This window comes from Pantherophis guttatus, chromosome 3, assembly GCF_059756535.1.
Source record: "Pantherophis guttatus breed Tessera chromosome 3, ASM5975653v1, whole genome shotgun sequence".
NCBI lineage: Eukaryota > Metazoa > Chordata > Lepidosauria > Squamata > Colubridae > Pantherophis > Pantherophis guttatus.
The window spans coordinates 24,951,220-25,069,958 of NC_142065.1; the positions used below are offsets into that span (position 1 = coordinate 24,951,220).

The 118,739-nt window shown below is 40.0% G+C and overlaps 2 protein-coding genes across 4 annotated transcripts; one reads left to right on the forward strand and one right to left on the reverse strand.

Annotated features, from left to right (window-relative positions):
• Positions 1–566: 566 nt before the first annotated feature.
• On the reverse strand, positions 567–113,654 carry NCOA3 (nuclear receptor coactivator 3). Of its 3 annotated transcripts, XM_034413830.3 has the most exons (23): positions 113,378–113,654; positions 79,060–79,103; positions 33,343–33,444; positions 31,818–31,990; positions 30,604–30,704; positions 25,475–25,649; positions 23,346–23,534; positions 23,123–23,224; positions 21,229–21,366; positions 20,180–20,327; positions 18,038–18,423; positions 16,898–17,757; positions 15,620–15,758; positions 15,071–15,265; positions 13,860–14,096; positions 13,349–13,475; positions 11,075–11,246; positions 9,842–10,141; positions 8,826–8,930; positions 7,801–8,026; positions 6,410–6,584; positions 4,932–5,073; positions 567–4,259 (listed from the first exon to the last, which is right to left on the reverse strand). In XM_034413830.3, the coding sequence occupies exons 3-23, from the start codon at positions 33,432–33,434 to the stop codon at positions 4,248–4,250; spliced, it is 4,194 nt and encodes a 1,397-aa protein (XP_034269721.1). In that variant the 5' UTR covers positions 33,435–33,444; positions 79,060–79,103; positions 113,378–113,654; the 3' UTR covers positions 567–4,247. The 3 variants fall into 3 exon arrangements, with proteins under 3 accessions (XP_034269721.1, XP_087745247.1, XP_034269722.1); XM_087889121.1 differs by lacking the exon at positions 31,818–31,990; XM_034413831.3 differs by lacking the exon at positions 79,060–79,103 and having other exon boundaries at positions 113,378–113,523.
• Positions 99,845–102,405, forward strand: LOC148114519 (uncharacterized). Its single transcript, XM_087889138.1, has one exon. The coding sequence runs from the start codon at positions 100,684–100,686 to the stop codon at positions 102,403–102,405; it is 1,722 nt and encodes a 573-aa protein (XP_087745264.1). The 5' UTR covers positions 99,845–100,683.
• Positions 113,655–118,739: the final 5,085 nt, after the last annotated feature.

Consider the following 118,739-nt stretch of genomic DNA (forward strand, 5'->3'; position numbering starts at 1 on the left):
TATGCTAGATAAAACCTGTGTAGGAACTTGTTCGATTTACATCCCTTATTTACACAGAAGTATGTGGGAGATGCCAAAAATATCACGATTTACACTGAAGTTTGTCACGTGGCCTGCAATCTAAGTTTAAATCATTTTGACTATGGTCAAACTGCACAGAGAAAAGGAACTTCAGTTTGAAGATGAGTAAAAGCTATATATAGCCAATGTTAGCTTAAAGTGGCAATTACAGAATTTGATCTGGGCTGGCTGTTTTGTTTTTACAGATATGGAATAATTATAAGTGTGGTGTATGTATGGAAGCATTCTATGGAACCATTATGTTGAAACTCTCATCTAATATCAAATGTGTAACAGGCAATTATGCCACTAAATACTATCTAATTATATTCAGGCTTTTTCTGAATGAAAAATGTTTCCTTTATGCATTATACCCAACTCTATATATCACCTGATTTTGGAAATTCAGCGTAGTCAGTTTGCCAGGACAGAATATAATTCAGGAGTAAAAATGTAAGTGAAAGTATATTGTGTTTACAATTTGAGATTTAATCATGCCACCAAAGTTCAGTTTCAAATAGAAACCTTTATTTGCATTATTATCCACATTCAAACAAAACAAATTAAAACAATATAAACAAGACCACATCCCAAATTAAACCCTTTCTTTAAAATGCCAGCGCCCTTTGTGTGATGTAAAGATCAATTGTACGAGTCATTTTAAGTATAAACTAATTCCAGAATTAATTTTAAATACTGCATGCCTTTCTCCTGAGCTAACAAATATTGCTCTCATTTGAAGGGTTTCAACATTGCTGCCACATGGCAGTCTGCTACTAAATTGTCTATGCTAGTTTGTGTAACTTTCAAATGGTTTCATCTGAAAAAGGTTTTACTAAAGTAAAAGCATAAAGAAAAAAGTTTAGGTAGAAAGTAGCTAAACTGGTTAACCAAACACAAAGAATAAACAGAAAAAAATGGATGCACCCTAGCAAACAAATTGGATGGGATGAGAATGGGCTTATTACAAAGACAATTTTAAAAGACATTAGTACCTTCTAATCTTTTTGCGATAATAAACCATCCAAATGCTGTAGAATCAGCACTACAGCTACTAAATATACTGCCGCAGGGTGTTTTTTAAAGGGGAATATTTATAGCTCAGGGTTGAAATGAGGGGTCCTTGGTGCTCTCTGAGCTTGGTCATTTTCTTGCAGACATTTCATTACCCTACCTAGGTAACATCATCAATGCTAGTGATGACTACATTTCAGATGCTTAGCAACCAGCTCACATTTATGACTGACTGCAATATCCTGTGGTCATGTGACCACAGCATGCAACTTTTTTGCCAGTTTCCTGCAGGTTGCTGGTTTCTGACCTGTTTTTATGATTGTGTGAGTCACTTTACAACCGCATGATTCAGATGTATAACTTTGCGGTTTCCTTAACTATTGTTATAAAACCAGGTCCAATCAACTTGGGTGTGTTTTGTGACCATCATGACTTGTGACCAAAAATTCCAGCCCCAATTGCAGCTGAAAGTTGATACTTTGAATTAACAGTACTTAAAGACTGTTCTTCTTAGTAGCCATTCAAAATGAACTTTTTGAAATGTATGGTTGTTTTTCTACTTAATAAAATTAAACTTGAAATTGCTGGAATCAAAGAAATAGCAACAGGGGAAAGAATCAGTGGACAACAAATACTACCAGAGTTTAGAAATACTCAGGAATATTCCTATTCAGAAAGAACTAATTTGAAAACGTAATAATAATGAAACCAGAATTGAAATAGGGGGGAAACAGAAACTCTGTCAGATGAGAGACCAAATTTTACAAAGCAACTAAACTCACAGCTGTTACCAAAATCCTCAAACCTTATAAAAGTTGAAATTTTACCAACCATTCCTACTTCATAGGAAGAGTTTTCATATTACTCAGAATGCTTCCCAGGATATCAGAACACCCCCTTTCAAACTTGAAACTAGTTTGGAATTCCTAAAGTTTTGCACACATCTGCTTTTTAGCTTTTTACCATGAAGTCGCACTTTGCACTTAAAATGGCTTCTAAAAAGCTTTTTTTTTTTTTTACTGTAATAAGATCCACAACACAACAAGCCTCAAAAGGCACCCTGAATGCCCAGAAATTATGATATGAATGTGTGCAACATATTTCCTCAAGTATTTACTATTAAGGTTTTTAATATGTGATGAGATGTGGAGTTTCATCTAAATTACGCTTTAAATAATTACTCAAAGCTATTACAATTTAAACATTAAATATAATTCATTAACTTACAGATTAACTGATACTTCAGAAAAAGTAAAAGGGCCAGGAGGCTTCTGGTCATTTGCAGGGAAAATATGCACATCAGAACACACATAACTCTGGATCAAAACTCAAATATTTAAAAGACAACTTTAAGAAAATGAAATACAATCACTGAGTGAATTATATAAAAAGGCAATAAATTCAGTGTGTGCTCAAAATACAGCAGCCTTGGAGTAGAGGGAGCAAAGTAAGTGTATCGCTCAGAATAAAATTGCAAAGCTTCTGCAAAAATTAAAATAAATTTCCAATACAAATCAAATACTGTAATGAAAATCACCAGTTTACATATTCAAGAACTAATTTGAAAATGTAATAAGAATAATGAAACTACACACTACACTGCTTCAGACATTTTAATCTACCTTTTGAAATAGTTCATTCTGAATCACTACAGTTATTTTCCTGGAAAAAGGCAATACACAGACTTTCATTTATTTGCTATAAATGGAAAGAAAAACTATGGCATTTCTAGCCTTAAATTGTAGATAATGATATGAAGGGTAATGCATAAAAATAAATTTATTTGTTGCCCATATTGCAATAAGGTGTAATATAATTAATTGCCATTCATAAAAGATTCTGGGTAAGTTACACAAGAGATTTGGCCTCCAGATGACAGAAGACATTTAATACACACAAAAACATGTTCTGAGAAACACTGAATTTCTTTAAAAGTTAGCCAAGTGGCCTGGAGCAGAGGCTCTTTTGTTGAAAAAGCAGATTATATTAAAAATTCAACAAACTGTTAACAGCTAAAATGAGCCTTTTTGTCATCAAATTGCTCTCTATTAAAAAAAGTAACAAAGTGCACACTTAAGGTATAGAGAAAAATTTAAGACCACTAAAATATGCCCAAAATATCTTTAAAAGCCAATACATATTTTTCTAAATAAATTGTCAGAAACCAAGAGACAACAAGGGCTACAATTACCCAGCTCCAAAACCATTTAAATAATAATAATAAAAAATCCTATTTGGACGACTCTAACTAAATTGAGTTTACAGAAATTATCTTTTGTTAAATAGCTTCACAAACTCTGCAAAAATGAGTTAGTGACCTACAAAAGTCATATATTTATCGTACAACATCTTAAGATATTTACAAAACATATTCACAAACAGTTTTGTTTCCAACTCCAATGTCTTTTTTGAGTTTTATGTGAAGTTCAGGAACTGTGATTATTGCTTCTTATTACCATGATTAGAAACACAGTATGTAACAGCAATTTAGAATGATCTTAACAAGGGAGAGGTCCATCTAATCATTCTTAACCATATTGCATTTCCATATACCATTTTGTAAAGTGCACACACCTGCACATCAGGGTGGAGATCTCTGTCATAATTATACCTATCTCCCTGAAACCTTTTGGCATCAAAAACATGATTTGGATTCTATGACGGGCATGAGCTGAAATATGCACATCTAAATTCCAACATATGGAAGCAACTTTAACAGCAGCATGACGGTTGAACGCTTTGTTTCATGATTACATCAAGGCCAAGAACTACATTCTGTCAGAGGCTCTTATTATGTAATTCAAGATTATTACTAAGATTTCTTCAGGCACTTTGGTCTGCCTGTGGTTATGGGCTTTGAATAGCTACCGTAAACAGAATTAGTCTACAAACTATCTTCCCATTACACCTACTCAAAAGTTGTTGCCATGTTCCAATTGTAGAATGCCAAAGTAATAGTTGACCCTTTTATAACATTATACAGTGACATTTTGATTCTATCGATCACATCCAAACTTCATAACTTATAAAGTCACTTAGGAGATCTTCATGGAAAGGGAGTGGTCCCCCCCCCCCATAAGGCTACATGTTTGACATGACACTCGTGCGTTTTCTGTAATATAGTTCACCAACTTCTATGGCATCAGCCTGTTAGGGGATCCTGGCAGGATATGTCAGCAGTATTTCTGCAGAAAAGAACAATAGAAAAATATAAGAGAAACAAACAGTAGAATATAGTGAAAGTAATATTGCAATTCTAGAGATTAAGTATATAAACATAAATTAATTGGCAATTAGTGCTTTGAACACTATGGAATGAATTTTGGTAGAAAGATGTCAGTTACATTTGCACTCCTATATTCCCAAGAACAGGATCCCAGAGTTATGATCCTGGAATGATAATGGGTAGTTATTTTCCCATTACAAATTCTTCATCTTGCAGAAAGCTAATGACAATCTATTGGAATAATATAGAATTGAAAATTTGTGAGAAAAAAGGAAATATACAAGAAAAAAACCAAGCACACTCATTTATGAATCAGACTTGAAAATATTGAGAATATCTACTTTAAAAGTAGTCCCAAAGGTACTTTTTTCAAAAGGCAATGGGACTTTCGTGGCTTTTTTCCTTTGAAAATGTTTTGCTTCTTATCCCAGAAGCTTCTTCCGTTCTGAACGGAAGAAGCTTCTTGGATGACAAGCGAAATGTTTCCAAAGGAGAAAAACCAAGTAAGTCCAGTTGCTTTTTGGAAAAAGCACCTCTGGGATAACCATGAGAATCTCCACAGATTTCTACCTTAAAGTATTTAAAGGAACTGATCCTGGCTGGTGATCTCTAGAAATGGAATGCCACTTACCTGATCAGGGCCCATGGGCATTCCTGACATAGGCATAGAAGTGATATTCATTTGGGCCATGTGGCTTCCACCACTGTTCATATGCATCATATTGTAACTTGCAGGATTCCCTGGGTGGCTGAACTGCTGCTGTGGAAAAGAACTATGGGACAAAAGAATAGCAAAAAAAAGAAGAAGAAGAAGAAGATAAATTATTGAATATACAGTAACTACAATTTCACAAGATAATAGGAGATGAATACCATCAATATTGAAGTGGCTTTCAAAATGGCAAACGTCATTCAAGGTGAGCAAGTATAACATGATGCATAGCAATGGTCTCTGGTTAATTTTCATTTCTTTTTTTCTTATACTTCTTAAGATATCTAAGGCAGGGGTGAAATGCTCCCAGTTTAGACCAGATCGCCCGATCCGGTAGCGATGGCGGCAAATGGTTCGGAGAACCGGGACCAAAAATCCCTGCCCCCCCCATCCCAGCTGAGCCGTGCGATCATCAGAGGTTTTTTTTTTTTTTTAACTTTTAAAAGCATTTTTTCTACAACCTCTTTGGCCGAAAAAAATGCTTTTAAAAGTTTTTTTAAAAAGCCTCTGATGATTGCGCAGCTCAGCTGGGATCATCAGAGGCTTTTAAAAGCATTTTTTTCTGCAACCTCTTAAGGTTGTAGTAAAAATACTTTTAAAAGTAAAAAAAAAAAAGTTGGCCACGTCCACCCAGTCACATTACCCCCCCACCAAGCTACGCCCACAGAACCAATAGTAACAAATTTTACATTTCACCACTGATCTAAGGTCTGCAATATTAAAGTTCTACATCTTTAAAATCGAGTACTTTAACTTTTATCTGAACACAACACTTTACCTATTAAATATAAATGGGAATAACCTAATTTATATCTAACAGAATAACATGTTCGGGTTAAGACCTAACATGTTATTGGGTTAAGATAAAAAAAAAATGGTTGGTCATACATTGGCATTAAAAATATCAAAAATCGAAAGTATCAACGCTAACTGCCTTCTGCAAACAGTTTGTATAGTAATTAATCACTGGTGGAACCAGTAGAATAAAATAAATGACTATTTGAAGAGCAAAGGTCACAGAAGTTCTTAATTTGACCTGTAATCTGAATTTCTCCCTTACAAACAATGCTCTCCTTTGCCATAGCGCCTGTTACATTAAATTGACCACATGGTCTATATAGCCTCTCTACCATGCAGGAGAGTAGTATATCCAAGGAAATGAATGGGTTGAGCAATTGGATCACGTTTTTCAGACCGTTTGCAATTTTTTAAAAGCTGTTTGTAGTTTTAAGGATCTGCTGACAGTTTGATACATCAAGCTGCAGTTAAGCTAAAATCTGAAGCAAAAGTAGAAAAAGAGGCAAGAGAAAGGCTTCGTCCTATTATTTTCCCTGTTATCGAAAACCTGCATTGGTGCTGTCATTGTCATTCTGAAAATGCCAAGATTTTTCTCTCACCTGCTCCTGGCAATGTTTCCTGAAGGCCATCCCTTCATCTCTGGCGTTGGATACATTGGTGAAGCCTGGGGATGTGGCAATATTGAATTTTGCGAGGGTCCAACTCTTTGAGCCATCATGGCATTAGGAGGACTTGATACCCTGCTAAAGGCAGGATCAGGTTGCTGGCTCATTCCTTGAAAAGGACATAAGGTAACATTTTGGTCATTATTTCTAATTCAATAAACTTTTGTTTAAGACAGGAATTCTTTATGATGTCCTTATCAACACTGATCTCTGGTAATAATTAGTTCAGCATATAGTTCACGAGATGGGACCCTAGAAAGGATTTCCTATATTTGTCCTTATATTTATATTCATATTATAAATATTTATATTATATATATAAATATATATATATTATAAACTTATATTTATATAAGTTTCACTCATTTTTAACAAATCTTTGATCATATAAAACTAGCTATTGAACTGCAGACATTGTTCTCCTACAGGTATGTATGTATGTATGTATGTATGTATGTATGTATGTATGTATGTATGGTTGCTCATTGTGCTATTGCTAAATCAGGGCTGTATCTAATCCACAATGCATTATGTAAAAGATTTGCAACAACATGCATTTTGAAAGTTTTGCCCTTTGCAAACTTACAGAAAATGGTTTTCAAAATTTCTCTTCATCTGATTTAGTCAAATCCTCACTAAATAAAATACCTAGTAGTATAGTAGAAGAAAGCATTATTTTGAAGAGCCATAGTACTCAAGAGAACGGCATCTTTAGTTCTATGTCAGTGTTAAAAGGTCATGACTCCCTCTTCTCTAATGGATTTTGATATAAACCAAACTGATGTACTTTCTTCAATTTCGCATATTGCATATAGATATCAACATAGAACATATATTCACCTAGTATATCTTTGTGGTTGCTAGAAGTCAGAAATGACTTGATGGTAATAATCAATCAATCAATCAATCAATGTGATCCGACTAATTTGAACTCATTCTGAAAAATTTAAATTGTTCCAACGAAGGAGAAATAATTTGAATGTAGGAAACCAAAGCAATAAATTTAAGATACGTCTTTGCTCTTGAACTATTTCACTGGCAGAAGAGAAACATTTTGAGCAATTAAGAAAGAAATGAGCAGTAACTGAAATCAAAGCGCTGCAATCAACATAATTGCAAAGTGAATTAAATGTAATGATAAATGCCATCTAATCTTAAACCTGTCTCTGACAATTCTATTTTAGATCATTTGAAAATTACCAATCTCCTTCCTGCTTATATTTATTTATATTAAGCCTTCGTCCTTAGGATCACAGGTACTTCATTTATGCTAACATTTAGGTCCAGAAGAAAGAGGAAGAAAGCTGAAACAGTGAAATGAATACCATAATTTGAAGAGTACGGAAATTGTTGGGGTGGGACAGGAGCCATCAGAGAACCTGTAACAGCACCATCGATGTTTCCTGAGGCTGTCACATTCGGGGGAGGACTGAAGGCTGGAGGTTGTTGCTGTTGCTGCTGCATCATCATGGCCATTCTTTGTTGTCTGAGATGATGACTTATTAACTCCCTGTTGCGTTGTGCCACCATCTGAGCATTAAGGAAGCCTTGCTGTTAACACCAAAACAAGAGGACAGGGAATAAGCCATTCACCATAAAAATACTTAAATGTGTTGTCATAATACTTATTTAATAAATTAAGACTCCGATGGAAGATGTACATTAATTCTACAGTGAAAACACATATCATGATCTAGTATACAATATTTCCAACTCATTGTCTGTCTGCTCTATATATGCAGTCAAAATCACACAATCCATGCAGAAGAGAGCAGTATTAGGTTAGCCCAACCTCTGAACAGGGCTGGAGCCTTGACTGACAAATCCAACCATCTTGGAGCAGTGTCCCACTTCTGTGTTGTTATAAACTATTGTGTTTCCCCGAAAATAAGACCCTGTCTTATATTTTTTTGAACTCTGAAATAAGCGCTTGGCCTTATCTTCGGGGAGGACTTATTATTTTGGGGCTCCTCTTGCTGTCTTACCTGATTTCCAGCTCTCCGTTTAAATATTTTCAGGAAAGGCTTATTTTTGGGGGAGGCTTATTTTAGCGCATGCACTCAAAAGCCTGATTGGGCTTATTATCAGGGGATGTCTTATTTTCGGGGAAACAAGGTAAAAACTAAAAACTAAATATGCCTATGTAAGTACTAGGATTCAGGGTCAACCTGAAGAACATTTAACTTTTTATTTAAAACTTCAACACCTGATAGAGTAAAAATACCAATGTCCAAATACAAAATATGAGAATGGAGAGGAACAAAAATCTAAGTAAAGCAGGAAGGGGGACACCCTTGCACAGTCTTATTTCTAACACATGTTGGCCAAGATAATGGCCTTAATGACTCACTTGTGATCCCATCTGGGGAGGTAGAACAGGTCTCATCACCGATGCACCACCAGGATTGGTATTTTCCATTTTCATATCAAGTGTTTGACGAGCCTGATTCAAAAACTTAAGAAAAAGGAAGCAATATATTGTAAAAGAACTATATAAAAATGTATCACACATGTAGTCTTCAAATTACAATCGATTTTGTTCAGCAACCAAAATTATGTTGGTGCTAAATGAAACAACTTATCACCGGTGCTCAAAATTGCCACTGCAGTGCCTGCATGGACTAATGATTGTGATCTTGCCTCTTGGCAACCTCATTTGCACTTACAACTGGTTGCCAAACCCTCTGTTAGTGAATGGGGGTTTGCTCTCTGCTTATATATAGTAGCTTGCCCTGCCAGTATTAAGTGGGGGTGTGGTTTTCTCGTTAGATTAGGGTATTGCTTACTACTAGATTGTTTGTCTAGTGTTAATTCCTGCTATCTGAAAGTTGGCTGCTGGAAGGCCTGTTTTTTTGTTTTTCTTAGTTTTTTCTTGTTGATTTTGACAATCCTTTCCAGTAACCAACATCCTGATCTCCAGCAGTCAGATACGCAAGGAATACACCAGACAAACAATCAAGCAGATTAGTACAGCAATGAAGATTAGCAGACTAATGCTACTGTTAAAGGTAGTATTTAGCTTCCAGCTGCCTGCAATTACTGCGAGTTCAATTCTCACCAGGCTCAAGGTTGACTCAGCCTTCCATCCTTTCTAAAGTAGGTAAAATGAGGACCCGGTTTATGGGGGCAATAAGCTGACTTTGTATAAAATATACAAAAGTATGAAGGCTATTGCTTAACGCATTGTAAGCCGCCCAGAGTCTCCGGAGAAGGGCAGCATATAAATCAAAATAAAAAATAAATAAATAAAAAATAAAATAAAATAAAAAGATTGAATCATTACAATGGGTATTAAACCTTCCAATAGGAGGGAGGAAAAACAGATGTTACATTTTGGCACAATCCTGCTTTTTCAGGACATATTACCTGCTGTCCTTGAAGCCTCTGCTGGAGTTGCATACGGAGCTGCTTTGGTGCATTGGTTCGTGGTCTCATAACATTTGCTCTGGGATGCATGGCTTGCATTGGAAAATTGTTCTGCTGATTCATCTGATTCATCATCGAATTAAAGGCTGCCTGTTGGCCCTGAATGCTGCTACTAAAACCACCAGGCATTCCTGCTCCTGGCCCATGGTAAGGTTGTCCATATATTGGAGGCTTCTGGTCAATCATGACTGCAGAATCTTGGCCATGAAATGCTTCATGTTTGGATTCCAAAGCTTGTCCCTTCAAAAGAATAGGGAACTTAGTTCATTCTCTGCAATAATATATTACATATTTTAATAGACACATGGTGAACAATTTTACTGTGTGTGTGTGTGTGTATGAGGGTGGGGGAGGGAGAGAAGGGAGATGGAGAGGGAGGGAGGGAGGGAAAGATAGATATAGATATAGATATAGATATAGATATAGATATAGATATAGATATAGATATAGATATAGATATATACCTGGAGATAATGGCTATTGGAGGAAGGGCATAACTTGCCATCTCTTCTGGCACTTCTATGAAAATCATTAGATAATCTTCTAACATAATTTAGAAATCTCATTCCTTAGCTCCACCGACTCCTTCCATTCAAAATTATATTAACAGTATTTGTAATCACCTGGCAATCTGCCATCATTCATTTAGATCAGTAATTAGTAAAATGGTATAGCATCACATTTGCTAATATAGAAAAAGTATGTGCATACCTAATTACAATTATGTATAATAAATAATGGAGCATTGGAGCAAGTACTAGGAGCAAAATAATTTTAGATGAAAGAATTTGTCTTAAATTATTAAATGGAATATTTTTCTCATTATGATTTTCCAGGTTCTAATTGTGGTACTACAGTATCTTGTGCAGTATTTTGTATCAATTGTTATCAATAGCTTAATTAATCGTCTCCTTTTAATGTATACTTAGAACTGAAAAAAAATTCCCACTGAGCAACAATAAACTGAACTTGAACTGTGCTCTGTTTGGGGAGAAGGTGAGGTGTAACAGGTGTATACAATCTCAAATCAATTCTCATAGAACAATCTGTAAGTATCTACAGTATAATAGTGCAGAAAAAGAACTGTACTAGAACTGATTCAGTAGCATCCTTATGGTTTACAGTATATTCATCTAGCCGAAAAATAAGAGTTTAAGAGGATCATTTACTTACTTGGTTTACAAGATCAGGAATTCCTAAGGCTCTATCAATTTCTTCAAGGCTGGTAACATCAGTATTGCTCAACAATGCATGCAGTTGATCTAGTAGAGCTCTTTCATCACTTTGCCCATCTACATTTGGAGTATTATATAACAGGTCATCCAAGGAATTTCTAACCAACTGCCTAGGAAAGACAAATGTTGAAAATGAGCAGGATCTTATATACTGAAAGCAAGAACTTCTCTGCTAAAATTAATTCGGAAAAGTCCTTGGGAAAAATCTAAGATGAAGAGAGTAAAGACACTGGTACCAACATACAAGAATTTGTCATCCTGAATCTGAAAAAAAGGTCTCTCTAAACCAACCCATTGATTCAAATATAAGTATTATACTGTAAATGTATGCAAAATTGGCATATCCGGTTGTCTCACTGAATCACGTTTAAGATTCTTTTTCGTGCTTATGATTTAATGTTAATTTTTCTGAGGCCAACCATACTGAACATATTCCCTTAAAAAAAACTAATAACGCCCTTCTGTGTTTCTCAGGATAACAAATGTACTTAAGCTGAACTTTATAGAACCATAATGTAGCTTTGTTCATTCCATTTTATTTTATTGTAGGTGTGTTATACTTCAAAAGAAAATAATATACTCTTCTCTGTCCTATACTTTCAAACATTTTCCTTCCTATCTGATGCTTTTTTTTTTTTAATTTGATTTGTATGCCACCCTTCTCCGGAGACTCAGGGCGGCTTACAATGTGCTCAGCAATAGCCTTCATCCTTTTGTATATTTATACAAAGTCAGCTTATTGCCCCCACAACTGGGTCCTCAATTTACCTACCTTAGAAAAGATGGAAGGCTGAGTCAACCTTGAGCCTTGGCGAGATTCGAACCTGCAGTAATTGCAGGCAGCTGGTCTTAATAACCAGCTTAATAACAGGGTGCCTTAAACCACTGTACTACCAAGGCTCTTATTATTCTCTTTTAATTCTTGTTAGCTAGCCAGCTGCCCTAAGTTCTGCTATGCTGTTTCATTGGGGGGAGACGACTTCTGGAAGGTATGGGAGATGAAAGCAAAAGAAAGCAAGGATAAACCATTTCTGTATTTTATTTATTTATTAAAAACATTTATTTGGTTTCCTATCTTATATAAGGGAGGCTTACATCATTAAAATTCTGCAATATAAAAATCTTCTAACCCTCTCCATTCCCACCCCTGAAGTGGCAGCCAGCACAATCATGCCAGCCTCTTGATCAGCTCCACGGCAATCTGGGGACCTTAGGCCCACCAAAAGAACCATGTCTTCAGAGCCTTTTGGAAAACGGGGGGAGGGGGGGTGTTAATTTATCTCAGAGAGAATGATATTTTAGAAGGAGGGAGCCGTCACAGAGAAGGCCCTTCTTCTGGTTCCTACTAGATCTGCTACCCTGATAGGACACAAAACATACCTGGCCTTCTGGCTTTGGTGGGCTGGGTAGATGTAACTGGGGAGAGGCAGTCCTTCAAATAACCTGGCCCCAACCCATTTTACCAAAAAAACTAGATGAATATATAAAACGATTGACCACATAGGACCAGATGATGGATCCCTCAGCTCAGATGGCACCATAGAGGAAAAGCTGAGAATCTTTTAAAGTACTAACTGTGCGCATGATGTGGCTAGGTAAAAGCTTTCTAGATATCTAGTTCAGTAGTGGGTTTCAATTTAGTTTGCTACAGGTTTGTTCATGGTCACGCGCAACGCTTCCAGGCGGGTGGGCGGAGCCTCCCGCTGCTAGCAGTGCGCACTCAAAGACAAAGTGGCAAAGACAGAATTACAGTTGGGACATGAAAGGTTAAAAACACATGAATATGGGAAAGCTCAGCCAGGTGAAGGATGAAATTAACTACCCAATTAGGCATCAGTCAATTAAACACTGGCATCTTAGGTATTAGCAAATTGAAATGAACTGGGATGGGATACTTTCCATCAGAAAATCATACTGTTTTCTACCCAGAACAAAAAACACAATGAACGAATGGTATTACTTTCATACTCAGTAAAGATATAGTAAAGAGAATTCAATCCAGTCAATGACCAAATAATATTAATTAGACTTCACAGACAGCCTTTCATAGGATGGTTCAAAACTCCAAACAGTGATGCAGAAGAGGTGGTTATAGTCAAAGTCAATCTGAAATTAATAGAACATACAAGCAAGTTTTTTGGTTTGAACAAAATATTTTTCTTATTTGACTGTAGCCAAACAATAAAATTATCAGCTAACTAGTAATTATTACCTGTCTTGCAAACCTTGAGCTGCTTGTTCCATGGAGACTATGCTGTCAGGCCATACATTTGGCTGATTAGATGGTCCTGGATGTGCATAAGGATTTCCTCCCATTCCTACATTAATCTCATTTGACCCTATTAAAAAAGGAAACAAAATACACATTTTTTTTCATTTGCAGAAGCAACAAATATTGAACAGCAATTTTTCAATGTTAAAAATAGCACTATAGTGATTAATAAATAATTGAAGCTTTATTCCTTTGAACATGGAACAGTACAAGATTTATTATTATGGCAGCATGTTTCATGCACAAATTGATTTAGATCTGAATCATAACAAGCCTCAAAGTCTTATCCAAACAGAAATGAGTAATAAGGTCCACAGTAAAGTATAAAAATATGTATTTTAATATTAATAGCTGAGAAAAATATGAAAGGGAAAGAAAAAGAAGGGGCGTAAGGCTATGCCCAAGATCTGAAATACTAAGGTTTCAGTAAATAACAATTGTAATCACTCACTCATATGGATCATTTCCTGTTGGAGCATTGATCTGGTGCCAGGAATACTATTTGACCTCATGGGCAAACCAGGCATGGATCCTCCCATGGAAGACCGGGCAAGAGAAGAGCTGCAGTCTGACCCAGCCCTTGCCATTGAACCAGAAGCTGTAGGCTCCATCCTATTCAGTTTGGGATTTTGTAGACTCCAATCACTTGCCGAATGCTGATTCATGGAAACATTTCTGTTACAGATCCCTGGAAGAATTAACATATTTAAAGCATTTTACTTTCATTACTGAAAAATACAGAATGCATTTCATTTAATTATAGCAGGCATTTCTGCTGCTCCTCACATTCAGATTATAATTCTAGGTCAAAACTGAAAGTATTCCACATATTAAGGTATTTCTCCCCCCACCCAACCCGGTATATGCTGGAACTACAATTTACTGAAAACTCACATTTGAGAACAACTACACAGAGGCTTTTCTGCCTCTGGATTCCAACTGTACTACCAGTAACAACATATTAAAAGCAGGAAACTCTTGTGTAGAAACATTTTGTGAGATATGCAGAGATTTCTGCAAACTTAAAAACTTTTTAAAGTGGGGATGGCATTTCAAATATCCTAAGCTGTGATTCATACCGTGTTTCCCCAAAAATAAGACCCTGTCTTATACTTTTTGAACCCTAAAATAAGCGCTTGGCCTTATTTTGGGGGAAGTTTTATTATTTTGGGGCACGTGGAGCAAGAGGGGGCTCCTCTTGCCATCTTACCTGATTTCCAGCTCTGTCTCCCTAACCCTAACCAGACCAGCTGCACATGCTTTTAAATATTTTTGGGGAGATCTTATTTTCAGGGAAGGTCTTATTTTTGGGGGATGGTTTATTTTCGGGGAAGGTCTTATTTTTGGGAAAACACAGTAGTTGCAATTGTTTAAAATGCAACAGGAGAGCTTCAAACGTATGGAATCCATCTTTCAGAACTGATTTTCTATTTCACTTTTTTATCCACTCTACATCTATGCATCAAATGTTCTAGGTGCTAAAGTACAGAACAGTCATGTCAGTCATTTGTGATTTCAAACTTCAAATTTGCAAACCAGACCAATCTACTGTTTACAATAATTGTTTGTTGGACGATTGCAAATCATCTTTTGATCATACAGATATAGTTTATTATAATTTTGGGGTCCTAATTAAGGTAAAGAAGGGAATTACAAACAAACCCATATTGGCTCCAAAATTTTCTTGATTTTCAATCAATCTTGGTCTCTCAGCCATCATATTTTGCTTCTGTAACAATGAATATGAACTAGCACTTCTCACTGATGAGACAGAATCCACTGATATAGGACTATCCAAAGATATGGCTCTGTTGAAAGGAGGGCGGGTGATTTGCCTAGACTGGGGACTTCTGACACCTATTGAAAAATTAAAATAGAATTGTAAATGCATCATCTATAAAAATATTATCTGTATGTGTATTCAATTATTATTATTAAAGAAATTATTAAAGAAATATAGTGAAATGCTCTAGAAAAATATTCTAATGTGAAATTAAATTAATACAATATTTCTCCTTCTCTGTAAACTTTGTATTAACTATATCTTCTTCAGCTACATGTTCAATTCTATAAAGGTCAAGAAAATACAATCTAATATATGGGGAAAAAGGTAAAAACCTAACAATAAAAATGAACGACTATATTGATTTTACTGATTCATAAACATAAACTATTTTGTGAAATAAAATCAGAGCACAAATAATTCCTTACCCATTGGTGTATTTCCTTGGCATAGAGGTAGCTTATTTCCCATACTAACTCCATTTGTAGGTATAGGATTATGGCAAAAATCTGCACTATTTAGATCACCCAAAATTGCATCTAAATTATCCACCAAATTGCCACTTATCTGCAAAACATTTTAAATAATGAATTTAGTTTTTAAAATTTCTAGAATGGATTTTATAAGCTAATATGGACTCAAAACATATGCCTCTGAGATTTAGCATTAACTTTTAAATCAACAAAAACAAATGGACAAAATAAACACAGAGTACATTTCTGTCTAGGAAGAATAAAAACCACTATTCAGTAAGCCCATATAAAGGGCATAACCCATTTAAAGGACAATTTAGAAAAAAAGAAAGTGATTGTTAGTAGTTCATCCTTTCATTGATTTAACCTAATGGAATAATTTTAAAATATTTATTAAAATATTCAATCTTTTAAAATATTACTATTTATAAGTTTTTTAAATATTATGGGTGGAATCTACTTAAATGGTACCTTATGCACCAGGCTTGAAATCTTGGAATTAGACAACTTAGAACTATGCCGCCTTCGATCTGACCTAAGCGTAGTACACAAAATTATCAGCTACAACATCCTACCTGTCAATGACTAGTTCAGCTTCAACCGCAATAATACATGAGCACACAATAGATACAAACTTAAGGTAAACTGCTCCGAACTTGATTGCAGAAAATACGACTTCAGCAACAGAGTGGTCAATGCCTGGAATGCACTACCTGACTCTGTGATTTCTTCCCCAAACCCCCATAACTTTAACCTTAGACTGTCTACTGTTGACCTCACCCCATTCCTAAGAGGTCTGTAAGGGGCATGCATAAGTGCACCAACGTGCCTACCGTCCCTGTCCTACTGTCCCCATTTATTCATAACTTTATCCTGTATTCATAATCATGTTTATACTTATTTCTGTTATCTTATACGTATTTGACAAATAAATAAATAATAAAATAATAAAATAAAAAAGGTATTCCAGCTTTTCTCCTACAGAAAGGAATACCTCTTCAGAATTGGTCTCACCCAGAACTAGCCATGTAAAAATCTAAAACAAAAGGCAATTGCTATTATATAACTGAGTTATGAACAATGTAAGACAATCCCTCTGGGGTTTTACTTGTTTGTGGACTGTTGGAATTTTTAAACAGACCCTGCGTGTCAAATAAGCTTGTGGAATGAAACTAAGAGTAAATATTCTTTTAATGGAAATTCTGCTTAACACTTGAATACTTATACTCTTACCTCTTCTGTGGGTTCTGTCTTTATTTTCATCTCCTTTTCATTACTTGATGTAGGTATGGCCGAACTACAACACTGTCCCATCTTGGTATCCAGAGTCTCAATTTTAGGTTTAATGTCTTTTAAAAGTGGCTCTTTTCCATCATCCTTATCAAGCAGGTATCTAAGCAGGGCATGATTCTCTTTCTTTTTAGGACTCATTTGTTCCTGTTTCACAACTTCTCCACAGGAAACTGTGTTAGCATCATGAAATGGATCTTTCCCAGTAGCTTCCGCTGTGATTTTTGCTACTTCTGCTGGAGAATTACCATTTCGTAGCAACTTATGTAAAATCTTATGCTTCTCTTGCATGTTTGATGAAGAAACTCCTCCCGATGTAGAAGACGAAACACCAGATGAAGGGCTTGTAGCATTGTTAGAAGATTCTTTGCAGCTGGAGTCCAAGGGTGAATTTGAAAGTGTTGGATGCCCTCTCTCCTCTGAGGAACATGTTAGCAATTGAAGAAGCTTTTTATGTCCTTTGCTTTCAGCTGGTCCCCTCTGATCAGCACCTTCAAGGCTCTCCTCTTTGCTATCTTTATTACTGTTTGAGTCCCTGCTGTTTGACTGGCACATAGAGCTCTCCACTTGATTCTGTTCACAAAACATGCCAGGGGGGCTTTTTGAATCCTGGCTCCCCATTTTGCTTTGTGGAGGAGGAGCATTCATATTTGGAGAATTGTCCAGTTTAGGACCCGGTGAAGAAAGTGTGGATAGGAGAGTTGTTCCAACTCCCTCACTAATGGCCTGAAGAGCACTAAGTGAGCTGCTTGAAAAATTGTTGCTGCTGGAATTGCTGACCGGTCCCATTGGAGAGTGTACACCTATAAAAATAGTTAATAGTTTAATTTAAAAAAATAGTTCATAAATATCTGAAATGTCTCGGGGGGGGGGAGGAAAACAGCAGAACTATTTTCCGTGCGATCTTTCTCACAACAGAATAATGATATAATTAATTTGACTAAACTGACCAAGGTTTATGCTTCAATACATTCAGGGAATATTTTTAAAGACCAGGTTATAAATCCAAATAAAAAAGTAATCTTCTGTAAATAAATGGATATTTATATTGAAATGTAATATTACTTAGAAAGCCACCTTTACCTGGTACAGGGGAAAACTGGTGTGAATTCACTTTTGGACTCCCACGATTCCTAGGTGACATCATTATATTCGGTTGAGTGGCATTCAAGCTTGGGCTGCCATGTGGTGGGCTACTGATATTTAATCCATAATTATTTTGATAAGGAAAAGACTGCATTCCTTGGCCAGAGTTCATTGATCCCATATTTCCTGGACCTCCATACCTAGCACCACTCATCTGCCCCATTATGTTAGGATCTCCCATGGCATAGTTTCTGTTTTGAAGAGGTACGTTTTGCCCAGGCATCATATTCATAACACCGCTACATGAATTGGTGCTCATAGTTGTAGAAGCTCTTATGTTCTGTCCCATTGTATTGGGATTTGGTCGATATCCATTTTGTTCTCTGAAAAGTTGAACAAAGGAATACAATAAACTCAGGCTCCAAATCCACTTTTTAATTGTGTTACATTAAACACACAGAAGAAAAATATACTTACACACAATATAATTCAATATCTCAAGATTAATAAAAAAAAAAGATTTGAAAAATCATGGCGTAATTCCCGAAAATTGACCAGCTTCTTTCCTGTCCTTTTTTTAAAATGAAATTTGATTAAATGATCATAATCATTACAATGCTTTGTGGGGAGGGATTCTGATGTGATTAGAATGATCCTGCCGGCAGGGGGAAGGTTGTTATGGTTAGTAGTTACTACTTGGTGCAAAAGATAATGGATTGTTTTTCACCATTATTTATTCTTTAATCTGTTTAATTAAAACATTGTTAAGAAAATATAATAGAAAAGGACAAACATACTGGTATTAATTCAGTAAAAAACTAATTGCAACTAATAAATAATTAATATGATTAATTTTTTTAATGGAAAAATATCTATCACCCATACTCTCTAGCACCTGCCTGCCTCACTGGCTTTCACTGCCTGTGCCCTCCTATTAGTCTTACTTGCCAGTCTGCTTGCCTGGGTTCCTACCTCTTAAGATTCACCTAATGAGCCATGTAGTCCTCAGATTACAACAGCAGCCGGGACAGCCAGGATTGCCTTCACTAAGCAATATAGGCATATGATCTCATTCTGTATGACTGCATCACTTAGTGATGGAAATTCCGGTCCCAATTGCCACTGTTATCGGAGAACTACCTGTAACCTATTTAGATACTTTGGTGGTATCTGTCAGGCTCCAAAAACTAAGAAAGACATGATTAGAAAGTCTTCTAAGCAGTTTCCTCCTATTGTTCCTCACCTATAGAGAGAAATATTGCCAAACTAAAGCAAGCTCTTGAACCATAAAACATATACTATTATTAGGAACTATTATTAAGGAAGAGTCTTCGTCACCCTTTTTTCCCCACACAAACCCTAAACTACAAACTGTGTCACTTCAATTAGTTCCAGTAAAACCAAACCCTGATTATACTCTATGCCACAAATGACATATTACCAAAGCCAGTAATTTCAGGGAGTTCTGTTTCCAAAAAATGGTTAAGGAAGAAAAGTAAGCACCTTTTCTTCTTCATTCCTATCCTCTTGAGATTAGCTCCAGCTGAGCCTCAGATATTGCAGAAGTCCCAACATTTATTTATGCTCATTTAAATAGCACATAGAATTACCATTTTATTATCTTTAAGCAAAACCATAACAAAAAAATAATTTCTTGGGAAGGTAATAAGTAACATTACTTATTTCGCCATGGAGCAAAACTATTTCCCATAAATTCAGCTGCTAATTTTTAAACCAAAATCAGTTGGTTACCTATCCATATTGCTGAACAAACTACTAGGTTCCAGCCAAAGGTATAACTCAAGGGTAGAAATGTTCAGTAAAAACCACCTGCATGAGAGTAATCATGAGTTGTATTCTGAAATAAGATAACTATCTCATTTTTTGCCATTCAGGCAATATGTTAAAAAGAAATGGTGAATTCTCTAGCACGATTTATTTGGTAATCTTGTTTTCCTGTCCTGGCTTACACAAGGGAAAACCAGTCTTACTCCATGAAAACCATTATCTGAATCTGAAATAGTTGCCAGGCTATACAAACATGTCACATACCAATGTTAATATCTCAATTTTTGCTCAAATAAGCATTTAAATGAAGGTTTAAGCTTTGGAAATCCTAAAATGTAATTGCAATTTTACCTTTGAAGAAAGTGGGTAGAGATAAACCCATGGCGGTCATTGGTAACTGGATTTCGGAATAATTTACTTTTTGTTTGTGCTGTCACTATTGTTCCATCAGCTAAAGAGAACCGGTAGAGTGGTGTTTCAGCAATGCCTTGCATGTAAGCTGTTAAGAAAAACAGATTTCTGTTAGAAGAGCACCTTTCTGTTCATATTTCATGTTACACAAATAATGGCTTGCAAAATAAGACAGACATTTTAAAAGTTCAAGTTTGGTGTCTACTAACTTTTGCCTAAAATGCATACACATGAAAGACAACAATAACAACAAAACCTATACAGCTTCTGCGTGTGAATTTGTACATTGTGGGGGAAATGGCAATGTATAATGTCAAAAGGTAACAGAGCTAATCCTATTTTGCCCAGGTTTCATTGTAATAATCATTACCTGCAGAAATAGAGACTCTGAATTGGAGAGGTCAGGATTTTATTAAAGCAAGCAGAAACTATTTCCATATGCCACCTCCCATTTTATGAAAACAAAGCATCATCTCACAGCAGTGAGGAAATTCAATGGCAGCAAGATAGTAAGCAAAATCTAAAAGGGTGTCTTAAATTTGTCATTCCCTTAAGAGCCGTGGTGGCGCAGTGGTTAGAGTGCAGGCTACTTCTGCTCCCTGCCGGCTACCTGCAATTTGGTAGTTCAAATCTCACCAGGCTCAAGGTTGACTCAGCCTTTCATCCTTCCGAGGTGAGTAAAATGAGGACCCAGATTGTTGGGGGCAATATGCTGACTCTGTAAACCACTTAGAGAGGGCTATAAAGCATTGTGAAGAGGTATATATGTCTAAGTGCTATTGCTATTAAGATTGGAAGAAAGGCTTATTTCTCTCTCATACTTGACATAATTGGACATTTGATATGTTGTTTTTATATGAAAATACATGCTCCAATTAGAACTTCCAAGACAACAATTCACTGTATTTGTTTTAAATTGGCCCCAAAAATAAATACCCCCCTTTATTTTTAAAATTAACCCCTCAATGGCTTTAAATTCCAGATTTTACCTTCCTGATAATGCCGCTTGTTTGACCAGGGCTGACCTTCATTTTGGCATAAAAATCTCTGAATGCAACGGCGGATTGTATCTTCAAATCCTGGCCTCATAGACCTTAAAGAATTTGTATCTATGTTAACAAGTTTACCTGCCGAATAGAAAAAAAAAACTATTGGAAATTATATTTATACTTAATTAACTGAATGTTGTGTTAGTAGAACCTATAGAAATATAGAATTTATTGAACCATTACAATGTTATTAAAAAACAAAAGCACAGAATTTTAATTGAATAAAATACTGAAAATAAGTAGAGAATATCAATTGAATAAAAATTATTCATACTTTTTATTAATCTAAAAGAATGGAGGTGAGTTGCAGTTCTGCAGAAAATATATTCCATAATTTAGGAGCAATATAGAACAAAATCATCTGCCTATGGGCCTTAGGTGAACTAGTTCATATAACCAGACAGACAGTTCCTTCAATGAGTCCTAAATCGTTTAAGGTTTGAAACAAACAATTTCAAACAATAGGCAAACACTGCAAACTAGAAGCACTACAAGAAAAATATTCTGAAATAATAATTTCCTTGTAAGCTCCAGCCTTGTGCAGAATGCAGGAGTGAGGACAGTTAATGGTGCCAGTTAATTGGCACATATGACATCATTGCTCTGTGATGTGCATTGGTAGCAGTTTGTTTCTGGGTGCAATTCAAGATGCCGGTAGTGATCTGTCCCCGTCCACACACACACACAAACACAGCCAGCCGAGGGTTAAGGAAGCACTTGGAACACACCCAGGTCTTTATCTCCAACTTGGCAGCGATATACACACCGTCTGCCAAGTGCTTTTATTTCCACAGAAAACAGAAAGATAATATACTTAGCATACAAGAGTCCAAGAATTATTATTCCTCTCAGCAGTTTCGGATGAGGCTTTAGTGACTATCCAAGGTTTACTTTTGTTCGTCACAAGGATCACTGGCCACCACCCTCTATTATATAGTCTCTGGGGTGTGGTCCAGTGACTCAGTTCTAATCCCTAGCATGCCTCCTGAGCTGCTGCAATCGTTTATCACGCCTTCGGAGGCGTGCGTCCAGGAATGATGTCTCTCCCTCGCTCTCATCCGAGTCACCTGTCTCCCTGCTAATCTCCTCTCCCTCAGCCGGCACCTGAGACAGTGCCAGAGGGGAGGGGCCTGGAGAGGGAGGCCTGGCTGACTCCTCTTCCTCATGCTCGGAGCTTTCTTCCTCCGATGGGACAGGCTCAGAGGGCGGGCCACAACAGGTAGTTACCTTTAAAGCTTTATATAATTTGGGCCAGGTTACTTATATTTACCATCACACTGTGGTTGCCTCAAACTAATCCAGCAGGAGGCACATTTTCGGTACTGTTGGCCAAGAGGCTTGTGCTTAGCAGGGCCCTGAAAAAGTGCTTTTTCTGCCATCACACCTGCCCTCTGAAACGTCAGCTTTTATAAGATTAGGTTGGCCCTCACCCTCATTGTTGCTTTAGATTTTTTGGCACAATTTCAGAAGTGGTTTACCATTGCCTCTTTCCTAGGCTTAAGGGAGAGTGACTGGCCCAACACTACCCAACTACCATAGCTTTGTGCCTAAGATAGGACTAAAATGCACTGTTTCCTGTTTTCTAACTGATAGCCCAACCACTACACCAAAGTAGCTCTCCTTTTATTTTTATTTTTTCTTATTTTAGCAATTGCACTTTTTATTTAAAGTTGTGTGCCACCCAGACTCATGTATGTCAGATGGGCAGCCATCTAAATTCAATGAATTCATAAATAAATAATATGCTTGAGGGCAATTAGTAACACAAACCATGTCATTCCTATAGTTTGCATTAAACAATGTATTTGATGGGTTTTTCAAGTAGAATTCTCACCTGACAGATCATGCCTAGTAACAAAGCTCTCTGTGTTTGGGGAAAATACTCTCTCTACTGTAGAGATACGACGCGCGACACATATCATGCAGGACTGCAAATCTGAAATACAAAATATTTTATGACATATTTAAAATGTAAAACTTTAGCCATTCAATATGTGAGATATATTGCAGTATAAATGAATGGAATACATTTAAATAAGTGGATGATTTGCCATTACCTTCCCCTTCTTCTAGCATAGCTCTTGGTTGTGATAAAGCAAAACACTGCATGGTTTCAAATCTTTGATGCAATTCCTGACTGCTTCCTATATCTTCTAGAAGTTCATTTAATGGTTTCACCATCATACGACAATTAAACGTGTGACTTTTCTGTCTCGGTGCTTCGTTGGTCCAAGAAACCCCATTCACTAAGAAAAAAAGTAATAGAACTTCTCATTAAGTTGTTGGAAAAAGAATTATGACTTTAAATCTGTATTTATCCAGCTACACTGGCTATTTAGAACTGAGGAGGGTTAGGGTTAGGGCATGCTATTGTATGTAACATTTATGTACTACTAAGAATTACCCACAAAAGAAAAAAAAATAATTTAATGCATGGAATATCATGTAATAGGCAGGCAAAAACCAAAATCTGCTATAAATATATTAAAGGGTGGAAGAAGGTAGAGGAGTCTTCTAATATCAGCCATCAGTGTTTGCAACATGAACTTTATTCATATTTATTTATATCACACCTTCATTATTTTTACAACTCAAGGCTGTGAACATATCCAACACACTTTCCTCATCCTATTTCCCCACAACAATAATCCTGTGTGGTGAGCTGGGTTGAGATAAAATGATTGGTCTACAGTCACCCTGCTGGCTTTCATGGCTAAGGTGGGACTAGAACTCACAGTCTCCTATTTTCTAGCCTGGTGCCTTAACCACTAGACCAAGGGTGTCAAACTCACAGCCAGCAGGCCAGATGCATCACACACTGGCCATTTTAGTGAAGGGGGGGAAAGTAGTGATACAGCACATGACGGCAACGTGACAACGAGCGTTTGACACCCCTGCACTAGACCAAACTAGTTTTCTTGCACTTGAACAATGAAAGCTGGAAAGACAATCAAGCAGTAGTCTCACTCCAACTATTCCCATTTCTATTCTGGATTCCCTAAATGTTATCAGTACTGTCAATCATACACAACAATGCTAATTTGCAAGATATACACTGCCACGATTTTGCTGGGATCATTATGGTGCAGGAGATTTAAGTCCCGGTGTCTTTGCCATCAAGTGAATCATATCTGAGAATTAGAGCGATATACTGTATGAAAACCTAACTCTATAATATTGGACATAACTGAATTTGCATCTTTTCACACTTAATATTTTATTATGATCAACATCGAGATTTAACGAAAATTTACTTAGAACATTAAGATGGGGTAATAGAGTTCAATTACAAAAAATAAACTTTGATTGATATGTTCAGCAAAATTTAGTAAAAATGAAAGTCAGTATTTTAACAGAATCTACATAATAGTATATTTTAAATAAACTGAACAGCAATACTTCAATTTCTATTAACAGAGAATAGCATGTGTTTACTTACTACATATATTCTTTGTTTTTCTATAACAGCTCAAGGCATTTTACATGAAGGAATCCCCTAATCTCACAACAACCCTGTGAGGCGGGCTAAGAAAATGTGTGTGTGTGTGTGTGTGTGTGTGTGTGTGTGTGTGTGTGTGTGTGTGTGTGTGTATATACATAAAATATCAAATATATTTTACTGATATCAGTAAAATATATTTGGTATAAAATATGGTTTGTTGTGGATGCAACTGCTTGAGGGCTCCTGGGTTGGAGCTGAAAGGCAAAAGAGAGCAGAATGCTCTCTCCCACATGTTGGAGTAGACCAGGTGTCTCGGTAAAACACTTGATACATTATATATATATATATATATATATATATATATATATATATATATATATATATATATATATATATATATATATATATATATATATATATATATATATATATATATTTGTTTTCTAAGGTTTTCGCGGGTGTTTGTATGTATATTTTGTGTGTGTGTGTGTGTGTGTGTGTATATATATGGGATAACAATTTAAATTACATAAACCATCTTTTTTAAGAAGTTACAAAGATCCACATATAATTTGGTTAAATACTGAATTTTGCTGAACATTAAGGTACAATGTGAATGAAAATTTAAAGAAGTACTTTAAAGTTAATACTGTAGTTTAAAGTTAAACATAAAAGTTAATTTTTGTTAGAAAAGGTCAGTTTTGCACATTTGACATACCAAGTGATTATGAAAAGCTTTCTTACCTGCAGATTTGGGTAAATTTTTTAGAAAATCTTTCCGATCTTCTTCATGTAAGATACTGTAAACACTTGTATTAACCAGGTCCTCTTGTTTATATTGCAAATACTGAGTGACATTTTCAGATACAAATACAATGTTTCCGTCCCTATTTACTACAAATAAGAAGCCATCTAATGCCTAGAAATAAAGTTATGGAAAGCTAGTATTGAGGCATTTAAACACACACATATATATTAACAGTTATTATGTACTGAAATAAACATCAATGTTGCTGATGAAGTTACCTAGTTTGGTAATGAAATATCGGCAAGAAAACAACCAAGCTCAGAGAGCACAAAGAACCCCGCAGTTCAACCAAGAGCTACAAATATTCTCTGCTATCAGTATTTTATAATCCTATACTTAGCAACACAACGTCTATTGTATTCACTTATAATCCTATATTTGCGTTGTGTGTATACACAGCATATGCCTCCTAGTTGATAGGATGTGGGCAAAATTATATTGGCTTACAACATAGTTGTAATCTTGATTCTATCTTGGATAGATTAGCTGGAGCATCCTTGGAGTAAAACTGAACTTTCATTATCCTTGCACGATGCTGGCCAAATGTGCCAAAATAGACCAATATTGTCCTTGTTTTGATTAGGAACACTGCAGTCTGGCATGAAAATGATTACATCTAAAAACTTAGTCAATATCTTCTTTCTCTTATTTGGAAACAGTAGAGTAGAGTAGAGTAGAGTAGAGTAGAGTAGAGTAGAGTAGAGTAGAGTAGAATAGAATAGAATAGAATAGAATAGAATAGAATAGAATAGAATAGAATAGAATAGAATAGAATAGAATAGAATAGAATAGAATAGAATAGAATAGAATTTTTTATTGGCCAAGTGTGATTGGACACACAAGGAATTTGTCTTGATGCATACACTCTGTGTACATAAAAGATACAAGAATCATAAGGTACAACACTTAATGATAGTCATAGAGAACAAATAAGCAATCAAATCATATTAGGAAACAGTCAATATCAATATATAGTTGCAAGAAAAAGTATGTGAACCCCTTGGGATTACATGGAGTTTTGCATGAATTGGTCATAAAATGTGCTCTGAACTTCATCTAAGTCACAACAATAGAAAAACACAGTCTGCTTAAAATAATACTACACAAACATTAGATGTTGCCATGGTTTAATTGAACATAACATGTAAACATTCACAGTGCAGGGAGGAAAAAGTATGTGAACCTTTGGACTTAATAACTAGTTGACCCTCCTTTGGCAGCAATAACCTCAACCAAACGTTTCCTGTAGTTGCAGATCAGACCTGCACAACGATCTGGAGTAATTTTGGACCACTCCTCTTCACAAAACTGTTTCAGTGTAGCAATATTCTTGGGATGTCTGGTGTGAATCGCTCTCTTAAGGTCATGCCACAGCATTTCAATCAGGTTGAGGTCAGGACTCTGACTAGGCCACTCCAGAAGGCGTATTCTGTGCTGTTGAAGCCATTTTTTTTTTTTTTTGAATTACTTGTATGCTTTGGGTCATTGTCCTGTTGCATCACCCATCCTCTGCGGAGTTTCAGTTGGTGGACAGATGGTTGTACGTTTTCCTGCAAAATGTCTTGATACACTCTGGAATTCATTTTCCCATCAATGACAACAATCCATCCAGGCCCTGAGGCAGCAAAGCAGCCCCAAACCATGATGCTCCCTCCGCCATGTTTTACAGTGGGGATGAGGTTTGATGTTGGTGTGCTGTGCCTTTTTTTCTCCACACATAGTGTTGTGTGTTCTTCCCAAACAACTCAATTTTGGTTTCATCTGTCCACAGTATATTTTGCCAGTAGTGCTGTGGAACATCCAGGTGCTCTTTTGCAAACTTCAAACATGCTGCAATATTTTTTTTGGACAACAATGGCTTCCTCCGTGGTGTCCTCCCTTGTACTCCATTCTTGTTTAATGTTTTCCTTATTGTAGATGTGTCAACAAAAATGTTAGCATGTGCCAGAGATTTCTGTAGGTCTTTAGCTGACACTCTAGGATTCTTCTTTACCTCATGAAGCATTCTGCGCTGTGCTCTTGCAGTCATTTTTACAGGACGACCACGCCTAGGGAGAGTAGCAACAGTGCTAAACTTTCTCCATTTGTAGACAGTCTGTCTTACCGTGGACACATGAACATCAAGGCTTTTGGAGATACTTTTGTAACCCTTTTCAGCTTCATGCAAATCAACAATTCTTGATCGTAGGTCTTCTGAGAGCTCTTTTCTGCAAGGCATGGTTCACATCAGACAGTGCTTCTTGAAACCAGTAAACCCAAAACAGGTGTGTGTTTTTAAAGGGCAGGACAGCTGTCAGCACACATCCAATATCATCACACTGATTGGAGTCAAGGTTGGCTCACTCCTGGGTCCAATTAGCTCTTGGAGAAGTCATTAGGCTAGGGGCTCACATACTTTTTCCTCCCTGCACTGTGATTGTTTACATGTTATGTTCAATTAAACCATGGCAACATCTAATGTTTGTGTAGTATTATTTTGAGCAGACTGTGTTTTTCTATTGTAGTGACTTAGATTAAGTTCAGAGCACATTTTATGATCAATTCATGCAAAACTCCACGTAATCCCAAGGGGTTCACATACTTTTTCTTGCAACTGTAAATAGTAAGGATACCAAGGACTGCAACAAGGTTACAATCATACAGTCATAAGTGGGAGGAGATGGGTGATAGGACATGAAAGCCTTGATTAATCAAAGGGATAATGGACAGCAAAGTATCTCTGGGCCAATCTGGTGACATCCATGCCATATAGAAGGCTGTATTATGCAATGTAAAAGAAATAAGCCTAAAAGGGCAGAGAATTAATGCATTAAAGAAAAAAATAGATATGTTTTATATCTTGGAAACTAAGAAAAAGAGGAAAGAATGTAACAGAGTTGAACGGTCTGCTCTTGTGTGAGAATATCTGTAGGGAAGTGAATGTGCAGATTTAACTATGAATAAAAGAATGAAAAGATATGTCATGAAGTATCAATAAGTTATCATGGATGCATATGAAAGCCAGAATCCACAGATGATAAAGATTGCATGTTACATTCCAGTGAACGGTGACAATGAATAACTGAAGATCAGATAGAAGGAAAAATTGTGTAGCATTCTGAATGAATGTGATATAGGAGATTGGGTCATACAGAGAAAATGAATAAGGAACTAACTGTAAAACATACATAAAGGAACAGCAAGTGCTTTGAGAGGCATGGGATGATGTAGAAAGTTATGGGTGGATGGAACAAAGAGCAATATATAAAGCAGTTGTGTGGATGTGATGAAAGGAACAATGTCTATAAAAACAAAAAAAGAACGAAGATGTACAGGTAGTCTGTGAGTTAGGAATGTAACTGAGCCCAGAATTGTGGTCCTAAGTCGTACAGGTTGTTATCTGATTTTACGACGTTTTTTGCACAGTGAATCACCGCAGTTAAGTGAACGAGTTGGTCATTAAGCAAATCCATTGTCTGCTATGGGTGGGTTTTTTTGCCAGAAACTGGAAATAAACATGGGCTTTCAGCAAAAAAAAAAAAAAAAAGGTCGTAAATCTTGGTCGTGTGAAACCACAGGTCAGAATTTTGAATCCAGGTCATAAGTAGCCTTGGGGGGGGGGGGTGTTGTCTGTTGTAATTTGAACAGTTGCTAAGCAACCAGTTGTTAAGTTCAGAACCATCTATATCACGGGTGTCAAACTTGCCGTGTCATACCATCACACGACGTATTGTGATGCTTTTTCCCTTTGCGGAGCTGGGGCGGGCGTGGCCTGCACCAGTGTGACACCCCTGATCTATATAATAAATTGTTTTGTGATATATTAGTTTTAGCTATTTCTATTCTTTTTCTGAACCTATATTTTTCATTTAAATGAAATAAAGAGAGGTGGGTAGCTCAAAATGCGAAAACTAAATAAGTAAAAAAATAAAATATTTCTTTGGCTTAATATGTCTTGCAGGATCCAATCTGCATTGGTCACTGGGACTGGAGGTTTAGTCATCCGAGCTTTCAGATTCATTCTGGAATCCATCCTCAGGAACTTCTCTCCCACCAGAGTATGTGCTTTGGGCTATATTATGCATAGTATTTATGTGGTGCCTGGTTGTGTGTGACTTTAGTTGTTGATTGGGGTGTTGATGACCAGTTATTAAGTCGCTGGCTGTTATCTTGTGCTGTCAAGTCCTCAAATCCTAAGTACCTGATAAACTGGTGGTAAATCAGCACTCATGCAGACTGACAAGGGGCCCATTTCCCAGGCTTCAATCATTTCCCTGGCTATTTTTTACCTGCTCAGCCAACAATCTTAGTACCTGTGAAATTGAATGTATGTTCATTGTCATTGCTATTTCCTACCCTTTTCCTGTGATCTCTGTAACAATGCTCTCTCTGAATAGGAATAACATGGTGGATATGTATGCATATATACATGTAAATAATCCTATACTTATTTATTCAGAAGGATTCCACTAAAATCAATGAAATTATTTCCAAATAAGGGTATTAAGAATTACAATCTAAGTGGGAACAGAATAATATTGATTTTGCACTTGAAAAATTATTATTAGAAGCAATGCCCAACTCAATCTCTCATTTCCAAACCTGATGTCCTCCAGTACATTCCAAAAAGGTGGACCAAAAGTCATGCTAGCTCAGAATTACATGTATTACAGTCCAACATATCATGCAGACATCTCACTAGGAAAAGGGTACATTACTCATTTTCTAGGAATGGAGAAGGAATCTCACTTTTTACAGTTTTTGAACTGTAAAAATATTGAGAGCTGATAGAATCTTCTGAACATGGCTATTTGACAACTACAAATATAGTAACAAACGTAGAGCTTTCTGCTGTGCTAATGATTCCACAGAATTGAGCTATACTAAAAGTATGTCCCAAAGGTGCTTTTTCAAGAGGCAACTGGACTTTCTGTTTTGTTTTGTTTTTTAAGACATTTTGCTTCTCATCTAAGAAGCTTCTTCAGCTCTGACGGGATGGTGGGGTTTTCTCTTCAAAAAGCAACTTTGGGACAACCATGATCTGGATGAGAATCTTCACAGATATATCCTAACACTATATACTTGCCTGTAAGAGGAGTGGTCCCAATGAATCTTTATCAATAACACCCTGTCCAGTTGAAGATACATCTGCCTTCTGAACATCATCATCAGTAGATGCTGTTTTTCCTGAAATTGAAAAGCAAGTCTTGAAAAAGGCAATACTATATATGTAAACATCTGGATATATACAGATTTAACTGTTACTATTTATTATTAAAATGCTGAAAATATTTAATGAGAATTTAAACAGCTGAAAAAAACAGTAGTGAAACATACACAATATTAATCTTTATTCCATACTAAAGGAGGAAAGCTTCTTCAGTGACATAGAAAATATAAATTCAGCTTAACCATGACATTTTTTGATAATGAAGTAAAAGATAAAGGAGACACTGCGTATTTTATTCTGCTAGTCGTTGTCAACTATAACAGATGGTACTCATCTCCATTTCAAAGCCATTGAGCCAGCGCTGTACGAAGACATTTCAGCAGTCATGTGGTCAGCATGATGTCACGAAGCGCTGTTACCTTCCCACCAAAGTGGTACCTATTTATCTACTCGCATTTGCATGGTTTCAAACTGCTAGGTTGGCAGGAGTGGGGCAAGGAGGGGAGCTCACTCCATCCTGTGGCACTCGGGTCTTGAACCTGGGCTGCCGGCTTTCCAGCCGACAAGCCCAGCATCCTAACTGCTGAGCCACTGCACCACCCTTGATAATGAAGACTGGGTAAGTCTTCATTTAAATGAGAAGAAACAATCCAGAATTGTGTTATGATAGCTTGAGAAGAGAGCCATAGGTCTACCTATTTCTCCTATGACCTATTTTATGTTCTTTACTTTCTCCCTTCACAATAAAATGATTGTGGAAATGGTTTAAATGGTCCTTCCAGTTCTTGATTCTATGGCAGTATGACTTGGCTCTTCTATTATACATGGTAGTTCATATATGATATGCCATACACTAAATAAGTAAATAAAATGACTTGGATCTAACCAATCTGTTATTTTACTGACTCTAATACAATGTAATAAATGTAAATATATGGTTCTTTTAGTAAAACATTAGTCAATCCTTCAATTATTTTATTTGTGGTATCCATGTTGTTAATGCTAGCTTAAGCAGCCAAATATAACAGAAAATAAAATGTATCTCATGTTTTAAAGCTAAAATCAGACTGGTGTCTACATGATTTTTAGATAAAAGGGATATTTTTATATAGATTAAGAATCAGTCTTGCCTTGTTCCTTTATCTGACGTATCTGTCGAACTGTTTCCTTTAAAATTGCACATTTATCTGGTTTGACATTGAAATGATCAATGTCACTCAAATTAGCAGATATCAGCTCAGCCAGTTCTTCAATATATTTACTTTCCTGCTCACGTCGCCGCTTCTCTCCACTGCATACAAGACTTAAAGAGAGAGAAAGATACAGAGGTTTTATGGGGTTAAGGCTTCTGGTCATATGATTTCCTTTTATAAAATATATTAATCAAACTGCTAAATTAAAAGTGGTTTTGATTTTGTTACCCTAGCCAAAATATACATGAAGTATAAATGTATTAAATAACTTCAATTTAGTAAGTCACACCTAACCCTTTGGAAATGACGACACCCCCCATCCCCCCCCCCATGGCCACACTGATATTTTCCAACTGGATGTCAAGAGGGTAAATGTTACACTGTTTTTGAGGAAAACTGATTTCTGAGTAGGAATTTGCAACAATGTTTTTCAAGGTTGAATAAAAAATCAATACAAGAATGCAAATGAAGGGAGAGAGAGAGGGAGACAGAGAGAGGGAGCGAGCAGAGAGGTGAGGTCTACTACTGGCTTTTCTCAACTCTGTTTGCTTCAACTCTCTGGTATATAATCCCAACAGATTATCCTTGAAGAATCAAGTCCTTGACAGAAAAACGACTGCCTGATTCTACTCTACTGAATTAAACATATACCTGATTTACCGTGTTTCCCCAAAAATACGAAAATTAGCCCCAGCCTGTTTTTACATGTGGGCCCTACCCTCAAAATAAGCCCTAGTGAAGGGGTGGGAGTGGCCAGCATAGGAAGCGGTGAGCATGCGTAGGCTGACAGTGTCTGGCAGAAGCCACAGCCTGCAGAGCACAGGTGAGTTGAGTACCTGTGTAAGCAGCAGGCGGAGGCAGATGTAGGGGGAAGGCAGGTGATGTGGACGCGCCGGGTAGACTGCGGGAAAACTGAGCATCGGTGGGCCAGGGTGATGGGTGGCCATGAGAGGCTCATTTCCGCGTCTCTCAGCTTGCCTGCAGCCCGTGCAGCACATTAGGATTATCTACCTTCCACTCCACATGTCGGGATCACCTGCCTTCCACTCTGTGCCTTTTGCTCTGCGTAGCCCCAGAGTGCGCCAAGCTGTAGCTGCTGCCATATACAGTCGGTCTCCATGTATTTGCCACCTCTTGTGAATGTGCCGGGGGCAGGGTGCCCAGGGCTAAATCACCCTAAATTGTGTTTCCCCGAAAATAACCCCTAGTCCTTATTTTGGGGGCTCTCAAAAATAAGACCAGGTCTTATTTTTGGGGGGGAAACACAGTATATACTTAATAATATCTTTCTCCTCCTAAATATTTTTTTTCTTGCAATAGTATTGGTTTACCTCATTTCAACATTTTAAGTATGCTATCAACTGAACTCTAATCTAAATATTAACTCAATTTTAAATTCTGAAATACATTACTTATAAATGTTCTACTGTAACACTATTTTAAAAACTTGGAAATACTTTACCCTGGTCCTGCAATATCACATGGTTTGCGTTTTCTTGAGTCACTGTTCATACTGTCCAAGATGTTCTCTCCTAATCCACTCATTCTGATCATGCATCAGCAGCTGAAACCATCAAGGAATACAGTAATTAAGTTTAAATTTTTGCCTAAGAAAAAAGGTAAACACTCGGAAAAACATTCCAGAATGACAGGATTGTGAAGGACTGATGATCATGTACTTTAATGGCTTTCAGTTTATTCCTCCACTGATGTTTTAAAACTCAACTTTCAATCCTTTTTCCTTTCTTCAACTTTCTGTTTTCCTGAATAATTAGATTACCTGATGCCCCCAAGTCTAGGGACATCCTGAGGACTGTAAAAAATGTACACAGACATCAAAGCATATACTGTAGACTCATGGTGGTTTACAATGACAATCAATAATAAAGCATCCACAACGTATCAAACATGTAAACTATCCATGCTAAAAATATAAAAAAACAGCAAGAGAAAACTTTGTGGCTGCTTCCTCCTCCTGCTTCTGCTCCTCCTCCTCATATAGCAGAAATTCAAGATAACAATCTCTTCTGTTACCTAACAGATATGCTCTCTGTCTCAATAAGGGCACCACATTCTGCTACAGATTCAAAACACAGGTGCAATGTACTTTGAGCAGCAACACACACACACACAGTAATTGAGCATTTTGTATGTACTGCAGCCTTCAAGGGATGCATTTGCAAAGTGATGAAGGCATGAGTTACCAGAACAAGAGACTCATTATCCAGGTACCCATCCAACTGTTGCCCTTTCCATTTTTGCCAGTGAATGTTACCAGAGCTTCAGGTAAATTCAACTGCTACATAATCTATGCTTAAGTGGATAAAGACACTAACATTTGATCCTTCTTTTATAGATTTCATAACCAAAATCATCTAACATATGACATACCTGTATAAGGCCACATCACATTAGGAAATAGCCTGAGTCTATCAGTTCAAAACCTGAACTGTGTATGTGTATGTATAAAATCTACCAAACTTTAAAGATAGGTTGATATGGTACTTTGGTACTTATATTATAGGTTAGATATTAATACTATGATGAAACAATGGTATTATCTAACTTATTATATAAGTACCAAAGTATATCAATCTATCTTTAAAGTTGTTTGAAGGAAATTAAAGGTTAACATGTTAATGTTTTGTTAAAATATATAAAAAAAATTGGAATCTTTTAATCTATGAAGAACTTTGAACATATTGTGCCTGAACTGTAACAAAAAAGGTGATTGCTTATTCATGGAAGAATAGTAGTATTCAACAGTATAAATGCTGGCTTAATGAAATCTGCCAACATTAGCCTTCATATGAGCTTCTTATTGACAGGGACAATACAATTCCAGTCCCATGGTCTAGGTAAAAATTTTAAATTCACTGTTTTAAAAAACTGAATTGCAATGCAAAGAAAATTACATAATCTTAGCAATCTGATATCTATATTTAGAAGTAGGGAGGGACAGGGAGAGGGAGAGAGAGAGAGACACATTCTAATACATTAATGATGTATATGCTAAGCAGGCCTGCAGTCTCAGACTATTATCTATTAACCCGAAAACCCCATGGTTTAGAAGCTTACCACATAATGAAAAAAAATGAATTCCATTCACTTTTTTAAAAAGATTGATGGGAATCATAGAGGAATAATTGTCATTTTTGAAGCAGAACCAACTTCCTTCATGTATAAAACCATTGAAAGAAATCAGTGAGATTTTCAAACTTCAGTGTTATCAATTTGCTGTGATACACATTTCTCTGACTGTTGAACTCTTATATAGATGTGTAGATCCAGTTTTCAGATAAATAGTATAGACCAGTGATGCCTAACCATTTTGCCATCGCGTGCCAAAAGTGGGGGGAGAGCAGGGGGGTTGCGCGCGTGTGTGCCCACACCCATAATTCTATGCGCCCCGACCCGCACATGTGCGTGAACCCCCCACGCTTCCCTCGCTTTTGGCATGTGATGGCACGGCGGGCCCGGTAGGCCCGTTTTTCACCCTCCCCAGGTTCCAGAGCCTTTCTAGGAGCCTGGGGAGGGCGAAAATGGCCTTCTCCACCCCCCTGGAGGCCCTCCGGAGGCTGGAAATGGCCTGTTTGCTGACTTCCAGTGGGTCCAGAAGGCCCGAAAATCAGCTGGCTGGTGCACGCATGTATGCCAGAACTGAGCTCGTATGCCCACCGATATGCCATAGGTTCGCCATCACGGGTATAGACAATGTGAAATTTAATTGGTAAAATGAAGCACAGCAGTTCATTGGGAAACTGACCAATATCCCCAGCAACAGGCAACCATTTCTGGATGGAATCCTCCTAGATTTCTGCTATTTGGAAGAGAACACCTGATTTATTTCACTCATATTTCAAATATTTTAGTTGGAAACATAGAATATAGAATAACAAGTTGGAAAGGATCTTGGAGGTCTTCTAGTCCAAAACTCTGCTCAACCTATACCATTCCAGACAAATGTTGTCTAATCTCTTCTTAAAAACCTCCAGTGATGGAACATCCACAGATTAATTGTGGATAATTGTGGGTGGCATTTCTTGCTGATATTTTTCTTTGCAATGTTATATAAAGTTGTTCTAATAAAATTAGGTTTAAAAATAATTAATATATACAACCATCGAATTTTTATAAGAAAAACAAATTGTGAGTCTCATGCTTGCCACTAGATGGCAGATCAACATTAAAGAACTAGACAACTACCATTTAAAAGGGCAGGCTTTTCAATAGAAAAAGCAAAATTAAGTATCTTGGCCATGCAAAAAACACATGTCAACTGTATTAGAGCATCAACTTACGCTTTTTATGTGGCATGTAATGTCTCATATGCATGACTTTTTATAACAAAACTGAAATCTTGAAGCAGAAGTTCAGATGGCAGTATTTGTTTCTCACACAACTCCATTTCTAAAGAGGCACATACTTTTATAGCACTACAAACTGCTAGGGAGAGACAGGAAGTACCAAAAAAAAAAAAAACCAAGATAAAGGGAATGAGAAAAGCTCAGGAAATATGAGGACAAAGAAATATATCAAAAACCCACAAGCATTTTACTTTGCCGAATAAACTGTCCCAATATCTTTTTTAAAAAAGTCAAATTTTGTATAGCATTTGTATAGCATAAACATAAAACAATACTAGCAGTATACTAAGCTTCTAAATAAAAAGCTACCATATTTCAGCATGGACAAGAATAACTTTCCCAGAAGAAAAATGTACAATGAATATTGCCTTTGAAAATTACATGGTTCAATTGTTAATAACAGAAAATTAATCCATCTCTTTTGTATTAAACTAAGCTCCTTTCTCTTTCTTTCAAATATAGTTAAAGGACGAGAACATTTAAATAAAGGTTAGTAACTCTAATTCTACCTGTTCATCATAGTAATTGTTACAGGCTGAGATAAAAACATCTTACAAGAAACTAGATAGATCACTGTGCAATAGAGAAGAGATACTTTAAAATAAAATTTTTAAAAAGCTGACAGTCTTACCCTAACAACAGTGTTGTCCCATCTTACATCCTTTCCCATTATTATTATTTTTGTTTTGCAATGGCATTATGCCATCAATTTGAACATAGGGAAGACCCTATGTTGGAAATGTTTAATGACATTAACTTCTTTGTGCTACAAGACACTGTCACTACAATGTCAATTAGCCAAAGTGTTATTAATGCAAAAAAAGTATTCATTAAAAAATACAATAATGAAGTTGGTTCACAGAAATAAGATTGTGGTTCCTTCATTTTTTTTTCTACATGTGTTTGGAGTTATCTACCCATGTTTCCTCAAAAATAAGACCGGGTCTTATTTCCAAAATAAGCACTAGGGCTTATTTTTGGGGGCGTCTTATTTTTTTCTCATGTACAGAAAGCCCACTTCTGTTTGCTCATCGCAGGGCAGGAAACCGGGTGGCACGCCAGTGCCGTCACAGTGAAGCACGGGGGTGGAGCTGCCCCACGTGCCCTGCTTACGTCAGGGACACTGCAGCCAGGCTACCCATGCCCCAGCACCTGCCTTGCCTTGCAGGCACAGCACCAACACACTGCTCGGCCTCCTGCTCCACTGCGGCTGCGAGCAAGCAGAAGTGGGCTGGCAGTCATGTCGGCTCCTGTTGCACATGGCGGTTGTTGTACATGGCTGCTGCCACAAGGCAGGTGTCAGGGCATGGCCTGGCTGCAGGGGCCCTGAGGTAAGCTGGTGCAAGGCACATAGGGGAGATCCACCATCACCCTGGCTTGCCTTGTGGCTGCAGTGCTGCAAGCAAGCAGATGGAATGAGCAGCTGGGCGACAGCACAGGCTCTTAAGTAGGGCTTATTTTGGGGGTAGGGCTTATATTAGGCACACATATAAAAACATGCTAGGGCTTGTTTTCAGGATAGGTCTTATCTAAGGGGAAACAGTGTATATTACTAAAACTCTCATTGTCATGCCCTTTAACTGGGCAAAGAGTGCATCATATGACAAGCATTTTTTAATGCAAGTATCTTAAATTGGCTAACATACAGAACATTCCCAAGGATAGGTTTTCGCTGCTTTAGTGCTACTGGCTGCTGCTGGACTGATCTTCCTTTTCAACATTCCGTGACAGTTTCCCAGCAAGTCTTGCAATCCTTCATTCACTCCCCCCCCCCAAACAGCAGCCATTTATCTGGAGGAAGGGGAAGGGGAAGGGGAAGGGGAAGGGGAGGGAAGGGAAGGGAAGGGAAGGGAAGGGAAGGGAAGATTTCTGCTGCTCTCTGCCAACTTTCCAATGTATTTCACATTTCCATGAAATACTAAAACAAACTGCAAACTTTATTTTTAAAAATCTGGGTAATCTGTGCTTCATTGGGTTATTCTTAATTTTTTTACCTAAACAGAAAAACAAAGAATTAATCCAAATTCACAATTTAACAACTGCAGTGATTCACTTAACAACTATGCCAAGAAAGGACTAAAATGGGGCAAAATTCACTTAACAACTGTCTCATTTAGCAACAGAAATTTTGGGCTCAGTTGTGGTTTTAAGTCAAGAACTACTTATATGTATCAAACTCTGCTAGGAGTAAAATAGGAGTACAAAAAAAATTGATTAAGCATTCTTTAAAGTTTGTATTAGAATAAGAAAGTACTTTTAATACATACATGATATGCATTGAATACTTAATACAGCTAGTCCTCAACTACCTGCAACGGATGCTGCAATGTTCCTAAGTGTGAAAGATGGTCGTAAGTCACTTTTTTCAGTGCCATTGTATCTTTGAAAAGTCACTAATCAATATGTTGTAAGTTGAGGATTACCTCTATAAGAGAAAATCTAATTTATTATTATTATTTATTAACTGATGTGGCTGACAGCTTTCAATAAAAGGTACTTTGAAAAATGCATTTTTCTAGCAGCAGCCTTCACTGGTGATATTCCAAAAACAAATCAGCTTGGGGTGAGTCCTTATGATTTAAGGATTGGCACTTAGTTCTTGTTTCTGGAATGGCTTCTAGAAGAGGCACAAGACTAGGGCAATATTTCTAGTTCTTCTTGCTCCCTGTGATACGATGGACTTATTTGTAGTATATCACTGTCTCACTCAAATGGTACACAGTGACTGCACCCTGCTGACAGACTTCTAGTTCTCAATTTAAGCTTTAAAGTAATCTTTAGAGCAGTACTGAAGATACTGCTTCAGTATTTACATATAAGGGGCGTTGGTCCTACTTGATACGCTCCTTCTCGGGGTGCGGGGAAGATCATCCAGAAGTGGGTGGTGCTCTGCTTCTCTGCTTGGAGACCGAGTATATTTTTCTTGGCCACGCCTCCCTTGCCTGGGTCCTCCCCAATTCGACGAGGGCGCAGCAACGATGATGAGGCTCACAACCTGTGAAAACAGTAACCCCTCCCGGACCAAGGACCAGACGGTCGCCAGGGTGGGGCTGGATGATCTTCCCCGCACCCCGAGAAGGAGCGTATCAGGTAGGACCAACACCCCTTCTCCATTGTGGCGGGGAAGATCATCCAGAAGTGGGACTTACCAAAGCCGGTCAGTCGTACGGGTGGGAAGCAGTCTGGTCTGAGGTCCCCTGCTCCGTGCAAGGTCCCGGAGGATCCACCAGAGTCCGGCTGTGCCAACCGAAGCAAAGACCAAGAAGCACAGCGATGCTCAAGGCCGCAGATGGACCTGAAGCCGCCTGCAAGGTCATGCCAGACCGACTGCAATTTCCCAGAAGTAATGAAGTGATCAAGATGTCGCAGAAGAAAACCTGGAACATAACAAAAAACCTCTACCTCCTTCAAGGGAGGAGAAGCCCATTATGTCAGCTGGTCGAAACCCAATCCGGCCAAAGGGCCCGGCCCGTAATCCAACCAGCAGGGTCGTGGGTGAAGGGTTATGGAGCCATGCTGGGGAGTGATCCCCAGAATACCCCCGAAGATAAAGTGAGGGACAGCCTGAACCTGAGTGTGGTGGGTCGGCACGTCTATCAGAACTGGAAGTTAGGAAGGGAAACCTGCGACCAACTCAATGGTGAGGAACCCACCACTGCTATCAGGCAACCAGCGCCCTGCTCAAGGACAGCCATGGCCCTCTAATGATGGGAACAGCAAGCCTGGACCACATGACCACTCTGAAGACAGGTGGCCAAGGTCCCCTGTCCATTAGGCATCTAAGCCCTGTCCAGTGGGATGGGGAAACCCACAGACATGAAAGGGTAGAGCCAGTAAGGTCGAATGTCTACACTGCACTCGTCGGCGAAGGCCGTTCGGGTAGTCATCATAACAGGGCTGTGATAAGGCCGTCTAGATCCTATGAAGAACAGAGGTGTCCCGAGGAGGTAAGAGCCCCGCGGACCCCCTAGCCCTTGATTTGATTTATTTTATTTATTTATTTATTAAAATTTGTATACCGCCCTTCTCCTTTCGGACTCAGGGCGGTGAACAGCCAAAATAAGAACATTTGCACACAAAAGTTCAAATAATTATTAAAACTAATGAAATGAAATTTGGCCCATAATTTAAAACGTATCGATTAAAATCAATATCAAACGTTAAAACCAACATGGAATGATGCCGGCAGCCCCAAAGGACCCAGAGGTCCTTCCAATCCCCTGCCCCGGAACATTGAGCCCCAAGGGCCCAGAAGGGAACCATAAGGTGGATTTTAAGGGCGAGGAGACAGGCCACCAGGGATAAGCAGGGCCAATGGACTACCAATACCAGGGTCCAGAGGCGCCAAGTGTCCGACACGTAGATACTGTCCAGAGAACAGGGTCCTGAGTTAATCCGACCCCAGGCCTGATCAGTACGGAACTGTCCGTGAAAAGTGGGAAGTACGAGAGCGTATGTCGTCTGGAGCTGCACGTCATAAACAACCACTTGAGGAACGGTAGGGAGCCAGGAGTTGAAGGCGTATGGCCCTCACGTGGTGGAGGTAGCACACGGTGGAGAGAGGGTCCCGCCCCGTCGACTAAGGCAGGTGGGAAGACCCGCCGCTGCAAACCTGACTGGAATTAAGTGTTAGGACAGCAGCAAGGCAAGAGTCTGGTAGGCAGGTACCAGAAGTATTGACTGCCCTCTAAGGGTACTCTAATACCCCCTTCAGGGAGGAATCATATGCGGGAGTACTGATTGGAGTCCCGTCCAGAAGAGGCCTGGCCAAAGAACTCCGGAACTGGAGCTGCCCAGAGCCAGTCCAGTCAGGAATTGGCTGGAGGAACTGATGCCAGACCGCACACTACAAACAACTCCCCCAAGGGATCAGCGAAGGGAGAAGCCCTGTCGCAGACTGAAGGAGCCAGCCACGATAATTGAAGGCCAGGGACCGGTAGAGCAACCCGCAGGAAGGCAGAGGAGGAGAACCACATGTCTCCTGTGCCAAGGCTCCCGTAAGCGCCCCTAGGAATCCCAGGGAGCCGGGACAGAACGGAGGAAGCTCGCACCGTCGACTGATAAGGTTAGAGGCTGCAGTGCTCTAGAGCTAGGATGCCAGAGTGGCTGATAGAGGGTCCGGCAGGGAGCTAGATGAAAGTCGCCCCCCCCTCCTAGATCTTGCTGATGGTATACCCAGCAGAAGGAGTGAATCTGACTCTCAAGTGAGCCCATGACTGTCCCCGTTCCAGAACTGTCAGAGGCATCTGAACTAGGTGCTTCCTCCGAGTTCAAAGGTTCCCATCGAGGATAGGAAAGTGGATAAGAGCGGTGCTGTTTGTACCGGGCAGGCTTGTACCTCCCGAACCTGCCAAAAAAGCTGGGTCAAGCGCCTCTTGAGGCGAGTGGGGATTGGTAGCACAGACTATCTGTCACTTACCTTATCAACGGCAGCCCATGTCGCGCCAGGTCAGAAGAATGGTCATTGCTGCAGAAGCACGCAAAAGGGCCGGCAGGCATGGCCCAGTGTAAGCGGCCTCGCTGAAGCTCAGCAACAGGTATAACCTAAGCGGTATAGGCCTGGAAACCATTGTACAGAGTTAGAATATTGCTCCCGACCGTGGTTGGGGCCTAGGTGTAACGACCCTGGTAGAAGGGAGGTTGGTGCCATCCTGAACACTCTCGTAACTTAGTGATCGTGGGTGAGCGGCTACAGGCACCAGACTTGCAAGTGCTGCCAACCCCCAGCCCCTACGGCGAGCCCTGGAAGAGCCTCTGCTCTGTCCTCTGGGAAATCACAGACCTTCGCGCCTCCCTCCAAGGGGGGAACGAGCTGAAATGACCACCGAGGTGGCTGTTGTTAGCGTAGGCTTACATACCGCCTCAGCCGCCCTGCATAGTGGAAGGATTAAGCTCAGTTCCAAGAGGGCCTGCGGGTACAGAATGTAACCCTTCCCCGGGTACCGAATGTAAACCTCCCCATTACGAAAGGGAGTAAGGACCATCCCAGGTCAGTGATATGCTGAGGAAGGGCTAGGTGACCAAGGAACCGTCACATGTATGGTCGGTGCCGACATCCCACATATGGAGGATCAAGGGCCTCAGGGAAGGTGCCCAAGATGGCGATAACGATGCAGTCAGGGAGTGGACAAGACTACGTCAGATCAGGTAAGGACATGGAGTTCTATGACAGGTGTCCATCTGATTGGAACTCCTGTGCAAGGGAGACTTTGTGGAGTGGCACCTGCAAGTACGCACAGCTCACAAAAGCGTGCTGCAGCTCTGAAAGGAATTATGGAAATTGGCTGGGAACTACAGGGCTAGCCAGCCCGAGTAATCATGGAGGTGTGCCTCCCCGGATTGCAACCAGCATCACCAGGTCCCCCCCCACAGGGGAGTAGGACTGCAGTTCCAGGCATGGAGCAATTGGAACCTGTAGGACAAAGCAAATCAAATCAGTCAAATGCTTATGGTTGGGCGCCCCCTGGAGACCAGCGCATTAGCCGGCACACTGGAGCAGGCAGGATCGGGATCTGAAAAGAGTCGTATGCAGGAGCAAAGGGTTCGCTGGGAAAGGGAATTACTGCCCCCCAAATCCTGTCATCCTAGGCGCCCCTGCTAGCTATGAGATATTAAAGGGGGCGCCGATGGCTGGCAGAGGAGGACTCAAAGAGGAGCCCATGGTCCAAGGCCGACTGGTCAGGACCCAGTTTAACTTGCTCCCATTAGCAACTGCCGCCCATGACTAGAGAGAAGGGCGGGTCTTGCTCCCTCCCCCCAGCCGTAGCTATGCAGAGTGTCTCTCAATGCATAAATGCTGCCTGCGGGGAATGGCGGGAAGTCCGCCCCGTCAATTTGCGCGGGAGCATTGACAAGGCGCAGCCAGCTAAGCGGCGATAAAGGCGGCAAATTTTTCCCGCGTTTCTGCAGCGGGACGCCTGAGCTGTTTCGCCGCCGCGAACGGCGAAATTTGTTACTCTCTGAAGCCCATGAGCCATTCCACAACTCAGCTTGGAAGAAGCTTCCACAACTGCGAGAGCTACCAGTTAGCCTCGTGCGGAAGCACCGACCGGCTATGAGGGAGAGAGGCCCAAATGGGCACTCCCGCCCTGATTATCAGGTGCTGGAATCCTGCCATTACACTAACTAAGGGGGAAAGGCATTGATCGTACAAAAGGAGCGCCCCTTGACTCAGCGGCTGAGCGGCTGACTTAACCACCGAGGAAGCTATTCCATGAGGCAGCCTGGCTCTGAAGGACTCTGTCTTGTCCCTGAAGCGCCTGGTGGAACTGCCAAGTTAATTGCAAAAATGAGTAGGAATGTTCGAAATTAGTCTGCCCGCGACGACTGGCCAAACGCCCGTCGCTACTGCCGACTTGCGGAATGGGCAGATTGGCCCAAAAGAAGCCTCCTGTCATCGCAATTATGCGCATGGCACTATCTGAGGTAATGAATGCCAAGGGCGACATGCTCCAAGAGAGCGCTTATATCCCGCTGTAAGGCGCTTGACGCTATTAGTTACAGCAAGCCAGGGGAAAACGGATCATAGAGAACGCTCCTGTTCCTGCCGGAATGGGGCTCGGCACTAACAGAGGTGCTTAGTGGCATAAGGCTGAACGGCGCACCCAGAGCACTCCCGTCACTGCTACCATGGCGCACCACGCTATCAGAGTCATTTTGTGGCTGAAGTCTCCTTTGTCATCGGGAGCGCTCCTGCCCCCGCTATTATGGCACTCCACTAGTAAACAACCTCAGGACATAAGGCAGACTGGCTTGAAAGGGCACCCCTGCCTGAGACGCGATGCCGCCAGGAGCGGCTGCCATGTTACCTTGTCCGATGGGCCGACGGCTTATCAGAGCTCCCTGCCATGGCCGCCCTAGTGTGAAGCGCAGAAGCCGCCCTACTGCGGCGGGAAAGGCAGACTGGCTCGAATGAGCACTCCTGCCATGGCCTGAACTGCGCTGTTAACTCCCCTGCTCAATGAGCTAAGAGGGAGACCTCCCATAGCGTTGGGTCGCATCTTCGGGTGGAAACGGGCAGACTTTTGCTGCGGCAATCGAAGCGCCCAAGGCGTCAGCTGCTTTCCACTCACAATCAGGCAGACTGGCTCATCTTGAGCGCTCCTGCCACGGCTCCTGAGGCGTCAAACGCACTTGCCGCTGTCAGAATGCCTGGACAACAGGCAGCAACTGAGTCCCTCTCTGCATTTGCAGACGGCCAAAGGCAAGCCCCTCCGCTGGCGCGGGATCAGCAGGGACCTAGGCCAAATGTCAGGCCGGTAGGGAGGATTTCCAGCGGACCGCTGGCTAGCGACCATGGTTCGGTTTCAATTCACATCGTATTTCAGGTAATTAGGACTGGTGAGCCTCATTTTCTCAGTCTCATCTCGTGGAAGACCGAGTCGAACTGGGGAGGACCCAGGCAAGGGAGGCGTGGCCAAGAAAAATTTACTCGGTCTCCAAGCAGAGGAGCAGAGCACCACCCACTTCTGAATGATCTTCCCCGCCACAATGGAGAATCTTAATATTTAAACCCCAATCAAAGGCAACATAGAATAAAATAGACCAGAATGCAGAATAAAAAGAGGCCAGGGCAAAAAGGTAGTTCTTAATTTCTATGATTATTTAAAGATGATGCATTTGGAATAACTTGCTGAAATTTTCAGACAGTACTGAGATCAAATTTTGCTAGATGGAAAAACCTAAAAATTGTTGAGTTGACCTTGCTATAAAAGAAAGTTCCTTAATTCTCAAAGGTAAAGTTTAACAGCTGGCAAACTCTGTCTCCTAAATGGAAAGCTCAACAGTTCAAAATATAATAATAACCGTCTTGTGGCATTTCAAATATGGACTAGCTTATTTTTAGTGTCGTGATTTTTTTTTTAAAAAAATGCTTCATTGGATGTATTAGGTTAATGAGATGAATCAGAAAACACATGCTTCCAGTACAAAAAAAATTAAATAAAACTCAATGGAATGGAACTATAGGAAATATGCCACCCCAGCAGGTGTGCAATGCATTATTTTACAAATAGGAAACCCAGGAAGACTGTCCCTTTGAAGAAAAAAAAATTCTAATACAAATTTCAGTTCAACTATGAACTTTCCAAATTGTCTAACACCATTCACTGCCTCTCAGGTCCAAGTCTACTTCAAAATCTAGAACGAATATTGAAATCTAGAACTAATTCTAATATTGAAGGGTTACTAAAGTGTACCCTGCTTGAATTGGGATTCAAAATACTCCAACCCATAAAGATTATACTGAGTGATTCCAGTAGCAAATGCCTTCCTCCTCAGATGAGCTGGGCTAAAAACAGACCCAGCCAGTTTGCCTAGAAAAGGCTGGCAGGGAGGCGGAGCCCACATTGATCCAAAAATGAGGCTGCAACCATCCATATAGCAACTGTGCTGCTTGAACAGAGCAAGGAAGTGTTTCTACACAAAGAGGTATTAGGGCTTAACTTCCTGGGTTTTATTTTGTTACAGCAATTTCTTTGCCACTCATAGTAATACATACCAAGAGATGACGATGATAATACTGATGATGATGATGACGATAACAACAAAACAAAACAACAAAGTCTTAAGAACAGGTTAAAAATAGAGAATAGATACTTCCCCACCCCAAGGCATTAATAAGGATGCTATGAATAAGGATCATAGGGAACATAATGGAGCTGAGAGAAGATATTCTTTTTGCCCTATTATACATGAAGAATATTTATGACTTCTAGAGAGATTAATCTGTACTTTGTTTTTTATCCATCACCACTGTATTATTGCCATATTTTACTGGTATTCCCTTTTAAATTTCCATATTTTCCAATATGGCTCTGATGAAAACATTCTACAATTTTTGGCACTGTAAATTTTTGTCCATACCAGCTGGCCTGCACATGCTTTGGCACTGTTCCTATGTTTATATCCATGATGGGCAGCTGATTTTAACAAACTTAAGCAGACAAGAAATGGAAGAAGAAATTGCACAGGATGTGTGTGCTGGGTGTTCCCACTGACTCTCCTTTTGTTGGAGGCTTCATCTTAAATTTAATAGGGCTTATCGTTTCCAAAAGTCATCTAATATCTTGGTAAGTTTTATTCCTAGGAGAGGTATCACCCGAATTATTTTAGCAGATCACAGCAGCTAAATGAACACATGGAATCCAGGACTAATATGAAAAATTCTGAATACTCAAAAAGTGAATATTACATTACAAAATAAGAACATTAGAAAATCAGACCAGTATATAGGGGTTGGTATGATGCTTTAAAATATTCAATGATTTGTCTTACTATAAATTAATATTGGTAGAGTCTTGCTCAAATTATACTCTGCTTGATCATTTGCAATGTAACATTTACAGTTGCTACCAGCAGGATCCAGACTTGTAGGATCTCCATCAGAGCTTGCGATAAAACAGATTCTGTTTATCCTGTAATGAGCTATAATTTTCACATTTGTGGCTTTCCTTTTAATAGCAATAGCACTTAAACTTATATACCGCTTCATAGTGCTTTACAGTGCTCTCTAAATGTTTTACAGAGTCAGCATATTGCTCCCAACAATCTGGCTCCTCATTTTACCGACCTCAGAAGGACGGAAGGCTGTGTCAACCTTGAGCCAGTGAGACCCGAACTGCCAAACTGCTGGAAGCCAGTAATCAGTAGAAATAGTCTACAGTCCTGCATTCTAACCACTGCACCACCGCAGCTTTAAAATCTAATAAAATCTAATATCAATCATATAACTGGCTGGTAGTCTTTGGGCCATTCACTTTCTTTTGACCCAATCTACCTCACAGAGTTGTTGTGGGGAAAATAGGAGGAAAGACATAACAGATATGTTCATCCTCTTCAATAATTTATAAAAAATAAAAATGGCAAGATTGATTGATGAAAAAAATAAATGATATAGTGACTCTTAAAAGTTAGTGCTGCTTTTTCATTGGCGTTCTTAGCCAATGAATGAACTGTAAAGAATGACATTTGTACTGTATTCTCTCAATTGAGACGTACTGTAGTCACTGCTTGCCTCAGTATCAGTTTATTTATATTGTTGAGTTTGGGCAATAGAAACAAAAGCAAAAATTCATAGTATTTCTAATGTTGATATTTTAGAAATAATTAAAATATTTTTCCTCAAGAGTTTTGTCAGTTTCTAAACACTAAAAAGCAGGCCAGTGTCTGAAACATGATAGTGATAGTTAGGACAGCCATACAAGGTAAATGTTATTATTGTGCCTATTTGTGGTATGGGTGTGTGTTTGTTACTCAGCCTCTTGATATGCTAGACTGGAATAGGAGATTCAAGATGCAGGCCAAAATTATACTGCAAATAAAAATTACAAAGGACTAGAGCTGCTTCTGGTGAATATAAGGCTGTTTTCCTTTCTCTTACCTCCTGTTATGTGGTGGCCTTCTTCATGTTAAGGCGATTTGATATAGCTGCTCAAGAATTAGTATTTCTTGTGTAAAGAACACTATTGTCAAGATCAGTGGTGAGTTGCCCCTGGTTAGGACCGATTCACAAGAACCGGTAGTAAAACTGACAGGAGGCTCCGCCCACCAACCCCGTCATCAGGATGCTTTTGCGCATGCGCAGAAGCTTCTGTGCATGTGGGCGTGCGGCCCCATTGCAAACCGGTAGTAAAGGTAAGTAGAACCCACCCCTGGTCAAGACGTGGAGGGGTTTGAAGTTACTAAAGAGCATCACTTGGGGTGAAGACCGGAATGCAAATTTGGTCAAGTAGCATTTCTTAATTGAAGAATGGAAGAGAAAATCATTATACCAAGCTTATCTCCCAAAATTACATTCCAAACCATTACAAGGCAGACATGAGACTGAGGCTAAAGCTGAAATTGAAGTTTGAAGCAGTGATAAGCTCAGCCATGGATGTGGGGGAGGGGATTCCAGTCAACCCCTTACTGGACCCATTAATCATTGCCCTACATATACATGAAGGTATCTGCATGAAAGGAACAGCTTAGAAACAAAGTGTCTGCTTTGTATGTAGACTTTTTCAGGTTTAAATCCTAACTTTACAGAAAAAATAGGAAAGACTTGCTTCAGAAACGGGTTGGACTAGATGACTTTCAAGTCGAGTCTAGTGGGTGCTCCCACTTTAGCATAGAAAATACTGAGCTAAATAAAGAATGGCCTGATCAGTACAAAGCAGCTATAATTTTTTTACATATTATAGTTGTTTTCAAACATATGAAAAATATATTGCTAAAAAAAATCAATAGTGCATATACAAAACTGCACAGATATGCAATAGCCATTGGTGTTAAGCACACACATCATATTCTATCATGAAGCTCCCCACCAAAATCCTCCAAATGCCTCACGATACAGGGTGAAACACGCCAAGCTTGTAGGTTTCCAATAGGAGACCAACTGAGGCAGAAAGTAAAATAAGAAATACCTATGGGAGGAACAGCATGGCTTTTCATATGTTCAAGATTATTCCATTAGATCTTGCTTGACTTTTTTTTTCTTTTTAAATCCATCTTAAAAGATTATTTATTTGAGCTTTATTAATGGGATATTAATAAATCCCATTTATTAATGGGATATTTCAAAAATAAGAAAACATGCAAAATTAATTTTTATAATCCACTGCACAGCATAAGGTAACTTTTTGTATCAGCTACTCTATAACAACACTGAATAAGTCTATTGTTAAAACAAGATAGGCAAAGACACAGACAAGTTCTTTTTCTATATCACCTATAAAGTTTCATATACATGTTTTATTTGTTTTATAGCACAACTTGTACAGGGCATATTATTAAATCCTATAGTTTATATTAATATATTACAGAAAGTTACAATTTCAGTTTCTAATAATATCTTATTTATTCTGAACCACTGAATCACAGAAACATAGAGTAAAGTTATCAAGTTCAACCTCTTTTGAAAACATCCAGTGAAGGGGAAGAATCACTACATACAGTTTCCCCTGACAGATAACTCTTACGCAAGAACTTCCTAAGGTTTATTCTGTATCTACAGCCTTGAAATTTAATCCCATTAGCTAAGAATAAGTCTGAACCTTCTAGAATGTAAGAGCTTGAACAGAATCTTGGTGGCCCAGCAGACTTAAGCGCTGTTAAATAGCACCAGCTGCCTGCAATTACTGCAAGTTCGAATCTCACCAGGCTCAAGGTTGACTCAGCCTTCCATCCTTCAGAGGTAGGTAAAATGAGGACCCAGTTTGTGGGGGCAATAAGCTGACTTTGTATAAAAAAAAGAACACCACTTTTTTTGGTGGGGTGGAAGCCCTACTAAGCAGGTATATACAAAAGTATGAAGGCTATTGCTTAACGCATTGTAAGCCGCCCTGAGTCTCCGGATAAGGGCAGCATATAAATCGAACCAATAAATAAATAAATAAATAAATATCCCCTTTCCAGCTTCTCGTAACAGGATTTAGTCACCAGTCATTTTACAATCTTGATAGCCCTACTTCGGATTTACTGTAGGTTAGTCACTAGAAGCACTGCATAAAACAGACTGTTCTAAAAAAAATTAATACATAACTTTTTGGAAATACTTAAAAATATGCAAATATATAAAAGGGTACACTATTGTTTTATTCAAAATACAGGTTTTCAAAACTGATGTTTCTTTTAAGGCAACTTAAAGGTAATTATTAGTAGCCCAGTGAAAAGCTGTGTGCAAATTTAAATTACTCTGTTAACACCAATGACATTTTTATATTCAGATGAACATTACTCTCTAGAAGAGTCTTTGGAAATAGATGGATGAGGTGAAGATCTGCCAAATCTTGGTGGATCAAATAAACATGGTTGCTCCCTCAAGCAAGGCAGAGCCTAATTTGAAAAAGGTATTTCCTCCAACTGAAAGCAGTGTCAAAACCTTTTTCAGTCTTGTTTAGGGAGTGAGATTCCCCTTGCTCTATGGGAGGGGAGTCAAACCAGTGGCCCACGGGCCAGATGCGTCATGTGCAGGCCACACCCATTCCAGCTCCGTGAATAGGAAAAACGTCGTGAAATTACATGAGACGGCAACGTGACGTGGCGAGTTTGACATCCGTGCTCTATGGTATAAAAATGAACTCTGTCTAATAGGTCAGCAAAAAAGAAATAATAAAACTATCAGGATTGGCAACAAAGATAGGTGTTTTTTTCTTTTTCACATTTTTATTATAACAGACATAGCAACATTAAAAGTTATTAATGCTTACAATGTATTTTCATATATTACATGAAGTGAATGTTAGAACATTCACCTTTTAGTCTACCAGCTAAGAAAATAATTTTCATTAAAAGAAATGAGGTAATTCTACCAAAGTACACAATTCTTATATTCAGAGCAGTTTGGCAGTGTTTGCTGCAGTAACTATCCCTTCAATGTTGAAGACAGGACACATCATTCTAACACTTTCAGTAACTAAGAGCAGTTGTGTTCCTGTTCAAAATAGGACATATAATCAGCTAATCATGCACAATCTGGGTCATAAAACAAAGCCAGGCTCTTATCTTGTCAAAATATGTGGTTTTGTTCTGCATTTCTACTATCTCTGTTGTATATAAATATCTCTTAGTGAATTTTTTGAGCATGATATATCTAGCATCATTAAAGCACTATTTTCATGATCTCCTTTGTCATCTTACAGTTTTCATAAGTGAGTCTGAGTGCATTCTGACTCTCTAAACATTAAGACAGGTCTTGATTCTAACCTGATATTGCAATTTGGCTGAAGATTTATTTTAAAAGCTTTTCATGTTCAAGAAATTGAATGACCAAGGAGAAGTTATAATCATACTGAACCAGACCAACAGTCAATTAAACAATCTCCATACTCTGAATCTAGGAATTCTGTGTGTGTTGCTTATTTACAAACCTTTACAGATAATAAGAAATATTTCATCTACTTATAGCTTGTAATAAAATAATAAACATTACTACAGGATTTCTGAGGAGCTATGGATGGAAGAGGGTTTATGGAGTGTTTTGGAGGTTTAAATGATACAACTGCATTTAGTTGTAAGCATTTTCAGTATTGTATTTCTGGATCAAGATAAGGTATTTTGTCATGTTAGACAAGGTAAACTTATGCTGCCCCTCATTTATCATTGACTGAACCATGCAATAAAAACAATGCATTATCAGATAGATTTTAAATCATATCTTTCATCTCTTCTGCTTTCTTTTGGTTATCCTCCACATGTGCTTTTTAAATTTTATGATTAATCAATCAAATTAATTACCTCCATTAGTTACACAGCTATAACTTCACCACACTAACATTTCTTAGTTCAGTATTCAAAATCAATCATTTATTGTTGTTCATACTACTATTATAAAACATATAAATTGGGCAAACTAATTAAAAGTGGGCTAGATAGCATGACAACCAATAATGTTTAGTTCCCCTAGTGCACTTAAAAATCTTTAGGAAAGAGGAGCTGCCTGATGTTAAGCTAGGTGCTAATGTTAGTACAGTATATGATTCCTATGCAGTGAAATGGGGATACATTTTTAAGTGCACTAGGGGAACTAAACATTATTGGTTGTCATGCTATCTAGCCCACTTTTAATTAGTTTGCTGATCAGTATGCCATTGAATGATTTATCAAATGCTTTGCTGAAAAAAATCAAAGCTACAACTTTTTTCCGGATCACACAGTAGCCATACATATTTCATTCATTCATTCATTCATTCATTCATTCATTCATTCATTCATTCATTCTATTTTTGCGGCCGCCCATCTTAGTGAATAACTAGGTGGCTTACAGTTCAGAAAATATATTACAGTGAAAAATTAAAAAAAAACATTTTAAAACAATAAAAACAGTAAAAATATTAAAACATCCAGTTCAACAGACACAAGAGGAAGATATTTGCCCCATTAGCAATATAGCCAGGGGACATAGCCAGTTTTTTAAAGGCCTTACAAAATGGCTAACAGAGTTGGGGCCACTCTGAACTTGAAGGGAGGATGTTCCATAGAGCAGGGGCCACTGCAGAAAAATCTCACCTTCTCGTCCCCACCCGCTGACATTCTTTGGCTGATAGGATCTGCAGCATGCCCATTCTGCTGGACCTAGTTCCCAACCAGAGAAGGGCCTTGACCTTAGCCTGATGTAATGTACTATGTTCAGCAGTTCTGGTTAGAAAATACAAAACGATATCATACCCTTTACAAGTATGCCCTTGTGTCTCAGGACAAGTAGAAATTATTGAACATGTTCTTTTGTACTGTCAGTTTTACACTGCATCCTGAAATACTCCAATTCCCTCATTCCTAGCTAGTAAACAGAATATAATGGCTAGCAATATAAGAAATTCTTACTTTCTGATACCATGTTTCCCCAAAAATAAGACCCTTTCTTATATTTTTTTGAACCCCAAAATAAGCGCTTGGCCTTATTTTCGGGGAGATCTTATTATTTTGGGGCGCCTGGAGCAAGATGGGGCTCCTCTTGCTGTCTTACCTGATTTCAGCTCTGTGTTTAAATATTTTCGGGGAGGGCTTATTTTCGGGGGGAGGCTTATTTTAGCGCATGCGCTCAAAAGCCGGATTGGGATTATCAGGGGATGTCTTATTTTCGGGGAAACAGGGTATTAATCCTGAAATAACATAAAAGATTGCCAGGTTCTGTGTGGTGGCATACAAAATTAAATGAAGAATAATGAAGAGCAATTGAACTTGCTTGAGTAGGGAATCGCTTTGCTTCAACATTACCCATCAGTCTTTTTTTCTTTTTTTAATGTCAGCTACTATCCTATACCTTCCTCAGATTTGTCAGAGGCTTTATAATTCTAGATTTTAGGTTAGTTTTAAATAATAAGAATGAAGATTTTTAGCATATTTTTCTATGTATCATCCCACCTTATTTGGTTTTGGATGTTCTGGATAATTGAAAACTGTCTTCTTTTTTGTTTCTGCTGGTTAATGACTTGCAATAAAGTAATTTGAATTTGAATTTGCTTGACCTAGTTGAATGGGTAGAGACTCTTGAAAAAAGGCAATCGCTCAAGTAACCAGGTCTCAAGCCACGTAGGGCTTCATACATAATCACCAGCATCTTGAATTGCACCCAGAAACACACCTGTAACCAGGGGCAGCTTATGCAGGAGTGGTGTTAGATGTGTCGTTTATCTGGCACCACGTACAGCCGCAATCTGTACAAGTTGGAGTTTCTGAATGGTCTTCAAGGGCAGTTCCATGTAGAGTTTGTTACGGTAGACTAACGTGAATATTACAAGAGTTACTGTGACAGGGTCTCCTGGTCCAGATATGGGCACAATTGGTGCATCACCCAAAGGTGTGCAAAAAGTCTCCTAGCCACAGCTGTCACCTGTTCTTCAAGCAGGAGTCCCAAGCCCAGGACGACTCCCAATTGCACACTGGGTTTGTTTGGGGCAGTGCAACACCATCAGAACTAAACATGGAAGAACCTTGTCTGAGGGGAGTCCAAGTACCCAGAGCCACTCTGTCTTGCTAGGGTTGAGTCAGAAACCATTTTGTCTCATCCAGTCTCCAACAGCCTTCAGACACTGAGACAGGATGTCCATGGTATCACCCAAGAAGCCTGGGATACAGATATAAAGCAGGGTGTCATCTGCATACTAATGAATCTCACCCCAAACTGACAAATCACCTCAACCAGCAGCCTCATATAAATGTTAAATAGAAGGGGAGAGAGAACTGAGCTTGAGAGACCCCACAAAGTAGGGGCTACTGGCTAAATCTCTCGTGCTCTATCAACACTGACTGAAACTGGTACCAGAGGAAGGAGGAGAACAAGCACAATTCAATGCCGCACATCCCCAGTTCCCAGAGTCAGTCCAGAAGGATACCATGATCTTTGGTATCAAATGCCATTGAAAGGTCAAGAAGAGCCAGGACAGATGCACTACCTCCATGCCACTCCTGCCAGAGGTCATCCATGAGCACGAACAATCTCGTCTCAGTCCCAAATCCTGGTCTGAACCACTACTGAGAGGGACCTAGATAATCTAGTTTACCCAGAGTTCTCTGAAGCTGCCAAGCAACCATTCTCTGCATCACTTTCCTTAAAAATGAGTGGTTAGAGATGACTTTCCAGGCTAGCTTGGTCAAGCAATGGTTCTTTGAGAGGGGGTGCGTCACTGCCTCTTCAAGAGCTGACAGGAGCACTTCCTCTCTCAAGGAGGAGTTAACTATTATCCAGACCCACTCACACATCTCCTGCTATGAATCATTAATTAGTCAGGAGGGGCACAGATTTAATACACAAGTGGTTGAGCTAGCAGTTGAGACATCACTTCGTCAGGTTCAACAGGCTCAAACTCTTCCAAGATCACCTTGCTTTAAGGGAACAGGAACAGGTGGCTATAATTCCTCCCAGGTGATAATTATGCACACAATTTAAAAAAGCAAACAATGATTAAGTTTTTAAAATGAAGACAATAAAGCAATTAATAGCACTGAAGTTATAATCAAGATTGGTACAAATAAATAGGGAAATCAGTTAGCCCAATTGTCATGGCTGATTTCTATTTGATGAGGGCAGCTCATTTTTCTGAAGTTTCTTTTTCACAACTATATACATTCCTGTTTCATAATACGGCAGGAAATAACTGATTTAATCTGAATTAAATAGGTTCAATAGTACAATACCCAAACATTTGTACATTCTAAAAAAGAGAAGGTTAGCCAAAACAGACAATGAATGAAGCCGTCCAAGAATGCTCATGAAAAATAGCCTATTGTGTTTTGTACATTTTTAACACAGCAATTGATTTAATTTCAAAAGCACAAATTACTGCAGGCTTTACAGTAGCCAAAATGTCACTTCATGTTGAATATATTACTATTTGCTCTTACTTTCTTCTTAAGTAATCAACATATCATCTTTTGAAATCAACTAAACAGCCTTTGGTAAATACTTAGAAATACATAAATATCAAGAGAAGAAAAGGTTCCATTTAATAATACTGAAACAGGTAGTTTGAGCCATAGCTTATGTTAATAGCTTTACCAAAAAAATTACAGCTTAATGTATAGTATCTTTCAATAAAAACAATGAAGTTAATATTTTGAACCTATAATTCTCTCTTTTAAAAAAAAAACATATACCTCAGTCAAAACTTTGTTATTTTCTATTATGATTAAAAAATACAGTTATGCAAACTGATGAAAGAGCAGGTCCTGTCAAGACATGTTTCATTAATCATACAATTAGCAGCTGGAAACTACAACAAAATTCTACAAGAATCAGTATTTGCATAAATTAGAAAATCCCTTAATCTTCTATCTCTAATTTCTGTATTGTATTTGTATTGTTTTGAATCATATTATACAAAGAACCATAATATGATTTCTGGACACGCTCAAGATAGTAGAAAGTGTGTTTTAGAACAGCATTTTCTTATGTTATATAGGAAACCAGTATTGAAACTGAATCATCTGCTTTGTTGTTGTTGTATTTTTATCCCATCTTTTCTATATATAAAACTCAAGGAGGCAACATATCTAATACTCATGACTCCTCTTTTCTCCACAACAACAACCCTTTGGGGTGGGGATGAACTGAGGGGGGGGGACAAGTCATCCAACCAGCCTAAGAGAGGCCTAGAACTCACAGTCTCCTGGTTTCTAGAACAGCGCCTGCATCGCTACACCAAACTGGCTCTCCAGTTGATCAAATACAAGAAGCGGGGGGGGGGGGTCCTATCTAGCACAAATAAACAGATCTTTGACTATCTGCTACTGTTAATTAGTATACATTTTATCTAGAAATTTATATGCACTCATACAAGTATACAGAATACACAAGTATTCTGATCATGCTCTCAGTTGTCTCATTTATTTAATGGAGGGATCCCTTTGTATATACAAATATGATATCTTTAGAAGACAATAAATTAATACTGTAAATAGAATCCCCTACTTTATATGTGAGTTATTACACATTAAACTCTCAGATTCTGCCACCGTTCCTTTTTACACCAGATTATATTTTTTCCTTGTAAAAATTTCCACTTTCAAACAATTCAAATGATTCATTATATATGGTTAAAGCATGACCCTACTTTCTGGCTGTGCCTGATCTACACATCCAAGCAACAAGGTCAATTCATAATTTTGTTAGCAAGTCAAAACTAATTCAAGAGCAAGGCAAGTTCAATAAACAGTTTGATCACATTCTGATTTAATATCCTTGCTTATAAGCAACAATTAAGCAAATAGTTTAGATAACACCCGAGATTACAGTTTAACAATTCAGAATAGTTATACTGAAAGTATGTATGCAAGAGGAAGAGCAAACAAAAAAGGGCTCCTTCTCAGACTGAAACAATCATATATATCAGATGAAGTATAAGATCTAAATGAAATTAAATATAATTGGAGAGCACAAAGAATAAAACTGAGGTGAAACACAGCAGATGGTTTGAAACTATAGCTGATCTATGATACTGAATTTTATACTATTTTGACAGCCTCATTCTACAAAATCCACTCCGATGCTATTGCTATATTTATGCCAAGTTCAAACATTTCAACCCAAAATAGCATGCTTTCAGTCCAAGAATGAATCCAAGAATGAGTCATTAATCTATTTGTTCATCTTTCCTTCTCCTGTGCCTAGCTTCAATTATATAACTCTGATTTCTTAAGCTGTCACATTTCAGAATTATAGACCAGTCTATAGCACAGCTGTAAAGAAATCAAAAGTATTTGTTTCCATTTTTAATTAGCCACATTAAAGCTTTTTGATCCCTGTGTTCCATCCTTGCAAGCAAGGCTCAGAGAACCCCTGCCTAAGAAATTGGCAAATAGATTACAGCAATGATAGGGAGGGCAACGTTTGAAGAATCAGCCCTAGATCTCCTTTGACCTTCCAGAGGAGGCACTTATGCTGTCAAAGGAAGGGGAAATAACCTTGAAGACATGAAAAAGAGCACCAAATACAAAATAAAGACTTAATATCTATTTAGGTATGTGTGCACAGTGTGACTATGTGAGACAACCCAGGAGCAAATACAGTAAACAGAGGTTTGTACTTAAATAGTAGTTTTATCTACAAAGAATATATACATACACATACTTTAGTCAAACCTCAAACAAACAGCTATCAGCAATTACAGCACGCAAGCACACACACAGAGAGAGATATACCCCAACAGGGCCTCTTCTTATTATAGGCTCTTAAAGTGATATTAGCCCAAAAATCTTGCTGACTCATTCCCAGCATTACATCATTGTAGCAGCTGGTCAGCTCTTAAATCATTGACAGGGCAATACCCTGACAAGGTAATGCCATCTAGGTGAAAAATGTTAAACCAAAAAAAACCACTTTTCAGTATTCCAGCCAAGTAATGAAATTTGAGAGCTGGGAAGAACTATGCCTATAATAGATATATAATAGAGCCTGGAATTGCCAATCATTGTAAAGTAAGGCATCTAAGTGATCGGACTCAATTTTATGACTTATGTTGCAAGTGGTTTTTAAGTGAACACCGTAGTCATTAAACAAACACAGTGGTCATTAAGCAAGCATCATGGTCATTAAACAAATCCACTAATTCCAGAGGTAAAGGTGAGCTGGTTGCCAAGCACCTGAAATGTGGTCATGTGACCACAGGGACTATGCAGCAGTTGCAACTCTATACTGGACCATAAAAAGGGTTTTTTTTGGGGGGGGGGGTCCTTTTAATTTCAAAATTCCCTTAAGTGACTGGTCATTAAGCAAGGACTGCCTCTACTTCAGCATCTTGAATGGATGGCAATCTGGACTCTGCTTTAAAAGCTTGCAGAGAGAGATCTCATCTCTATCTGCATTAGTTTGTTCTACTATAGTACAACTCATGCCACCAGGAATTGTGAAACTGATTGCCTTGATTTCTCAATAATGTGACATATCTCTAGAAAAACATTTATATGGTTTATTTATCCCTTATGTTAAGGGATTTAAAAGATATGATAAATTACACTGAATTATGATGTGAGCGATTTGTATTGATCAAAGAAAGAGCAGCAGGTATATCAGTTACAGAAATATAATAAAAAAGAGGCAAAGATAACAGACCCACTTCCCAATGACAGACCATTTTAATTAACAGCATAAGAACTTAAGAGTTATAAACAAATAACTGAAGCCTCCAAGCAGCTTTGGAAAATTTTCCAACTTAGCCTAGTTTCAAGACACAACATACTGAAAATAAATACCAGACTTCCTCATTCAGACACTCTTGAAATAAATCTTGCAATTCAAATGTTTCTCAATTGAAGGCAAAGAAAACATGGAAGAAACTCTGAACAAAGCACTGAACTGCAACCATTCACTGTTTTTACTTTCTAAAAACTCTACAGAAGACTGACTTATTCTTACAAAAAATGATGATAGATGCTAGTGCTTTGCTTTATGGCATAAAAAAATCCTATCTCTAATAGTGAGGTAGATAGATTGGAAGGTTTAAAAGAGATCTATGCAGGAACATTGATTGCTTAACACCTGGGATCATTGTGTGACTAAAGCAAAAATCTGTTTTATTTGTGTTGCTTTTTTAAAATAGTATTGAATGAATGGTAGTAAAGAAGATCAGAGTGACTCTAAACAACCCTAAGGAGAAAGTTTATTTGTTTTTTTGAAAAAGCTTTACAAAGTTCATTCTGCAATTATTTTTAAAGGAAAAAATAACAAAATTCTAGAAAATAAAACTGATGTTTGTATTCATGTTAAGACACAGGCCATCAAAAAAGAGAGAATAATAATTGTCAACTGCTTTGAGGTTCCTGATGGTGTGTTTGGATATATTTGAATTTCCCAGATCCTTGATCTGTTTACCATTATGAGATCATGGAAGAAACTCTGATCACATACACACTTTATTTGGATGTAAGATTACATACTTACTTCTTGACATGTATTCTTGTTCCTAGTAATGCATATCTTCCCTGTCATATATGTTTCTATGATGACATGTAAGCTCTGAACAAACAACAGAATATGAAAACTTTATAGATTGTTTCTTTTTATTGATACATTTTTACTGAAGGTATTTTAGCTAAAATGTTGGATAGACACAGTAGTTATTCAACGAATAAAACAGTTCCAGATGTAAAACTTTAAAGAACTAAATAAAAAGCCCTTTTGGTGGGGGAGACTTGAACACATTTGATTCTTTAAGTGTTAGTTAATCCTCTTACTATATAACATAATCTAAACTACTAGGCATACATTGATGATCATGTTAATCTCATAATGGTAAACAGATCAAGGATCTGGGAAATTCAAATATATCCAAACACACCATCAGGAACCTCAAAGCAGTTGACAATTATTATTCTCTCTTTTTTGATGGCCTGTGTCTTAACATGAATACAAACATCAGTTTTATTTTCTAGAATTTTGTTATTTTTTCCTTTAAAAATAATTGCAGAATGAACTTTGTAAAGCTTTTTCAAAAAAACAAATAAACTTTCTCCTTAGGGTTGTTTAGAGTCACTCTGATCTTCTTTACTACCATTCATTCAATACTATTTTAAAAAAGCAACACAAATAAAACAGATTTTTGCTTTAGTCACACAATGATCCCAGGTGTTAAGCAATCAATGTTCCTGCATAGATCTCTTTTAAACCTTCCAATCTATCTACGCAGCCTCACTATTAGAGATAGGATTTTTTTATGCCATAAAGCAAAGCACTAGCATCTATCATCATTTTTTGTAAGAATAAGTCAGTCTTCTGTAGAGTTTTTAGAAAGTAAAAACAGTGAATGGTTGCAGTTCAGTGCTTTGTTTAAACTGTGTTAAGCTTTTTAGGAAAAAAAAGAGGAGCTGAGAGTTGGAGAAGAGAAAGAATCCCACAGGATTCAAATGGCAAACATAAAATCAGAAGGTGTCTGGAAGCTTCTTTTGTATATAATAAATTTATTAAAACACTCACGTTTTCATGAGCTGAAATTCTATAACAAACATTAAATAAATATCTCTTTTCTATCATACTTTGTGAAGACAAAAAAACCTCCACAAATTGCATTTTTACTCAGAGATACTTAATACTTCCCATCCCATCATTCTTTCAACATCCAGAATAACAAACTGAAGCTAACAACTCAGCTAAAGTAAATGCCAACACATTTTTAAAGCCTGAATCTTTGACCACTCTTTATGGGATTTGATCTTTTAAGCAAGCCTGCTTTGGAATACATGGAACATAGTCTTGCTGCAGAGTTAAGGTATCACAAACATTGTATTTCCATGTAGCAGTAGCTTAATACTTTTTCCTGATAAAATTGCCAATGGTTTGTTGTGGTATGTAGGTCTCACTTTTATTTCATTGGAGAAATTTTTATACATAAAGAAAGTCAAAGCTGGGATCCATTAAAAAAACCACTGGCAAACAACATATGGCTCCTGTTTGTAAGATTTACTTTGTAGAGGCCAGGGCAAATAGCTTCTTTTGTTTTTAAAAATGAGTTATGATTATGATGAAAATAAACTTGGCCCATGAGCCACTATTTATTTCTGTTTAATCTACTCTTAAAGAACACTGTGTCCTTTCAAAGGGTAGCACAACTTTTGGGGCATAGTAGTAAAATAAGGTCAAGTCTAGTAGATTACTTCAATAGTTTGTATTCAGTGAAATCACTTTACTACTGAAGAGATAGTAATGGCTTATTCTTAGAAAAGTAGCTTTTACCACACTGAAATAGAACCTCTAAACTCTTGACTGAAGGTTGATATTGCCATGTATAATGCATTGCATACAGCTGCTAAAGTCCAAATTGCCTTTTCTATGTTTCTGGTATATGAAAAGCAATAAGGAGTGACTGAACTACAGCTATCAGGACAGCTGATATTTATCAAGAGTAGCTACTTTTAATTTTCACATTTTAAAGAAAATTTTGAAAATTTAGGATAACTACCACATGTGTTGAACATGTGTGCTCTGTTTCCAAGCTTTGAAGTGCACTAGTCTTTTTAATACAAGAGGACAAAGTATAAAATTTTAATGATCCTCATATCTCAAACTTGTGCATAACATTATTCTTATGTAATAAACCACATAAAATTAAATATCCTTAGAAGAATGTGAAAGATTAAAAGCTTTTAAATATGTATATGGCACTGAGAAAGGATTGTTCAAAGTGTCCGTATTGAAAACTTTCAGAGATCTTCTTAGTAATTTTGAAAGGGAAAAAAGAAGCAAAAGTAAGAAGCTTAAATATTAAGTATGGGTGGAAACCAGTTTACTCACTTAAACCAACAGAACAAAATTAAATTGCAGAACTTGGTTCATGATTATTAACATTATTATATTATTTAACCGTGTTGCAGCTAGACAGCTTCTTTGGGTCTCTATTTTTACTGTTTTGTTTTTGGACTACCGGTAGCTGTTTGCAGTTATAGTGGTAAGCCAAGCTTTAGTGTGTAGAACACACTGACTTGAAATAAGTTGACTGGTGTAATATCCTATTTTAATGTACTAGCATGGTACTGTTATCTGTCAGCAACAGCGCATGAAAATGCAATGCCAAATAGTTGCTCTAAAGGATTTTTTTATTAAGATCATCCATATTGTGCCTTATGATGGAGGGCCAATCATAGTGGCATTCAAATATTTTCAAAGGGACCTTTGCACAAAAATATTATCTTAAACCAGCATTTTTCAAAGTGTGGTTGCAGGGCAACAAATGGTCAAATAGTCACAGAAGAATGCCTGAAGATGATGTTTCTAAATATAGTGTAAGTCAGGTTGGTAGATATAGGGCAGCCTCAAAATTGTGAGTATCACTGATGTGAGTATCGTGTGAGTATCACTGATGCCAGGATTCAACCATAATGATAACTAGAGATATCTCTGTGCTTGTTTTCCCATTACAGTTCCTCTGATGAAGATTGGACAATCATTTAGATTTTAGTACAACAATATAATCTATGTGTTTCCATGATATTGAAAATAGGGCCTAGGGAGTTAAACATGTGACTCAAAGATTAATCAGTGTCTTGAAATGTTTATTCTCAAAGAAGAATCTAATTTCTCCCTGAGAGGAGCCATTTTGATGGTTGGCACAATTATCTCATCCAAATACTGGGACGGTTTGTGAAGCAAGAAAATCTATCAGCCATAATTATTCCATTTTGAAGTAAATCTACTTAGAGAAACAACAGTTGCTTTGCAACAACAAGTAACAGTGCTTAGAAGGACTGGTCTTCTATCTGAAATACTTAATACCAAATGAAGCCTGAAGAAGGCATTCATTTTAATGCCCGTATAAAAAAGATTTTTTTTCAACTAGAGGAATTTTCAAGGAGTAGGTAAAATGAAGTCATAGTAGCTCTTAAAACAATATTTTTATTTCTGATAGATTTGAACTCAACTTTATTCACGCAATTAATCATTTTGAGTGCAGTAAAATAATTGTAAGAGAAAGACAGATACGACAGGCAGACAAAATAAAGTCAGATTTTGAGTTGAAAAACTAGGAGCAAAGTCTGAATCCAGATCTGGCTGGTCCCTATACAAATACTAATTACACTTCTCCTATAAGCATTATGATTCATCTAAAAAGGAATACATCTGTACATCTATATTAAGCTGTAACTAAAGATAACAATGTACATCAATGCAAGCTTTTTGCAGCTGTTTTGTAACAATGTATATATTATTTAAATTTATTATTCTATTTGTTGATATCATAATGTTTCATGTAGTTTTGTTTGTTATCAATCCTTTTTATCTATTTTTTTAATGAACCCTAAAATGTTTCTGTGGAACTATCAGCTATCGATATTATCCTGAAATAAAAGACAAAATGGGAGAAAGAGAACCCAACAGAACAACTGTTCAAAGCACAAAAATCTGAGTGTGAAGATTAGAAATAACAGGAAGACATAGCAGATTTTGCATTAAAAATAAACTGCAGTCCGAGATAAAGAGGAACATGTTTTCTATGTATTAAATTCTTTTGGCAGGATTAACGCAAAAGCATATAGAATTCCTGTTGCAGAGCTGAAATCTAGGAAGAGGCAGGTCTCAATTTTCCAGCAATGAAAAAGTTAAATTTCAAAAATTGTAAATAAGATGTCTTTGGACATCAAAAAACTAGGAATACTGAAATTCCATACTTAATATTAAAATGCTATTTTGACTGGAGTAGGATGACAAATATTTTCATATTCGAAGTTTTTCATTTCAGGAATATAGCAAACATTAATCAAACAGCAAACATTTGCTGTTGTCTGCTAGTACTTCTTTTGTAAAATCATTATATCAATAAGTACAGCTCAGATATTAGCAACTATTAAGACATGAATAAAATTTGCTATTCTTGAGCATCATCTCACAAACACAAAACAGTCACTTTATTAAAATACTGGAATACATTTGTACTGATTTTTCTGTCTCTCCCATACTATATGCATAAAATTACTGAACTATTCATAATTTTTAAAAAATAATTGTTGAAAACTCTAAAACTGATAAAAGAATGGGTCAAAGTGGAAAATTGAGAGGATGCTCCCATAGCTATTGTTCAGTGAAATACCCCAATTGATAAAAGTACATAACAAATAATATGTTGAAGAAGTGTGAGCATAAGCCCAAGCAAATGGAGCCATATTTAGGAATGTTTTAAAATAGGCTTTGTGCTGCAATTCTTAAATCATCTTAACATTTATTAAAGCTATTGCATACCACTCATGCCAGAAACCAATTTAATCTGGATTTCAAAAAACAAAAATATTTCACTACAATGATTATCATATCACATATTCACTTGACAGTGACTTCTTATTTCTAATTTAATCTTTGGCACAGTAAATCAATTTAAAATCTGGTATGCTGTACTAAAATAAATACAGAATAAATCCAAAGTTATCTTGTATGAGAAAGAAAAACAGACAATGTGCCTATTGTAAAACAATCAGAGGAAAAATAAGGGAAAAGAATAAAAACATACAATAGCTGATTTGAACAAACAGGAGGCTACCAAGTATCATTTAAATCCATTTTGCTTTTATTGCCTCAAGGGGAACTGTAGAAACAGAGAAAGATGGAAATTTGTTATTAGCCATATTAACTTCATTGTTCTTTCAATAGTGCTTGGTAGGCTCTAAGGGGAATCTATCTCTTCAACTATCCAATCAAATTTTACATAAACATTACACTAATAGTTTGTACTTACAACTCTTATCATTTTACAGTTTTTAAATATATATAACAGTTATTGCAACTTTTTTTTGTTTTTTTAGAATATTTAATAACTATTGCAAAGTTATTCAGTTACTCAACTACATTTTAGTAGCTCTTTCTAAATTTTAGAATTAACACATTTGGCTTTTCTACCTCATATTTTCTTTGAATTAAGGTCAAAATAAGAAACTGGATGACAAAACTTCAATTTAATTGAAATTTTTGGCATACCAATGACATGGTTAGAATACTAAGCTAAGGATCTCCATTCATGGTTAGGGGAATTGTTAATTGATGCAGGAGACTAAACCTTGAAGACCTCCAGACAATATCAGAGATAGCTCTGTTAGGAAATACTATATTCTTGAACAAGTTGATCTGTCCCTATAGCTTCAATATTAAGTTCATAGTCCATGGCATAGGAGATACAATCTAGTGAGTTTAGATTTTCCACAGTCCCCAAAATTATAATTTAAACTAACCAACAAAATAATTTTGAGATGTTATCTTGAGACTAAATGGAATGTACCTCATCTTCCATAGAACGAAGAAAATATACAAAGGTATTTTCTTTATTAGCTACATATCAGACAGACTTTTAAACCAGACTTTCAAAGCCCCCTTAAAATCTCTAAAAAGATTAGCATTACTAACATGCAGGATGAAACTGCCCACCCGTGAGTCATAAGTTATCAGATTTCTAACTACCACAATCGCCATCCATTTATAATTTCTGCACACAGATTTAAGTCATTGAACAAGGAAAGGGAGAGTCATCCTTATAAGCTGGCTGCCCATTTGTTCAACTACTTCATTCTCCGGCTGACATTCATTTTTAAATTGCTGGTTTTGCTAAGCAGAGAGGAAATGCCAACTTTGCTGTTACTGGAATATGCAGGCTACTTGCTTGTGTTTCTCCTTCTTCGCCCCATTCCAAAAGCTTGCACATAGTGCTGCATCATCAAACAAAATAATACAGGAAGAGAAGCAAAAAGCCACTCTTTCTCTGGGCAGGGAAGGCCTTCCATAAGCACTGCTATGGGTTCAAAAGTTCACAGTGGTTTCAATTTCACCTTTTAGCAACCAATGAGAAAACAGCAACTGCAGATCCTCTGGCCACAAAGGAAAAATTAACTCACTGAGTACCTGACTTCTGAAAGTGAAATCCCTTTTAAAAAATCCTATCAATTACAAATGTTGTTTCCTTTTTCCAAACTGCAACAATATGTTTAGTAAACTTTTGCTTAAAACAAAAAGCTTTTTCCCTGTAAGCTTCTACAGAGGAATAAGCTGATGAAAGAGAACAATGTGGTTTTCCTTTACTCTTCCCACCCCAATCCATTTTTTCTCCAGAAACTTAAAACTCCCTATCTTGTCATTTTGTTAGCTCAGAATTCTTCAAACTTGGCAACTTTAAGATGTGTGGACTTCCAACTTTCCAAATTCCACAGCCAGCATGCTGTCAAGCACACAGGTCCCCTGTACATACCTTGAAATTGTCAAATTTGAAAAACACTGAGTTATGTCAATGCAATTATTTGCCAATGCATTCTTATCAACCCACAAATTCCTCTGCATTTCCCCTTCACATTAATTTTATACCACTGGAAGAATTGAATTCCTTTACAAAAATTAAATGACCAGTTTTATTTGTCTTCTCTGTCAAAAAGGTTTTTCTCATACCTTTCAAAACAGTAAAATATTAACAAATGACCTATGCCCGTGATGGCGAACCTATGGCACACCGTGCCACAAGTGGCACGCGGAGCCATATCGGTGGGCACGCGAGCTCAGCTCTGGCACATATGCACACAACAGCCAGCTGATTTTCGGGGCTTCCGGGCCCACTGGAAGTTGGCAAACAGGCCATTTCCGGCCTCCAGAGAGCCTCCAGGGAGGTGGAGAAGGTCATTTTCGCACTCCCCAGGCTCCTAGAAAGGCTCTGGAGCCTGGGGAGGGCAAAAAAGGGGCCTACTGGGCCTGCTGTGCCATCATATGCCAAAAGCGAGGGGTGTGTGTGTGTGTGTGTGTGTGTGTGTGTGTGTGTGTGTGTCCCGCATACATTGCGGGGGCGGGGCGCATTGAATTACACACGCAAACCCCCTGCGCTTCCCCCGCTTTTGGCACGTGATGGCAAAAAGGTTAGCCATCACTGACCTATGCCATCAAAATTTTGCATCCCCAGCTGCTTTCATTTCCAAACACTACAGATGCATTCTTCATTTTAACTTGAAAGGGTTTTAGACAATTTCTCTTAAATTTTATAAAATTAGTCCCTTAATCATCCAGCACCTATAGAAACTTCTTTCCATATATACAGCTCTGAATTGCATACTTGAGCCTTTCTCAAAGTGTTCCTCCCTCCCCCTTGCAACCCTTACTTTAGTCCCATTCAAAGCATTCATTATATGAATATTCCAGATACTCCTATCCAATATTGCTCTAATAAAAATAGCATCTGCAGATGTTCATAAATTCAATGCATGTCTGCAGAAGGAAAGCTTTCATGTGTGTAAAGGCTTTTCCTCATGCAAAATCTCACATTAAACATGGAACTGCCTGCAAGAAGGCATTACCATTAGAGTAATATCAACATGGGGAAAGATTATCCAGAGGGCTCATTGGATATGCATCCCAAATAATATAACATATGAGTAAGTTTTTACAAAATCTTAATCCCTCTTTATGTCAAAGCTCAAATCCAGGTAACTTTATGGACATGCCCATACAATTTTTCAGACAACAATACAAAAGTGATCTACTATGGTCTTTTTCTGGGGCATTGTTTTACCCTTCTGTCTTACCTACAATATTGGGACTTCCTGGTGGTCTCTCATCCAAATATTAACCTAGTCTGTATCTATTTAGAATTTTGAAATCAGTCATTGTCAGTTAAGTACTGCCTACCACTATGGACCCATTTGAGAAGGTAAACTACAAACAATAAATCTGCTACCCAAATGTTGGATAAAATATTTCCTTTATACATGATATTAGTGCTCAATACTTTGTCAATTATTATTCGATAAAATTGTTCAATATGATCTAATTTAATAGAAACTCAGACACAGCAAATAACTATACAGTTTAATTGCTACTCACAAAATGCCCTGCAGAATAATCCTTAATATCCCTCCCCAAAATAAAAACCTTTCTTCCTAAAATATCATGAATCCAATCTTTAATATATAAAGCTTTGGGATGAAATGAAATCTGGAAAAACATATAAAATTTAAAAATGCATATAATTCAGAAGGAAGAGCAGGAATGAAAAGATAAGTTATAAAATATGTTTATTCTGTGGCTGAAAAATTATTTACTAATGTATGTATGTATGTATGTGTATATATATATATATATATATATATATATATATATATATATCAAAAAGGTTTAGTTCATCCTCCAAATACACACATTATCTAACTCTAAATTTATCTAAATTTAGTTGGCCATAATTTTGAATCCTAACAGCATGTCCCATATGTGTGGGAGGGACTTTTATATTCACGTTTATCAGGAGTGTGACAATAATCAAACTGTTGAGTTCATTTCCTAATACCCACTCTAGGCACCAAGGATATTGTGATTTTTTTATTACTGTTATTATCTAGGGCAGTACTTCCAAATAAAGCACTGGACTACAGCCACCATCACTTTTATTTCCTTAAGAATGAATAATGACTATGTGAAATTCAACTGCATTATTGCAAATAGAAATTATACTACAGATTATTGCTTTGCAGCACTCCCGTCTCTATTCATTTATACTTTTTTAAAAAATAAGCTCAGATGTGAAGGAACAAATAGATCAACTATGATGGGTCACATCAAGCATTTTAAAATATGGCCTTTTGAAAAGTCTGTTGAAATAGGCCAGGAATGGATGTTGCTTACCTGAACATCCTTTCTGGGCGCGCTGCTGAAGAATCCAAGAGCGTGGGTAATATCCCTCAGGTTGCCTGAAGATACTGAGTGTATGTCACTTTAAATGTTTGTTGACTCCTCCCCTAGGGACTGGCTGAGGCTCAGTTTCTTTCACGAAGGATGTCCTAACAAGGAGTCAAGTCCATCCGGGATCAGGAAGCAGAAGCCGCAACGGGTGGGTTGGATTCTTCAGCAGCGCGCCCAGAAAGGATGTTCAGGTAAGCAACATCCATTCTCTGGCGCGCTGCTTGGAAGAATCCAAGAGCGTGGGATGTACCCAAGCAAGTACTAGATGGGGGGGGAGGCTGAATGCTCCCGGATGGCTGTAGCAGAGATGACAGATTGTAGAACTCGCCGTCCGAAGGACGCCTCAGCCGAGGCAAAGGAGTCAACTTTATAATGTCGCACAAAGGGAGTGAGAGAGGTCCAGGTGGCTGCACGACAAATGTCCAGGATGGATGCCTGCGTGGCCCACGCCGCCGAAGTTGAGGCGCTCCTAGTTGAATGCGGCAAAACGCGTCCAGGTGGAGACTTGTTGCGAAGGGTGTATGCCGTAGAGATGCAGGCTTTGAGCCACCGCCCAATGGTGGACGAAGAAACCTTGTGCCCCATCGAAGCTGGCAGGAAGGATACAAATAGAGCTTCCGATTTCCGAAACTGGGAAGTTCGCTCAATGTAGTGGCGGAGAGCGCGCCGGACGTCGAGGTTATGCCATTGGGCTTCTCTGTGATGGTGAGGTCGTGGGCAAAAATCCGGCAGAATTAGCTCTTGGGCTCGATGGAAGAGCGAATTGATTTTGGGCACGAAGGCGGGGTCAAGCCGGAGAATCACCCTGTCTGGATGAAAGATGCAAAGGTCTGGGCGGATAGAAAGGGCTGCGAGCTCAGAGACCCTTCTCGCTGACGTGATCGCCACTAGAAAAACGACTTTAAGAGTCAGAAATCGAAGAGAAATAGTGGACAGCGGCTCAAAGGGTGGAGCCATCAGGGCCTGGAGCACCAGTGGCAGATCCCAGGATGGATACCTGTGCACCACTGGCGGACGCAAGTTGGTGGCACCTCGAAGAAAGGTCCGGACTCTTCGATCCAAGGACAGCGGGCGATCCGGTGACTTTGACAAAACCAAATTCAAGGCAGCTACTTGCCGTCTCAGGGTATTTGGAGCTAGGCCGCTGTCCAATCCGTCCTGGAGGAACTCGAGGAGAGCAGGAACCGAGGCCCCGGCCGGATCCACGCTGTTCCTGCGACACCAACGGCGAAACGCTTGCCAAGTAGCCTCGTAAATCCGTAGGGTTGAAGCCCGGCGGGAGGCTTGCATGGTGGTAATGACTCGCCCCGACAGATTGTCCTTCCTCAGGAGGGCCCTCTCAAATGCCAGACGGCCAGTTGGAGCCACTCCGGTTCCGGATGTAGAATGGCCCCCTGGCTGAGAGAGACCCTGTCCTGGGGTATCCTCCAGGGTCGAGAGATCGACAGGTCCAGCAGGTCCGCGTACCATGGCTGACGCGGCCAGTGAGGTGCGACTAGAAGTACTTCCGCAGCCTCCGACAGGATCTTGCGCACCACCCTCGGGATGAGGGGGAGAGGTGGAAAGGCGTACAGGAGGCCGGGAGGCCAAGGGCATCTGAGAGCATCCACCCCTTCGGACCCCATGCTGGGGAAACGGGAAAAGAACCGAGGAAGCTGTGCGTTGGAGGGAGTCGCAAACAGGTCCACGACAGGGGGACCGAACCGTGCCGAAATTTCCTGGAAGAGAACCGGGTCCAAGCGCCACTCCGCATGATCTATCTGGGAACGGCTCAGCCAGTCCGCCTGAGCATTGTCCGTTCCGGATATGTGTTGGGCTGAGATGGAGAGCACGTTCTTCTCCGCCCACGAGAGGAGGGCGATTGCCTCGTCCAGTAGCGGTTTGGAGTGGGTGCCACCCTCTCGATTCAGGTGAGCCTTGGCCGTGGTGTTGTCCGTTAAGACTAGCACATGTTGGCCCTGGATGTCGGGCTGGAAATGGAGGAGGGCTAGGTGAATGGCCCTCAGCTCCAGCCAGTTGATATCGTGCTGTAGGTCCCTTTGCGACCAGCGGCCTTGAGCTACTTTGGCTGACAGATGGGCTCCCCACCCCAGAAGGCTCGCATCCGTTGTTACAACTATTCTGTTGGGCTCTTGAAATGAGCATCCTCTCGAGATTGCGGGAGAAGTCCACCAAGACAGGGACTGGAGGATCCGTTCGGGGAGTCGGACCCGCGACTTGGAATTGCTGCCCCGGGCCTTCTGATACGGAAGCAGGTACCATTGTAGTGGGCGCGAATGTAGGCGAGCCCAAGGAACAATGTTGATGCACGAGATTAACTTCCCGAGCAACTGGGACAATTGGAGGATAGACGCTGACTGGGAGGATCGAATGTGAGCGATCGAGGAGGCAATGCTCAGACAACGATCCGGGGCCAGGAAGACGTGACACGAGGCCGAATTGATGATGGCCCCGAGGTGCAGAATATGAGTCGTAGGCTGAAGGTGGCTTTTCTCCAGATTTAGGGTAAAACCATGCCGTTGCAGCGTGTCTCGTACTACCTCCAGATCCAGGAGAGCCCTCCGGTGGGAATCGGACAAGATCAGGATATCGTCCAGGTAGCATAAGACTCTGATGGGAATGAGCCGTAAGGAAGCTGCTATTACTGCTAGGACCTTGGTAAAGGTCCTGGGGGCAGACGAAAGACCGAACGGCATGGCTCTGTATTGGAAGTCCTGATTGTCGTAAGAGAACCGCAGAAAACGACGATGGGCCGGTCTGACTGGTATGTGGAGGTACGCCTCTTTGAGATCGATGGAAGTCATCCTGTCTGATTGTCGTATGCAGGACAGGATCGAATGCAATGACTGCATCTTGAATTTGTGGTAGGCGATTAGCTTGTTTAACTCCTTCAAATCCAATATCCCTCTCCAGGCCCCTGAGTTCTTTGGAACTAGGAAAAATATTGAGTAGAAACCGGTTCCACGATGTTCGATGGGAACCGGCTCTATAGCGCGAATGTCCAACAGATGTTGAATTTCCATGGACATAAGGCGCCTTTTCTCGGGGTTGTTGGAGACTGGACATCGGATGAATCTGTTTGGAGGGCAGGAAGCGAACTCCAGCGTCAGACCAAGTTGAATGGTTTGGAGAACCCATTTGTCCGTTGTCGAGAGAGCCCATTGATGAAAGAAATAGCCGAGACGACCGCCGATAGGATAAGGCTCGGAGCAGTCATTTACCCCGACGGTAAGGCCGGGAACCTGTGCCACGAAAGGGGCGTTTGGAGGGTTGCTGGCGTCTGGTGCGGTCACGAAAAGTAGACCGATCGGGAGGTCGATCATAGGAGAAAGACGATGGCCGGTAAGAGGAGGAAGTGCTGGGTGCAGGCTCGGACCGAAAATATTGACGCTGATGGTAAGGCTGATAGCGGCGGTCAGCTCTGCGAAAGGAGGAAGGCATGATCTTTCGTTTGTCCTTATCCTCCACTAGGATAGGGTCCAGCGCTTCTCCGAAGAGACGAGAGCCTTTATATGGGGCCGAGGCGAGCCTCCATTTAGATTTTACATCTGCCCGCCAGTTCCGCAGCCATAGGAGCCGACGTGAAGTAACCGCCGATGTTAGCGAGCGGGAAGCAAATCTAGTTGCAGCCAGGGCCGCGTCGGCAGAATACTCGGTTGCGGCCACTAATTTATTAACGTCCTGGTGGAGACGTCTATCGTCAGGTGGAAGACGCTCCTGGAGCTGGCGGAGCCATATTAAGGAGGCTCTGTTGAAAAATGAGGCCGAGGTAGCAGCCCGGATAGCCCAGGCTGCCGTCTGGTGGGCCTTGCGAAGCACGAGCTCGGCCCGCCTGTCCTCGGACCTCAACCCATCAGCAATATCGGAGGAAATAACCGCTGAAGAAGTCAAGGCAGTAATCGGGGCATCCACAGTTGGAAGTGCTAGTAAATCTTGCAGCGCGGGAGCCGAACAAAACAGCTTCTTGTCGATGCCATTGGGCGCGGGCAAGGCCCCGGGCTGCGACCAGGGACGTTGAACCACTTCGGAAAAGAGCTGTGGGCATGGAATGAAGTCCTGGTCCAGTTGTGGAACCGCAAAAAGAGCGTCATGGGGATTGGAATCCTCCGAGCGTTCCGGCAGGACCTTGGAAGCGGCTAACTGTGTGGTGGCAATAGCCTTGCGGAGTAAGGCCTTGAATAAGGAAGGCCGGAACAGTCCTGGAAAGGTTGACTTCTCAGGTAAGTCGTGCTCATCTTCCGATAGCTCCATATCCCTGAAGTCCTCATATTCGAGATGAGAATCATCGCTATGGTCCGACTCCTGCAAGGAGTATTCAGGAGGATCAGTCTCAGCTTGAGGAGCAGCCTGTCTAGAAGGTTCAATGAGACAGGCATGAGATGCACAAGCTTGGGAAGGAACCTGGCATTGAGGCACTTGTGGATGCATACCATGAGGACACCCTGTCGCCATCATCCTGGAGACGGTAGCTGAGATCATAGCCTGTATATCGTAATATCCGGGTTGGGAGCCATCAGGCGGTCGGAGCCCCGCCGCCGTCGGAGTGAAGGTAGCCTCAGGTTGGCGAGGTGGAGGTGGCTGAACGGAAGGAACCACCGCAGTGGGCGGAGGTAAGGTAGGTAAATCGGTCTGTTGACCCAAAACAATTACATGCGGTACAAGTGGAACCCCTGCAGAATCCATCTGAAGGGGAGACGATGCCGGAAGCGGATCAGGCACTTGAAGAGATGCGGGCGCCAATGTGGGAGGAGCAGTCGACGTAGCCTGTATCTGAGCATGGCGTTGCGCCTGATCGAAGCGACGCTCCAGAGCATCATGTCTGCGCTTAGCCACCTTGTCTTCCGCTTTGGATGACTTGTGAGCCTTGGATGAAGAGGATTTAGCAGAATGGGAGGATCCCTTTGAGCGCTTCTTATCCACCCTCTTTGAGGAGGCCTTGGATGATTTAGCCTTGGGAGAACTGGGGGACTGAGGCAGCTCCAGATCTGAAGAGAGCTCGGCATCAGCCATAGTGAGGACAAAATCACTTGGTCCCCAATGTAAGGCAAGGTTGGTTTCCTCCCCTTCCTTTCTTCTCCTTTTAAAATTGTAGTCTTATTTTATTTTTATTTATTTTTTTTTTATTATTTTTTTTTTTTTTTTTTGAAGATAAGGAAGCTTGGAGACGAATGGGGGGGGGGTAGATGACGGATGGATCCCCCTTAACCAAAGGCTGAACAGCAAAAAGGATCCTCAAGAGAAAGGCACAACAATCCTTTAACGGGAATAATGAGGCAACATAAAATGGCCGCTCGAAATCACGGGAGTTGGCAATCCGTGTGTGAGGCCAAGAAGGAGCCCAAAGTCCAGCCGGTCCCGGCGGGCCCAGGAGCTCAAGTCAGCTGTCAGGTTTCTCTCTCTCTTTTTTTTTTTTTTTTTTTTTTGTAAATTCGCTGACACAGGAATCCCACAATAAAGCTCGGCCGATGCAATTGGGAGACAAAATGGCGGGCGCGCGGGAAGAAGGCAGCCGCCCGGCGGTGTCCCTGCAAGTCCCAGAGAATACTTTCGTATTCTACTCACTGTTCGAGCGCCACTGAGGGAAATAACTGAGGCGCCAGGTCAGGAGACGAAGCAAAGCGCCGCCGCCGTCTGTAGGAAGACGTTCTGTGCGCGGGCTTTCAGAAGCAGCCCGAAGCGCCGGCAGTTGTTAAGGGAGGCCCGAAAATGGCGGCCGTCCCGAATAGTGGCCTCTGCGCGCGGACACTCAGAAATGTCCCAAACGTAACAGGCCGGTGTGCCAGAAATCAATCCCCGTCCAGACCGGCTGCCAGGAGGTCGGAGAGGTCCGTTTGGTGTAGAAGGCGGCGGCAACGCAACTGTCAAGCTGGCGGCACAATTCAAACGGCACGCGGAGATGCCGGTGTCAAGGCAGAGCTCCGCGGCGAAAATCAAGGCCGAAAACCGCGAAGGCGGGTGGCTGGGGTCCCCCAGCCGATCTCGCCTCGCAGATTGCACAGTTTAAGAGAGACTCACAGTCCTTGAGAAATTCGAATGATGATAGAAGAAGTAAAATTTAGCTAGGAAAGTCCAAAAGTGAAGAGAAGGCAAAATACACTCTATCAGGCACCACTGAGTGAAAGGAACTGAGCCTCAGCCAGTCCCTAGGGGAGGAGTCAACAAACATTTAAAGTGACATACACTCAGTATCTTCAGGCAACCTGAGGGATATTACCCACGCTCTTGGATTCTTCCAAGCAGCGCGCCAGAGAACCACTAGTTCCCACAATCCACTTTGTATACAAGAACAGTGTATGTCTAAAAAACTTGCATTGGCACTTGACATTTTAAAGCCTTGTTTTTTAAAGTTGAAGGATTAAATAAATTATCAACTCTAAAAGTTCCAGGGAACAAAAAAGAAAAATATGTCCATAGTAATATATTCTTCACTTAGAAATTTGCAAAAATAGATTTTCTATGCCAATGCTTTGTAAAGTTTCAACATTCAAACAATAAGATTTTCTTCACGGGAAGGATGAAATTTTATTATACATAGCCAAAGTTTAAAAATATCCAAGAGAGGTTTTTCAGTCATTTGCTATAAAAACAACAGTATAGCAGAACACCAAGAAAAATTAATTGGATGTCACGATACCCTGCACAAGAAGTAAAAAAAAAAAAAAAAAAAAAAGATTTAACAAGCTATTAAAAGGAGATCTTGGCAATATTTACAATGATGAATGGAAAAATATTTTTGCCATACTTGGAAACAACTAAATTATATATTCAAATATTTATCTGAGTTTTCTGCATCCAGTCCTTATGTAGAAAAAAATGTCATCATATTCAAAGGTATCACTATATTACTTATTTTTACAAAACAAAAATATAGAGAAAAATCTAAAGAGATTCCAAAACAAACTAAAGAATAAGCAAATTCAACAATCAAATGAAGTTTGACAGAAAAAAACATCTAGAAATATATTGAAGTATACAGTAATATATTCCATGAGTCAACAATTTGCTGAGGATCTTTGGAGCTGCAAATAAAAATAAAAAACCTAAATATTAATGTGACAAAGGTAAGAGTAGGAAAAGACATGTGGCATAACAATGTGACAAAAGGCACTTGTCTGAAATAACAATATTTATTGTTTGAGCAAATTTTTCATAAGTAAAATAATAGAAAGCAGACAAAAAGCAAATACTCTTTTATTTTTAAATAGTTCCTAAAACTAATTAAGATGTTTTAATTTAACTATTTCCAAAAAGATATCTGAGAGCCAGTTTGCTGTAGTGGTTAAGGCATTAGGATAGAAACAGGAAAACTGTGAGTTATAGTCCTGACTTAGACACAATGATAGCTAGCTGGGTGACCTTCAGCAAGTCACTTTCTCTCAGATAAGGTAAGGGCAAACTACTTCTGAAAAACCTTACCGAGGAAACTGCAGGGACTTGTTCAGGTAGCAGCCAAGAATCAAATATGACTGAACAAAAAAAAGAGACAGAGAGACAGGTCTGCAAACTTTGAATACATTATCTGCCTATTAAACCTTATTTTAAACATATTTGAACAATATGTTCATAAACAAAAATTGTTTTGCTGCCAACACATTGCGGGGGCGGGGGGGGGGCGGGGACACAGCTCTAGCCTACTGGAGATATTGCTCCAAAATTCCTTTCTTCAATTATTTCTTAGGTTGCAATGTGATCCAAACAAGGGGTTAAGAATTCTGAAATTATCCAGAAAGTATTTGATAATAAAGCAAGGATTCTATTTTTGGCTTGATTGAAAAAAGTCATTGCCACATTCAGAAAACATGGTAGGCTAAACTATGGATACACGGTTCCTTCCACTTGTTTTTTTCAATTGTAAATTTCATTGAGTATCATGCAAATTAATTCCAATTAAACATGCTTAAAATTGCAGTAAAAGTCATACCTCAAATTATTTAATTATTTATTATGAAAATTTACATGGCCATCCAACTCACTCACATTGACTCTGGGCAGCTATAACTATATCTTATCACCAGAATATCCCAGACTTGTATTTACCTAAAAATCTAGGCTGGTGCAAGGCTGTACAAAATGCATGTACTGTACTTTTCACAGTATAAGACGCACCTTCCCCCTCCCCCCAAAAAAGAGGGTGGAAATGTTGGTGCGTCTTATACACTGAATACAGCCATTTTTGGCCTCCAAAAGCCCCGCCCCGCACGTCCTCTCTGCGAAAAATGGGCCCATTTTTCGCAAAAACAGGGCGCATGGAGGCTTTGGGAGGCCTGCAGAGTGCTCCTAGGAGCCAGGGAGGGCAAAAACTTTTTTTTTTCTTGCTTACTTCTTCGAAATCTTGGTGCGTCTTATACACCAGTGCGTCTTATAGTCCGAAAAATACAGTATTTAAATGACTGACAACAAAAATAGTTTGAAAGTATCATCCAATATTATTTTTGGAAGGTTTAATTCTAACATTTTGTAAGGCAACAAAAATAGACTTTTACATAGACAAGCAAAATAGCACAACAATGTAACAAGTGTGATCACATATCATTTTAGCATTAGTATTAAAAATAAACACATTATCGTAAAATTATAACATCTTCACAATTATGCTATATCACTTCATACTCATAACAATGAAAAAGCAACAAAAGCAAAATTTATGAGCACATATTGGAGTATTGAGATGGGAACCACCAATTCCCCACCCAAAGACAGTTGTTATGCAAACATACAACACCAGCTCAGCTTCAAGGCCACCAAGTGAGTATTACATCAAATATCCATTATTCTGTAAAGCTGGGAAGAAGAAGCCACAAGTTTAAACCCCAAGGCTATGATCTTCTGATAATAATGAGCAATGGGTTGTTGTATTCTTCATTCTTGCATCCTTCATTATTGTCTACAATAAAGATCCTGATCTAGCTAAGTTATAAGTCTTCCATCAAGTCCAGCAGAAAAGTTGAGTGAGCCATGAAATGTCAGGGGATTTGTGATTTACTGCTGAGTCCAGATCAGGAGAATTTGTCAACATGATATAAAAATTCTTGTCAGATCTATTAAAGCCACTAATATACATTCATAATTCCCACTTAGAACAAACAATCTAGGAAACTTCTATGTGGCTGATCATTTGGTGGTGTGAGTTCCTTGTACATAACATACAAATCAGCTAATTAGATAAATGCTATGCTGCATGCATCAAATACATGCTACATTGTTTCTTTGATTTTTGTATTTTAAGAAATAAGTTAATTTAACTGAGATTTTAAATTTAACCCTTATCATGGTTCTCGTTTAGCTGCTTTAAAAGTACTTCAAGTTTTTTTCCTCCTTGGTACCCCATTTTGAATGAAAACATAATGTTGTTTTATATCAAATTGGCATGTTACCAAACAGCTTTTCTGTGTGTTCTGAATTTGATTAATACAAGTCAAGGTCACTTCCTGAAAGATATGCAGCGCTGTGGCTGCAAACAAGCCAGGCTTCTCTGTACAGTACTTTAAGACTGGGGGATGGGCGCGCATGATGGCAGTTCTCAACACCTATTCAGCAACATTAAATATAACACTTTCTGATAGCTAGGATAATGGAAGGAATAAAATATTTAGTAGGTTTCTGAATGTACACACCGACACAGTTATTGGGAGGGTTAGGTTGTTTGTTTGTTGAGGGAGGATGTTTTTTCTCCAAATCAGAGAAATATTAGCAATGACAATGAAATTTTTAAGACAAGAGTCTAAGGTTGTAATCATATACCCAGGGGCCCGGGAAAATATTCCTCTGAATTTTAACCACTGCTATTTCTTCTCACATTTACACTGAGCACGTATGCATGGAATATTATTATAAGCCTATAAAATTACCGGTCTGAATTTCCTTTAAATTCAACATAAATAGTATAATAAAAGGCTTTGTGCACATTTCAAAGGCATTTTCTAGAAACTTTTTGGCTTATTTCTATATTAAAAGTATTGTTCTGGATCCAAGAAACAATATTAAAGAGTTTCTTTTCAGATCACAGCAGGTACATTTTGGCACCTTTGCCAACTTGGGGTATAAATCAGGGAAATTACTCTAACGTTGCAAGATGTACACTTCAGACATTTAAGAGCACAGAAGATGGTGGGAGGACTTGTAACTCCCGTGCACTGTTGACAAGTCACAAACCATAAGTAGCAACATTATTATTTAAACTAAAGTTCCATGGAACTGTAACAGGAAACCAAGACTTCTCTTACTATAAAAAAATTAAACATGTGAAGTGAGAAACAAAGGAAACATAAATAGAACTTTTTTTTAAGTGACTATTTCCTATACTTTCATTGTCTATTTAGTTTAAAATGCCCTTCCAATCTCAGATCCAGTGACTGAAAAAGACTAGAAAAAGCCAGACAAACATGATACTTCCAGTACACATACAGATGTTTCATAGACATAGATATATTGGTGATGTTTTCTGTGACAGTGGGTCCTAAGATAAAGTTGCTCAAGGGAAGTTTGAGTCAGAGAACATTGGCTTGACTTTCCTGACTGAAATTAGCTAATAGTACCATGAAATACTGGACAACCTACACTTCGTTTCTACAATCCTAACTGGGATTTATTTATTTATCAAATTTATTTGCCACCCATCTCGTGGTTTAGGTGACTTTGAATGAGGTTCAGACAACTCTGAACAGAATGCTCTGTCCATAATCAAATTTGTTCTAACTTTATTATATTGAACACTTACTTGGAAATGTATTTTTGTCAGTAACATTCACACACCATCTTTACCTAGAGGAAGAAAATTAAAAAACACTAGTTAGTAATTAAAACTAAAATAGTTTATCAGATATACAGAAAAGCATATGAATATATATTTGCTTTTTATGATAGAAAGCAAGATCTTCTTTTTTAGGATATTGATCCTGCAAAGATTGCACTGCTTTTGGACACAATTCAAATTATTTGTAACAACCTTTAAAATCCTAAAGCTTTGTGGAAGTACTTGAGAGGTGTCACGTGGGTTTGGAAGGGTGTGGGGGTGGGTGCCAGAGATGTATTTATTTTTTTATTATTTTGTAACTATTTTGATTGTTGATTATTCATCATCCAGAGCCACTTGTTTGAGGTGAGTAGCTACAGAAATTTCTAAATAAATGGATGTCATTTATGTCTAAATAAATAAATAAATTACTCAGAAAAATGCCTTCAGCATATTGGTCTACTAAAGAGTAATTATCTGCTCAGAAACAGATTATTATTCCTAATTAGCACAGTTTCTGCAATCAGCTCCAGTCAGCACAGGAGGCATGCTGGTAGAGGCAAAGATCTTCTATAATAACAGCTTTTGTCTGAAAACAGACACAAGCCAAACAACTTCTGAACCAGTGTGTTTTGTCAACGTGTGGCTTGATTTCTCAGAAACTGATTTTTTTTTTCTAGACTTCGTAAGATTTCGTTTCTCAGCCTTTTAAACCATGGCTGCAATACTGAATTGTTTGCCTCGACTTCTAAAACTAATCCTGTCAACATCATTGCCATTCATTTATATCAGCTTCTGTATCAATGCAGGCTCCAAGACATATAATTATGCAACAAATAGCAGAATGAGCTAGACTATCAGAAACTCCACAGGTGCTTTGTCCAGAAGGCCATGAGAGGACCTTGAAGTTGCTACACATTTGAGTAATTACAGATGTTTCACATTTCATGAGATCCAGAGAGAAGCTGCAATTATGAGCAAAGAGCTTCATCAAATCATCTGTACCAGTTTACTCCCTTGTGTAGAGATTAAAGAAGATGACCTTGATGGAAATATGCAAGAACTGTTGTTACCAAGAGAAAGGAGACTGAAACATTATCTAAGCCCTGGGAAATAAGATATTATTCAGAAGAGACCTAGCCAGTTGTCTCAATAATTAATTGGAATTTAAGGGGAAAAGATATATAGCATATTTATTTATTTATTATTTGGACTTATATGCCGCCCTATCTCCAAAAGGACACAGGGCGGCTCACAACAATAAAACACATACAGTCCAATCCTTCCTTTAAAAGTACCCAATAAAACTATAAACTATAAAAATCATTAAAATCCCCTCTAAAACCCCATCAATCCAAGCCAGCCAAGCGAAATAGCCATGTTTTAAGGCCACGGCGGAAACAGCGAAGGTCAGGGGACACCCGGAGTCCCAGGGGGAGCTGATTCCACAGGGTAGGTGCGCCCACAGAGAAGGCCCGCTCCCTAGGGGTCCCCAGCCGACATTGTCTGGCCGACGGCACCCCAAGGAGGCCCTCCCTGTGGGAACGCACCGGGCGATGGGGAGGTGTTGCTGGCCGCAGATGGTCCGCCAAATACCCCGGGCCTAAGCCATGTAGGGCTTTATAGGTGATTACCAGCACCTTAAATCTCACCCAGAGGGCAACTGGTAGCCAATGCAGGTCCCGCAGGAGGGGTGTAACATGAGAGTGTCAGGACACTCCCATCACTACCTGCGCAGCCGCATTCTGCACCAGCTGAAGCCTCTGAGTGGTCTTCAGGGGCAGCACCATGTAGAGAGCGTGGAAGTAGTCAATCCAGGAGGTGACGAGCGCATGAGTGACTATGCGTAAGGCATCACGGTCCAGGTAGGGGCGCAACTGGAGCATCAGACGAATCTGGGCAAATGCCCCCCTGGTCAGGGTCATAACATGATCTTCCAGAGTCAGCCGTGAATCCAGGAGGACGCCTAAGTTGCATGCCCTATCAACAGGAGGCAACACCTCACCCTATAACCAGCGATGGAATATTTCCTTGGAACCGTGATGCCGGTATCCACAGCCACTCTGACTTGGCAGGGTTGAGCTGAAGCCTGTTCCTGAAGCCAGAGCCGCACCGCTTCCAGGCACCGGGACATCACGTCGAGGGCATCACTGGGCTGATTCGGGGTGGATATAAAAAGTTGGATATCATCAACATACTGATGATACCCCACCCCTTAACCACGGATGATCTCCCCCAACGGCTTCATATAGATGTTGAACAGAAGGGGAGAGAAGACCGACCCCTGAGGAACCCCACAAGTGAGGGGCCTCGGGGCAGACCTCTGTCCCCCCGCCAACATCACTTGCGAATGCCCGGAGAGGTAGGAGAACCACCATAGAACAGTGCCTCCCACTCCCAACCCCTCAAGGCGTCGCAGTAGAATACCATGGTCAATGGTATCAAAAGCCACCGAGAGATCCAATAGGACCAGGACAGAGGAATATCCCTTGTCCCGAGCCCTCCAGAGATCATCCACTAGTGCGACCAATGCATCTCCGTGCTGTACCCGGGTCTGAAACCCGACTGGCACGGGTCCAGATATAGTGTTTCATCCAGGGCCAACGGGAGCTGATGTGCCACCACGCTCTCAACAACCTTCGCAATAAAGCGAAGGTTGGAGACATGACGAAAGTTATTCAAAATAGCTGGATCCAAGGCAGGTTTCTTGAGGAGGGGTCTCACCACCGCCTCCTTCAAGGCGGCCGGGAAACTCCCCTCAGCCAAGGAGGCAATAATCACTGCCTGGATCCAGCCACGTGTAACCTCCCGGGCCAAATAAATGAGCCAGGAGGGACAGGGGTCCAACAAACACGGTGGTGCTACTCAGCTTCCCCATGATCCTGTCCACTTCCTCAGGAGTAACAGGATCAAACTCGTCTCAAATCACCAGTCCCGCCACCACCTCCTCAACCGACCCTGCCCAGTCGGAGTCCAGCCCATCCCGAATCTGAGCGATCTTATCCCGCATAACTAGATTTGCAAAATTCTGTTATTATAGCCGATTTCAATAAAAGTATTTCTAGACAGATGGTGGCACTGCTCATTGCCAGGAATTCGATTCTGACCGGTTCAAGGTTGACTCGGCTTTCTATCCATTCAAGGTCTGTAAAATGAGGACCCAGATTGTTGGAGGCAATATGCTGACACTATAAACTTCTGAGAGAAGACTGTAAAGGAGTGGTGGAGTGGTATATAAGTTTAAGTGCTATTGCTAGTGTTCCTGAGGAATATCCTGGTCTGGTATAGCTAGTTGGGCTGACAATAAACGGAGATGGTTGAAATATTTTAATTACTATTTTTTATATTTGATTACAATAATGTATTGCAAAATTAATTTTGAGATATATTTCCCTATTTTTTAAGTAATATTACAACAGAATCCATTGTAACATTCCTTATTAAAAAAAACCTATAAAACATTATAAAACTATATAGTCCAGAGTTAATTTGGGTGATATGGATGGCTTTATGAATTTGATTAATAAATAAATAAAAACAAATAAACAGTTCAGAGATAACACATTCTTGAACTCCTTTTTTGTTCTTTTGTAATATAAGTAATGTTCAGAAACTACTGGTACAGTTGTGGAATTATTACTTTCCCCATCTATCATACATAATATCGTAGATGGGGTCTACGATACATAATATTTAAAATATTATTAAATCTTACTAATGTAAATAATTGTGTGTTTATTCACATACTTCACAATACAGTATTTAACATGAAAAGGAATAAAATGCAAACATCCTTACATATTATGCATTTGTATTTTGCTTAAAATCCAAGCACACTGGGCTATGGTTGATGAGTGACCTTGAGGCAGCTCTCAGAAGGTAGTTGCCATAGCAACATTATCACAAAAGTGGCTCATCCTTTGCAACATACACCAACCTGGTGCATCATATGTTGCTAGATATAATACAACTATTCTGTAGTATTGCTGAAACTGTAATGTGCATTGCAAATAGAAGGAGCAGAGTTAGATTGCTTTGTATCCCTGCATTTTCTTGTTTCTACAAAATGTAATTAACACTCCCAACTTCCAAAAGTACATTGCAGAACATTATTTGGATAATGTAGCCCATATTTATGATTTTAATGTCAATTATCTTATGCACAATAACAAAAAAAAAACTCTTGTTTTGGGAGTTTTCTTACTATGTTATGTGAGAATAGGTGACAAACGTCATTACTAAATTAGGCCCTTTTCTATCAAACACCACAAGGAATTCTTCTTCTGGAATTATGAATATATTTCTCGATTCTCTTATTTTGGACCTTTCAAAATTGATGAGATGGAAGGAAACACAAAATCAAACCAAGAAAAAGCCAGAATTCTAAGTTCACTAAATTATATTTATAAAAAGGATATTAATTCAAGTTGATTTGATAACATGGTTTCAAATTAGGATCTCTTATCAGAAATATATCATAATTGTTTGATACAGGTAATAAAACAAGACATAAATTTGAAAAACAAAATATGGCCTTACGCTATAAATAACCATATATGCATAAAAATAATTTTAATTATATGAAACCTCCATATTAATATTCTCTATATTTTTTCTTTCATGAACATTTGTTTTCATTTTAATTTTTCATTGTTGCACAGCAGTGTTACATTTTTATTATTTAGTGTTTTTTTCTGAAATCTAATGGGTGTAGTATATAAACAAATATCTCATTCAAAATCATGTCAACTGCTTAACTAAGAAGGATCAGATTCAAAATATTAATTTTGGAATTAAATGTTTTTCATATTTATTAATTGCAATAATAATAATTTTCACTGAATTCTCTCTGGGATACTCTCAGACCCAACAAGCATTTATTTCATTCAGAACTGAACAATAAAATAAACAATGCTTAACTTGTCATTTAATAGTTGTCCCATATGTGGGAACTGAGATTATTGAACAATTACCATAGAGAAAAAGAAAGAAGGGGTAGGAGAAAAAGCTGTTTATTAACTAAAAGAAAAGACTGTAAGGAAATAAGCTAGCTGCAAGATGGGCAAGATAAAGCACATTTTTGTTTCTTAGGCTGTCAGATAACTAAATCTGAAAGGTGGTTACATCAGTTTATTAGAAAAAGGGGCAAATGTTTTTTTTAAAATAAGACATGCAGAGAAAAATATTGTATATAATAATAAAACATTATCAAGAAGGTAAGATTCTAAGGAAGAATTTAAGATTCCCAAGGTTGTGTTCAAATATACCTGCTGAATAATATTTTGCTGCTCTGTATCTATTACTAAATTTCCTTTTTGGAACAATATAGCTGATTTAGATTTTATTGTTAGAAGTTAGAGCTCAAGTTTTAAGAGATGAGAGAAATTTTAATTACCATAGATATTAGTTACCATAACCTCTTCATTTGTAAAAGTGCCTGAGTTCTATTTAATTTTTTTTTGTTTGTTTGTTTTTTAATTTGATTTATATGCCGCCCTTCTCCGGAGACTCAGGGCGGCTTACAATGCGTTAAGCAATAGCTTTCATACTTTTGTATATTTATACAAAGTCAGTTTATTGCCCCCACAATCCGGGTCCTCATTTTACCTACCTTAGAAAGGATGGAAGGCTGAGTCAGCCTTGAGCCTGGTGAGATTTGAACTTGCAGTAATTGCAGGCAGCTGATGTTAATAGCAGTGCTTTAGTCTGCTGCGCTACCAGGGCTCCATATGTTAGAAAACACTTCATCTTAGAAAGTTGCCATACATAATCTGGCTTTTTAATGTCTCAGATTAATTCAAAAAAAATGCTTCATATCACACAAATGCACAATATAGAATTTATCTGCAACTTCCTAAAGCAGCCAGGTCTCTTCCTGAGATTGTGAAGCAGCTGCTAGGGGCAAAAGAACCAAGAGCTTTAAAAAGTTGTACACAGGTACAGTTGTACACAGCACATTTTGAGGATGGAATCTTAAGTGCTTTAGAGCCCTAATATGCAATGATGTCTTATCACTAGCACTATTCATATTAATCAATAACTGTAAAAGAAAACCCATGGAAAAGAAACATTTAACACCTGACCATAGAAAGAGATCAACTATCAAACAAAATAATTTTCTTATTATAGATCAGGGGTGTTGAACTAAAGGCCCAGGGGCCAGATCCAGCCCACGGGGTGTTTAGATCTGGCCCACAGGGCTGCCCTAGAAACAGCAAAGGACCGACCCACAGTGCCTTTGCCAGCGAAAACGGAGCTTGGAGGGCTGTGTGTGCCACCATCCCCCGCCCCCGAGCTCCGTTTTCACTGGCAAAGGGCTGCAGGAGGCTGTTACGGCTGAAAACGGAGCTCGGAAGCCCATTTTCACTGGCAGAGTGCTCAGGCCACCACAGACACCAACATGAGTGATGTCAAGCTGGCCATGCCCACCCTGGCCACACCCACCCCGGCCCCAGAGGTCAAACACAACCCTGATGTGGCCCTCAATGAAATCGAGTTTGACAAAGGACCCACAGTGCCTTTGCCAGGGAAAACGGAGCTTGGAGGGCTGTGTGTGCCACCACCACCCCGCCCCCGAGCTCCGTTTTCACTGGCAAAGGGCTGCAGGAGGCTGTTACGGCTGAAAACAGAGCTCGGGAGCCCATTTTCACTGGCAGAGTGCTCAGGCCACCACAGACACCAACATGAGTGATGTCGAGCTGGCCATGCCCACCCTGGCCACACCCACCCCGGCCCCAGAGGTCAAACACAACCCTGATGTGGCCCTCAATGAAATCGAGTTTGACATTTCTGTTATAGATTAATACATTGTTTAATTTTGATAAAGGTTCTCTGAAAAATTCACTCTTTCAATAAGATCTTGCTGTTAATCTAATTATTCTGCAATAAACACATTTTTAAAACTATTACAATAAATTTTCCTACTTTAAAATTCTTGTTTTGTGGCAATCTCACAGAAGCTATGGTTCCAATTCTTTCATAAAAATTTAAATGTGCGAGCACATCTGGCAAAATACTGTACATCAAAAACATTTTCTCAAATGAGGCATTGGTCTTACCTGATACACTCCTTCTCATTGGGTGGAGATAGCATCCAGGAATGGGTTGACCTCATCTGCTTAGCTGATTGGACTGAGTCTGTCAGAGCTGTTAGGACATGCCTCTGTTGCTAGAGCTCCCCAGCTTTTGGTGCAGACGAAGTGACAGACTCAACATGCCATGCTCGAAGATCTTTCCCTTACGGACTGAGAATCAGACGGTCTTCAGGGTGGGGCTGGATGCTACCTCCACCCAACGAGAAGGAGCGTATCAGGTAAGACCAATGCCTCTTCTCCATAGTGGTGGAGATAGCATCCAGGAAAGGGACATACCAAAGCAGGCTGTCCTATGGGTGGGCTGCAGTCTGGTCCGAAGTCCCCTCCCCCATATGGACATGCTGAAGCATTTGCCGGCCAAATGCCACCTCCACCAAGGCGAAGATGTCTAATTTATAGTGCTTGATGAAAGGGGAAGGAGAGGACCAAGTCGCTGCTTGACAGACCTCTTCCTTAGAGTTACCCACGCCATAGTTGTAGCTGCGCTCCGGGTGGAGTGTGCAGTTACTCGGGTAGGTCTCGGAAGGGCCTGCAATTCATAAGCCTTGGCAACGGTTGACCTAAGCCACTGTGGAAGGAGTGACCCTGTTGTCCCATGTGATCAGCTGGAATGAGACAAACAGGGTCTCTGTTTCCCTTAGGTCAGCAGTTTGCTTAACATATATGCGGAGGCCCCGCCTTACGTCCAAGGTGTGTCACCTCTTCTCCAAGGGGTGGACTGGGTCAGAGCAGAAGTTAGGCAATATCAGTTCCTGTGCCCTGTGGAACTAGGTGTTCACTTTGGGGATGAAGGAGGAATCCAACTGCAAAATCATTCTATCTGTGTGAAAAACACACAGGTCCTGCCTCACTGACAGAGCCGCCAGCTCAGACAACCTCCTGGCCAATGTAATGGCCACAAGGAACATGTAAGGAAGAGCAGACTGGCCGATCTTAATGGCTTGTATAGGGCCCCAGTAAGGGAGTTCAAGACCTTGTACAGGTCCCATGCTGACAGGCTCAGTGAATGCAGCCTATTGGACTGGTTTCGCTCGTCTCTGAACTCTGACAGTTGGTTGCTTTCCCTGTTAGCTTTGGCACAAATTTTCTCCAGGGCTTTATCTCTGCGCCGCTTGTCCCTTTGGGCCTTAGAGCTTTTGCTAGACTCTGCAGCCTTGCTGTAAGCCTTAGATCTGCATGTAGACCTGGCTCCTGTCAAGGCAGTTGCCCTGTTAGCTGCTGTTTCTGCAGCACTTGCCCCTGCACTGCTGCCAGCTGCCACTTCATCTGCCATTTTTTTTTTTAGTTTGATTTATATGCCGCCCTTTTCCGGAGACTCAGGGCCGCTTACAATGCGTTAAGCAATAGCCTTCATACTTTTGTATATTTTATACAAAGTCAGTTTAGTGCCCCCACAAACTGGGTCCTCAATTTACCTATCTTAGAAAGGGTGGAAGGCTGAGTCAACCTTGAGCCTGGTGAGATTCGAATTTACAGTAATTGCAGACAGCTGGTGTTAATCACTATGCTATCAGTCTGCTGAGCCACCAGGCCCTGTAAGCTGTCACTTTTCATGCTTTTCTCCCCCCTTGGATCAGGGCTCTTAGGGCTTCAGGTATCTGTGGGCTATTGGAGCACAACGTTCCTTTCAAACCTTTAAGTTAGCCCCTGGCTAGTGTTAACAGGCAGAAGCCCTTTTTGCTACCCGTGGATCTGTTGGCCTCTGGCTGGCTGAATGGGAGCGCGAAGCTCCTCGCAGCTCGGCAGCACAGCTTGTAATCTGGAGCGCTACTGCTCCTTGTCAATTGCAGTGATCGGTGGAGCTTGTCTCAATGGGAGCGCGAAGCTCCACTCAATGCCATGGTAAGGCTGCTATAAAAGGGAGTGCTACGGATCCAGCAATGCGCCGCTATCTGGCTTAACAGGAGCACAAAGCTCCATACCAGCTCTCTACACCATTTATGTCTGACACTTCAAATTGTCGGGTGCCGGGGTACAGAGTTCTTCCCGGAGCACAAAGCTCCTCTAATGGCCGCCCGACTCGACCAATGGCGGGAGCGCGAAAGCTCCACTATCTGGCCTCCCTGATTGTCAAATGAGAGCGCAAAAGCTCCACTGCCTGGTGGTGAAGGCGGGAGTGCGAAAGCTCCACTAATTGGCCACTCTGTTTGCCAAAATGGGAGCACAAAAGCTCCACTGGCTGGCAATAAGATCGGGAGCACAGAAGCTCCTCTATCGGGCTTCCCTGGCTGTCAAATTAGGAGTGCGAAAGCTCCACTGCCTGGTAGTAAAGGCGGGAGCACGAAAGTTCCCCTATCCTTCAGATGAGCCTCTGTCTCAAAGGCAATCGTGGGATTAACTGTGTGGGCAAGAACCCTGACAGCCAAGAAGTCCACTGCCCAGTGGCTCGAGCCAAAGCCCTCGCCGCTGCAGTGATCCCAGCGACTCAACCAGGTGTTCAGGAGTCAGCCGGGTTAAACACTCACGAAAATGAAGTTTCTGATGAAGAAAGGATCCAGGAATTTTCCTGTCAAAGGTTGGAGAAATTACTTGACATGTCTGTCCTAGCTGAGGGACTGAGTCACAAGCTGGGGAGCCCTAGCAACAGAGGTGTGTCCTAACAGCTCTGACAGACTCAGTCCAATCAGCTAAGCAGACGAGGTCAACTCATTCCTGGATGCTATTGCCAACACTATGGAGAATATAGGCATTCTGTTTTGTAGTATTAAACTTGAAGGCAGAGGTAGACTTTTCGTAGTTCAGACCCATTTCAGAGCACAAGTTTGTGTTGCACAAATGCAGCAGCAACTTGCAGATTTTCAGCAATATTACACATAGCCTTCAATTTATGAACATTTGTTTAATGATGGTCCAGAATTACAATGCTTCAGAAAGGGTGCTTTAGAGTAAAGGCCTTCCAGTAATACAAAACATTGCTTTACCACCTCTGTGATCACATGATTGAGATCAAGGTATTTAGTAATTTGGGTGCACTTACAAACAGTTGCCAAGTTCCCCATGGTCATATGATTGTTATTTGTAATCTCTGCTGGCTTCTTCTGAAAGTTATGAAAGGAGCTGAACTTCTTTGGTGGGGCTGCTCCTGCCAAAGGAGTTCCTTTCTATACAGAGAGGGGAGCTGAACACTTCAGTGCGGTGCAGGTATGGAGCTAAAATTCTGAAAATTTCAGTTTCATTCCTCTACCCCACAGAAGGAGTTCCTTTCTGTGCACAGACAGGATAAACCCTTCAAGAAGCAGCTTTTTCAGCCATTTCCCAAAGACCACTGGGAGCTGAAATGCAAGCAGAGTGGAGAGGTAGTGTTTGGTAAGGAGCATGGGGTGCCTCAGGCAGGTGGGGAAGGCACCTTGAGGTCCAGCACACACAGAATGTATGTATCTCTTTGCTCAGGGGCTGGAAATACTGCTTGGATTGCAGCAGGGAGGATTCATACAATATACTAATATACCATTGTAGCACTATTTTATCTATATGAATCCACAACAAAAAGCAGGTCTAAATTATGTTTATGCACAATTCTGTACATACTTCATTATCATTCAACATACTGCCTGGAAGCTATATATAATACTGCAGTCTTAGAGTAATATTAATTTCCTTGAACGGTTTTATTTCACTGCAAGTTAACCTAATGTGTAGCACAATGTATACTCAATAACTTGGAAACATTTGGCTAATAATATATTCAATTACTTCATTCTAGACTTAAATGCCAAACTACTATAATTCTAATAACTGTGAGATAGTGTCTAATAAAAAGATTACTATTTTAAGCTATTTGTTAAGTATAAATTACTTTGTGTATTAAAGAAAACTGTAATATGCCTAAGTCTGAAGTGAATATTGCTGGTCATTATGTTACATCCAAGGGGTTGCAGTATTTTGAGAAGGAAGGAATGAAAAAGTAGAAGAAATAAAACATGAAGAAGCATTTCATATAGTTTTTTTAATATTGGAAATAGTTCATAAACATGTTTTTACTAATTCTTACATCAACCCTATAAAGTTCATCAGATTAATATTTCTACAGATGGAACACAAATAACTTGCTTCTGTGGTTACTGCACAACACCCACATTTCAGTAGATATATCCATAACTACCCAGAGTCACTTGTTTACATATGTAGTTATAGAAATAAAATAAAATAAATAAATAAGTCCTAAGACAAGTGAACAAAACTTTCATGTATTGCCTTACTCAAATCCAGGATGGCTTTGGAGAACGTTTATTTTTCATCCCTCTCTTAAGATATATTTGGGAATAAACTGTTTATATATAATTTTTTAACATATAAACTATTAACAACTTCTTGCTTTTTTACCTGCTTGTTCTATATAGTTTATGAAAAGGCAGTTAGGACTTTCCATAATAAATAGTAGTTCTGTAGTGTTTCAATTTTTGCAAATCATGACAAATGCTACAAATGAAGACAATCAGTATTAACATAATATAACTGACTTTACATCCATAATATAAGTAAGTGAATTTTTCAACTTATGTGAATTTTATAATAAAGACAAATTATGATATAAATCAGAATTCAAATTACACAAAGGGTATAGACTTAAATTACTGGGAATTCTATATAGAGAATATACAATCATATTAGTAGATTTGTATTTGTTGTAAAGTGCTATAACAAGTATCATAATCAGACTAACAAAGCATGATTTCATATTTATAAACAAACCTTTAAGGGGTTTTGGATTTTTGGATTTTCTACATCCTCCTTTTACTTCTTGATTTGACCACAATTTATATTTGGTAATTTCATTTGAACTAAAAGAATATTTTATACTAAAAAAACAACAACTTCAATTTGATGGAGAATTATTCCTTGTAAGAGTGATATTCTTTAAGCTGTTATCATGTTAAAGTATTGAGACCATTAAGCCTTTAACATGTTAAAAGATATAGCTCTGGTTTTTTTATCAAATTATAGTTTTTGTGATTACAAAACAGTGTTAGAAGGATTATAGCCCTGCAGCAGACTTAGTCCCAGAATAAAATGCAATTATATCAGTAGAAAATATATTTAAATGACTAATCTCTGTATTCTTTTATGGATGTCAACAGTACACACAGGTTATAAACCACCAGCTTTTGGTAAAGCGATCAAATAATTAAATGTAAGGAAAAACCTAACAGATTACTAAAGCCTGAATATAGGAACCATTTAAAAAGTGGTTGAGAAAGGAAAATAATTGTCCCTACAGCAAATGAGGAATTTTTTTTAGCAAAATCTAATATTTAATATTTCTTTTTTTTCCATTCTCTATGTAAAACTAAAATATTATTATACCCCAAATTCCTAATTTTAATAAAAAAATATAGTTAAAATGGAATTTAATGAAGAAATTTGGTTATAACTAAAAATCCAGAGTGCCTTTGAACATAGAATCATATAGAAAGTACCTTGGAGGTCTTCTAAGACCAACCCCTTCCCCAAGGCAGGAGTCCTTATACCACAAAAAGGTTGTCCAATCTTTTCTTGAAAACTTCCAGTGATGGAGTATCCACCAGGAGGCGGATGTTCTATTGATTAACTATTCTCTCTGTCAAGAAATTCCTCCTTATTTCAAGGTTGAATCTCCCTCTGACAAACTTCCACCCACTGTTTCTTATCTTGCCCTCAGATGCTATAGAGCCGTGTTGGCGAACCTATGTCACATGTGCCACAGATGGCACATAGAGCCATATTGGTGGGCACACGAGCGTTGCCCTAGTTCAGCTCCAGCGCACAAGCACGCGTCGCCCAACCAATTTCCGGACCTTCCAGGCCCACTGGAAGTCGGGAAACAGGCTGTTTCCGGCCTCTGGAGGACCTCTAGGGGGGTGGGGAAGGCCATTTTCACCCTCCCCAGGCTCCTAGAAAGCCTCTGGAGCCTGGGGAGAGCAAAAAACGGGCCTACCAGGCCCACTGTGCCATCACATGTCAAAAGCAGGGGGAGCATGGGGGGGTTGTGCGCACATGTGCAGGGGGCGAGGCGCATTCAATTATGGGTGTGGGCACGAGCAGGTGCAACACCCCCCAAGCTCCCCCCACTGTTGACAAGCAACGGCAAAAAGGTTAGCCATCACTGCTATGGAGTCTTCTATGTGATAGCTCTTCAAGTGTGTGTGTGCACATTTGTGTATGTGTATATCTTCACTGTTGCCTTAAAAATGACCCAAGATATAGAAAATGAATTCTAAAAAACAGATACTTCAATGCATTAATGTACATGCTTAATAACAGATCAGTATGAATTTGTTTCATATTTACAATATAGTATTCTTACATCAGTTGATCTGAACAATGATTAACTTCTTAAATAATAAAAATGTAGAAATATTAAATTCCTTTGCTTAAGTTTGTTTTCAGTACTAAAATTCTGCTACTTGCTACTTCTGCTACTTGCCTGCATATGACAGATTGAATAGTTTAACATTCCATTCAGAGTGAAAACTGCTGACCAGACTATCAGCAATGTAAACATGATGGAAATATTTCCAGTGTAATGGAAAAGGTTGGAAAATTCACTAGGTAACATCCTAAAGCTGTGTAGTTCATTCTGATATTTTATTCTACAATGCACCAATTAAGTTTTGATCTCAAATTTGTTTCAAAAATTTTGAAAGATTTTATAACTTTTAAAGTCATTTGGAAAACTATATTCTTGTTACAAGTTACAGTCTCCACTCAGTAACTGAGGCTAATTCAATAACTTCGGGACAGAACATATACAACACTCCTTTCTAACCACTATAGTGATAAAGTGGATTGCAATACACAAAAGCTTATGTGCATTCAACAGACATAAATTATCCACTATAAGCACTTCAACAATGCCACAAATATAAACAATAGGCTTGTTGTAACAAGATTATTGTTTATATCTGATGAGTTGTTGAAGTGCTTTCAATGGATCATTTAAACCTACACTATTAAATATAGAGGATAATACCCTGATTATATCTACATTGAATAATGTCAGAGAAGTATGTAATCCTTCATCACAACTGCAGTCGTTTCATTTCTAGCAAGCTTGTAATTAGCTAGTACCTGTTCATTTGTAATATATGAGAATTTCTTCCAAGCAACCAACAAAGGAAGTGTAAGAATTGATACTTTTCTTCCTGCAGGCATCAGTGTAACACAGTAGATACACAGCATAGATCTGCACTGAGAAATAGGCTACTATTTTTACAAAGGTGCAGTACAGAAGCCCTTCTATATCCACATTTTGTAGAATTCTCTAGCATATCAATGGCAAAAATACACTAAATCTTTCCTTTATTATTCTAATAAAGGAAATATTTTTTAAAAATTACTGACATAATCCTACATTCTATTAGATTACAATTATAAACACTGAAAGAGTGATGCAAATCACAATGTGATTTCAATCAGACCCTACAACAGCTAGAACAAAAATCCATGCCCTTAAAGAGAATATCACAAAATGCATTAAGCATAAGTATTATACTTTCTGATAATTCATGATTCATGAATCAGGCTTTGTTCATAACCTTCATTTTTACTCTTTCCTTCTTTTGGGGACTGCAATCACCTCTCTTCATTTTTGTATACGTTATTTTTTCTTACTATCATTATCATCATCAAGACGCCTACAATACAACTAATAAGCATTTGGTGGTATAGCACAGACTTTAATGTGAAGTCCTTGGTGCTCTCTGAGCTTGATTGTTTTCTTGCTAACATTTCATTACCCAACTAGGTAACATTTTCAGTGTTAAGAGTGTGAGGTTTGCTTTCTGTTTCTCTACAGTATCTCGCTCTATCAGAGTTGGTGGAGGTGTTGTTATGTCTGTGATAATTTCTTGATTGATTGCTGTTTGATTATCTTAGTTGGTAGTTTTATTTTTTTTATCATGTTTTTATAAGCCACCCATCTCCCTCACAGAAGAGAGTGTGTGTGTGTGTGTGTGTGTCCATCCTTGATTAGGGTATTGCTTACTGCTTGTTTGTCTGGTATTCATCCTGGTGTTAATCCCAATTTATCTGAGTAGTGATTGTTAGCAAAGAGATATTCTGGTTTTTGTTTCCTTTTTAGCTTTTTAACTGTCTCTTTTATCTCTATGAACCTATTGATGACTGATTTGTCCGATTCCAAACTTCCATTCCACTATGGATTCCAAGGACTCCACAGTTCAACCCTAACCTACATATGTTTCCTCCATTAGTAAGACTTTAAAGTTTGATATTGAGGAACAAGTGGTTTGGGGAATTTGATAAAAGTCCTTAAAAACAAATACTGTAAAGCAAAGATAGGCAACCTGCTACTTTCCAGACTTTTTCACTAATCATCAGATTGCATGCCCAATGGCAAGAGACTCTGGGAACTAAAGCCCAAAACTAAAGCCACAGAGAACAGACAGGAAGTTGGCCATGCTAGGGAGGTTGCTGCAAAAGGAAAAGGGAGACGCCCTCAGAGAGCTAACAGGAAGTCAGCCATGCTGGGAAGGTCCCTGACATAGAAAAAGGGAGAGAGAGGAAGTCCTCCCAGCTGAAATAAAGGGTCATGTAGTAAGTCACGTGGTTTGTTTGGCACTTGTCAGATTTAGTACTCATCACATCTTCTGGAACCAATTAACAAATACCAAAGTATCATTGTAAACCAGAAATCAGGAAATGCTGTTCTGATCTAAGCCCAGGGATCTAAACTGGACTACCTTTAATTACATTATGTGGTTACCTTTGCAGATAAGTATTCCCTCTTGTGATGGTGTCCCTTCCACAATGTTTTTCTTTCTCCAAATAGCCAAATTTTGCCACAGAAGTGACTTCATTATTTCTCTATGCCCTATAAAAATTGTTCAGTACAGCTAAGAAGATTATTTTAAATGGCTGTAATAGCTGTCATCTTAAATCAGAATAAAGGGCAACAACTTAAAAATACTCCACAAAGTCAATACTACAGATAGTCCTTGACTTACAACCATAATTGTGTCCAAAATTTTCATTGCTAAGTGAAATAATAGTTGTGACTTTTGCCCCATTTTTCAACCTTTCTTGCCACAATTGTTAAGTGAATCACTGCAGCCATTAATAACAAGGTTAAGTGAATCTGGCTACCCCATTGACTTTGTCAGAAGGTTGCAAAAGGTGATCACATGGCCCCAGTACATTGCAACCCTCACAAATGAGCCAGTTGCCAAGCATTTCAATTTTGATCACATGACCATGGGGATGCTGCAACAGTCCTTAGTGTGAAAATTGGTTATACATCATTTTTTACAGTGCCCCTGTAACTTCAAACAACCACCAAATGAATGGTTGTAAATCGAGGACTACCTGTATGTGATCCATGTGACCTAGTCTCTGTGACCCTGGAATATTCTTGGATCTGCCCTCTAGGATGGCTGATGACAGAGTATTAAAACACACCTTAGATGTGCTATCTAAGATTGTAAGGTTGTCTTCTCTTGAAGGCTCCAAATAGAGGTCTTAAATGGATTCTGAAATAATATAACAGGAATCATTTTGGCTACCTGCTGGATTAAATTATTCAAATGTAAGTGCTCATGACACACAGAAGGAGATTGCTTTAAAACTTTCTGATAGATGACTTCCTGTAGTTCTTTAGCTAATGATTTATAGGTTATGTTCAGGAGTTGCTAGATGTGCAACTCCTTTCTATAGCAATTCTTATGCTGAGGGCAATTTTAAACTTCATGATCTTGATTTAGGACACATAGTATGATTGATGGTGAAGATAAAAGACTTCATTTTTCACTTTTAGGTATTAACATTACAGACATTATTTAATATCTGTTCACATCCTGGATCCTCATCCAAGGAATTTTCCATAGGACCTGAGACCACCTCAGTGGGCTTGGTGGCATCAGTTCCTGGTCAGTATGAAAAATGCTAAAAATAAGTTTGCTACTTGATGATCCCTATGCCAGGAATTTACAAATCATAAATTGTAATAGTATATAGGAAAAACCTTGGGAGACTGGACAAAGAGAGACTGCCAAGAAATCAATCATATAAGAGTCACAATGGCCCACAGCTGAGTGTTTGGCAGGGCAGAAGGCCCAGAAGACACACACACCCTTAATTTCTGTTAATGTAGCCTTACAATAAAACAGAATTAGCTCATTTGGTTGCAATTCTGTCAGTCTTCCCAAGCAGACCCAACAGGAAACACAACTAGAGGAGCTAATTCTATTTTATTGTAAGGCTACATTAACAGAACCTTTCAATTATGAAAGTACCAAGCACCCCCCACCCATCTCCTTTACAACCTGCAAACTTTGAGGTGGGGTCCCTTCTGTGCCTCTTTTTTGTCCATTAGTCAATTGCAGACTATGCCTTCTCTTATTTGACTTACTTCAGCAATATCTCTTTCCCCATGATGAGCCAACTGCTATGTGAATTATTAAGTTAGTTTTCCTATCTCAAGATAACTATTTTTGGTTATTTGCCTGGACTACTCTGTTGATCCACACTTTATCTTCTCAATGGTATTTTGGGGATTTCCCTTATATGCAATACCTTCCTTAACCCAGCTACTGTACAGAGAAAAGAGGGATTGTCTTGAAAAATTCTGGTGGAAAAGATTTTTAATGTGGCCAAATAATTACAAATATATGAGTCTTCTTGGAATCTGAATCTTGGCAAAGGTATTTACAAATCTTGTATTTGGCAATCAAAACAATTAATATTTAAATGGCAGGATGTACAATACAGTTATCCTCAACTCACAACCACAATTGAGCCCAAAATTTATGTTGCTAAGACGGTTAAATGAATTTAGTCCTATTTTACCATCGTTCTTGCCATAGTTATGAAGTGAATCACTGCAATTGTTGAGTTAGTAACACTGTTAAGTGAATCTGGCTTCCCCATTGACTTTGCTTGTCAGAAGATTGCAAAAGGTGATCACATGACCAGGGCACACTTCAACTGTCATAAATATGAGTCAGTTGCCAAGCATCTAAATTTTGTTCATATGACCATGGTTTGTGCAGTGGTTGTAAATTTGAAAAACGTTCATATGCCACTTTTTTCAGTGCCATTGTAACTTCAAACAGTCACTAAATGAACTGCTGTAAGTCGAAGACTACCTTTACAGCGTAGCAGAATAAAGAATGAATTAATGCTGTCTTATTACACCCTGATTTTTATTCGGAATAATACATGTGATGGAAACCGTCTTATGTGTTATCTTTTATCTTGCTGCAGCTACAGGCTGGCTTTCCTGCCCAATTTTAATTTCATATTCTCCATCTTTTTTTATTTATATATTTTCTTTAATAAACATAAAAACTCAATATCTACATGAACAGTGTGTTTTTGGAATACAATTAATTTTGACAATAATGGTAACGGTAATAATAACAATATTCATAACATTGGTAATAGTCACATAGTAATAATAATACTGTATTTGCTTATCCATAGTAATAAACCTTCATTGGGTAATTATTCTCTTAAACTTTTAAGTTTCAAGTTTCTAACTTCTGTTTCTGTTAAACATTGGTAAAACAAATCCCACATTAAAAAGTATTCTGTTTCTTCCTTCTCCTTTATTTTGAGTGTTAATCTATCCATCTCTGCGCATTCTAGTATCTTTTTTATTACACTTTCATCTGTAGAGATCTCTTCATTTTTCCATTGTTGTGCAAAACCAGTTCTCACTGCTGTTAACACATGTAAAATTAAATATGTATTCCCTTTATTATACTGTTCTGGTAAAATACCCAACAAGAATATTTCTGGTTTTAAATCAATATGTTAGTTTACCATTTTTTCTAACCATGTATGTATTTTTGTCCAATATTTTTTTGCCTTTGGACATATCCACCACATATGATAGTACGAACCCGGTATCTGATTACATTTTCAACATTTGGCGGACATGTTTTCAAACATCTTTGCCATTCTTGCTGGTGGTAAATGCCACCTATAAAACATTTTATATAAATTTTCCTTATAGGCAAATTTTTCCTTATTGACATTATTCTCCATCTTTTTGTCCAGTTCAAATAGTTTTGAAGATGTCATCATTAGAAGAAAAGTTTACTCTGTAAGGATTCAAGTCTCCTTTCTTACCATTGCTGTAAACATTTCAAATAGTCTCTTGCAGCTCATTCTACCTCAAACAAGAAGTTATGTTCCCCTTCTCATTCATTTCCCATCTCAGACTCAGAAGTTGTTGGCCTAAAAGCAGTCTTTGTTGCTAGTAAGAAATGTAACAATAATGCCCTCAAGAACTCTGTTCATAGAAATTATCTACTTGAAGACTATTGTAGAAAAAGTGCAGAGGAGAGCAACCAGGATGATTAGGGGACTGGAGACTAAAACATATGAAGAACGGTTACATGAACTGGGCATGGCTAGTTTAGTGAAAAGAAGGACCAGGAGAGACATGATAGCAGTGTTCCAATACTTGAGGGGCTGCCACAGAGAGGAAGGGGTCAAGCTGTTTTCCAAAACACCTAAAGGCCAGACAAGGAATAATGGATGGAAACTGACCAAAGAGAGATTCAACCTAAAAATGAGGAGGAACTTTCTGACAGTAAGAACAATCAACCAATGGAACAACTTGTCTTCGGACATTGTGGGAGCTTCATCACTTGAGACTTTCAAGAAAAGATTGGACTGCCATTTGTCAGAAATGGTATAGGGTCTCCTGCTTGAGCGGGGGGTTGGACTAGATGACCTATAAGGTCTCTTCCAACTCCGTTAATCTGTAAGAAATCTCTGTATTCTGGCAAAGTCCACTGCTATTTCTTAAAACCCATTCTTGCTTTTCAAGACACAAATAATAAAACGAAACAAAACAAAATAATAAAATAAAACAAAATAAAATAAAATAGTTCCATGGCTACTCTGATGTCATTTTCCCTTCCAGCTTCTCCGTCTACATAGACAGAATAAACGAATGCTGACTAGAAAAATATTTGGTCTGATTTGAATTATACTACTCTTTTTAGAATGAAGTGCAATACAAAGATCTTATACTGCAGGCAAGGGCAATCCATTCCCAATCTGATTGGAGGTAATGTTCTTTTCCCATCATCTTTAATCAATACAACCACTGATTGTATTCTAAAATATTTGAAAAGTATCATGTTGACAAACAACCTACCTAGGAGAAATTTCCATAAAATTTAAATTGCATATAATTTACAGATATTGTCTTAGAACTTAATGAACAGAAACTATAATAATACCAAAAAAATGCTAAGGATTTTTAAACTCATGTTATATTATATCTAGTTAATAGAATAGCCAAGATCTTAATTGTTCATTTTTCCACACAATCACATTACCTAACATAGTAAATCTATTTTAAATTGGTATTAGAATGGCCCTTTCCAGCCTACTACATGGAGAAAGGAATGAGTTGACAGACAAATTAAAATGATTCATCTAATATTCCTTATCATTAAATAGTTCCCTTCACACAAGCAAGGAAGCTATTGACTACTCAAAGATAACTTGTGCTAAAATCCTATAAATAATCTTTTGGAAGACCTACTGAAAATAGTAAAACTAATGTCCAAGTGAACTGCATCAGCCACAGAAGAAACTTGTTTTATATAAAAGTTCTAAGCGAGGGAGAGGCCAGTGGTTATGCCTGGGTAATACCACTGCGATCCAATCAGATCGAGTCTGTCGATTAAAAACTCCTCCTCCTTCTGCTGTCTTCCAGCTTTCAGACTCGATCTGAATCAGGTCTAACGCTCCACTGAGTCTCTCTCTCAACTTAGCTGATTCCTTTCTGATTTTCTCAAATTAATTCACCAAATTCACCAGCTGCCTCTTTCTGCTCGTTGAGATCGTGAGCAGATCATTCAGCGTAAAGGACTGCACGCCCTGCGCTTCAGGAGGCCGCCCAGGCCATCAGGGGATTGAGCCAATTCTCCAGGCTCTCCCCTGTGCAGCGCGAAAGGTTCACGCCTAGTAACGCTGCGAAGCCTCCCAGCTTTGCTGGTAGCAGGCTTCAGTAATCTGAGCTAGCCGCCCGTCTCTTCTGCTCGGCTGCCTCGTCCCTCGGCGCAATACACATCCAGCGCCTCCCAGCTGACAGCTCCGGCGATCTCCTGAGGGTTGAGCTGCAGCCGCCCTCGCCTTCTCAGACGGAGCGGCAGCGTTTGCTCTCCCCCGCAACGCTCCTTCGGCGTCCCTGGGGCTTTCTTCCCCACACGCTCCTGCCTTCCTGCCTCCAGCTGCTGAATAGAGCGTCGAGGGACAGAGCTGCTAATTAATCAGGCAAGGCAAACCAATGGTGATTCCCTGAAGGGGGGGGGGAAAGAAAGGAGAGAGAAAGATTTTTTTGCCTGGGGCCTGGCTCTCCGAGACGGAGAGAGAAAAAACTTCTTGCCCAGTGCCTGGCTCTCCACTCTAGGCCTTCTCCTTCGGAGCCTTCCCCATCTGCAGCCGCCATTTTAAAACAGTATAAGCCTCCACGAGGCAGGCGGCCGCCATTTTGTTCCACGATTGCTGGGGCCTTATTTAATATTTAACCATAAATTACGGCATTTTGCAGGTCCTGATGGCTTCTCGTTCCTCCAGGGCCACCAAGAGAGGGGCTGAGGAGGAGGTTTTACCAGGGCCCTCCTCTGCAGGGCCTCAAAAGAAGTCCAAAGGAACTCACACCTCTAGGGAGGCAAAACGCCAGGCAGCAAAGGCCAAAGAGGAGCTTCGGCTCCATGAAGCGATTGAGCGCTCCATTCAAAAAGCCCTGAAAGAGGCATCTCTTAGGGAGGCCCCATCACAACCTGAACAGCCCCTTGGGTCTCCTACACCCCTCCCTCCCTCTTCTTCCACCCCCTCCAAGGATAGGGCCCTTCAGGGAACCCCCATTCCCCAACTGTCCCCTGATGCCACTATGGCCAACCCTCCCATTCAGCCTGAGGTCCAGGAGGCCCTATTCGGGCCTTCTTCTGATCACCCCCCAAGGGGATCTCCTCAAACTCCTACCATGGTCCCACCCCAACCCCCAGAGACATCTACTGAGGCTCAGCCTGCCTCTATCCTAACCCCGGATTTAGCATCCTTTCTTCATCAAGCCATCCAAAAAGGGATCCAACTAGAGTTTCAGAGGCATACCGCCTCGTGGGTGGATGCCTCAGCCTCTTCCCTGGTGGATATTGAGGGATCTCAATATGGGGAGCCAATTAATCCTTCCGGGGCTGTTGCCCCTTCGGCTACCTCTGAACCCCATTCGCTACTGGACCTGGAAAACAGGGAACAGGATCTATCAGAGGATGAGGATCTAGCCCCTGATCAACCTTCATTTGTAGGCTTGTTCAAGCCACAGCTGTTTAGATCTCTTCTCCACAAAGCGAAGATCACCACTGGATTGGGTATTGTAAAGACCCCTCCCCCAGCAGGGGATCCATCTGAGTCAGCGGTCCCCCTTTTTGAGGTGCCTATTTCAGAAGTAGAAGAGATTCCAGGGTCCAAGCTTTTCAAAGACGTTCTTCAACGTCAATGGGCCATCCCGGCCTCGGGGCCTAACCCCAATTCTCTGGACAGACGCTTGTACAACCTGGCGCCTGATATCGCCTCATTACTGCAGGTTCCAACGGTAGACCCTCCAGTGGTGGCTCTCTCGAACCCTCCCAACGTGGCCGCCCCCCCTGAGGAGACCCTTCGCCCCGAGGAGAAACGCCTTGACAATTCTCTGGTCAAAGCTCATATGGCCTCGGCCTGGGCTGCCAAGGCGGCTATGGCGTCTTCTTTCTTCAATAGAGCCTCCATTTTGTGGCTCCGCCAGTTGAAAGATCGCCTTCCCATCTCAGACTCCCGGTCCCTCCAGGACCTCAACAAAATTATAGCGGCCCTAGAATTCTCTGCGGACGCAACTTTGAATTCTTCGCGCTTCGCTGCTAAGTCAATGGGGGCCACGGTGACTTCCCGCCGCCTGCTTTGGCTTCGCCAATGGCAGGCCGACGCCAAGTCCAAATGGCGCCTCGCTTCATCCCCTTTCGCGGGCCCTTCCCTTTTTGGGGCTCCTCTCGAGCCCCTGCTAATCGAAACAAGGGACAAGAGACGCATCTTGCCCAACGTTTCCCGACGGGCAGATTCCCGTCCGACGGCCCCTTTTCGTCCCTTTCGTAACGCAGAATCTGGTTTCTCGGGCCCGAGATACCAGAGATTCTTCCCAACACGTTCTCGCCCACCAGACCGCCAAGGTCTCCCGTCCCAGAGGAGCCAATTTAGGCGCTCTTTCAGAGGGGGCCGAGGGCGCCCCTCCCGCAGGTCCCGTTGACTGCAGGTCTTCTTCTCCCATTGGAGGCCGCCTGGCTCTCTTTGCCAGCCAATGGGAGGCCACAACATCAGACCCTTGGGTCAGGGAGACGGTCAGGTGGGGCCTCTCCCTGGAATTCCTCTCCACCCCCCCAGACAGGTTCCTCCGATGCCCCCTCTCGAGGGATCGGTCGAAGCGGCTTCTGGTGGTATCGGCCATCCAACACTTATTAGAGATTCGGGCCATCGAGCCGGTACCCCAGGATCAGCTCGGACAAGGCTACTATTCACGCCTGTTCATCGTCCAGAAATCGTCGGGGGGCTGGAGGGCAATTCTGGACCTCAAGACTTTGAACCGCTGGGTCCTCTACCGGCGGTTCAAAATGCAGTCCTTACTATCCATCCTGGATGGTATTCGGGTTGGGGACCTCCTCTCGTCTATAGATCTGACAGAGGCTTACTTACACGTCCCCATCCACCCGGCATATTCCAAGTTTCTCAGGTTTTGTTATGCGGGCCAACATTACCAGTATCGCGCACTCCCTTTCGGCCTGTCCTCGGCTCCCCGAGTGTTCACAAAACTGATGGCCGCCCTTGCGGCACACCTCCGGGCTCTTCCGGTCAGGATTCAATGTTACCTGGACGATCTCCTGATACAGTCGAGTTCGGAGGCCTCAGCGCAACGGGACCTGAACTCCACCCTTCAGGTCCTGACGGCTCACGGCTTCTCCATCAACTTAGCCAAGAGCCACCTGGTACCCTCGACCCGCATACAACATCTGGGAGCTGTCATCGATACGGTCGAGTGCAGGGTCTTCCTTTCCCAGGAGCGCCTGGCCAGTTTGCGGTCTCTGACCAGGTCAGTCGTCCAGAGACACTCCGTCTCCCTGGCGACTCTATCCCAACTTCTGGGAAAGATGGTTTCCTGCATAGGAATCGTTCCTTGGACCCGTCTCCACTGCAGGGACCTGCAGTGGTTTCTCCTCCCGTATCAGAAATGCCGCTTATCGGCATCCTGCCGGATGGTCCCCCTCTCTCCCAAGGTTCGGTTAGCCCTGGGGTGGTGGTTGTCTCCTGCTCTCCTCAAGGGGAGGGAGTTTCGGGAACCCAACCCCCTTGTAGTGACTACGGATGCCAGCCTCCGCGGCTGGGGAGCTCACCTCCACTCCACCATGGCCCAAGGTCTCTGGACCCAGGAGGACCTGGGCCACAACATCAATTGGCTAGAGCTCCGAGCCATCCACCTGGCTCTCCGCGTCTTTCAGAATCAAGTCTGGGATCGTCATGTCGTAATTCGGACGGACAACGTGGCCGCCAAGGCCCATGTGAACCGCCTAGGGGGGACCCGCTCCCGGGACCTCATGGAAGAAGCCGGGAGATTGGGAGCCTGGGCGGAGACTCACCTGAGGTCTCTTCGAGCCTCTCATATATCAGGACAATCCAACACACAAGCCGACTGGCTCAGCAGGTCCATCGTCGATCAGGGCGAGTGGCAGCTCGACCCAGCTCTGTTCCTACGGATCGCAGATCATTTCGGTCATCCGACGGTGGATCTGTTTGCGACGCACTCAAATCGGCAGACCCTTCGATTTGTGTCCAGGTTCCACGATCCGAGAGCGGAGGCGACGGACGCCCTACACTGCAGGTGGCCCTCGGGCCTCCTCTACGCCTTTCCCCCCCTCCCTCTTCTTCCCAAGGTAATCCGGAAGCTCCTGGAGGAGGAAGCCGAACTGATCCTCATCGCGCCCCACTGGCCTCGCCGCCCGTGGTTCGCCGACCTCCAGATGCTGTCGACCCGTCCACCGTGGCGTCTACCTCCGGCGGAGGTCATCCTTCGTCAAGGTCCTCTCCTACACCCGGACACTCACTGGCTTCACTTGACCGCCTGGAAGTTGAGCGGCGCCTCCTGAAGGCATCGCAATTTCCGGACCAACTCATCGATACTATTCTGGCCGCTCGCCGGCCGGCAACGAGGCGCATCTACGGAGCCACTTGGCGGGCCTTCGCGCTTTGGTGCTCGAGGAGGAACCAGGATCCAGGTTTGGCATCTACGAAACAGGTACTGCTTTTTCTTCAGGAAGGGTTGGATGCTGGGTTGGCCCCCAATACTTTGCGGAGGCAGGTGGCCGCCCTTTCTTCCATCTTATGCTTTGGCGCCCGGAGCTCATTAGCGGACCGGCCCCTGATCCGCCTATTCCTCCGGGGCGCAACCAACCTCCGCCCGCCCCCCATTCATCGATATCCGTCCTGGGATCTGCCCAAGGTCCTATCAGCTCTCACACAAGGCCCTTTCGAGCCCCTTAGGACTGTGCCCTTACGCTTCCTCTCATACAAGGTTTCATTTTTAGTTGCCATCACCTCCGCCAGGCGGATTTCGGAGTTGGCTGCTCTCTCGGCACGAGCTGACTTATGTATATTCCACTCCGACCGGGTGGTACTCCGCTTAGATCCCACTTTTCTTCCTAAAGTAAATACACTTTACCATCGAACTCAGGAACTAGTCCTGCCCGATTTTTGCCCTAACCCCTCTCACCCTCGGGAACGTTCCTGGCATTCCCTGGATGTCCGTCGGGCTCTTCGTATTTACCTCCGACGGACCTCCTCTTTCCGTCGGTCGGAAGGCCTCTTTGTTTCCTTCCAACCGTCTACCCTGGGGCTCAAAGTTTCCTCGCAAACGGTGGGCCGCTGGATAAGGGCCACAATTACCACGGCTTATGGGGCTCAAGCCTTGCCAGTTCCTCGCCGCCTGACGGCCCACTCCACCAGGAGTGCGGCTACCTCGGCGGCCTGGGCCACCCAGGCCCCTCTTCTAGAGGTCTGTCGGGCCGCCACTTGGACGTCTCCGACCCCGTTCATCCGCCACTATAAAATTGACAGCTTCGCTTCGGCGGAGGCGGCGTTCGGACGCCGGGTGCTCCAACAAGTATGTGCGGGGGGTGTCTCCACGTCCCGGGCGGCTCCCTCCCTATAGTGGGGGACTTTGGTATGTCCCAGGCATAACCACTGGCCTCTCCCTCGCTTAGAAGGGGCGTTGTCTTACCTGAACGCCCTTTCTGAGAGCGGAGAGGCCAGTGGTTATCCCCACCCTTCTCCGCCGGTCCGTTTCGCCCGGTGTTATCCTTCTTTTTCTTTATTTCAGTTCAGTGGGAGCGTCATCAGTCTGTCCACATCTCGTCCGAAAGCTGGGAGACAGCAGAAGGAGGAGGAGTTTTTAATCGACAGACTCGATCTGATTGGATCGCAGTGGTATTACCCAGGCATAACCACTGGCCTCTCCGCTCTCAGAAAGGGCGTTCAGGTAAGACAACGCCCCATTCATATTGATAGGTGTCATGTTTTCTAGTTACCCAACTGCAAAAATTCAAACTGTTGATATGTAGTTGTTTACATATATTTAGGGGCCATGGAGGTGAAAAAAGAACATGATAATTCATTAATAGTTAGCTGTAAAAAAAAAATTCCCACTGCTATGGGTTTAGGAGGTATGATAAGGTCAGTTTATTCTACTTATTTCTCCTCTTTATAATAAAGTCACTTCCTAATCTTTTGCAGGCTAAATTTCATGGTCCCAGTTACCAATATTCATAAACTGATGGAAACATGATGCAATATTCTTATTGGCACATTGTAAGTAAAAAGGCCAGTAGATGCCATTTAAGCCACATGCTATTAATTATTCTTAGTTCATAACTCCAAAACTAGACTTTTCTAGATTCGTGTCTTTCATATATGTTGGAATTATCCAGCCAGTTGCCAAAATCAGCAAAATGTATTTCCAAAAAAAACTCTTTCCAGTTAACCTCTAGCCAGCATATTTTAAAACACTGCAGTTTTCATACTGCATTAACAAGACATTAAAATAGTTTAGATTATTTTCAGCCAAGGGAAATCCCAGCTGTAGTATCTGCCTGTTAGTAAAAACCACTCTTTAGCTCAGTTAGTCCTTTTAAACAAAAATTTAAGTGCTACCAGTGAAAATTTAGACTAAGGAGATCATATTTATTATAAACATCCTTTTGATCAACAGACTGCAACCTCATAGAAAGAGATTAATTTCTTTGAGGAAGAAGGAGTAACTGTCAGTGGCAAAGCCTAACTGCAGCTGCTTAAAACAAAATAAAAAACTAATTGGGATAACGGGAGATAATTGAATAATCAGTAACAAGCAGAAATGAACATAAAAAAGTGAGAGCATGATATAAGATCCTACAAAAATCTCTAATAAATTAGTGAAGACAAAATGGTGCTGTACCCCATTTCCAACAACAGTAAACAATGAAATTATGCCACCCAAAATTACTAACAGAGCCAGTCTGTGCTGATCAGATACCTTTACAGTGGATCCAACCCTCCATTCTCAGCCAGTGAAGGAACTGAGCCAGTAGGAAAGAGATGTCTGTAAGCAATATTCTCCATATGAGTAAGGTGATTCATCGCACCAGAACTGTTAATGATAGTCTTTGACATACAACTGGTCATTTAACCACTGTTTGGGTTCAGAAAGTGTGCTTTACATTCCATGAAACACTTCTGCCATAATAAAATTCACACATCTCCATGGTTATGGTCTCAATCTCACCTTTAGATCCTTGATATTCATCAGGGACTTTAATTCTATATTACTCTTATGACTGTTGCCTTGCCAAGCGCCCAAGGTTGCCAAATGCCCCATGATCATGTGATTGTCATTTGCAATCTTATCTACCAGCTTCCTCAAAAAGTCAATGAGAAAGATGGCAGGCAAAGTTATAAGCAAAGGGAACAGACTGAATTCCCCACTTAGCTTTCCAGCCATGCATGGGAGTCCTCAGTCAGCTTCAGGACTTACCATCAAACAACTTACCTTTCTGTTTTCCTGCAGCTTCTGGCAGACACGTCAGCCAGTGCTTTCTACAGACCTCATGTCATTTTGCAAGTGGGCACTATTCTTGCAATACTTAAAGCCCCCCTTTTAAAAAAAAAACACATTCTAAAGAATTGTAAAAATAGTGTCTGTTTGCAGAATGGCACAAAGCAGCTTCTATAAGAAGGCTGCACCTCACATCAGCTGGGCATGTCTGTCAGAAGATGCAGAAAAATGGAAAGGTAAGTAGGCCCTGGAGTTGGCTGAAGATTTCCATGTGTTGCCGTGTGGTGAGAAGGCCTAAGGTGTCAGTGCCATGACAGTTTTGCATGTATCAGTAACGCCTGGAACCACTCAAAGATTCTTGCACATTGTTGGACAGCTGGCTAGGGAAAAGGCCAAAGGCCTCCACAGCTGCAGCAGCTTCAAGTGTGCCTATAGGTCTTGGAACCAGCCAATGCTTTTTGGCCCATAGAAAGTTTCCATATGCTGGTAAGCCCCAATCCATCCCAACCCATTCCCACATTCTTCTTAATACCCCATGCAATTGTTTAATGAATGCAACTAGATGAACCAGGATTGTCATCATTGAATGAAGCAGTCACATGTTCAGTCACATGATGTTTCATTTAATGACTACTTTGCTCCAGGCTTAATTGCAGTCATAAATTCAGGAATACCTACTGTGATCAAGTTATTTCTCCTTTCTCAGGAAGTAGTAACATTCTCAGAGGTAATACTTATTCTGTGTGGGTAACAAGGAAGTTACCAGATACCCAACAACCTGAGTCAAGTAATGTAGGATTAATGGAACCTATACATCTTCAAATTAACAGCTTTTTTTTTAAAAGGATTGAAGGTTCTATTCCTCCTATTCTTCTAGCAAAATGAGTGTTACTAGGAATACGTCATTTGAGTATCCCAACAAGAACGAAATAGGTTCAAAATAGTATCAACAATGCAGGATGGCACTGTTTCTGCAGCCAAGAGCAATACATTTTTTAAAAAAAATATATGTATTTCTGGTTCCTGAAGACTATAACAATAGTCCAGTAACAACAATGTTACTGGAAGCAGTATAATTTGGGAGTGGTTGCTTCTGCTATTGCAAGATAGGTTCAGTAAGCAAAGTAGGTTCAATAGCTTCCAGAAGACTCAAAACATCTATATTGTTGCTTTTCTCCTTGAACCAAAGTCTTGCATTGTCACTACATTACTTAACTGAGACATCTGCAAAAATAGATTGAAGGTCATATACATTCTCCACTATCCACAAAAACATGGGAAAATTAAAATGTCAGATAGAAACCTATATATACTTATAAGTGATGAAAAATAAATACCTTATGAAGAAAAGTGAATAAGAGAAAGGAATACAAATGCTGCGTAAGTATACTATCTAGTATGAACATTATTTTTAATGTTCAGTTGAGTTTAAAAAGCTCAGTTTAAGACTTGACTGAATGAAAACTAAGAACATCTAATAAATTAATTGGAATTCTTTTCATGTATCAGCATTTCTATCATCTCGTAAAACAGGAGTCAGCAATCTACAACCATGGACTGTCTACCCAAAATCATCCAGCCCATGTTTCCAAAAAAAATGATATTAAGCCAGGCCCACAAGAGAGAAGATCACTTGCCACTTCCTCACATGGCCATTTTGGCAATTGCTTCACCAGCCACTTTGGCATGTGAGGAGCAACTAGTGCCCCCAAAACTGTGATGGCTGCATAGCCTCTAGCCCCTACACAGAAGAAGACTGCCAGTTGTTAAATCAGTCCTGAATTCATTACCCTCAAATTCAATGGCTTTCCTACTTTTTGTTTTGTTTTGTTTTTATTGGATTTATATACTGCCCTACTCCCGAAGGACTCAGGGCGGTGAACAGCCACAGAATAAAACACATAAATACAAAAATTTAAAATAGAATAAAAATAAATTAAATAATTTGGCTGAGACAAATTTAAAATATCCAATAATTTAAAAACAAATTAAAATTAACATTTAAAAGGGGAAAAGATTTAGGCCAGGCCAGCTTGATGAAATAAGAAAATCTTGAGCGCGTGACGGAAGGTGCGCAGATCCGGGATCCTCCCTATCTCCGGGGCGAGCTTGTTCCAGATCGTAGGTTTAAATGAATCTTTAAGATTCATCTTAATCTTTAAGATGGATCGTACTTTAAGATGAATCTGTGATTGTCTACATCAGGGGTGTCAAACTGAAAGCCTGGGGGCCAGATCTGGCCTGCTTGGTGTTAGATCTGGCCCGCAGAGCCACCCTGGACCAGCCCGCAGTGCTTCTGCCAGCAAAACGGAGCTCGGGAGGGCAGCATGTGGCCCTCCCGAGCTCCGTTTTTGCTGACAGAGGGTTGCAGGAGGCCGTCGCAGCCAAGCTCGGGAGCCCGTTTTCATCAGTAGAGTGCTTGGGCCATCACAACTGCCAACATAAGTGACATCGAGCTGGCCATGCCCACCCTGGACACGCTCATCCCGGCCCCCCAAGGTCAAACACAACCCTGATGTGGCTCTCAATGAAATTGAGTTTGACACCTCTGGTCTACATGAAACCAAATATTTTACCAATACTGGTGGGAGTGGATTGAATAGAGCTTTGATTTTTACATAGAATTGATCTTCATCCCGTATCCAGACCTGAAACTCAACTGGAAAGGACCCAGATAATCCATCTCATCCAAAGCACTCTGTAATTGAAGCTCAATCACTCACTGGAGACTGGTCTATAATTCTCTTAAGCATGGAGTTCCTGTAGATGGCATTCCAGATGGCATATCTGGGACTTCAGCAAATTCCGTAAGATCTCCTCAGGCAGAAAGACAAGGCATTCTTGGAACTAGCTAGGCCCTTAGCCATGTAGGGTTTTGGAGGTGATAACGATTACCTTGATTTGCATCCAGAAACTGACTGGAAGTCACTGTAAATCCTACAGCAGTGGTGCTATATTGGTGAAACTAATATGCTAAAACTATTAAAACTTCTGAATGGTCTTCAGAGGCAGTATGATTAAATAAAGCTACAAATATTCGATGGAAGAGAATATTTGTAGCTCAGATTTGAACTATGTTGAACACACAGCTAACAACTATGAATGACCAACTTTCACCAGTAACTATACTCCTGAGAACCGGAGTCGGAATTATGAACCTCTACAAGGCATTCAATGGCTGCTATGGTCAATAAATCATTCAATTTATTTTTCAGAACTACTATATTAATACTTTTTACATCTAAAAGGAAGCCAATTGCTTGTTAGATTTATGGCAGCTTACTCGGGGATCTTGAATTTCTTGTGAAGAGGAAAATTCCCTTTAAAAATGGATTTGAAGCATAGCAGGTTTCCCCGCTGAGCATTGACTTAAAAAGGGTGGTGATATTATTAGCTAACAGAAAGTTACTTGAATTAGAGGTTTTTACTCACCTCCTGGTCAAGAACTGTCCTTATCCAATCCGCTTGCTCCTACCATGATATATTCCATTCCCATGCTATTTCAATAACTTAAACTGTAGTTTCTTATGCAAATATGCATAAGAATGTCACCTTGATTGTATGTAAAAGAAAAATTAAGAAACAAGCCACTGTAAAAACAATTAGCCATTTTTTCTAAAAAATTATCCTAAGTCTAAGTTTGTAGACTTATCTGCAGATTTGTATTATGTTGTATGTGTTTTTTCTAAATAAATTATTTTATTTATGCCATATTAATGGAATAGTTATGTTACAATAATTTGGGGGAGGGTAGTGCTAGTAATTCTGATTAACAGTTTTCACATTGGTTCATCACAATGTTTAAAATATACTCTATGCACAACCCATTTTACCTTTACTAAAATTATTCTAAGCATAATACCATAACCTGAAATATTCAGATAACTGCCAATTTTAAGCAAATAGTAAAAAATACATTACAATATTCTATCTTAAAATTGTAATTGCTGCACACACTAATAATTTAGATACTAAAGGTAATGTTCTCTTCTTGTATTCAGAATAACAGCATGATTTAAGCAGCGCTGTAAGACAATGCAAAAATAAGATCTTCGATTACTGCTCATATTGCTCATTTATATGCAAGACCTGAAGCAACCTCTAATGTCAGACTAGTATCCAGTATCATTTGAGACACAGTAACAGGGTTCATCTTACATACAATATATTCTTTCATCAAGTGTTTTAACAAGTGTGTTTTTATGATTTCTCCAATATACAGTATGTAAGAAGTCAGGCTTTTGTTTGCTGAATATTTTAATATACACAATCTACATTGTTAAGCTTTGTACAGTAAAGGAATAGTACTCCTTTTGATTCTATTGTGATCAGAGCTTTCTTCTTTAGCTATCTGGTGTATAACTGATAAGCAAATTAATATACAATGACAACTTCCAAGTTAGAAACATACAATACAGCCATACTCAATTTATCAATATTTAAATTAAATTAAATATTGTGCAGAATGTATTAGGCTAGAAATAGCAAATATGAAAAGCTTCTTCCAGTGATTGTTGAAATTTTCTTCTAGTGATTCTGTAGAAACCATAGTGTTTAGCTGTCAACATTCTTGTTGGCTTATTAATAGATTATATATTATAAAAATAAATGTGTATAAATATTACAATGTAACATGATATAATTAGGGGTTATATAAAATGTTACAATGTAAATGTTCTTATGATGACAGATCAGACAAATGAATTAAGTATTCCGCACCTCATGTCCTATTATCAAATATTTGTGGAATATATGTTTTTCAATATCTACATCCATTACAAACACCTTTTTCATTTCACTAACCAAGCCACAGAGACTATCTGTATCATGGAAAGTGAACCTGACTAGTATCTCTTATATCAAAGACCAGACATATCTATAATTATTATTATTGTTGACAATATCAGTTTAAGACTGTTAAACAGCCAAGGTAAGAGAACATTAATTTTTGCGATATACCTATGTCATGTATACCTTTTTAAATACATTTTTTCATTCATTTTCAGATATTATAGCCAAAGGCTTTTCTTTTTTTAAAAAAAAAAATCACTTTTAGCAAAAAAATAAAAATAAAAACCTGGCTAACCACCCTACAAACCAGACTGAAAACATGTTTTTTCTTGAGAAACTTAGCAAAGCAAAAAGACACACTTGAAAGGCAGCCAACCAGCACCTTGCACAGAAGCAAGGGAAAACTTCAAACTTTTAATAATAAGTAACCAGGAATAGTCAGAAATAAATGCATCTGGGTTATAAAATGCTCCCGTACCCCGAGGTTGTCCCCCTCGGCCTTCGGCCCCTTTGGCTTCGCAGTGGTTGTTACCCCCGTTTACAAGCAGGAAAGCGGAAGCCGCCGATCCAACAACCCCACTCTCCAAGCCCAGCGCTTGCTTGCTTGCTTGCTTGCTTGCTTGCTTGCTATGGTTGAGAGAAGACAAGCCAGCGAACCGAGAACCCGGGCATCCTCATGCCCGGAGTCCTCGGGCGACTTCTTGGGAGACGCTCCAAACTCAACAAGCCCTAACCAGGCAGCGGGGCTGGAAAGCGGCTCTCGAGTTTCCTTCGGAGTCACCTCGCCTTGCAACTTCCCCGATGGCGAGGGGAACCCGCTCCCCGCCCTGAAATTCATCTCCCGCGTTCGCCCCGTCGCTCCAGAAAACAGCCTTTACCAAAAAGGGGCTTCGCGGGCTCCTTTCTCACCACTCCCGACGACGGTTAAACCCCCCCCCCCACTCCCCACCCTGAGGACTTCGGATCCGCGACGGGAGAGCGCCAAATTCTCTACCCCAGCCCTTTCTGGTTGCAAGAAAGCCCTTCCTTTCTTCGCCCCTCTGCAGGCATTTTACACGCCCCACGGAGCCGTCCGGGAAGGTGCAAAGCTCTTCCCCGGCACAATCTCCCGGGGACAAGGTAGCTCCCCCCTCCAACCCCATATACACACACACACTTTCTCCTCATCCCCAAGCCCCACTTTAAACCCCGACCCCCTCAAGCCCGAGGACGCCCCCCTGTGGAAGAGGCGACACGTCCAGGGTCGGAAGAACTAGGGCTGCCCCTGCAAACTCTTTCCCTGAGAAGAAGCAGGCATTCCGCACTGGAGACCCGCTACTTCCTCTCCGCCCCTTGCATGTGGGAATGCACTCACCGCCCCCGGGAAAAGCCGCCGAGCGCGCCTTCTGCTCCGCGTCTCTCTTGCCTTTCCCCACCTCACACTCAGCTCGCCGCCGCCATTTTGATCTCTGTCTGGATTTAAAGTAGGAACCAGCCTCCTCAAAGAGCTGGAGCCAGTCCGGCAAGCGCGTAGTCATCTGGGACTTGTAGTTCACCAGTTTCCCCACCAAAGGGACACCGGGCTCGAAAAGCCTCTGCGACTGGCCTCGCCTCGCCTGAGTTCTCTCACGCCGCAATGCCCTTTGGGGTTTGTAGTCACTAACCAATAATGTTCGTCCTGGCTTCTCCAAATCTTTGTAAAGAACGCTTTGGGAAAAGCGTGCGAACCTAATCCTCTGCGTTCCTGGACATGCGCCAAAATTAATTTGTTGGTTTTACATTTTGAAAATGTCAGCTGCCTGAGGCTTTTAAAAGAGGTGTGCGTTGGTGTGAAAGTGTAAAAGCATAATTGAGCATAATTAAAATACCTATACATTCCTGCCCCCAAAAGTTTAACAGAACTAAATATTAACAACTTTAATGCTAGAAATTTCTAAATTCAAATTATCAGATAAAGATTCACGAATCTTTATTATTTTCACATAGATATCTCAGAGTCACTGTCTAGTGGTTAAGGTGATGGATTAGCCTACCTATAGGACTGTTCACACTTTTGGTATGGAAAGATGTGCATCAAATGTTTTATACATCACCTTGGGCTTTTGAAGGAAAGGTGAAATATCAGTCTAACAAATATTCACCAAATTTTACCATTAATTCACAGTTTGCCCCTAGATTATGGCATTTGGGATGAATTCTAATAGTCCCGATAGTTCTTCTTACCTTGGTCTAAGTAAAATTAGAATGTGATCAAATCTCATCAAGATCTCAGGTTGCACTATACAATTCATGGCACTGATGTACTCTAAAAACATGACTGTAAGTCATAGATTCCTGTAATACCCAACCTTAATCACTTCACATGCACATAGATTCATTCATCATTGGCATCCTTCAGTCTCAAGAGACTATGGTAGTGTGTTCTGGAAAGAGGTCCTAAAACAGCATCTAGTGTGACTAAAAAGGCCAATTAGAGAGTGGCAATCCCTTCCACACTGAGGGCAGATACATTCTGTCCCCTGCCCAGCCCCCAGATTTCGCTGGTTCCGGGACTGCCTCTTTGCCTCAGCCTGCCGAACAAGTGTCTCTTCGAATTGGAGAAGGCCATGCTGCATCTTTAGCCTCCAAGCTGAACGATTGGAGGTCAAGGTTTCCCAGTTGTTAATGTCCATTCCCAGGGCCTTTAGGTCCCTCTTGCAGTTATCCTGATATCGCAGCTGTGGTCTCCCTCTGAGGCGCTTTCCCTGCACTAATTCTCCATACAGGAGATCTTTCAGAATCCGATCATCAGCCATTCTCACGACATGCCCCAGCCAGCGTAGATGTCGCTGTTTCAATAGTGTATACATGCTAGAAATTCCAGCACATTCCAAGACTGCGCTATTTGGAACTTTTCCTGCCAGGTGATGCCAAGAATTTGTCGGAGACAGCACATATGAAAGGTGTTCAACTTTCTCTCCTGCCGTGCGTAGAGGGTCCAAGACTCACTGCAGTACAAGAGTGTGCTCATGACGCAGGCTCTATAGACCTGGATCTTTGCACATAGATTACAATTTCAAATATTCCCTGCCAGAAGGCATCAGGTTGGAAAAGTATGAAAGCCCATCAGCAGATTTCATCATTGGCCATGGATTTCATATTTTTTTAGAAACCTTCTGAACTGTTACTCTTCAAATCCAGGAGTTCAGCTAAGAATTACCAGTCATCACAGCCAAAAGTGTAGGAACTATGGATGGACAAAAACTTGAGGAGAATCATGATGCAGATCCCAACTTCTTGTACTTTTCCCCTCACAGTCAAGTTTATTTTCTGCTGAAATAATGACAGGTCCTTGTTCTCTCTAAAGAGATTGATTAGATTCTTCAAATTCTTATATTGATACATTCTATATTCACCATCCTAAGTATACTTACTAACCAATTGCATGCAATAAACATCAATACAAATTGATAAGAAATAAATGTATGCTAAAACCCATTCCCCATTTGTATTTCAGCATACTAGCTTTGAAAAAAAATAAAAAGACTTTACCTGGGGTGCGATGAATTAAGGCTCCTTAATGTTACTGTCTTAATACACATGTTAAGTGAGTCACACCTGATTTTATGACCTTTTTACCACTGTTAAGCAAATCACTGCAGCTGTTAAGTGAATCTGGCTTCCCCCCTTGACTTTGTCAGAAACCAGTTGGGAAAGTTGCAACTGGCATTCACATAACCCTGGGATGCTGCAGCTATTGTACATATATGTTGGTTGCCTGAATTTTGATCACATGACTGTGGTGATGCTTTGATAGTCGTAAGTGCAGGGACTGGTTGTAAGTAACATTTTTCAATGCCATTGTAATTTTGAATTGTTGCTTAAACGAATGGTTGTTAAATCAAGGACTATCTGTATCAAGAAAAACAATTGGGGAGGGGGCATTCAGCTAAAGTATCCTGGAGAGAGTGCTGGTTAACAAAAAAATAAAAGGTAATTTAAGGGAACATGACCGAAGTTTATAAATATGTAAATAGAGAGAAGAATTGCATTCTAATCAAATATGATATTGCAACCTGAGATAACAGATAAGATTGCACCCATCCAGGTCCACTTACATAAGCAAAATGGACTAACAGATTTATTTTACTTCTAATGCTGAAGGTAGCATAGTAGTCTTGACTGCACCTAAAAATAGAAGGTTAGTTTAGGGGATGTAAGACAAACCATGTGGCATGTTTCAGACTGGAAAGCAGTCTCAGGGTAAACCTCTCCAGGAGCTGCTTTTACTGACAGTATTTATTGACTGAGGCAGTTACTTCTCTCCACTTAATGGCTGATGTCCAGGAAGCATCTCCTGCTCTTTAAAAACCAAAAAGATATAGATTCAGATTTGGTAACACTAAAAATAAACACACTGTAACTAAGAGGAATTAATTAGTCATGACTCATTTGATTTTAACCAGCTTACCCAGGATATGCCTGCATTCGGATCAAACCGTTTGGCCTTAACAAAAGGAACAAGGAAGAAAATGTTGCAGAGAGAAAAGCTACAACAGTTCCTGTGTTTTATAAGTCATGTTAAGCCCCCATACATTTACAAACCACAACTGGGAAAATTTGCACAATGTATTAAGCGAAAAATAGAAAAACCAATTTTGTCCTTAGAATACATAGGAATCTAGTCTATTTACAAGAGATAAATCAGGAGGAATTGGGGATATGGCTTTGCTGCCACAAGCACCAAAGGATATGCTGTTTGGTCAATCACAGTTGTTCTGTATCAATATATCAGTCAAGGAAAAAGCTCTAAGACGCCTCCAGTTTTGCATTGCCACAATATAAAAAAAAGATGTTGAGACTCTAGAAAGAGTGCAGAGAAGAGCAACAAAGATGATTGGGGGCTGCAGGCGAAAACACATGAAGACTGGTTGCAGGAAATGGGTATGTCTAGTTTAATGAAAAGAAGGACTAGGGGTGACATGACAGCAGCGTTCCAATATTTGAAAGGCTTCCACAAAGAAGGAGTCAACCTATTCTCCAAAGCACCTGAAGGCAGGACATGAAGCAATGGATGGAAACCAATGGTGGGTTGCTCCCGGTTCAGACCAGTTCTATAGAACCGGTAGTAAAACCAGCGGGAGGATCTGCCCACCGACCCCAACGTCATCAGGGAGCTTCTGATGTCCAGAACCACACACGCGCACGTGAGCAAAGCCAGTGTGCGCACGGGGCCTTGTTGCAAACTGGTAGTAAAGGTAGGTAGAACCCACCCCTGATGGAAACTAATAAAGGAGAGAACAACCTAGAACTAAGGACATATTTCCTGACAGAACAATTAATCAGTGGAATGGGTTGCCTTCAGAAGTTGTGGGTGCTCCAACACTGAAGATGTTTAAGAAGAGATTGGACAACCAATCTCTGGAATGGTATATGGTCTGCTGCTTGAGCAGGGGGTTAGACTAGAAGACCTCCAAGGTTCCTTCCAACTCTGTTATTTTGTTAATATAGTCCTCCAGTTTACCTTCTAGCAAATGTTGGAGTACTGCAAAGGATAAGGAGCGATTATCCATTGGTGGGGTTCTGTTCAAGAGATTTGGAGATATGAAAAACGTTTTCAGGAAATATTTTGTAGTATATATCAGTATCCCCAACACATGTTCTGAAGAAGATATATTACATTTTAAAGCCCTTGGCACAGAATCATAGAGTTGGAGGTTGTGGGAGTGAGCCCCTGAGGGCCCAGAGTCCAACTCTCTGCTCAGTGCAGAAAACCGAATCAAAATATTCCACACCAATAGCTATCCACTTTTTGCTTCAACACTTCCAGGAAAGGGGAGTCCACTGTCACCCTGGGTAATTAGTTCCACTTTAATTGGTTTTCTTTCCCCTAACTTCTAATCAGAAGTTTCCTATGGTACCTGTAATTTACATTTTTTTTATCCATCAAACAAAAATTACACATTCAAACAAATAAAATAAGAAAATCAAAATGTGACAGGGACGATAGGCGTGCCAGTGCACTTACGCATGCCCCTTTATGGATCTCTTAAATATGGAGTGAGGTCCACAGAAGTGAAGTTAGAATTAAAACTCTGAAAGTTAATGACTGAGACAATTGTTCATCATTCCATGTGCTAGATTGTGGCATGAGAGACAATATTTCCTGAATTTCATCTGTGTAACATCCAATTAGGTACATAAAAAAATAACTATCATCTCCAGCTTGTTGTCTTTTCTCAAGACTAACCATACTTCAGTGTTTCTTCATAAGGATGTTTCCAATGCCCTGATTATTTTTCTTGCCCTCTGAACCTGTTCCAATTTGTCTGAATGCTTAATGTGTGAAACTAATAACTAAACACAATACTTGAGGTGATGTCTCACCAGAGCATAACAGAGTGAAATGATTGTTTTTCATGATTTGGAAATTACGATTAGGTTGAAACTGCATTTGCCTTTTTTGCAATCGCATCACTCACTGTATCATACAGTAGTTTTCAGTTTATTTCCCTGCACTTATATCTGTGCATTTGATTTTTGTTTCTTAAATTAAGAACTTTGCATTTGACACTGTTAAATATAATTCCGCTATTTGTAAACCCTTTACTGAGCTTTATTTCAGACTGCAACTGTATTAGCTAATTCCTCCAGCTCTTCATCCAAATGAACGAAAATACTGAAGAGCAGAGGCCCAAGAAATAATTATTTGATGTGCTATTTGATACCTCTCTCCAATTTGGTGAGGAAAAATTACT

Coding starts and splice junctions, on each gene's coding strand:
- NCOA3 (XM_034413830.3), bottom strand. CDS start 33,434: ATGATCAGAATGAGTGGATTAGGAGAGAACATCTTGGACAGTATGAAC. Junction 17,758..18,037: donor CCAGTTTTCCCCTGTACCAG/GTAAAGGTGGCT, acceptor CTATTTTTATAG/GTGTACACTCTCCAATGGGA. Junction 11,247..13,348: donor GCTCAAGGTTTGCAAGACAG/GTAATAATTACT, acceptor TGTCTTTCCTAG/GCAGTTGGTTAGAAATTCCT.
- LOC148114519 (XM_087889138.1), top strand. CDS start 100,684: ATGGCTTCTCGTTCCTCCAGGGCCACCAAGAGAGGGGCTGAGGAGGAG.